The sequence below is a fragment of the Bubalus kerabau genome, chromosome 6 (genome assembly GCF_029407905.1).
Source record: "Bubalus kerabau isolate K-KA32 ecotype Philippines breed swamp buffalo chromosome 6, PCC_UOA_SB_1v2, whole genome shotgun sequence".
Classification (NCBI taxonomy): Eukaryota; Metazoa; Chordata; class Mammalia; order Artiodactyla; family Bovidae; genus Bubalus; species Bubalus kerabau.
In genome coordinates this window covers 14,306,287-14,429,508 of record NC_073629.1, presented here as the reverse complement: position 1 = coordinate 14,429,508, position 123,222 = coordinate 14,306,287, and the positions used below count along the sequence as shown (strand labels likewise).

Genomic DNA, 123,222 nt, shown 5'->3' with positions numbered 1-123,222 from the left:
GTAAAGTGTTTTTGAACTAGATGGAAAATCCTTTCAAGGACAGTTCTATTTTCATAACCTCCTCTCATAGAATCACAGTTTCTAAATCTTTCCAAGTAACATGACATTAGTCAGAAGGTCCCAAGCGTTATGATTAAAAATAATTAAGACCAAAAAGAAGCTTTTTAAGTGAACTTTGTCTTTGCGCCTGGGTGAATGCTATTGTAAAATACCCTGCGGGCGGTGGTGTGTTTGCTTGTGGTCTCTCCTTTCCACACCCCCTTGATTGTTCTGGGGTGAAATACATGTATATGTGTATTTACCCATACACATCCATAAAGAGGGAGCTGAGTGACCTCAGCACTCATCACTGTTAGAAGTGATGAGTTTGCAAATAGCAAGAGGAAAAAGAAACTAAAAACCTGAATTATACCAGATACAAGTTGGTATATAAAAGAAAGGCTTGCACCCCATCTCTACCAACTCATAAGCCAGAACCCCCAAAGACAGGTGTTCTGCCGGGAATCAGGCAACACAGTTCAAATTGCTACTGACCTTGTTTATTCCCTTCCTATACTACCTGCAAAAACAATGGTCCCAATTGTGTACACTTCCTCTGTAGTGATAGATCAGTGGTCACCAAACATTTTTCTTACCCTGCTTCTTTAATCTATGTAATATTTTTAAGCAATTATTTACATGTATTTTATTGTTGTTGTTTAGATCCTAAGTTGTGTCCAACTCTTTTGCAACCCATGGAATGTAGACCACCAGGCTCCTCTGTCCATAGGATTTCCCAGGCAAGAAGCTGGAGTGAGTAGCCATTTCCTTCTCCAGGGGCTCTTCCCAATGCAGCGATTGAACCCACATTTCCTGATTGGCAGGCGGATTCTTTACCTCTGAGCCACCAGGAAGCTCGCATATATTTTATTACATACCTTATAAATCTTGCTCTGGAGTAGAAATATTGAAAGATTATTTAAAATAAAGATGAAGTACATTTTAAAATCATATTTTTTAGTGAATGTTAATGACTGGAATGAATCATGACTGGAAAAGATACTTGTCAAAGAGGTAGACTCAAGCAGAAGTCCATTCTTGATTGCATTTATTAAATTATGATACTCATCTTCCAGTCCCATTCACCACGATGCAAAGACTTTTGATTGAAATTCAACTAGTAAATTTACAGCTTAAGTCAATCAATCCTTCTTGGATGATGGGAAGGTTTTACATTTTATATTTTAGCAAATGGGTTCAAACCCCCTTGAAAGTATCATTTAGATTTTGTTAAACAAATTAAAAATTTTGTTTCTTAGTTCAAGTGTGCAGACAAAAATTTTACTGATGAAACACACTCTTTTTGATAATTAAAAAAATAACAGGGACTTTCCTGCCAGTCCAGTGGTTAAGACTTCCAGCTTCCAATGCAGGGGATGTGGGTTTGATCCCTGGTTTGAGAACTAGAATCCTACATGCCACATGGGGTGGCCAAAAATAAATTAAAAAATAGCAGTTTTGGAACCATTTCAGTCAGGTTTTCGAAATACTTTATAAGCATGAGTTTCTTTAGAAAAGCAGTAACATTCTCACTAATTAATAGACTCTCATCTTCACATTTAAGGGACAGATTAAGTGGATTTTTGCTGGGGTTTTTTTGTTTGTTTTGTTTTTGAAAATAAATGCTTGATAGTATACTCTTGCCAGCCATTTCTGATAGGACTTTGTACAATACTCTGTCAGATAGAACTTGGTAAAATGAAAATGTGTATCCCTGCTTTGTTCAGTATCTCTTTTTAGGCCTCTCTCAGGAGATAACCAATGATCTCACAGAACAAGAATTTTCATGGTCATTTTCCCTGTGTTTACTAAAAGTTGTAACATTTGTAGCATTTAAGAGGCTTATTTTTATCCAGTGAATGGCATAGGTTATAAAGAAACTGAATGCCTGAACTGTGTGTGGCATTATGGCTGGTTCCTGGAAACATCTCACATACTGCATGTGACAGATGACTTCGGAAGTAGTGATCCTGTGAGAGTGCTAGGTCAGTCTGTATATTAAAGAGAAATAATATCTTTAATTAATATATTATTAATAATTATTAATATAAAGCTTAAATAAGAAGTTATTTTTGCTGTAGTTAAATGGTACTGTGAATGCACTGAAGTATTTTCCTCTTGTAGAGCAATGCATCTCAGACTGTGGGGCTGTGGGGAGACTCCCCACAAGGATAGAACTCCCTGAAGTTAGCTGGCCATGTAAGTGAACTGCTAAATCTCAGTTTAGGGGAGGAAAAAAAAAAAAAATTAGATTGTACCCAAGACAAACCAGGTTGTAGGAGTCTGGAAGCAGTTGTTGGTGAATGAAAAGAGCACTAGACTAGGACTCCAAAGAACTGAGTTTGTTCTGGGCTGTATCCCTTTCTAGCTTTGTAACCTGATGTTTGCAGGTTGTATGGATTAAATAAAGTCAAGCCTGGGCCCTGTCAACCAGGGGTTCCCAACCTCTAGGCTCTAATACCTGAAGATCTGAGGTGGAGCTGATGTAATAATAATAGAAATAAAGTGCATAATAAATATAATGCTCTTGAATCATCTGGAAACCATCCCCCTTCTACCCCCAATCTATGGGAAACTTGTCTTCCATGAAACCAGCCCCTGGTACCAGAAAGGTTGGGGAACGCTGCTATAAACTAGAGCTCACTGGGCAGGAAAACATGAATAAACTTTTAAAAATATTATCTTAATAATTATTTTATCTTTTTCCCAAGAACTCTGTTAATAATTGCACTGTCTCTGCCCAACATGGTGTGGGATAGGTTGGGCATTCCTGTTTTGTTCATTAGTTGTTATGTTAAATTTATTTACACCTCAGGAAACCATGGCAGAGAGGGGTTTTAGGTGATTTTCATGAAATCCCATTAGTCTGATTGTTTAGGCTTGAGTTTATACCTCTTTATTTTTAGGTGTGAGAAGCAAAGAGAAAAAACCGCATTTTTTTTTTTTTTTTTGCAGACAGAGATTCTAGAAACAGTATTTAATTGAATAGCTGAGGGTAAGCTGTGGTGGAGAAACTTGAATGGTTCACAGTGTGAGTTGTAGAGAGGCAACTTTTTCTTGCACAGACATCTCCAGTCCAAACCAAGTGTATCGTCTTAGAAAGATGGACTCAGAAAGACAGATTTCAATTATTCTCCTTCTGAGATGCTCTTAGGAGACAGGCCTAGCAAATAAAAACATGGTGCTACGGTTTATCGGTGATCTTTTATCCCTCTTCACCCTTTATCAGTTGGAAAGATGATGTGCACAGGTTCGCTTAATTAAGTTGTTGTTTAATCCTAAGGGTGAGAAAATTTTGTGATTTATTTTTAGCTGATTCAGATTTCTCTAGCATATTGCTGGATAGCCAGAATAACCAACATTAAACTGTTACAGACATCATTTCATTGTCACTCAGAACATCCTGATCATTTAACCCGTTGTTGCTGCTGCTGCTGAGTCGCTTCAGTCGTGTCCGACTTTGTGTGACCCCATAGACGGCAGCCCACCAGGCTCCCCCGTCCCTGGGATTCTCCAGGCAAGAACACTGGAGTGGGTTGCTATTTCCTTCTCCAATGCATGAAAGTGAAAAGTGAAAGTGAAGTCGCTCAGTTGTGTCCGACTCTTAGCGACCCCATGGACTGCAGCCTAGCAGGCTCCTCCGTCCATGGGATTTTCCAGGCAAGAGTACTGGAGTCGGTTGCCATTGCCTTCTCCGTTTAACCTGTTGAGTTCCCAATAAAATTTTAATGGGAAAAAATAATAACACCCAAAACATACATAGTGCTTACTAGGTAAATACTCTTCTAAACAAACTGCAAGTGTTAACCACTAGATCATTTCAGCAGCCTTTGGAGGTGGTTATTACTATCTTCCTTGTTTTCAGATGGGAAACAGAGGCTCAAGGAGGCAAAATAACTTGCTCAGGGTCTCAGAACTGGGGAACCAGGCAGTCTGGCCACAGAGTCTATGCTTAACTGTCAACTGTGCTGCCTGTATGCTGCAGGCTTTGGTGAAAATAAAACAAACAAACAAAAAGCAAGGAACAACACATAGGCAAAACCTTATCAGAAGGAAGAAGAACAGCGCATACTGAGGAGAAACTGGGGAGCGTGGAGCTAGAAGGAGAGGTTAGTGGTTTAACTCCTCAGCCCTCCAGAGACTCGTTTTTCCCATTAAGCAGCAACCAGCAGATTTTACCCTAGAGCCCTCACTTCCTTCTCAGTGTCCCTCGAGATATCACCCCCTGAAAGTTGCTCGCTCATTACTTTTGAGGATCTCAAGGCATTCAGTGGAGAAGGGGCTCCTCTCCTTGACTCCCACTGAGAGAAGGTCTGCATTGTCTGGGGTGTCACCACTTAGGTGTGCACTCCAGCCTCCTAAGTGGGGTACCGTCCTGCCTGTTGTTACCTTAGAAACCCGCTGTCTCCCATCAACACCCCTAGTAGCTGAGACAAACTGAATAACACGGGAAGGTGCCAAGAAAAGTTGTAAAGGAAAATGTGTGAAAGAAAATCAGTTTTAGATTGAAGGCTAATATTTTTAGAAGTTGGGTGTGTATGTGTGTTATTTTTTTTTAATTCCAAAAAGAAAAAGTAACCAGGATCAAATGTAAGATACAAAAAGAGGGATACCAAGAAGAAGATTTAAAAAAAAAAAAAAATTACTCAAAGCCTGTTTAATTTATTTATTTTTATTTTTGGCTGTCCTGGGTCTTAGTTGCTGCATCGGGCTCTCTCTAGCTTCGTTGAACGGGGGCTACTCGTCATTGCTCACCGGCTGCTCATTGCGGTGGCTTCTCTTGTTGTGGAGCACAGGCTTTAGGCACATGGGCTTTAGTAGTTGTGGTGCACAGGCTTAGCTGCTCTGTGGTGTGTGAAATCTTCCTGGACCAGGGATCGAACCCATGTCCCCGGCACTGGCAGGCAGATTCTTATCCACTGTACCACCAAGGAAGTCCCCAAAGCCTGCTTTAAAAGTTGAAAAAATTGTCCTTTAAAAAATTTGACATACAATAAATTACACATATTTAAAATGTATATAACTTGGTAAGTTTTGATATACATGAAACAATCACCACAAATCAAAACCTATTTATTATCTCAAAGTTTACTCTTGCTCTTTGTCTTTCCTCCCACTGCTTCTGACTGGATGCAGCCAAGCTGATTACAGGTGTGTAGCTTTTATTAGTCTTCTCAAATAACCAGCTTTTTGGAGTCACTGAATTTTTTCTCTACTGTTTTTCTGTCCTGTTGATGTCTGTCCTGATCTTTATTGTCTCCTTTCTTGTGCTTGCTTTGGATTTCATTTGCTCCTCTTTTTCTAGTTTCTTACAGTTGAAGTTGAGATCTTTGATTTGAGATCTTTCTCAGAATCTGGCTATACCGGTACTCCGATTTTGGATTTCCTGTCTCGGATTTCCTGTCTATGGAATTGTTAGAAATAAATTTTTGTTGTTTAAACTAGTCTATGATAATTTTCATATGTTCATGGGGTTCTCAAGGCAAGAATACTGAAGTGGTTTGCCATTCCCTTCTGCAGTGGACCACATTCTGTCCAATCTCTCCACCATGACCTGCCCATCTTGGGTTGCCCCACGGGCATGGCTTAGTTTCATTGAGTTAGACAAGGCTGTGGTCCTAGTGTGCTAGTGGAGGTGATAGAATTCCAGTTGAGCTATTCCAAATCCTGAAAGATGATGCTGTGAAAGTGCTGCACTCAATATGCCAGCAAATTTGGCAAACTCAGCAGTGGCCACAGGACTGGAAAAGGGCAGTTTTCATTCCAATCCCAAAGAAAGGCAATGCCAAAGAATGCTCAAAGTACTGCACAATTGCACTCATCTCACACGCTAGTAAAGTAATGCTCAAAATTCTCCAAGCCAGGCTTCAGCAATACGTGAACCGTGAACTTCCTGATGTTCAAGCTGGGTTTAGAAAAGGCAGAGGAACCAGAGATCAAATTGCCAACATCCGCTGGATCATGGAAAAAGCAAGAGAGTTCCAGAAAAACATCTATCTCTGCTTTACTGACTATGCCAAAGCCTTTGACTGTGTGGCTCACAATAAACTGGAAAATTCTGAAAGAGATGAGAATACCAGACCACCTGACCTGCCTCTTGAGAAATTTGCATGCAGGTCAGGAAGCAACAGTTAGAACTGGACATGGAACAACAGACTGGTTCCAAATAGGAAAAGGAGTATGTCAAGGCTGTATATTGTCACCCTGTTTATTTAACTTCTATGCAGAGTACATCATGAGAAACGCTGGACTGGAAGAAACACAAGCTGGAATCAAGACTGCCGGGAGAAATATCAATAACCTCAGATATGCTCTGCATATCTGACACCACCCTTATGGCAGAAAGTGAAGAGGAACTAAAAAGCCTCTTGATGAAAGTGAAAGTGGAGAGTGAAAAAGTTGGCTTAAAGCTCAACATTCAGAAAATGAAGATCATGGCATCTGGTCCCATCACTTCATGGGAAATAGATGGGGAAACAGTGGAAACAGTGTCAGACTTTATTTTTCTGGGCTCCAAACTCACTGCAGATGGTGACTGCAGCCATGAAATTAAAAGACGCTTACTCCTTGGAAGGAAAGTTATGACCAACGTAGACAGCATATTCAAAAGCAGAGACATTACTTTGCCAACAAAGGTCCGTCTAGTCAAGGCTATGGTTTTTCCTGTGGTCATGTATGGATGTGAGAGTTGGACTGTGAAGAAGGCTAAGCACCGAAGAATTGATGCTTTTGAACTGTGGTGTTGGAGAAGACTCTTGAGAGTCCCTTGGACTGCACAGAGATCCAACCAGTCCATTCTGAAGGAGATCAGCCCTGGGATTTCTTTGGAAGGAATGATGCTAAAGCTGAAACTCCAGTAGTTTGACCACCTCATGGGAAGAGTTGGCTCATTGGAAAAGACTCTGATGCTGGGAGGGATTGGGGGCAAGAGGAGAAGGGGATGACAGAGGATGAGATGGCTGGATGGCATCACTGATTTGATGGACGTGAGTCTGAGTGAACTCTGGGAGTTGGTGATGGACAGGGAGGCCTGGAGTGCTGCGATTCATGGGGTCGCAAAGAGTTGGACACGACTGAGCGACTGATCTGATCTGATCTGATGATAATTTTTATAGCAGCCCAAATTGACTCAGACAGTTTCATTGACTTTGTCTATTTTTCTAAATTCTCCGTTTTATGTATCTCTTTTCATAGCTTTGGGTTTAGTTTGCCCTTTGTTTTCTAGTTCCTTAAGATGTGCATGTGTTCGTGCTCAGTCACTCAGTAGTGTCCGACTCTTTGTGACCCCATGGACTGTAGCTCACCAGGCTCTGCTGTCTGGGGAGTTTTCCAGGCAAGAATGCTGGAGTAGCTTGCAATTTTCGACTCCAAGGGATCTTCCCAACACAGGGGTCAAACCCTGTCCAGCGACTAAGACTGCACTCCCAGTGCAGGGGGCTGGATTTGATCCCTGCTGGGGGAGCTAGATCCCACATGCTGCAACTAAGGGTTCTCTCATACAGCAACTGAAGATCCAGCATGCCATAAAGATGATCAGGGATCCTGTGTGCTGCAACTAAACCAGCGCTACCAGATAAATATTTTTAAAAATGGAAGTTAATGTATTTATCTACACAGTAACCATTTCTGATGCCCGTCATTCCTTTTTGTAAATTGGAATTTTATCTGGTATCATTCTTTCTGTTTGAAATGCTTCCTTTATCATTATTTCCTGTGTAGGTCTGCTGGTGTAGGTGATGTCTTTGGTGTAATTTTTTTTCTACTTTCTTGTGCTTGGAGTTCACTGAGCTTCTTGGATCTGTGGGTTACTGTTCTTGTTAAATTTGGAAATTTATTGGTTAATTATTTCTTCAGCTATTTTTTGTCTGTTCCCCATCTCTTTCTTCTCCTTTGAAGGTAACATATATATTAGGCCACGGAGGGGTCTCATAGCTCACTGATACTCTTCCTTTTTTCTCTTCATGTTTCATTTTGGATGGTTTCTATTGCTCTTCTAAAAATCCATTAATCTTTTCTACTGCTTTCTCTGATTTACCATTAGTCATATCCAGTATATTTTTCATCTCAAACATTTGTAGTTTTCATTCCAAGAAGTTCAGTTACATTCTTTTTAAAGTTTCTTGTATGTCTATACCTAGCATGCCCAGGCTTCTAATTTCTTGAACATACAGATTACAGTTATAATAACTATTTTTGTGTCCTAATTACATCATATATGTCATTTCTGGATCAGGTGCAGTTGATTGATATATTCCAGTTGATATTATGGGTCTTAATGTCCCCCTTCTTTGCCTACCTTGCAATTTTTAGTTGGATGCAGATATTTTTATATTCCTATATATATTCTCAAATTTTGTTGTAGAACTCAGTGAAGTTTCCTGGAATCAGTTTTGCCCTTTCAGTTCTTACATTTAAGCTTTGTTAGGCAGAACAAGGACAGTATTTAGTCTAAAGTTGATCTCCCCCACCCCAGCTGCTGAGGTTCGATCTTCCAATTGACTGTAGGATGTCCTATGAATCATGACATCTTTCAGTCTGACTGGTAGGAACAGGCACCTTGACTGGGCCTGTATGTTTCAAGGATTCTTTTTTCTAATCCTGTCAACTTATTCTTTCATCAATCTAGGATTATTTCCTCATACATATGCACTGTTCTAAACTCAGCTGTATACTTTAGGAGGGCCCAATGCAGATCTCTGGAGTCCTCATTCGCTGCAGCTTTTTCCTTTCACCTGGCCCTCCAGGACTCTCAGCTTTATCTCCTCAACTCTAGGGCACTACTGCACTCCATTTGGGCTCCCCGTCCTGTACCTTGGCCTGGAAACTTTGTCCAGGAAGTAAGCTGGAGCAACTGTAGGACTCACCTCATTTGTATTTCATTTCCCAGGAATCACTATCCTGCACTGCCTGGTTGCCAATGTCTTGAGAACCATTGTTTCATATATTTTTATTATTTTTAATATTATATATTTTATTTTTATTACATATTTTTATAGGCTTCAGCTATAGCTGAAGCTCAGCTGGTAAAGAATCTTCCTGCAATGTGGGAGGCCTGGGTTCAATCCCTGAGTTGGGAAGATCCCTTGGATAAGGGAATGGTTACCCACTCCAGTATTCTGGCCTGGAGAATTCCAGACTTGGACATGACTGAGCGACTTCCAATTTCACTTTCATTTTTAGAGTCAGATAAAGTTTTACAGTATTCAACATGCTATCCTGACAGAGAAAATATATCTCAAAAAATAATTTACCTAAGATCTCAAAAAAAAAAAAAGCTGTAAAGTTGAATATCTCTACTTAAAATGTTATAGTTAATACAAATTCTTTCAAGAGACTCTGGCCTAGGATGCTATTTTTGAGAAGTAATAAACTGTGTTGTATGTTTCCTCTCCAATGATGAACTTTGTCATTTTTTTTTCTTTTTGATTAAAAATATATACTCTTATTTCCAACTAAAGGGTTGTACATACATACATATATGATCTACAAACCATATATGACATATACACGTATACTCATTGACTTCATTTCTTGATATTTAAAAATAAACTTTATATATTAAAAAAGAAAGGCAATGCCGAAGAATGCTCAAACTACCGCACAATTGCACTCATCTCACATGCTACTAAATTGATGCTTAAAATTCTCCAAGCCAGGCTTCAGCAATACATGAACTGTGAACTTCCAGATGTTCAAGCTGGTTTTAGAAAAGGCAGAGGAACCAGAGATCAAATTGCCAACATCCGCTGGATTATGGAAAAAGCAAGAGAGTTCCAGAAAAACATCTATTTATGCTATCTTGACTATGCCAAAGCCTTTGACTGTGTGGATCACAATAAACTGTGGAAAATTCTGAAAGAGATGGGAATACCAGACCATCTGACGTGCCTCTTGAGAAACCTATATGCAAGTCAGGAAGCAACAGTTAGAACTGGACATGGAACAACAGACTGGTTCCAAATAGGAAAAGGAGTATGTCAAGGCTGTATATCGTCACCCTGCTTATTTAACTTATATGCAGAGTACATCATGCAAAATGCTGGGCTGGAGGAAGCACAAACTGGAATCAAGATTGCCGGGAGAAATATCAATAACCTCAGGTATGCAGATGACACCACCCTTATGGCAGAAAGTGAAGAAGAACTAAAGAGCCTCTTGATGAAAGTGAAAGAGGAGAGTGAAAAAGTCGGCTTAAAGCTCAGCATTCAGAAAACTAAGATCATGGCATCTGGTTCCATCACTTCATGGCAAATAGATGGGGAAATAGTGGAAACAGTGGCTGACTTTATCTTTCTGGGCTCCAAAATCACTGCAGATGGTGATTGCAGCCATGAAATAAAAAGATGCTTACTCCTTGGAAGAAAAATTATAACCAACCTAGACAGCATATTAAAAAGCAGAGGCATTACTTTGTCCACAAAGCTCTGTCTAGTCAAGGCCATGGCTTTTCCAGTGGTCATATATGGATGTGAGAGTTGGACTCTAAAGAAAGCTGAGCACCGAAGAATTGATGCTTTTGAACTGTGGTGTTGGAGAAGACTCTTGAGAGTCCCTTGGACTGCATGGAGATCCATCTGGTCCATCCTAAAGGAGATGAGTCCTGGGTGTTCGTTGGAAGGACTGATGTTGAAGCTGAAACTCCAATACTTTGGCCACCTGATGCGAAGAGCTGACTCATTGGAAAAGACCCTGATGCTGGGAAAGATTGAGGGCAGGAGGAGAAGGGGACGACAGAGGATGAGATGGTTGGATGGCATCACTGACTCTATGGACATGGGTTTGAGTGGACTCCAGGAGCTGGTGATGGACAGGGAGGCCTGGCGTGCTGCGATTCATGGGGTTGCAAAGAGTCGGACATGACTGAGTGACTGAACTGAACTGATATTACAAAATGTGTGAAGTTTATATAAGTTTATATATTCTGTATTTCTATCACATGTAGTTCATTATCTTCATAAATCTTTTTCTATAAAATACAGGTTAATACAAATGAAATATCAGAAATTTTAATTTGTGGCTCAATGATAGGATATTCTTCATCAAAATTTAGCTTGGTGTTAAATTCCTGAGCTAACCCATGTAGAATGTTCTACTCATATGGGGAAATAGAGCATGCGCTTGGCTGTGCCTGAGTAAAGCTGATATGCAGTAAATACTGTGTGTGTGTGTGTGTGTGTGCGCGCGCTTTGCCACTCAGCGTCCAACTCTTTGTGACCCCATTAACTATAGCCTGCTAAGCTCCTCTGTCCATGGGATTTTCCCAGCAAGAATACTGGAGTGGGTTGCCATGCCCTCCTCCAGAGATTCTTCCTACTCCAGGGACTGAACCCGTATCTCTTATATCTCTTGCATTAGCAGGCAGATTTTTTTTTAATCACTGAACCACCTGGAAAGCCCAAACACTGGCTGAACTTAAAGGTAACTGCATGCTCTATTTGTCTGTTTTTTTAGTTGTTTCAGTTGAAACAACTGCCCCTGTTATACCTTTTTAGCGAGATGTGGAAATGCTGGCTTGCCCTTTATCTTCAAATTTAAATCCCAACTCTAGACTTAACATTTGAAAAATTTTCTCATTGATGGAATTAAAGGAAGACTTGTCATGTTACCATTGCAGCCTGTTGTGGGTGTTTGAGCCAGTTCTCTGGATTTGAATTTTGGATGCCCCCAGATTCAAGATTCAAGCTGTGGGGCCTTGGGAATGTTAATTAATCTATTTATGCCTGTGTCCACACTTTTGGTTTATTATATATTTTTATCACATGCATATTTATTGTGTATATTCTTTATTTATTTGGCTGTGCCGGCTCTCAGCTGTGGCACGCAGGATCTTCAGTCTTCATTGCAGCATGTGGGATGTTTAGTCGTGGCATGCAAACTGCTAGCTGCGGCATGTGGGATCTAGTTCTCTGACCAAGGATCAAACTCAGGCCGTCTGCATTGGGAGTGCAGAGTCTTAGCCACTGGACCACCAGGGAAGTCCCATGTGTCCATTTTAATACTTTGGCCACCTGATGGGAAGAGCTGACTCATTTGAAAAGACTCTGATGCTAGGAAAGATTGAGGGCAGGAGGAGAAGGTGGCCACAGAGGATGAGATGGTTGGATGACATCATTGATTCAGTGGACATGAGTGTGAGCAAACTCTGGGAGTTAGTGAGGGACAGGGAAGCCTGGCTGCAGTCCACGGGGTCGCAAAGACACTGAACAACAACATAATACCTTCCTTATAAGGTGGTTGTGAGGATTAAATGAGTTAATACTTGTAAAGCACTGTGCATTGCCTAACACACAGCAGGTGACTATTATATGTATGAAGACTGCAAAAAGAAGAGCTTGACAAGTGTAAGCTATAGATTGGTGGGAAGTCATAAGAAGTGAGATTAGGAGGCTGGATGGGTGCAGTGGAAGAAAGGTGTGAGATGGCACTAATGAGTTTAATTGAGATAGGATAGACCTATGAGCACATGAAGAAATGTATAATTCCTAACAAGGGGTACAAATTAATACTCTGTTTACCTATAAATATCAAATTGGCAAAGCACTAGAAAAATGAAATTATCTATTGTGGGCAAAGAAGGATTCCATGAAACAAAAACTCTCACTGAGTGAATGAAATAAAAATTAATTTTTACTTTTTGGGGGACAATTTGGTACAATGAATAAAAAGTCTTAAAGAGGACATATCTCTTTTCCTCAAATTTATTGAAGTATGATTTACATATAACGTTATGTATATGTAATGTTTAATATATGTATTAAAAGTGTTTATTTAATTTTTTATATATTTGGCTGTGCCAGGGTGTGACATTCGAACTCTTAGTTGCAGCATGTGGGATCTAGTTCCCTAACCAGGGGTTGAACCCGGGACCCCTGCATTGGGAGCAAGGAATCTTAGCCACTGGACCACCAGGGAAGTCACAACTCTGTGTAAATTTAAGGTGTGCACTGTGATGATTTGATACACGTATATATAGTGAAATGTTTACCACAACAAGATCAGGTAACACATCCTTTCCTTCACATAAGGGTAACATTTTTGTTGTTGTTGTTATGGTGAGAACATAAAAGTTCTACTACAATAACATTGTCAAATATACTGTACACTATTGTTAACTATAGTCACCATGCTATATGTTAGATCCTTGGAGCTTATTTATCTTATATCTGCAAGTTTGTACCTTTGACTAACCTCTACCCATCCCCCAAGCCCCTGGTAACCACCATTCTGTTCTCTGTGTCTATGAGTTCAGTGGTGTTAGACTCCATACTTACACGGAATCATACAGTTTTGTCTCTGTCTGACGTTTCACTTAACATAATGCCCTTGAGTTTCATCCATGTCATTGCAAATGGCAAGATTTCCCTCTTTTTAATGACTGAATAATATTCCATTGTATTGCTCAAGTCTTTTGAGCCAGTAATTCCTCAAGGATGTTCATTGTAGCAGCATTGTTTATAGTAAGGAGCAGTTGGGAAAATACCTGATGATATGAAAGAGTTAATTGAGTTACAGTCCAGTTGTATCCTGGAATAGTGTTAGGTATCCTAGTTGTCTAAAACAAACAAGAAACACACAAATATTCCTCCATACATACACACACAGCTGCTAGGCAGTATTCCAAAATATTATAATATTTCTAGGAGATAGGATGACAGATTATCTTTCTGTCACCCAATTCCAAAGTGGGGGACTGGTAGGCTTCCTTCCACACACCAAGGAATTACCAGTTGTGTGCGTGTGTGCTAAGTTGCTTCAATCATGTCTGACTCTGTACGACCCTATGGACTGTAGCCCACCAGGTTCCTCTGCCCTTGGGATTCTCCAGGCAAGAATACTGGCGTGGGTTGCCATGTTATCTTCCAGGGGGTCTTGCTGACCCAAGGGTTGAATCTGCGTCTCTTATGTCTCCTGCATTGGCAGGTGGGTTCTCTACCACCAGCGCCACCTGGGAAGCCCAACACCCATCGAGTGTCCCATAATTTATTTCAATTCTGACACTATCTACCCAGAGATAGCATCAGGTTCCACAGGTTAAGGGCTCAGTCCCACAAGATTGCTCTCCACTTTAGATGCAAATTGCAAGTCCAGGTTGTCCTGACCTGTTGCAAGTCCTGTGTTCCTGACCGAGTGGCTATAAATCAGAGGTTCCCATTACCACTCCCCTCCCCCGCCCCCCTACCCCTACCCCCAACCCCTTGCCTTGCATTCTACTAATTTGCTAGAGCAGCTCATAGAACTTAGGAAAACAATTTACTTGCTAGATGACAGCCAGATGGAAGAGATGCCAAAGGCAACATGTGTGGGAAGGACCTTGGAGCGTCCATATTCTCTGAATGCCACTCTCCCCAAACATGCATGTGTTCAGCAACCCAGAAGCTCTCCAAACCATGTCTTTTCAGGGATTTATGGAGTCTTTATTACATAGGCATGATTGATTAAGTCATCGGCCATTGATGGTTGAACTCAATCTCTAGCCCCTCTCCTTTCCCTGGAGATAGTGGGAGCTAAGTGGGGAGACTGAAAGTTCTAACCCTCTAGTCATAAGGTTGGCTCCATTGGCAACCAGCCCCCATCCTTAGGTGTGGTCTAAAAGTCGCTTCATTAACATAACAAAAGACACACTTTTTGCTCTCATCACTTAGGATAGTCAAGGGTTTTAGGAGCTTTGTGCCAGAAACGGGACAAAGACTAAATATGTATTATTATAAATCATGATATCACACAGGTGATTTATATTATCTTTATGCTTTGTTTTTTCCAACTGTTCTGTAATAACTTCATTAAGAATAAAAACATCTCATATATATTTTAAATGATTTCAATTTTAATATAGGACAGCAGGGAAACAGCAATATTATCTGGTGAAGGAAAAGGGTAAATATGGTAATTTAGTTCTAGCAGCCGTTTGTGGAATGGGATGGATAAAACTCAAATATTCTGATGACTGCTTCTTTATGTACTTGAGGAGTTTCACTGGAAGCTTTTGGGGAGTCCTGCACAAGGCCTGACACACATGATGACCTTACCCACCTGCATCACAAGGAGCTGCTCCTGCCTGAAGCTCTTTGCTGGCAGGGTAGGTTCCCTGCCTGGGGGTTTCTGAGAAGCGGGCATGGCAGCTTCAGGGAGAGCCCAGCACGGCTGCCAGACTATTCTGATGCCTCACTAATCCTCACAGCTGGCAAGCACACAGCAGTCAGACTGGAGAGATTCTCCACCAAGATTGTAAGGACTCCAAGAAGAGGAGAGACCTAACCTTTTCTGAAAAGTAGGTTAGCATTAAGGACAGAAGTGAGAGTAGGGGACTTCCCTGGTGGTCCAGTGGCTAAGACTTGGAGATTCCAATGCAGAGGACTCGGGTTCAATCCCTGGTAGGGAACTAGATCCATATGTCACAACTAAGACCCAGCATAGCCAAATAATAAATAAATAAATATTAAAAAAGAAGAAGAAGTGAGAGGCTGAACGGCTATGTTGTGAGATAGGCTGAAGGCTGAAGCTGAAACTGGGAGTTCTAAAATAAGTATGTGGGGCAGGCAAAAATTCAGTTTTAAAGTGAATGAAGATGGAGGAGCAGAGATTCATTGGAGTAAAATGGGCACTGGATGAAAGGGACGGCTCTAATCAAACAAGAGGCAGTCCTGGGGTTCTCAGGTAGGTGAGGGAGAAGCCCTTGGCTGCATAGACTTTTCCTTATGGTGTTACGAGTCTTCAAGTTGGTGGCAGTGAGAAACAGGAAGAAGTCAGCAGAAGACCAGTCACCTGAGTGGAGTTGAGTGAAGGAAGAATATGGAGGCTATGGGTACAAAGATGGACAGTTAATAAAGAGCCATTGCTGTGCTAAGCAGATGGACCAAGCCAGCTAAGCCAGGTTAACACAGACAGCAAGGAGCACCCAAGTTGAGTCCATGGAGTTGAGGTGGTAGAGCTTAGCCCACAGGCCAGGGAAACACGTGGTCATGCCTGAGGAGTACCCAACACTGAGCAGTGATATGTGAGAATCCTGGCGGAGTGTGGGCAGCAAAGGCAGTGAGTACCACACTGGGAGGTTGGGAGCAACCTTGAGGCTGTCATCTTCAGGGGTTCACAGATTTTTAGAGCTGTGAAATTTCTTAAACATGACTCAGTGTGATGCCTCCTCCCTTTTTTTCCCTAGAAGAGAAAATGAAAGCCCAAAGAGATGATCATAAGTTGTCCATACTCTTTGAGACCCTTACCTTTTAGCTACATGACCGTATACTCCTATTTGTTACAAGGGAATTGACATTTAAGGAACTGGTCATATCTAAGATTCTGGAATCTTGTTCATAGTCTTTCTACATTTTGTGGACACTACCATCATCCTGCACAGTTTCAGGGTCAAGATAATGACTGTCCAATATTCAAGCTCTTTATGTCCTTTGACATTCTTATGTTCAATCCCTTTTCCTTTTACTCTGTAGCATCCACTTACTCTTATGGCCATATCATGGGCCTTATCATCACCTGATTCTTCCAGTACCCCTGGCTACAACTTCCTGCCCTATCATGCCTCCAGTTTTTCTAGTCAATTGTTCTAGATCTATGAAGTATCACTTCAATAACTCAGTTATCCATACTCCCAAATGCATTGCTTTCTTGCAAACATTAACCAAAGAGCAGCGCACCTGTTCCTCTTTTCTGACACTATATCTGTGCTGCTGAGGACTGCTAGGGAGTCATCCCAACATGAAATTTAACACCAGTACAGATTTATGGTCTCTTACAATGAATTCCTGTGATCTTGTGTGTTTCTGAGAGGTATCAAATCCTCCCCACTTCTCCACAGCAACTGTTGTAAACCTCCCCTCTTGCCTCAGGTGTTTTCCCCACTGTATCCCTTCCCACTCTTGTTTGATAAAACAAAAACAAAAAAAACAGTGTGGCATGTTAGGAGCTTAAAAATCACCACCCCCACCTTAAATTAAAAAAAAAGTAAAATCGGAACAAAATGCAAGATCAGGTTCTTAGATCTACCAAATAAGGGACATCACAAGGCAAATTGCTGCTCTACCCAATTAAAGAAATAGATACATAGATAAAGAGATGCATCTTACCAGAGCAGAAACCCACGAGCAGAAGCTTCCATTGGAACTAGAGTTGGGGTAGGAAAACCTGACCTATAGTTGATATATTGCTGCAGGCTCAGTGTGGGTGTCTATAAGTTAAAGACGCTAGGGGTGCACAGTCACGGGTGGAAGCGGGGCACTCATTTCTGTGAGTTTTGACTCAAGGAACTCTATCAGGTTCTCACAGTGAGTACTGGAGAAAAATCCCCTTGCGTCCTGGCAGAGGGTTAGGAGTCAGAAAAAGAGGCATTTTGAAATACATTAAGAGGATTTTCTAATCTGTCTTAATAACGTATGCCTTCAGGACAAACTATCTTACCAGGACTTACCCTACTGGGGCTTTATCAGAGCCTAACATATCTGGGGGGAAGGGAAAATACCCAATTGCAGCCCCCTTTAGGGAAGGGGAAAACTTGAGAAACACTGGTGAAGTTCATAGTCCAGGGCACAGGCTCACTAAAAGACAGAGACCTAATCTACAGAACAACTCCCCTTCTACCAGACCTTACTACTATGCTGCTAAAGACCTGTTTCCCTCAGTTTCTTTCACCCAGGACATCATGTTTGCCTTTCAACAAAAAACTACAAGGCATACTAAAAGACAAAAAGACACAGTTTGAAAAGATCAAATAAGCATCACAACCAGAGTCAGATATGGCAGGAATGTTGGAATTAGCAGACCAGGAATTTGAAAACTATGATTACTACGCTAAGGGCTTTAGTGGAAAAAAATAGAAAACAAGCAAGAACTGATGGATAACGTTTAAGCTGTGAGATGGAAGTTCTAAGAAAGAATTAAAAAAGAAATGCTAAAGATCAAAAACATTTTCTGTTATAGAAGTGAAGAAGACTTCTGATTAACTCATTAGTAGACTGAACTTAGCTGAAGAAAGAATCTCCAAGCTTGAGGATACAACAATAGGAAAGCAAAGAGGATAAAGACTGAAAAAGATGGGACAGAATGTTCAAGAGCTGTGGGAAAAATACAAAAATGTAACGTGCATGTAATGGGAATATTAGAAAGAGAAGAAAGAAATGTTTGAAGTAATAATGACTAACAGTTTCTCCAAATTAATGTCAGATACTAAACCAAGATCCAGGAAGCTCAGAGAACATCAAACAGTAAAATGCCAAAAAAGACTATATACATAGGCATATAATATTAAGCTTCATACAATCAAAGATAAAGAAAATATCTTGAAAGACGCTGAAGCTGTGATGGGGTGGTGGAGAATACCTTCCCTATAGAGGAGCAAAGATAAAAATGGTATACAACTTCTCAGAAACCATGCAAGCAAGAGGAGAGTGGAGTAAAATATTTAGTGTTAAGAGAAAAAACCCACCAGCCTACAGTTTGTATTTTGTGCACTGTAAAATATCCTTTAAAAATGAAGGAGTGCCGCTGCAGGGGGCCCAGATTCAACCCCCGGAGTGGCAGGGGGCACTGAGATCCTACAAGCTGCATCGTGTGGCCAAAAAAAAAGAAAGAGACAGAGAAATAAAGACATTTTTTGCCATTAGACTTGCCTTGGAAGAAATGTTTTTAAAAGTTCTTCAGAGTGAAGGAAAGTAATATAGGTCAGAAACTCTAATCTATAAAAAGAAAGAAGAGTATTGGAGAATGAGTAAGTGAAGTGAAATAAAAACTTTTAGTTTTCTTATTCTTAATTGATCTAACAGGTAACATTTTGTTCAAAATAATAGTAATAGCAACAATGTATTTGATTATTATAGATGCATATGCACACAAGAATATGTATATATGTGCTTATGTGTAAGAGAAATGAATGACAGTCATGATAAAGGGGACAGGAGAGAGGGATTAGGAATATTTTATGGTTACGAGGTACTTCCTGTGTATATTTGAAAGTGGACTTGGATTAGTTGTAAGTATATATTGCAAACTCTAGGGCAACAGTTAAAAAATGTAGAAAAAGAAATACAACTGATATGCTAAGAGAAGAGAGAAAATGAAACGATATAATAATAAGATGTTTAATTAAAACCGCAAAAGGCAAAAAAAATGTGGAAGACAAAAATAGGAACAAAGGACAAGGATATCAAATAGAACAGCAACAAATATGGTAGATATTAACCTGACTATATTAATAATCACTCTAAACGTCAATGACCTAGACACACTAAGAAAGACAGAGATTGTCAAAGTGGATCAAAGAACAAGACCCAGTATGTTATCTACAAGAAACCCACTTTAAATATAAAGACATATATAAGTTAAAAGTAAATGAAGAAGATTCTCTTCCTTGCCTGTTGTATATATCTTGTTAACAATTAAATATTTTTTATGTAAAAAGTAATAGATGGAGAAAGACATGCCATGCAAATACTAATCAAAAGAAATTAAACATAGCTATACTAATTTCAGACAAAGTCAACTTCAGAGCAAGGAAAGTATCAGGGATAAAGAAGGGCATTACATAATGATAGAGGGGTCAGTATCCCAGAGAGCTGTAATGATCTTTGTGTGTATGCATCTATCTAAGTACATAAGGCAAAACCCAATATGACTGCAAAGAGAAATAGATGAATCCACTGTTGTAGTTGAAAACTTTAATTCCCCTCCATCAGAAATGGCCAGATCCAGCAGGCATAAAATCATTAAGGACATAGTTTAATTCAACAGTGTCATCAATCAACTGGATGGAACTGACACCTATAGACTATTTCATCCAACAAGAGCAGATTATATATCCTTCTCTAGCTCATGGAACATCCACTAGGGTAGACCACATTATGGGCCATAAGACCCATCTTAACAAGTTTAATAGAATAGAAATCAAACAGTATTTGCTCTCACACACCAATAGAATTAAACTAGAAATCAACAACAGAAAGATAGCTGGAAAATCCCAAAACACTTGGAAACTTAACAACGTACTTGTAGATAACAAAAAGTTAAAGGAGAAATGTCAAGGTAAATTAAAAGATATTCTGAACTAAATAAAAATACAATTTATCAAAATTTGTGGAGTAAAGCAAAAGCAGTGCTTAAAGAGAAATTTATAGCATTGAATACATTTATTAGAAAAGACAAAAGATCTAAAATCAATAATCTAAGCTTCCACCTTAGGAAACTAGAAAAAGAGGAGCAAATTAAATTCCAAATGAGAAGAAGCAAACAAATACAAATTAAAGCAGAAATCGAAAACAAGAAATCAATAAAGAAAATCAATGAAGCCAAAATCTGTTTCTCTGAAATGATCAATAAAATTGACAAGCCTCTAACAAGGCTAAGGAAAAAGTGAGATGATACAAGTTACTAATATCAGAAATGAAAGAGGGGACATCATCTCATAACTCATGGGCATTAAAAGGCTAATAAAGGAGTATTATGAATAGCTCTATGCCCATAATTAGATGAAATGAACAAGTTCTTTGAAAGGTCCAATCTGCCAAAACTCATACAAGAAGAAATAGACAATCTGAATAGGCCTGTATCTTTAAAAAAAATTGAACCTTATAGGGTTTTGGTAACAATTTAATGGTTTATAACTATGAAGTTACTGGAATATTAGCTGGTATATAGTAGCATAGGATAGTTATTGTTATACTATTAATATAAGGTCATGAATGTAGGGTCAATATATATCTTGTTTATTGTCTAGTGATGTTCTGGGACCAGCTTGAACTGACTCATAAGAACCAACTGTGCCCATTTTATCCGAATTCCATAGTCAGAGATGTCATAGAGCTTGATATTGACTATGGTGGGAGTATTTACACCCCTGTAATTTGGCTAATGCGTCAAATCAGGGATTTTTTTTTTTTTGAGAGTTGGTTTACTGGTATGCCATTATTTAGCCAATGCCTGGCACTTAGTTGGTACTCAGTAAATATTTGTTCAGTGAATAAACATATGACCCCATTATTTCATTAAGGTCTCTTCAGCACACCTTGAACGGTATAAGGCTCAGTGTGGAATTTCTTATCACAGGAGACCCTTGCTGAGTGCATTACCGGGGTATTACTTTTGACAAAAGGGAAGAGGGACACAAAACAGGAAGACCATCCAAGGAGACTCATTCTGAGGAACTGTGCTGGTCTAGGGTCTCAGAGTCAGCATCCAGGATCTGTGTGCAGAAACTGCTGTAAGGCTGCTATTTGGGTTTGGCAGTCTTGAGGTATCTGCGAGGATGTCCGAGTGAGTGAGAGAAGGTCAGGCGGCTCAGTGTGTGTACTAGGCTAATGAGAAAATGATGTGTGGAATTGATATTAGATGTGGAAGAGCCCTTGACTGTGAGGGCCCATGAGAAGGCAGGGATGGGACTGGGGTGTGGAAAGGGAGGGCAGGAAGGAGGCAGGCTCTTGCTGAAGAGGATGCCTTTTAGAAGGCTGTTGGGGGGAGGCTTCAGTGTGGGACCCTCTGGGTATTGTAAGCAGGTATAGATCATTATTCATTCTAATTGTCATTTCCCTTTCCCCAGTCTCCTTTCTTCTGTAAAATGATAGTAAAACTTGATCCTCCCCCAATGAGTATGTACTGGTGGGATGTGGGTTTGGAGAAGGGAAGGTATGCCACATATTTGTCATTATAATTATTAGTAGTATAGCAGGGAGAAGGCAATGGCACCCCACTCCAGTACTCTTGCCTGGAAAATCCCATGGACGGAGGAGCCTGGTGGGCTGCAGTCCATGGGGTCGCTAAGAGTTGGACACGACTGAGCGACTTCACTTTCACTTTCCACTTTCATGCATTGGAGAAGGAAATGGCAACCCACTCCAGTGTTCTTGCCTGGAGAATTCCAGGGATGGAGAAGCCTGGTAGGCTGCAGTCCATGGAGTCGCACAGAGTCGGACACAAATGAGGCGACTTAGCAGCAGCAGCAGCAGTACTATAGGATAGTGTAATAGTTTCACCACAAAAATGCCATTATTGCTTTGCACCTTATAACAATAACGCATGCTTTAACAATCGTTATTTGATCTTCCTACTTGATCCTATGATGTAGTTATGGCAGATTTTACCTTAAAATTTGTTTACTCTTAATATAAGTAATTCAATCTTGTAGTTTAGAAGAATTGCAAGTATAAAATATTTGCAGCCACTGGACTTGCCTTCTGCGATGGCTCACACCCTATCTGTGGAGTTTTTTTCTCTCTAAATAAATCCAATTCTTATCTAAAAAAATAAATAAAAATAAAATATTTGCAGTAAAAAGTCTATTTTCGCATCTGTCCTCCAGCCACTCATTTTCTTCTCCCCAAATAAGTAACCTTTGATATTAGTTCTTGTTTATTTTTCCAGACATTCAAATGAGTTGACCTAAAACAAAGAGTCTGCTAGCTATCTGGCCAGCAAAGATGGATTTATTCAGGATCAGCAGAGAATTGCAATTCAGGGTTCATAACCTTGGTGAGCCATCTGCAAGTCCCCCCATGGCAAGGGAAAGAGAACACTTTTCAGAGAGAGGAAAAGGAAGTTGGGAGAGCTATGGTAAACAAAAACTCCATAGCTTTTCATTGGCTAAGTTACTTCCAGGAAAGAAGAGGGGTCTTTCTTCTTCCTGCTGGGCTCTGCTACTATCAGAGGGAGTAAGAGCTCCCCCTTCTGGTCTTCCTGCTCTATTTAATTGCGATTTCTATTAATTAATTTTTTACAAATGCCTAATCAAGTAAACATGGATATTATTTCTCCCTTTTAGATAAATAATAACGTCCCATGCATACTACTATGTCTCAGAGGCATTTCGACATCAGTACACAAGGTTCTTCTTTCTTTCTGTCTTCGCACAGCATTCCGTTTTATGGATGTACTATAATTTGTTGGTTTAACGCTGCAGGCGGACATTTCGGTTGCTTCCATTATTTTGCTTTTGAAACCATGCTGCATCGAATTCCCTTGTAACATGCACCAGTGCCAGTTTATCTGTATTGTCCCTGTTTCATAGATAGGACAGCTGGGGCTCATGGTGATGCGGTGACGTGTCCAAGGTCACAAACGAGCATCGAAGCAAGTTCCATGACCCAGGCACAGTGAGAGTTTTCTTCTACCATGTGGAGCCTGGATTTTAGTTCAACATTCGTCGCATCATGCTGCCACAGCCAAGTCTTCCCTAGACGCTGGCATGCAGAGATGGGGAAAGACCTATTTGATCCTGCTGACGGGATCAAAATTAGCTTCTGAGCAAAATCCTAAAGGATGGGGAGGAATTAGCTTAAGCAGTGGGCAAGACAGGGCTTTTTCAGTCCGTGGGACAAACAAGCACCCAAATCCCCAGGGCACAAGCAGTTCAGTGCCAGCAGGATGTTAAGTGGGTGGCGGGAAGCAGCTACAGAAGAAGTGTCTGAGTTTCTGATGGGTGCTAGTTCCTAGATTCCAGGCTGTACTGAACTTGGACTTGGTTCTTTAGGTCTCAACTTGGAGTGGATGGGATTTCTGTGAGAAGATTAACTTTCATGTCTTAACTTTAATGATAATATAAAAAGAGAGAGAGAGAGATGACCATGTGCTGGATTATGTGGGTGGTGCTTAATAACCTATATTGCCAAATGACTCCAGCGTCTGCATTCGCCTTTGTCTTTGTGATGAGCTGGCATCCAGTAGTGCTGCTTTAATTGTCTCAGCCAATGAGACGAGAACAGAGGAGGACTCAGTATGTAAATGATGCGTTTGTGCCTCCAGGAGGCCGAACGTCCTCCCAGCAGGCTGAGTGAACAAAGGGCTAGCAGAAGTTCCAGCAGAGAAAAGTGGTGGGAGAAGTGAGTGACTGCATGCCTGCCAAGCTCCAGAGACCCTGTGCTGGAGGGATCAGTTCCACAGTCACATTCTGTGCAGCAATTGGTTTCAGCAGACATCATCTGTCACAATAAATTAACGTTATTATTTTAAGATGCATTGGGTGTATAGTTTGGTTTCTATTTAATTGGTTAATTGCCATTATTTTTATAGCTTTATGTGCCGTAAGTATGTATTTATATCTAGTTTTAAGCCTATATCTACTTAAATGACCTAATCATACAGATAAATTACCATTGCTGGGGGTACAGAAGCCTTTTTTTCCTTTTAGGGGAGCCACTGAAGGGTTTTGAGTCACATGATTAGACTGGCTTTTTAACAGAACATCCTGGCAGTATGGATTATGGACTGGAAAGAGACAAGCTTAGATTCCCTAAGAGGCCTGTGGGGGCCTAAACTAGGTCAGTGCAGCATTGTCTAGAAAAGAATAGATTTGAGAAATGTTTAGGAGGTGGAATGGGAGGATTTGGTGGCTGACTCGGGGTAGAAAATGAGGAAGAAGAAAGCATGGCCTGACACTCTGTAATTTCTACTTGAGTGTAATTGGCTTTATTGTGGTATCATTAACTATTAATAAAGTTAGAAACCGAGAGTAAAAGGGATTGAGAAGCAGCACTGGATGATGAGACAAAGAATTCCATCTGGGGCACGATATGTGTGAGTTGCCTATGGGACAGTCAGGCAGAGATGCTTGGTGGGCAGCTGGACCAATGAGCCTGAAGCTTGAGTCAGAGGTTGGTGCTGGCTGTGGAGGTGTGGTGGTGGTTAAGACAAGGAGAGAAGACACAACTGAAACCATCTAGGAAGCGTGTGTAGGATAAGCAGAGCTGTGGCTGGTGTTCTGGAGGACACTGGAGGTGGGGGTGCAGAGGGGAGCCCAGAAAGAAGTTTGAAAAGGAACAGTCTTAGGGATGGGAGAGTTGCAGCGGATGGATCTTAGCGACTAATGGAACAAAGGGCTGTCAACAATGTTGCATGCAGAAGAGAAGAATAAGATGAGGACCAAAGTGTGGTCACTAGATTTAGTGATATGAAAGTCACAGATAAATATGGCACCAGTTCCCTTCCTAAGCCCCAGCACAGCCTTGGAACCCTTCTCAGCTGTGTGCTTCCTCACAGTGGCCCCGGTCAGTTAACTGGAGCTGGCACAAGAGTTGACACCTGCCGGACCTTCCTTGTTGGGTTAGGATTACATCACTGGGGAGACAATCCATTCCTAGGACTGGAGGAAAAGACCAAGGCAGGGGAGGGAAGCCCTAGGGGGAAGTGAAGTAGACTGAGAGGAAGAGAGCAGGGAATAGGTACGAGGAGGTTTAGAATAGATGCTAAGAGCTGATGTGGGGCCATCAAGAGATTTGTGCGGGCCTAGATGAGGTTGGACAGGGCAGCTTCATGGCAGCACCCTGCCCTGCAGTTGTGGGATTTTCTCCATCAGTCCATGGCAAGCTGGGGGTAGGAAAAGTGAATGGGATAGATTACTAATACATAGGAGTTGATACCCAGAGTCTGTGGCTCCAAGTGACCCAGGATGACTTATTCTTGATGACCTTTGAATCCTCAACTGAGAAACAGATGGGTTGGATGGATGCTCTGTCTGGCTTCATTTCTGATTTCCTGGCAATGTTCGTGGGTCTCATTCCATGTGGATGCAAAACCTCTGGCCCAGAGACCAAATCTCACCCACTGCTTGCTTTCCTCAGGCTGAACCCTCAGGTAATTACTGCTGAGCTCACTCAAATTTTCCCTGATGGGTTGCTGTGACTGGTCTGAGCCTCTGAAAGGGTTAGAGCAAAGCAATGAAAGAATTAAAAACAGTATTAATTAGTGATAGTATTAACATTTCAAATGGAATTAACATCTCCCAGCCAGGTGACCAGATAAATTACTTTTGTAGGTAATTATGATAAACACTTAACACTAAATGAGATAAGTGATACCTTGCCTGGCAGCTGGAACATTGTCTTCCTCTCTTTCCTCAAAACCTTCTGAAAAGCTCTCTTTTTGGCTAACTCTATTTTCTACCTTCATCCTTTGCCAGCCATAATATGTAATATAAACTATTTTGGGGCTTCCCAGATGGTGTTAGTGGTAAAGAACCTGCCTGCCAATGCAGGAGACATAAGAGACACAGGTTCCATCCCTGGGTCGGGAAGATCCCCTGTAGGAGGGCATGGCAACCCACGCCAGTATTCTTGCTAGGATAATCTCACGGACAGAGGAGCCTGGCGGGCTATGGTCCATAGGGTCACAAAGGGTCGGACACAACTGAAGTAACTTAGCACGCACACAAACTATTTTTAAAATATTATATTAGTGAGGCTGCCTTTGTTCCCGGGTTTAAAGCAGGAGAGTCCAAGTTATAAATAGCATATGAACATAAAAATGTTCAGTTTCCTCACCATTTACTAAAAACATACCAAAGAAGACAGTAATGATGCAACAGTTTGGTCTTATTAATCAAAGTGGGGGAAGGCGGGGAGAGGTCCCAGGGGCTAGAACTCATCCTTTGCAGCTGACATCATAGACCAGCATTCGAGGCAGGATTATGGAGCCAGATGGCTTGGATTTGAACCTGGCTCTGCCACTTGCCAGAAAAATGGCCTTAAACAGGTTGTTTTACCTCGTTATGCCTTGGTGTCCTGTAAAATGGGATGATAATAGTACTTACCTCCTAAAACTATTGTGGCTTTTGGATGAACTGGTGTATCTGAAGCTCTTATGATACAGTTGGCTCATAGTAAGAAGTATGTAAATGTGACTTTTAAAAATATTCTAATCTTTTTTTAGAGGACGGTTGAACAATAGGTATTGGAATGTCAAAATCCTTGACCCAGTTATTTCACTCTCGGGAATGAATCTCAAAGAACGAATTTAAGGGGGAAAAAAAAAAAGATTAAAACTATGGACAAAAGTTTTGCAACGATTTTACTTACAAAGCAAATAACGAGAAACAACCCAAAAAGTCACCAAAAGGGTAATGGTAAAATCGGTGTTGTAGCGACGTGGTAGAACAGTCTGCCCTGGTGAAGATTTGTTGTTGCTGTTCAGTTGCTCAGTCATGTCCGATGCTTTGCAACCCCACCGACTGCAGCACAGGCTTCCCTGTCCTTCACTGTCTCCCGGAGAGGACTCAAACTTATTTCCACTGAGTCGACGATGCTGTCCGACCATACCATCCTTTGTCGCCGCCTTCTCCTGTCCTCAATCTTTCCCAGCCTCAGGTTAAGGTGGGTGACATTAATTACAAATGTATTGTTCAGTTGCTAAAATGCGTCCGACTTTTTGTGACCCCATGAACTGCAGCATGCCAGGCTTCCCTCTCCTTCGTCGTTTCCCTGAGTTTGCTCAAACTCGTGTCCACTGAGTCAGTAATGCCATCAACCATCTCAACCTCTGTCGCCCCTTCTCCTCGTGCCCTCAATCTTTCCTGAATGCATAGCATAGTGAAGTGTTTATGAAGTAATATTTGATGAAAAAAGCGATCACAGAATTATATATCTGTTTTGATAATTTTATAAACAATCGACACATGTTGCTTGTGCTTTTGGAGATTAGAAAGGACTTCTTAAGGTTTACCTTTGGGCATTTTAATTAATTAATTAATTAAAGTGGAAACAAGTTTATTTAAAGAGATACACATTCCCTAGGGAGAATGAAGTTCGTTTCAGAAAGTGAGAGTGGCTTACTTTCAGGTATTTTAAAGTAGGTTGAATATCAAACAAAATTCATGTTTACATTAGGTGTCGAGCGTGTATGCAGAAACCTTGCCTCTCAAGTGCTCGGTACTCAGTCACCTACCGTGACTGCCAAGCCCTGACAACACCACCCCACCCTCCTCTCCGGGCCGGCCACCTACCTTCTGCGCAAGGCACTGATTCGGCCACACTGTCTGTGATCCTTCACAGACAGAAGCGCCTTCAGTGCGCCTCCGAACATGGCAGCACCGTGTTTGGCACGTAGTGAGCATTTAAGAAATGTTTGTTGAATTATACACACGTGTTCATATGTGTGTGTATAAACGTATACGGTATTTGAATTTTTTTCTCCTGTCTTGGTCAGGGTCTTCATTAGCAGGGAAAAAAGGGAGAGGACAGGGATTATCCTCATTGCCAGAAATGATTCAGGGCAGCAAGCACTTTTTGTTTTTATGTCTTCGAGGCCTCTTCTATATGCTAATCAAGTGTTCTAGCGACGAAACATCTTCCCTTTAACAGTATGTGTTGTATCACCCCGAGAAAACCAGCCTTATGGGGACACGCATTAGCACACATCAGGCAAGCAGAGGGCAGCCCCGGACAATATGTAATCATGCGCCAAAACGCACACAGCAAGGAACGTGTCTGCTGCTGTGGCTTGGGAATCCCCCGTGGCCCGTGGCCCAGCTCTAGGGCTCAGAGCCCGCACCGCAGCGGTCTGCACTCCATCCCCAGTCAGGGGACCAAGGCCCACAAGCTGCAAGGCACAGTGGAGAAAAGTGAAGAAAGACGTATTTACAAAACAGACATAGACTCAAGACAAAGAAAACTGACTTATGGCTACCAAAGGGAAACGGAGGGATAAACAAGGATTTTGAGATTAAAAGATACACACTACTATATAGAAAATGGATACCAAACAAGACGTACTATACGGCACAGGGAACTCTATTCAATATCTTGTAATAATCTAGAATGGAAAAGAATCTGAAAAAGAATTATATATATATATATATACTGAAAAAGAATATATATATATAATGGAATCATTTAAATTTGTAAACATTCTAAGCAACATTGTAAATCAACCATGTAAAAAAAATGTAAAAATCAACTGTAATTCAATTAGAAAAAAATCACACAGAAATAACTTAAAAAACTTCCCTGTTAATATATAATATGCTCTTATTTCTAAGGAATTTTAAGGGCCTCAAGTCTCAGTCCAAGTGATTATGGTGAGATGGAAAGAGCATTAACTGATAATTAGGAAATTTATATTCTAAATTTGGGTCCTCTACATGTATGATTTTGAACAAGTCCCTTCTTCTCTCTGGGCCTATAAAATTAGAGAGTTGAACTGGATGATCTCAGAGGTCCCTTCTGGCTATTAATGTGTGGTTCATGAAGTCTGGGAGTCCTGACACCCTAAAACTCTGCCGGAACCCAGGCGTGCTTCTGTCACTGCGTCTGGTGTGACAAGCCCAGGAGCCTGGGTCAGGGGCGGTTGGTGAGCTCACTTTGCTGCATCTCAGCCCAGTTCCCACTCCTAGAAGAAGGTTGAGTAGCTGCTTGGTGCTCTTCCCAGGGGAAGCCTGACAGCCCCAGAGGGCCAGAGGGTGTGATGTCTAGGGTTGATGGCTGCAGCAGATTGTACCAGAGGAATCGACAATCTGCCCTCTGTTTTCCCATTAGATTTGTGGATCCTTTAGTGAACAGTCCATGGCTTGCAAATGGGATTGCTATCTTGCAACTCTCTTCCTTCCCTAAGAAGACTCCAAGGTGCTCATCACCGGCTCCTGGCGGGCTTTACTCATTCAGCCTAGTAGGGAACTCTAAGCCCTTCTGATCGCGATCCTTGATTCTGGCCACCAGAGGGCACTCCTGCAATGTGGACATCAATAGTTCTCCTGGCGTTGGTGGAGCCAGGGTCCCGTCTTAGGACATCTGGACTTGCTAAAGCCATTCTTAAGTGATTCTCAAGCAGGTACGGTTTCTTCCCCTGGGAGGACATTGCATCAGGTCTAGAAGAGGAGAGATGGGGAGAGTGCTACTGGTACCTAGAGGCCAGGAATGCATAGGATAGCTCCTTACCAACGGAGAATTTTGCCAAATGTCATTAGTGCTGAGGTTGAGAACCTCTGCTCAACTTGAACCTGTTGTCTAAATGGCAGAGTGCGCCGCCTGGAAATTTATGTCCTCTGAAGCTGAGCTTTCAGTCTCCTGGGTTCACCTCCTCCAAAAACAAAGTTTAGAAAAGTGACCATAAAGCAGTTTTCATTGCCTGAAACATGGGGGTCATAGCAACAGCAAGCCACTGAAGAGGAGGAGGGGTCAGGCAGAAGGCACATGGGGGCCCCTGTCTATGGGGCCCTGTCCTTGACACTGGCCTCTCTGAAGAGGACACTAGCCCTGTGACAGTGAGATCCATTTCCTTGTGTCGAAGCATACAACATTAGCTCTTTGTCTCCCTAAACTGGGCAGGATGATGGGAAAGCCCCAGGCTTGGGGTTCATCCTTCCCGTAGGACTGGGGATGGGCCTGTGACTTTGGGAGCGAATGAGAAGCAGTTTTCACTGTAGCTCCTAGGATCTCCTGGGAGAGACAGTCTGAGGTCCCCCCTTTTTGGCATCTGGGGTAAGGGAGAGAGACTGAGATGAAGACCACTCACAGACGCTTTCTCCCAGCCTCTATCCAGCTTGGAAGCCTGGGGGCTGGTTCCTTGATCATCTTAACCTTTCTGTGGGGTGAGGGCTTAGCCCCACCTTTCTCTGGGTCTCTTCTTCCCCATTCCATCCATGAGAACACGCATCTGCCACAAATAAGGCCTGAGCGGCAGTGAAAAGCAGAATGAACAGGGAGCCCCGAGAGAAGGAGGCACCCCTACTCTTTGGATGAGAGGCAGGGAGAAACAAGGGACAAAAGGCAGCCTCTGAGCCTCCTTACTTTCTGCTCTCCATCGTGGGAAGGAAGTAGAGATAAATCTGAAGCCTGTAATTGGCAGCCTAGAGATAGCAGAGCAATATGGTCTGTTCCCTTGGCTCCTGGAACGTTCTTCTTTTCTGATGGTTTTTCCTTGTTTGAACAAAAGACCCATCTCTCCTCTTCCCCCAGCCACCTGATGCTTCAATGGGGAACCCTGTCAACACCCTACTTCATCCCCAGCCCCTTAGAACTCTGCTTAGAAGTACATGGCAGGGACCTGAGGCGGGGGCGGTCAACCTGTGAAGACCTCTGCTCTACTCTGAAATTCCTTCCTTGAGGCTGGTTTCCCACTGGTCTGGGGAGCGACTCGGGCTGCAGCCTCAGCCTTTCTGTCTAGGACATGATGGAGGCAGAGGGAGGAGACTGGCTGGCTCGATTTCTGCTAGGCCTCAGGACCCCTCCCAGGCCCCCTCCTCCCACCTATTCCCATCAGAAATCTTGAGTGGCCTTTAGCTCCACACCAGATCAGAGGGCAGCAGTGGGTGGTCAGCCAAGAGGGCGGTTTGCCAAGGGCATTTTATTTGTGGTTTGCCGTGGAGTGTTACAGAGCTGAGGAGGCCCGTCCCTCCTGATCCCACTTGCTTAGGTCTTGGAGAAAGAAGGGGACAGGAGCTCCCAGAGTCACAGAAAGCAGAGGGGTGGGAGAGAAGCGTGTGGAGGCACAGGAGAGAGACGGGACACCTTAGCCTGGGTGAGGGACAGTGGCCCACAGAAGAAAGAAATTGTCCTGAGACTTGGGGAACAAAACAACTCCTGACCCATCCCCAGCTTAGACTCTTAATTTCCCCTCTTGTGTGGGCAGGTATGGGGTCTTTCAAATGATGGGAACCTCTTTCTCATCTCCCTCAAAAAAGAAAAAAATTGAGATTAAGAATGTCTCCTTAACATGATCAGCAGTTTGGTGAGGGGGCGCACCGCCTCGGATTTCCTGTCCTCACATATACATACTCCTTCCGTGCGATGCCCCCGTCCCCTTGGGTCCAGCTCCATCCCTTCAATCACCCTGCTTCCAGCCAGGGGAAGGTGAAAAGCCAGAGGGAGGTAGACAAGAGGACAGAGGGAGTTTGGGGGACTCCTCCCAACTTCACACCTTCCTCCCCCATTAAGGAGGATCCAGGGGCCACACCGCTTTGAAGCTCGCCAGACTGGGGGATGCGGGGCCTTCCTCTCCAGTGCTGGTTCCCTGTCTCTCTGAGGAGAAGCCCTCCCTGGGAGCCGACGTGGTCTCAGGCTTTACCTCCAGCCCCTCGGGCCTCAGGGACCAGAGTCGGAGCCTCTCCTCAGCCCCCTGCGCCAGTCTGGCCAACAGTGGAAGCTCTGGAAAATGCTGGGCTGCTGGGGCACAAATGGGTCCTGGGAGCAGGGTGCCTGGCGTGGAGGACCCTGGGAAGGGCAGCTCTGGGGCGACAGGGGGCAAGAAGGGTGCTGAGAGGCGGGGCCAGTTGGAGGGGACAGCGAATGGTAGGGGAGGGGTGAAGGAGGCAAGACTGGGCAGGTCGTTCAGGGGGCTCCCCAGGTGGCAGCAAGGGCCAAGCCGGCAGGGGACCGGGGCAGAGCCAAGTCCTAGGGAGAGAGAGAGACAGAGAGAAGGGGAGAGAGGGAGAGAGAGAAAGGGTCAGTGAGTGTCCACCGTTGGAGATGCCCCCTTTTATGGCCCACTTCCTATTTCTTTTTGCTCCTGCTTGAAACTTTCTCTCCCCACCCGGGCACTTTCCTTTTTTCTTTGCTTCACGTCTCATCATAAATGTCATTTCTTTGGGGAAGCCTCCACGCCTCCCCAGCCTGGGTGAAAGCCCCTGGACAACCCTACCCCTCTCCTTCCTGGTTCTCTCCTCCAGGGCCTGTCGTTTAGAATCAGGAGTCATTTGTGAGATTACTTAATATGTGTGTCCCCGACACTATGGGGGCAGGAACTGTGTCTGTTTTATTTTGGATCCTGGGATCCAGCCCAGCCTGGCGTGTATTAAGTGCTCAATAAAAATGCATTGGATGAATGAATTGAGGGTATTCTTTGCCATAATTCAATGGATCCATTCTTCTCTCTCCTCATCCCTATAGAAGAAGACTCTAGTTCTGTTCTAGTCTGGCAAAGAGCTGGCTGTGTGGCTCTGGGTTTGTCATTTAAATTCTCAGGTCTCAGTTTCTTCATCCATAAAACCTCCTCTCCCAGCTAAGATCAAGCAGTGTCACGGGTACAAAGGGGCCTGCAGAGCTGTGAGGCCAATGTGTGTGGGGTGAACCCTAGCCTTCCCCTGCCCTGGCTGGCTCTGGCCCATAGCTCTCTTCCTCCAAGAAGCTCTCCCTCCTTCCATTCCTTCCAAATCTACCCCATTTCCCCAGGATCCTACAATAGGGGTTCCTAGCCTGGGATCTCTGAGAATGATTATATAGAATTTCACACCACTTTCTATAGTTCAAAAAACCTAACTCCAGAGCTTCCCTGGTGGCTCAGTGGTAAAGAATATGCCTGCCAATCCAGTAGACATGAATTCAATCCCTGGTCTGGGAAGATCCCACATGCAGCGGAGCAGTTAAGGCCGTGTGTGTGTGTGTGTGTGTGTGTGTGCACGTGTGCGTGTGCAGGCACATGTGCGTGCACGCATGCACACACAGTCATGTCTGATTCTCTAGACCCTATGGACTGGAACCCTCCAGGCTCCTCTGTCCATGGAATTTTCCAAGCAAGAATACCAGAGTGGGTTGCCATTTCCTACTCCAGGGGATCTTCCCGATCCAGGGATCGAACCTGGGTCTTTTGTGTCGGCAGGTGGATTCTTTACCACTGAGCCACCTGGAAAGCCCAACTAAGACCATGCGCCACACTATTGAGCCTCTGCTTTAGAGCCCGGGAGTTGTCACTAAGCCTGTGTGCCGCAGCTACTGAAGCCCGCACGCCCTAGAGCCTGTGCTCGGCAACAAGAGAAGCCACTGCAATGAGAAGCCTGTGTACACAGCTAGAGAAAAGCCTGCACAGCCAAATACATAAAATTATTGAAAACAACCTACCAACCAACCAACCAAACAAAACCAAGTCCAGTTCCACATTTTTTCTTAGCAAGATCAAGTATGAACTCAAGGTGGTAACACCAGCAGGGCTATAGCTGGTAAAACCTGGAAAAATCATTTGCTGCTGCTGCTAAGTCGCTTCGGTCGTGTCCGACTCTTTGTGACCCCACAGACGGCAGCCCACCAGGCTCCCCCGTCCCTGGGATTCTCCAGGCAAGAATACTGGAGTGGGTTGCAATTTCCTTTTCCAATTCATGAAAGTGGAAAGTGAAAGTGAAGTCGCTCAGTCGTGTCCAACTCTTAGCGACCTCATGGACTGCAGCCTACCAGGCTCCTCCGTCCATGGGATTTTCCAGGCAAGAGTACTGGAGTGGGGTGCCATTGCCTTGTCCGGAAAAACCATCTAGTTATTACTGAATTCATTCAATTTATTTGGTAAGAACAAATTTCTGACATTGGATCTGTGAAAGGGGAAAACAGTTAAGATAATCTTTCATGAGGCAAAGCATGGACACCCCTGCCAGCGTTGTGTATCTGTCTTAGTCGCTCAGTTGTGTCTGACACTATGAGACCCCATGGACTGTAGCCGTGCAGGCTCCTCTGCCCGTGAAATTCTCCAGGCAAGAATATTGGAACGGGTTGTCATTTCCTCCTCCAGGGGATCGTCCCAACCCAGGGATTGAACCCAGGTCTCCTGCGTTGTAGGAGGATTCTTTACCATCTGAGCCACCAGGGAAGCAAAGGTCATACAAGTATGGAATGTAGCCTCTACATGGACTGTAGAATGCCAGGCTCCTCTGTCCACAGAATTCTCCAGGCCAGAGTACCAGAGTGGGTAGCCAGTCCCTTCTCCAGGGGATCTCCCCCAGGGATTGAACCCAGGTCTCCTGCATTGCAGGTGGATTCTTGACCACCTGAGCCACCAGGGAAGCGCAGCATGTACCTTCTCCTGAATCATTGTCCTTTCCTTGGATTCTTAGGTGAAGCGGGGACTGTTGTTTTCCCCCAGCAAGGCTGTATCCCTTGGGGGTTCCGAGGACAGCGTCTCCCTCAGAGCCCCACAGCTGAGCAGGCTAAGTGGAGGGGATGGTTCTAAGAGCCTTCCTCCCCTTCCCCTCCCATTCCTAGCTCTAGCCCTGTGGCTTCCTGCCGCTGGCTCAGTAGTCCTGGCCTCTCGGCTGCCCAGAAGCAGTTGAGAGTGAAGGCGGAGTGAGGGGTTGGCACCGCCTTCTGGAATCCCAGTCCAGAAGTGGGCCATGTGGGTGCTGCTGGCCTTCTGGTGACCTAACCTGCTGAGCATGCCTCAGGGCCCCAGCACAGGTAGGGCCTGTACCCACAGAGGGCAGGGAGGTGCGAAACAACTCCAACCTGGGCTCGCCAGGGAATACTTTTTTTTTTCTCCCCCTGATAGTTTCTCAAAGAGGGAAGCTCTGTGCCCAGGGCATTCTCAGAACTAGGAAGGGGTGGCTGAGAGTGGAAGAACAGGGAGGTGTTCAGGTGCTGTCTTGCTCTAGGCTGCCTAACTTGTGGCCCTGCGAGTCCTGGCAGGCCTTGGGCTGCCCCACGCCCACAGCCTTGGCTGCACTCGTGAGGGCCTGGAGCCAGGTGCTCTGCGTTCTCTGGGAGGTGGGACCTCTGGACTCCCAGCTGCACTGGAGTGGGGCTAAGGCCAAGGGTCTTTGTTCCACAAAATTGCCAGAAGTGGAGGGACATGTCGTGGGCCTCTGCAGAAGAACCTATGGTTGGTCAAGGATCTCTGTGATCTTTGTCACAAAAAATCTGATTTTGCTGCTTCCCAGGTTACAGCCCCGGAAGAGGTGGCCCCTGCCTGCATTTTTACCGTGTCTCCCTCAATCGCCATGTGCTGCCACACTGGTGAGCTCCCAGTGCCTCTCTCCTGCCCCAGGACCTCTGCACACCTTGTGCTCTCTGCTTGCCATATGCTTGCCTCTCTCCCTCTGAACTAAGCTGGCACCGGTTTACATTCTGGGTCTCAGCTCAAATGCCACTTTGTCAAGGAAGTCTTCCTGGCTGCTCTCTGCACCCTGAGCTTCTCTAGCATTTGGTACAGATACCAATACTTGTCAGTTTGTTGAATTATTAACTGAATATCCCTCTTGCCTACAAGCTTTATAAAGGCAACCTTGCTCACGTTGGCGCCCCAAGCCCTAGGACAGGGCCTGGCACATTCAACAGGAGCTCATGAGCTATCTGTTGAAAAAAGTAATGAGTGAATGAATGAGTGAAATGTATCTTCCCAATTTCTCTTCAACTGGGCCTCCTTCTGCACCCAGGCCCTTGCCTTGGTTCTGGCTCCATCACCAGCTACCTAGATCTTTAAAAGCCTCCAGCACCGGTTGTAGACGTCCTACATCCCCAACTCTACATACATCCCAAGTTGTCTTTGTAAAATGAACATCTGGACACGTTTCTCCTTCTGGGTTCCTTTTGCTTTCAGGATTAAGTCCAAGCCCTTCAGCATGGCTTCTGAGGCTTTCTGGGACTAAATGCCCACTTCCCTTGCCAGCATCATCTTGCCAGCTGTGTCTCTCTTCTTCCTCCTTATCCCTGCTCCTAACATGCCTCACTCTGACCATGTAAGCTACCAGCAGATCTTCAGATTTGACTATGCTCATTGGCAGCTTTTTCCTTTATAAATGCTGTTCCCTCTGCCTGGACATCTTTCTCCATCTTCTTCACCTGCTCAGGTGTAGCCTCCTCCAGGAAGCCCCACCTCCTCTGCATTCCAGGAGCACCTTGCACTTCCCTGAATCCCAGTACTGGTCACTGACCACCCTCCTATTTCTGCTCCTCATTTGTCTCTGAGCATCCTGAGGGCCGTCTTTCACATGCGGACCCCCACACCTAGTAAATAGCTGCTGCTGCTGCTAAGTCGCTTCAGTCGTGTCTGACTCTGTGTGACCCCCGTAGATGGCAGCCCACTAGGCACGCGCGCCCATGGGATTCTCCAGGCAAGAGTACTGGAGTGGTTTGCCATTGCCTTCTCTGAGTAAATAGCTGGTGTGCACTAAATGTTTGTTGATTGTATACATGATGTGTCCCCGGACTCATGCCCGCTCTTCCATGTGCTCAATCTGAAGGGTTCTCCCTTCCTCTGTTCAAAATTCCCTGGGCCCTCTCCAGGCGCGAGCACTCACGGTGGACACTGCTGCTGCTCCCCTTCTTGTTCCCAGAGGCCTCTGGTGGCCCTTGAGGGGTCCGCTGTCCAGCCAGCTGCTCCGCCATGGCCCGATGGGTGAACAGCATGCTGTGTAGGAGCTGGGAAGTGAGGAGAGGCAGGCTCGGGGGCAGAACGGTCCCTCCTTGGTGTGTATTCCACAGTACACATTGTTTAACAACCAGTCATTAAAATAATGAAATAGTCTCATAATGGTTCTTAAGTCAGCACTGCCCATATGTCCCGCACCCTCTCTGGAGACCCAACCCCCTTCCTTGTGACCCACCATTAAAGGAGTCATGCCTGGTGCAAAAGGAGTTGCCCTCTCTCACAGGCTATATTGTCGGGATTGTTAAAAATGGAGGGGTGATTCAGAATATCACTTCTGCCCCTGGGACACTCGGGGACTAGGATGCAGGGGGAGAAGAACATTGAAAGCTAATGGGCCCCCAAGGCAGAGAGGAGGGTGGGGGCATTCTGGATGGAAAGGCGAGGCCTGGTGGATCTATGGGGACAGGCCCGGCTTTCGTGCCTACCTCACTCTGCACACCCATGGGGAGCAGCGCTGGCTGAAATAGAGCAGGGGCCCCCAGCAGCAAGCAGGGGGACGGGGCTGTCCGGATCTCCCACAGAGGGTAGTTAACGACGATGAGCTTGCTGAAGTTGAACTTGTAAGTGAACCTTTTGCCTTTAGTCTTGTGCAGGATCCTCTTATTGTAGTAATATCTGGAGATCCCAAGGATGAGAGCAGGAGGTTGGCAGGGAGGATGCATTCAAGAGACCCAGCCATATCCCCGCTCCCCAAGATTGGCAAGATTGACCCCTAGCTGTTCTTGGATAACCGCTAGACACACTCCAGAGCGTTTCCCAAGCCTCAGAGGGGCGGGAATTGGATAGGGGTGCCAGAAACCACAGCCTTTTTCTCTGAACTCTTCCCTCTCTGGTCACGTTGGCTGCCTCCTCTCACCTGAGGGCCCGGCTCAGCTTGTCGTAATTCATCTGTGGTTTGCACTTCCTGCGGCCCCAGAGGCGGGCCACCTCGTCTGGATCCTTGATGACGAATTCCCCGTATTCTCCCTGCTGCCAGGCAATGACATGGCGGAACTCCTCCTTCTGCAGCAGCTCCAGGATGAAGTGCCACAGCTGGATCTGCCGGGAGCCCGGGGATGACTCGGCTTTGTAGGCCCAGTCGGGGAAGGCCAGGCCTGGGGTGGAGAGGGGAGTCAGCACCGCCCCACTGCTCCCCGAGGCCTCCTCTGGGGCGCCGCTGGGACCCCTGGCAGAGGCTCACCTGGGATCCAGGCGTTACCAGCAGCGGAGATGGCAGGGAGGCCCTTGGCCAAGCAGCTGCAGTGCATGGTCCACTCCCAGGGAGCGAGGGCTGCGTCTGGGCCTTGGGGGGAAATAGTCCCCTTAGCAGGAAGGGAAAGAAGAAGGCAGGGGAGAAGGAGGTGAAAGAAGAAGGAAAGAGAGAAGAGGAGGGAGACTGGGGAAGGGGAGTGGGGTCTGAGCAGGACGCTCCCCCACAGCCAGGCTGGGCCAAACCTCCCCTAGGGACCTCCCCACTGGCCAGGGGCTGACCCAGGACTCTGGGTTTGAGGCTGAGCCGCTTAAATAGATGGAGAGGAATGCAAAGGGTCTAGATCTTGCCCTCTAGATCCTTCCCCTGCTGGGGGATTTAGACAGAGAATGAGATCTCTTCTCAGGGCTTAACAGGATTGAGGTTTTTCCCAAGAGAAGACAAGCTAAAATGTAATTAGTTGTTGGCTCTTTCTAAACCTTGAAGGGAAGGAGGTGGCGGATTGACAGACCCACACCTTTCTAATGCTTAGAACAATTTTGCATTTGAGAAGAGGCGGGATTGTTGTGTGTTTACTCACTGAGAAGTCTCAAATGCCTAGCAGAGTACCTGACTTTTCATGGATGTTCAAGAAATGATTCTTGGTAGAATCACTGAATGGTGAGGAATGTACCAAGGATGTCACTTTGTGTTTCGCCTACGTCTTCCCCTTCAGCATGTCAGCTGCCTGTGCTCAGGAACCCTGGGCGCCTCTTTCACTGCTGGCTGCCCAGATCTCAGCCTAACCCAGGGTCTTGTACTCACAGAAGCTCTCTAAATATTTGTTGCATTAATGAACCATGGACAAGGAAGAAGGAATCTTGCTGATTCCCAGTTTAGCTTGGGGTGGGACAGGGGCAGCTGGTGAGACGGGAGAAGACTGGGGGGCCAGCCCTAGTGAGATAAACTTGCCTGTTGCAGGTGAGGGGAGAAGTTGTCTTTGTCCCAACGCCTTCTGGATGGGACTGAGGATGGTGCGAAAGGCTGGCTGGCTTCCACATCACTGGTGTAGGAGGAGCCGACAGACCAGAGGACGAGGAGAGATGGGAGGGGGATGGGTTTGGCAGAAGAGAGGCCTGCTTCAGGCTGGGCCAGATGCAGTGGGGTTACCTGACTGTTTTGACAACTCGCTCACCAACAGGGGACCGGCTCACACCACCTGGGCTCTGAGTTTCCATCTCCACTGCAGTTGGCATGAGGCAAGCGCTGTTCTCAACTAGAACTTCCTAGGCCGGCAGGTCTGGGGGCAAGTGAGACCTTATCTGGAGTATCCTCCTCACTTGCCAGATGAGGCTCGGAGAGGGAAAGTGACTTTGCTACACCATGGGTGGCCGCCCCCCACTCCCCCACTCCTATTCCACAGCACTTTCTCCTATATGCTGCTGCCTTAAGACTTAAATCATCTGTGAAAGTGCTTCTCAAACTCTAATGTGCATAAGAGTCACCTGGGGGTCTCTTTAAAATGCAGATTCTAATTCAGTGGGACTTGGTGGAACTTGAGGGTCTGCATTTCTAACAAGCTCCTAGGTGATCCCAGGGCTGCTGGGCTGTGGGCTGTACTGTGAGTAGCAAGAACCCACGGGAAACAGCATCAAGGGGCTGTGGGTGTTAAAAAGCCAAGGAATTCCGACAACAAGGTCGTACTATATAGCACAGGGAACTATTCAACACCCTGTGATAAACCATAATGAAAAAGAATATGAAAAGGGATGTGTATATATGTATAACTGAATCACTTTGCTGTATAGTGGAAATGTACACAGCATTGTTAACCAACTATGGTGGTGGTGGTGGTTTAGTTGCTAATTCGTGCCCAACTCTTGTGATCCCAGGGACTGTAGCTGCCAGGTTCTTCTCTCTGTCCATGGGATTCTCCAGGCAAGAATACTGGAGTGGGTTGCCATTTCCTTCCCCAGGGGATCTTCCCAACCTAGGGATGGAACCCGTGTCTCTTAGGTCTCCTGCGTTGGCAGGAGGGTTCTTTACCGCTAGCGCCACCTGGGAAGCAACTCATGGGGAAGTCCCTCTTTTGTCTAACCTCCAGCTGTTTGGGGATCTCTCCTACCTCACCTCAGGAGAACCGATGGGGAAATAGGGGGTGCAGAGGTGACAGATGCCCAAGGAGGCGTGTTCCCTGGAGGAAGTAGATATAATTCCTAGGGCTGCCGTGCCTGCTGGATCTGATAAAGTTTCCTGGTCTGGAAGGTTTGAGATCTCAGGTTTAGGATCTGGCAAGAAGGGAACAATAAACCCATTGGAGAGCAGACCCTCAGGGTGCCCTGCACTGTGGGGAGGAATTGACACATCTTGAACCTCACAGGAAGTATCAGCTGAGATGGAACGCAGAGGTGCTGAGTGACTTCTCTAGGGTCACACACACAGCTCTTAAGTGAAAGAGTGCAAAGCAAGACCTTAATTCAACATTTATAATATTCAGCCACCTAGGTAGGCTACCACACCTCTCTCCTGCTCCTTCAAAGAAAAAAATTAAAAAAACTATGTCCAAGTAGGTCAAACTCTGGGTTTCCTAAATGCCTCAGCCTCCTCCTTGGCTTCTCCCATGTTTGTGAGGGTCCCTCCTGGATCCTCGCATGTCTGAGGAGCTTGCTGGCTCTGGGTGTGGAAATCCTCACTGCTGCTGAGTCCTGCCAAGTGTCTTCCCTCTAGTCCACCCTTTCCTGCAGGGGTCCCTGAGCTGGCCACGCGGAACCCTCAGAGATGAGCGGGTTTTACTTCTACCTTCACACCCAAGCATTGCTCTGGCTGTTTAACCGTAATTCCTCATACTTCTTTAACAAAAAAAATTGTTTTAATTGGAGGATAATTGCTTCACCTTATTGTGCTGGTTTCTGCCATATATCAGAGTGAATCAGCCACAGAGACACACATATCTCCTTCCTCCAGAGCCTCCCTCCCATCTCCCTCCTCATCTCACCCCTCTGGGTGGTCACAGAGCACTGGGCTGAGCTCCCTGTGTCACACAGCAAATTCCCACCAGCTCTCCATTTTATACATGAAAACGTATATTTTGCATTTTACACGTGCTAGTCTCTCAATCCATCCCGCCCTCTCCTTCTTCCACCGTGACCACAGGTCTGTTTATGTCTGTGTCTCCATTGCTGCCCTGCAAATAGTCTCATCAGTACCATTTTTCTAGATCCCATACACATGCGTTAATATACCATATGTCTCTTTCTGACTTATTTCACTCTGTTTAATAGGCTCTAGGTTCATCTAGCTCATTAGGACTGATTTTAACCCACATTCTGGTGGCAATGCTCCCCAAGGCTGGGGGGAGGTGTCCCTACTCTGTCTATTCCCCCCTTCTCCCAGCTCCCTCCCTCTTGTCCTGTGGGCTGGGGATTGAGGTGGGGGCAGCTCTAACAGGCCTTGCAGAGCCCCTCCCGCCCGGACTACAGGATCAGTGCAATGGCCTGAGAGGGTAAGTATTGAGAACCATAAATCACAAAGGATCATAACCCAATCTTGAATGATCAGAGAGCCTGCTCTTAAGGGCTTTGTATTTCCTGATGGGTTATAGTAGCAAGCAATTATTATTGTTGTCATTACCATTATTCTGATTATTAATAATATGATTAATCCCCTTGACCAACGGCAAGGGCCTATTGCAACACATGTACGTATTTAGGTCATTATTTAAGAAAAGCAAATGAGATAACCATGATAAAATAGACAGTAAGTCTTAGCCAGCCAAACGAGCCAAATGAAATGTCCCAAGCAGATTTTACCTTTTCAAGGGTTTAGTTAATATGAATTTGGCCCCTATCATGCACCTAGCATTGGGCTTGACATTTTTTTCCCTTATGTTAGTTACTTCATTGAATCTTCACAATGATCCTTTGTGATGGGTATCATTATCTTCATTTTGCAAGCTGAGGAAATTGAGGTTCAAAAGATTAGGAGACTTGCATAAGATCCCAGGGCAAGTGGTGGAGCCAGATGGAAACAGGTCTGTCTGACTCCAGGCTCCCAGCTGTAATCAATCAGGGCAGAAAACTTGGGAGCAGGGGCGAGGCTGGCAGGAGGCCCTGGGGTCCTGAAAGAGGCACTCCCATTAAACCTAAGGAGTGGGCTCTTTGCCTGAAAGATGATCAGTGGGAACCCCAGGAAGCCAGAGGACATCAGATGGGCAGAGTGGAATACAGAGAGAGTGAGAAAGACAGGAACACACCCAGAATTTAAAAAACCCTCAGAGTTCAAGACCAAGGTTGCCTCCATGCAAAGTAGGAAATTTGTGCCTCAAAGACACTTTGTTGTTGGCCCTTCTAAGGGGCTAAAGTGGATTGTCCCCATAATCTGATTGTTTGGACACAACCAAGTCTTCTCAGTGACTGCTTGATTGATGCAGTGGGAAGACAGACTGTAAATTCAAAGGCAGCTGAAAGAGAGGGCAAGTGAGTCAGCGAGGAAGAGAGTGAATCAGAGACAAATAGCAATGCGGAAATTGGATGCTGTGGACACAGGTGAGGTCCAGATACCACCCCAGGAGAGAAGGAAAGATCGGAGTGGAGAAACCAGCCCAGAGGGGCAACCAGGGAAATACAGGCTGGTGGGCTGGGGGTGAGGTGGGGTGGGTAATATTTTCTGCTGGTGAGCACTGAGCAAACTGTGTATCCCTCCCTCCCCCCCACCACCAAATCCCCAATCTGATTAGAAGCCTCTAGTCTCTCCCCTTGATCTCAGCCCCAAGTGGGGAGTGTTAGTCCTGAGACCTTCCTTAATGCTATTAGTGAAAGCAGCTTAGGTGGGCAGCAAGACTGGCTGGGAGCCTGGGAAGGGCAAAGCCAACACCTTTTTCCTTGGGGAGTTTGGGGGAGGAGCTGGGATAGATGTCCTTCTTCACCAAGGACATCTTGCCCTTTCTGTCAGACCTAGAGACTCTAGGGCAGAGGACCCCTTCTGGACGCTTCCTGGCTGGGAATCTAGCCAGCTGAACCCTGGATCCCTCCCGCAGGCCATCAGCCCACACCCGTGAGAGACACCGCCTTCTCTGCCACTGCTCCTGCCAGGCTCATTGGACTCCTCCTGAACCCTTCCTTCCTCCTCCTCAGCCCTGAGCTCCATCTCCAGGCTCCATCTCAGCTGGCTCCTGTCCTCAGTTTCCCTGCCCCACCCCCATGCCCAGGGGTCTCAGATCTTTACCTCCTCTTCCCCTCAGCCCCTCCAGCCCCTTGCAGACTGTCTCTGACTTTGGCCTCCATGGTCCCTGGGGGCCGTGGGATTTAAAAGGTTTGTGTAACTCCATGGAGTAGAAACCCAAACCCAGACAACCCCATGCTCCACCCCCAGACCTGGCAGGAAGGGCAGTTAAAAGCCATGGGGGAAGTTCCAGACCCCTTAAGGACCCATGGGCTGGGGGATGTGGATTAGGGTGTCAGGAGACTGGCTTCCAGCCCCACACCTACCCCTGCCTTGGTCTGGCCCCTCCAAGTCTCTGTTTCGCTTTGTTTGACCTTTAATTTTCAACTGTTTCCTCCTTCCTTACAGTTTCTCTCCTCTCCCCACTCAAGTCTCCTTCTTCCTCCTTTCCACTTCCCGTCCGCCAAGCCTTCTCTTGCCTTACTTCCCCAGCTCCATCATTTTCTTTTCTCTCTGTTGTTGATACTTTTCTGTTTCAGTTTCCCTTGGTTTCTCTGTTCCTTACATCTGACGTCTACAAATCATACTGTCTACAAACCAAGCGGTCTGTCTTGCCTCCGCTGAGCCTGTTTTCCTTCTTGCGAGTGCCTCCCCACCACTCACCCAGCCTGCCCTGTCTCCGTCCCTGCCTCTCCTTATTGTTTCTTTTTTCTTACCTCTTTGTCTTTCTCCTGCCCTCCTGTCTCTCACCTGTGCTTCAGAGCTGGAAATCAAACCCAGGCCCCCAGCTTCCTGACCTGGCTTCTACAGCCCCTTCTCTCCCCCTACCCCCCAACAGCCCTCCAGCGACCCCTTGCCCTCTCCCCCAGCACAAACTCAGTGTCAGTTCCTTTCATCTCATTCCCATCAGCAGGGCCTCAGGGGATCCCCCTGCCTGGACACCCCCTGATCCTTCCCTTCATCCCCCCCACCAGGGGACAAGAAATCCCCTCCAGCAGGCGCTGCTGAGGTGGCTGAGGAGCCAGGCCAGCTGGAGGAAGTGAAAGCTCCCAGCCAAGTGCTGAGCTGGGATGAGCTGGCAGACCTTCCTGGGGCTGAGTAACAGGGACCAGGAATGCAGCTGTGGGCAGAGGGCCTCTGGGGTGCTCTCCTCAGCTGGGGGCCTCTGATGCCTTCTGACTCAGTCCCCAGCCCTTCGTGCTGTGTTGCTTCCAGCCTCCACCTCAACCCTCGTCCTCATCCCCAGTCTTACCGTGAGCCCTAACTTCAACTTCCACTAAACCCAGCTTACAACACCATGCATGTGCCCTGGACCCTCTCCCCATGGGGCCCCACTGCCCTTGAGCAGGGCCAGAGAGGGGCTGGAGATGGAGTGGCTGCGGCACCACTCTCTTCTGTCTCCTCTGGTCAGTTGGGAAGGGGTTGGGAGTCACGGGACCTCTCTCTGCCATAGGAACATCACCTTGGGTGCCTCTCCCACCTCACACAGCCCACATCTGTCTCCCCCATCACAGGGGTGCTCCTGCCAAGGGGCACCCAAGTTCTTAGATTTCAGGCTTCTTGGATCTCGTTCTCTGGGATGGAGCCAGGAGTCTGAGGAAACGGGGGAAGCAGATGGACGGGGCAGAATCCCGTCACCCCATCAGAGATGTCACTTCATCCCAGCCTGGTTCAGATGGGAGCACAACCTTAACTCTGCCCTCCCTGGACCACCTGCTGCTCCTTCTCATGCCCAGGCTGTGATGCCCACCCTCTCAGTGTCAGGGATGGCAGCATGACATGCTGAGATGCTGAACTCCCTGTAGGCAGAGAAAACAGGGCACGGGGACGGCTGAGACCCTCATTCATTCAGCGTCCAGAGCCTGACTCAGCCCCGTGAATCCCAGGAGTCTGCTCTGCCCCAGTGAGCCGACATCTGACCCCAGCTGCGCCCCATCTGAGGAGAAGAGCCTGGTGCCATGTCAGACCCGCTGTCTTTCGACCCCTCTCTCTGCCCTGACTGCCCCACACCTGCCTCTGCACTGTCCCGTCTGTATAGAGGAGCCCGGCCCCTCCCAGGCGGCTTCAGTGTGGCCCTTGGGTTCTCATCTTCACCCGGTGCCTGTGTCTCTTTTCTTCTCCCCTTCCCAGCTGTCCCCCAACTGGCTCCCCAGCTGGGGTGGGGATGGGGGTGGGGGCGGAGAAGGATCGTCCCCCTGGCTGGCTCCCCGAACCCCTTACCTTGCCGCAGCAGCCAGCCGGTCCAGGCTCTGTCCAGCAGCTCCTTCCAGTCGCACTTCTCGCCCAGCGACCCCTCGCTCATCACACGCTGAGTTAGGGTTACTTAAAATGAGAGCGGGATCTCCAAGCTCCCAGGGGAGCTGATGTGGTTTTTCAGACAATAGCTTTAACCCTTCGGGGGCCAGTGGCACCACGGCCCCACGCCCTCTGCACCTCTGTGGGGGTGCCGTGGGAGGGAGTGTCTTCCACTGGGTCCTTTGCATCCAGAGCCCACCTCTGGGGCAGATGGCTCTTGAAACATCTGACCAACAGAGAGACTGATGAGAGGGCTACTCCTGCCTCAGTTCTAGGAAAAGGGACAGAACTGTCAGGAAGTCCTTCCAGCTGTCTACCCTTCCCTCTGTATCAGCCCTTCTCTCTCAGAAGGTCCTGTGGAGATAAGAGTCCTGGCCTGGTAAAGAATCCCCTCTTCACAACCTCTGACTCTTAATACCACCTCACTCCCTGCTTTTCCCTTGGAGTCCCAGGCCCCACCCTGCTCCCATACTGGGGATGAACAGTCATAATCTGTAATTTTCCTCTTAGTCTCAAGTACTAAAATGAAACTGATAATTTACCCAATCACCTTTTCTCTAAGGTTTTTAAAGCACTTATTATGTCTCTTTCCTCTTAGGGCTATAGAAAATAGATTTTTCATTTTCCTTTTCTTTATAAATACTACTCAAAGTTAGACAGCAAGAAGAACTGCCAACTAAATCCTAAACCAGATGGAAGAAAGTAACTGCAGGGGCATCAGGTATCCCACTAAAAACAGCAGGAACAAGAGAAGGCGGTAAGATTCCAACTTACACTGGGGAGGGCATGGAGGATTTAGGTTACTGACCTCAGGGGAAACTAGAGGAGTGAGCATGTCAAAGACTGCTACAGCCTCTGTTTTTAAGTCCTGGGGACCAAGGGACCCTGGAGCCTGTTGGGCCTGTGTCCAATCTCTGCAGTCCCTAGTGGGGAGGAAAAGACTGATGACTGTCATTGGGGAATCAATATGATTTTCTTTTCTTTTTTCTCTTCCTGAGTCTAGGAGGCCAAGTTTCTGTCTCTACCCCTTGCTACTCCCCCATTATTACACAGCCCCTCCCAGTCTCGAGCTGATTGAGATGGGAATGGAGGGCCATGGAATTAAATTCTAGGGGTTGTTTTCTGGTTAAATCAACCGAAGCTAACATGATGGAAAGGTGAGAGAGAGAGGTTGATTGATGGAAGAGACAGGAGCTGGGGGGCCACAAAGAGAGTCCTTCTTGGGGGCGGAGAGGCAGGACGGGCCTCAGGGCCCATCGATGGCAGAAAGGAAAGAAGCTACAAAGGGAGGGATGGTCCAGAACGTTGTTCCAGGGAGTTGGTACAGGGAGAAGGGAGGAATATTAGCCAGGATGAGGTAAACTTGATTGCTATAGAAAACAGAGAGCTACAACCAGGAAGACCGGGGTTAGTGCAGAGACAGGCTACTCTGGGTGTCACTGGTGTTTTCCCACCTGAAGAGCTGGCTCTGCCCCTCGCTCCCCTTCACTCCATCCCATTTCCTTCATTTAAGGGTTTAGGACGATTTGAGTTCAAAGTGGGAAGAAGCCAAGGCCAAGGAGAGGATTCTGGGGAGGAAGAAGCATTCTCCACTCCTGCTCCAGCATGAAAGCCCCATTGGAAGAGCAGGTGGTAGCAGAATCTTTAGTGGGGGGACTAGGACCTCCACCTTGCCTGGACCCCAAGGGTCTTTCAGACCACCTGATGTCTCCACAGCTCTCCTGGGAGGGCCACATCTGACAGGCTCCCAGGAAGGGAGGATCAAGGCTCTTCTGCTTTCCTACTTCCTGCCACCGTCCCAACTCCCAGGAAAGTCCCTCACGTTGCTAACTTCAAGTCCTTTCGAGAACCAGAGCAGCTGCTTCTGAGACAATTAGGGTTTCACCTTTTCTCTTCTGCTGCTCCACACACTGTCCCTACCCACTTCCTCTTGTATTCCCGTAAACCTGATCAAAGCGTCCCCCTCACCACCCCCACCCTTTCTGGTCAATTCACATTTTGATTGCTGGGCCTCCTCGAGGAGGCTGGCTTGGGACTAGGAACCCCGGGCACTCGGCACAGACTTTGGCTTCTAGGATGGGACTCTGGGCCTCCTCTGTTTCTTCCCCAAGACACAGGCAAAGGGCCTAGTGCCCTTTGGGGAAGGGTGTCTGCTGGCCAAATCCAGCCCTTTCCTTTGCTCTTTTTTTTTTTTTTTTTTTTTGGCAGCTCAATAAGGCATGTGGGATTGACCATTAGGGATTGAACCCATGCCCCCTTGCTGTGGGAGCATGGAGTCCTAATCGCTGGATCACCAGGGAAGTTGCTTCCTTTGGTTTTCTGAGCATCTCTGTGTGTATCAGGTGCCTGGCACAGTGCCTGGACATGGGGCTGTCCTACCAAGGGTTGCAGAGTAAACCAGAAAGGAACATCCCACTGGCTCCCCACACTCTAGACCCTCCAACTACCCTACCTTGGCAATAAGCAGCCTCAACCTTTTCCAAAAAATTCATTTATTTTTCAATTGAAGGACAATTGCTTTATAGAATTTTGTTGTTTTCTGTCAGACCTCAACATGAATCAGTCATAGGTATATATATGTACCCTCCCTCTTGAACCTCCCTCCCATCTGCCTCCCCATCCCACCCCTCTAGGTTGATACAGAGCTCCTGTTTGAGTTCCATGAGACATACAGCAAATTCCCATTGGCTATCTATTTTACATATGGTAATGTAAGTTTCCATGTTACTCTCTCCATACATCTCACCCTCTCCTCCCCTCTTCCCATGTCCATAAGCCTGTTTTCTATGTCTGTTTCTTCATTGCTGCCCTGCAAATAAATTCTTTGGTACCATCTTTCTAGATTCCATATATATGCGTTAGTATACTACATTTATCTTTCTCTTTCTGACTTACTTCACTCTGTGTAATAGGCTCTAGGTTCATCCACCTCATTAGAACTGACTCAAATTCATTCCTTTCTATGGCTGAATAATTTTATGAGCTGCCTTGTTGAGCTGTCCATTCATCAGTCGGTGGACATCTAGGTTCAAGCAGCCTCAACTTTTGAAGCTACCTTCCAACCCCTAGCTTTGTATCTAGTACCTCTACTTGGCCTGGTCCAGCCTCCTAAACAACCCGGACAGGACACAGTAATGGGGCTAAGTGATGGGGGGTGGAAACCCCATCCCTGGCTGGTGACAGGGATCGACAAGAGGCCGCCCTTTTTACCTGGGGGCCTAGAGATGGCTCTGGGCGTCTCCCAGGGTCCACTTGGGGAGGAGTCTCTCAGGGCTGAGTGTGGTGCAGGGTGGGACTGGGAGGAGTCCCTCTCCTCAGCTGCCCCACCAGTCCCCAGGGCTTAATGGCATAGACTCGGGCATGCAGACTGCTTTCCCAGCAGCAAAGCCAAGGATGCTCTGTTTGCGCCTCGAGTGGACTTTTCCTGCTCTAGTTAGTGACTTTTTTTCATACTTGAGTAACCAGCACGATAGGCTAAATTCCCAGTCTATCGACACTGTCTGACATACTTTGTATCAAGACCTCATCACCCTGGATGGGTCTTTTTGGGTCTCACTTGTGCCTTTGTGACTATCTGACATTACCGTGGGCAGGACTGCAGACCCATGGATGGGATCAGGCCCTGGGGAGGGCTTCACCAGGCACTGCAGGGGATGTGGGGCTTGCCAGGTGGGGTGGACAGGGAGGTGGTGCCATCTCCTCCCTGAGGAGCAGGATAAGAGAAAAGAAAACAGACTCCTCATCTTCACTCTCTCTTTGTTGTTCTACCAGGATCCAGCCTGGGGTCGTGGCAGCCAGTGGACTGAAGGTGGGGGGCCCCGCTGTTCCAGGAGGGTCTGTTTGGGGGACTCGGCTGTTCCAGGATGTTCTGTCTGGCCAGGTTGGTGTGATAGAAGGAAATTATCCTTTGAGAAGCACTCCTTGCCAGATGTTGGTGAAAGAGGGGTCATTCCCACTGGCTCATTCCCTTGACTCCCCATTGTTCCCTAAGATTGGCTAGGACCCAATGCACCCTTATTTGGGGAGTGATGGTGGCCAATTCTGGACCCAGAGGAGGAAGGAGAGAAGTGAAGGGAGGGAAAAGGGACACCCCTGAGTGGGGGGGATAGGGTCCTCAGGTGGCCGTAAAGGGGGAAAGGAAAGCAGGTAGGGGAAGCTTTTGGAGTCAGACTCAAGGAGACAAAGAAGAGGCAGAAGGAGAGGAAGCGAAGGAGAAGGAGTTGATGAGGTGGAGGGAGGAGGGGGTCAGCTGGTAGCAGGGCCGAGGCCGCCTGGGCTGCAGCTTGGGACGTGGGGACGGGGGAGGGAGCCGTGGGTTTGTGCGTGCCGCCGGGGCTGGTGTCGGTGGCGACTCTTCATGTCCCATTAGTGGCAATGGAAGGTGACATGCGGGGATCGATACCAATCGAGGCAACAGACTCCCAGTAATAAACCCATTTCACTCACACTTCTCCACCCCCGCCACCCGACCCCCAGAGAGGGAGCCAGGGCTTCCCATGCCCACCACCCCCCCTACCCCACCCCCCCAACCCGTCTCCAGAGAGGCTGGTCTCAGAGCTGTCCCCAGCCCTGGCTCCTGGTCAGGGGGGGCAGGACCCCCCACCCTCCAGGGAGAAAGATCTTCGGTAGGGTGGGGGGTGCGTGCTCTCTGGTTCTGTGAGTCTCGAGCTGGGGTCCATGGAGACCTTGGGGCTGGGTCCACCTTCTCCTCTGGGGGGTGAGGAGGAGCTGCCCACCTCCCCCCCTGCCCCCCCAGCCCTGTGAGTATTTCCAGAGCAGAACAGGGAAAAGGTCTAGAATCTGTTGCTCGACTCAGCCCGTGGGCGCAGGTGAAGGCGTCTTTGTGCTCCTGGGTCTCCTTCCTGCCTCTCTGTGGGTGTCTGAATGTGCGTCTGTGTGTCTCCGAGGAGTCGTAAAATGAGTGCACGTCTCCCGCGGATGTCTGTCTCCATGGCCGTGTGTTTTTGTGCGTGGGTGTTTGTGTCAGTTCTGGTGTTTCCACTGTATGTTGTTGGTATACTGTATGTGCCTGTCTGTGACCACACACACCTGTCTCTAGGAGTGTGGGTGTGTGAGTCTGGGCGTGTCTGTGTGTGAGCCTGAGTGTGTGTGTCTGTGAATGTCTGCTCCTGGGTGTGTGGGCTGTGCTTTTGTTTTGGAGACTGTTTATGGGTATCTCTGTATGTAGTGTGTATGTGTGTCTGTCTCTGTCTCTGCGGACACGTGGGAAAATGCTGCTGGCCTCTTCGTATTTGCACCCAAACCCTGCTCCCATCTGGGCCTCGTGCAGTATCTTACCTTCCAGGTAGGGTGCATTCCTGTCCCTGGGACACAGAGGTTCTCTCAAACTCAGGACTTTCAGTATTAGAACTGGGACAGTGGGTCATGCTCCTTCCAAGCCTGGATACCAGGAGGCCAAAGTGAATGGGTACAGGTGTCAGGGAAAGAAGGATGAGAGAGAGATGGGGTGAGGAGAGTTGAAGGAGAAGCTGGAAAAGTTGAGGCATTTGAATGGAAGAGAAACTAGGAAGAAAAAAAGAAAAGACTGTGGGAGCAGTAGGGGAATGCTGCTTAGACTCAGGGAGGAGCTTCCCCAGAGCGGAGCTGGGACTCTGTAAACTGAGACAGGAAGGAAAGAGATCAGTTGTCCTCTGCTTAGGAAAATCTCTGTGGGGGACACTGGGTACCCGCCACCTCGTGGCAGGTAAGATGTAGCCGGATGGACTCTGGGGGGCTCATGCCCTCCCGCACACCTGCTGCTTCTTCCTCTGGCTCCTCACTGGGTGGGGATGAGTTTGTGGGGCTCAGAGTTGGGATTACCCCCCTCCCCAGTGCAGATCATGTCTGGACACACGGCTTTGAGTCCTTCCCTCTTTCTCTGTCTGGGGGCTCCCTTCCTCAAAGGGGACAGAGTGAGCCTGCAAGGCCCTGGCTGGTGTGCATGGCGTTGGGTGAGGGGTCCAGAGGTTACAGATGGAGAGATGGTTTATAATGTCCTAGAGTCTCTAAGCTCCATGGGGAGTGTCTGAGTCTTATCCATTGTGTTCACCATGGAATTCCCAGTTCCTACCTCAGTGCCTGGCTCGAGGTCTCGGTGGAAGTCTTGGAAATTGATCTCCGTGGCTAAGAATCTTTGCATCCGGGCCTGCTCTTGACATTTGCAGGTGCCAGGCGCTAGTGGTAAAGAACCCGCATGCCAATGCAGGAGACGTGGGTTTGATCTCTGGGTCAGGAAGATTCCCCTGGAGGAGGGCATGGCAACCCACTCCAGTATTCTTGCCTGGAGAATCCCACAGACAGGGGAGATTGGCAGGCTATAGTCCATGGGGTTGCACAGAGTCAGACATGACTGAAGTGACATAGCACGCATGTGCAAGAGCACAGATGGACAGCTGCCCCCAGGCCTGTACTCAGGAGGGTGCGCCTAGGGTGGAGGCCCATGTGTGCCTGGACACCTCCCTGGTCACTACGCAGAGAATTCCAGGGTGCTGGGAGCCCGGAGTGTGCACTGCAGTGGACGGGTCCCCTTGGCCCCACCGACTCCACACCCACACTCAGGATGCTGCTGTTGGCAAATTACTGTTTCAGTGTCTACTGCCTTTCTGCCCAGCTAGTCTGTGAGCTGAGCAGGGCTGAGCTCTGGGAGACTGGGGAGAGAGCTGGATCTCGTCTGGGATCTCCCAGCACTCCCTCCACTCCCTGGACCTTGTTCTTTTATCTTTTGTGTGGTTCCCCTAGTCCTGTCCTCAGATGGGTCTGGTCCCTTCTCTTAGACTGGAGGCTTCAGGAAGCCATGAGGTGTTGCCTCTCAGATTAGGGACTCCCTGGGGGAACTGTCTGTGGATTCCCTGGCGAGTGGCTGAGGCTTCTTCCCTAGTTTTCCTTCCTCCAGCTGAAGTCAGGATGCTTGGTTCCCCATGGGTGGGGAATTGGGCCAGGGCCAAGGAGAGTCGGAGGGGGTGAGGAAGGTGGGCAGGAAGGACCCATATACTGGGCTCCAGAGAGGGCAGGGGTAGTGGCAGGACACACAGTGAACACAGCCAGAAGGACAGACGGAGGCAAGACTCTGCAGACTTACTGAAGGGATATCCGAGAGCCTGGCTGGGGTGCTGGGGGATTCCAGGTCTTGTAGTTAGGGGAGCAGGGTGGGTGGGATGGTGAGGAGAGAGAGGCTGAGCCCAGGGCCTTTGGTGTCTATTTCCTCCAGCTCTTACCTGGACCTTGGAGACCCTGGGAGGGCAGACATTTCCACTATCTGGAGCCAGGAAGGATTTCTTGAAAGAGAATTCAGGGGCTCCGAGGGGAGGCTGGTCTCACCTCCTATCCACTTCCATCCCCCACCCCAAACACCAACCCTGGGCAGGTTAACCAAACCTTTATATATATATATATATATATATATATATATACACACACACACACACACACACATACATATATATATATATGTATATATATATTTCTGTGTTAAGAAGCCTTGTGTCAGGCTGATAGGAAAAAAAAAATGAGGGAGAGAGATGGGGAAGCCAGGGGAATGCAGAGCTCAAATGAGACCCGAGATAAAGCAATTACCTGATCAATACGGGTGAAATTGAGTAATCTAGTGGATCAATACCATGGGCAGGAGGTTGGGGGGGTGGTGCTCCTTGCTCTCAGCCCCGCTCCCCTGCCCACTCCTTCCACAGCCCCTGCCTGCTTGCTTCAGTTCCCCCCACCTTACCTCCTTGGGAATTCGTCTCTAAGTCTGCCTTCCACTTCAGCCTCTGTGGTCTGTCTTCCAGCGTATCACCCCCTGCCCCTCCCAGCTCCCAACCTGTGCTAGGGCTGCCACCACCCGCCCCCCAACACCCAGGGCCCCCTCTTCATCTCACATGCCCTCACCCAGTCTCTGTCCTCCCTTCCCAAACTGACCCACTCTCAATAGTCCTTCTAGACTGATGGACTGTAGTCCCACTTATTTTCTATCTTCTCCACTCCTTCCCCCTTACCCCCTAGGTGGGGGCCACAGCCCTAGACAGATGGATAGTCAGCTGCCCACATCTGTGTCCTGAGGGCGAGTGCAGATAAGGGGATCCCCGCACCCCTCTCCTCCATCAGGTAGGAGGTCTTTCAGGCTGAGAACTAGGTTTGCAAGGACCAAGCAGTCCCCATCAGCCTAACCTAACTGCGGAGGGAGCTGTGCCTCCTGCTTCAGTTATTGGCAATATAACCTACCTACTCTATCTATAGAGCATGCCTTACATGTCAGGTGCTGGCCAAGCTAGACTCTGGGGCAGGAGGCTACGAGGAGGTCCCTGGTTCTTGCTGATCCAAGGGTGGTGGTGTGGATGCTGCTGGTGAATGGCACCAGTCAACGTGGGGACTGGTGCCTGTGTTTAGAAGGGGTCTTGGTTTTTTTTCTTTTTCAGAAGGGGCATGGAGGAGAGTGAGAACTCCCCCAGTATTGTGGGGACATCTGAGTTCTTGCCTGCCCAAGTCAGTACTGAAAATTCTCTGGTAACTGGGGAAGTTACAGCTCACTGGGGGATGCAGGGAAAGGCTGTGGCATTGTGGGGAGAGCAGTAGAGGAGGAGCCGGAGCCTCCTAATTACCCGTCTTCTGACTGGAGGCTCCTGCTGGACTCAGAGTGTCTTTATTTGACTGTGAAATTCCAAGAGAGAGTCTGGCCTCCAGCAGGCACTCAGGAAATGTTAGCTGAATAAATGAATGACTATTGTCATCTAGGCACAATCTGCCTTGTATTTCAGTTCATTATGTTGACTCGTTTTCCCCAGGACGTGGCCCATCATATCAGTTTCAGGAATGAATGAATGACTAGATACATGTTTGGTCTCTCCCTCTTTGGTCTGGAGGTCATCTCAGGGCAGCTCACACTGGCGATGATTCCATGTTTCCCTTAGAGAAGTCTAGGGGCCTCTTTAAAGCAGCTCGATCCCCTGCCCTTTCCTTCTAGTCTCTGTGTCATCACCGAGGGGTAGGGAGGTACTTGAGAGAAAGCATGGAGTCTTTTTCTCAAACACCAGAACAAACTCGGGGAGTCCTGGTTTGGTTACTTACTAGCTGTGTTGATCTTGGGTGATTCACTTAACTTCATTGACCCTTGTTTTCCTCATCAGCAGAATGGAGATAATAATAGTAATAATAATCCATAGAGGGCAATTTTGTGGATCAATCTGTGGATCAAGTAAGTTAAGGTAAGTGACAAGAGCATACAAATGTTACTTGTTATTGTCAACATGGGGGCTGGAGAAGTTGGTCACCAAAATTTCAGCGTGTGCAGATAAAGATTTTTCCCAATTTGGGCCAGGAGTGGGAGAACCAAAGCAAACTTCCTTCATTGTGATACTCTGAAGATACCTATGCAAATCTCAGTTTCCCCTCCCTTTTCCTTCTAGTTAGTTGCTGCAAGGTCAAAATCATACAAAGACATCTCTACCCCACCCTCTGCCTGTTTCCTCTTGGAGAAATATTGGGGGTGGGGTGAGGAACAGAAGGACAAAAAAGACACCCTGGAACAAAAGCCCCTATAGCTAGAATTGTGTTTTCAAGTCTGACCTGTCTCCTGGGGAGAGTGGTCCCTCCAGCCTCCTCCCTCTTTCCCTCTCCTCCCTGGTCAGGTCCCTGCAGGGCCCAGGGTGAGAGGCCAGAGGCACCTCCCTCAGGGGCCCTTAGCTCTCTGGGACCAAGGTTGTGAGGTTCTGACTGTTCTAAACCAGTCCTTGGGCTGAAGCTGGGATGAAGCCAGCACCTGACAACTGAGGCAAGAGGCAGGGATGCTGGGGCAGGGCCTGCTGCCTCTTGGCCCCAGACCGTCACTCCCCAGTCTTCACCCACTGTTTGGGCTGCACCCTCCCCGTTGCTGCCTAGACCAGATTCCCAGATCCTGGAGCCCGGGATTGGAGATGTGGGGCTTCCCCCTCAACCTGGGCCCTGGGAGTCAGGGTGGGGCTCCCCTGAATTCGGGGAAGGCTTTCTTTCATCTTTGATCTTTATCCCTCTTTGGTCAGTCCTCACAGCCCAGCCCCAGGAATCTGTTTGTCCAGAGATAAATGCCCTGTCCCCTGGGCCTGCTACAGGTGCTGACTTTCCTTCTGCCCTCCAGATTGGAATACAAGGCCTAATGCCTGGAGAAACGCCGAGGTTGGGGTCCCCTGCACCACCCTAATTCTGTGTATCTGATTAAAGTGTCTTTACCCTGCCTCAGAGATCCAAGGCCATGAGTGGGCAAAGTATGGGATTCAGACTCATGAGATAGGTTTGAATCAGTGGGAAGGTCACCAACAGTGGACCTCATTTTTCCCATCTGTAAAACAGGGATCATTGTGTTAGGGGAATGACTGACTGAAACTGCCCATCCTGCCCAGGCCCGATAGTAACCGCTTATATGAGTTATCTTACAACAGGAGGTCCTGGTAAGGAACGTGGAACTAACAAGCTACCATCAACCCGAAGACTTTGGGAAAAGCCAAAAGGAGACTCCAGTCCATATGTCCTACCAACCTCCCAGAGTCCTTCTGACTTGAATCTATCTTGGCTGAATGATGCACGGGCCACCATGAAGGACCCTGAGTCAGAGCGATTGGCCAGAGACAACCTGGAAATTAACCACATCACCGTAAAACCTGAGACTGGGAGCCACGCGGCAGAGCAGTCCTCCTGGGTTCCCTTACCCTGCTGCTCTCCACCCAGGCGCCCCTTCCCAGTAAAGTCTCTTGCTTTCTTAGCATATGTGTCTCCTTGGATAATTCATTTCCAAATGTTGACAAGAGTACACTCTCGGGCCCTGAAAGGGTCCCCCTTCCTGTACCAAGTATCTTACCTCTCCTGAGAGGGGCCAACGGAAGTGATGTGAAGGCACAAGCCTCCACATATAGAGTACGGGCATAAATATCATAAAAAAGGACTAAATGCTTTAGGTGTATCATTTCATCTTCACAACAATCCTATAAAATAGATAGAGGCATGGAGAGGTTCCATAATCTGCCCAAGGCCTCACACTCAGTAAAATGGCAGGGGTGGGACTATGGGATTAGAGCCAATTCCAGTTTATCTCCCTTCCTCAGGGAGTCAACACGCCCAGCTCCTGAGAGAGGAGGGAAGCAGAAGCTGTGACAAGAGGAGTAGGGGTGGTGGAGTGGGGGGATGTCCGAGACAGCAGTCCTCCCCATTCTCAATATTCCAAACCAGCATTCTCCATCCAGACAATCGAGCCTCCTTCAAATATTTTTTGTCATTCGTTTATCCAGTAAACATGCATCAAGCCTCCTCAGGCTCCAGGCAGTGTGCTAGGCACTGGGGAAAATGAACCGACCCTGTACCAGCCCTTGGCTTCCAGACCATCCCATGAGAAACCAGACTGGCAGAACACTGATAACAGTATGTGAGGGCGGTGGACAGAGGTAAGCCCAGGAGAGGCCGCTGGAGGCAATGATGTCTGAGTTGAATTCTGAATAAAATGTACTTGGTCAGGCGAAGTGGAGGGAAGAAGTCTGTTTTCAGGCTGTGAGTTCAGCGGGGCCAAGAAGCCTTGTGGCACGAGTGGTTAAGAACACAGGTAGTGGGGCCTGAACCCTGGTCACACCAGTTCACGTCTCTATGGCTTGGCGGTGCAGTGGTTGTTTTGGTTGGAGCTTGGGCTTCGTGTGGGGTAGCTGAGTGTGTGTGTGTGCATGTGTGGGGTTAAGGACAAGGCTGGGAGGGTAAATGGAGGCCAGACTATGAAGGGCCTTCTAAACTAAACTAAGGACTGTAAACAGGGAGGTGATGAGGAGCCTTTGAAGGGTTAATTCCTTATTCATTCATCTTTTAAAAAAATTATTTAAATTGGAAAATAATTGCTTTACAATGTTACGTTGGTTTCTGCCGTACATCAACATGAATCAGCCGTAGGTATACCGACTCACTCATCTTGACAGGCTCTGAGATTTACACTTTCTCATCTCTCAAACCCTGATACCCCCTACCCTGCCTGTGTTCACATGCTGAAGCTCCATGTCTTTCCTTACTTCTTCCCCTTTGCTCACCATCACTCACTCCTCTCTTTGCTCAGAATTTGAATAACTGCTGTACAATTCTGTGCATTGAATGGCCAACAGGGGGTGGCAGGACCAGTGGCCTGGGATCCTTCCTGATCTCAAAATGACATCCAGTTTCATTCCTAACAAGCCTCACTTTGCTTTCAGCAGCCTGAGGATGGGAAAGAATCAGGAGGCTCTCTTAGAGGATCTGAATCCAAGCCCAATCATTCCCAGCTTGATTTGGGTTGCTTCCAATACTTTGGCCACCTGATGCGAAGAGCTGACTAGTTTGAAAAGACCCTGATGCTGGCAAAGATTGAGGGCAGGAGGAGAAGGGGACGACAGAGGAGATGGTTGGATGGCATCACTGACTCAATGCACTTGAGTTTGGGTAGAGTTGGTTGTCCAGATGGACAGGGAGGCCTGGGGTGCTGTGGTTCATGGGGTCGCAGAGAGTCGTACATGACTAAGTGACTGAACTCAACTGAGGGAGTCAACCAGTCAGCCTCTATCACATCACTTTTTCCTGCCAAAATGAGTTAACAGTCTCATGATAGCACAGATGTTCACTTCACAAGCTGGCCTTCCTGCTCTTTGGCCTAGCTCAAACTCTTCTGCGTAATACTGGGGATGACCACTGCTAGCAGAATAAAATGTAAACTCGAGGTATCTCCTAAGACCCTTCATAACCCATCATAGTTTGCCCCTTTGGCCTTACCCCTCATAAATTCCAGCCTTCTCAAACTCACAGGATCCTTTCATAGAAGTCAAATTTAACACCTTGCTATGACTCTACAAATGTTGGGCTCACTTTGCCTATCTCAAGAGTAAAATGAGATTCCTTAGTCTGGATTTGAGAGTCCCTTGGACAGCAAGATCAAACCAGTCGATCCTAAAGGAAATCAACCCTGGATATTCACTGGAAGGACTGATGCTGAAGCTCCAATATGTTTGCCACTTGATGTGAAGACTCATTGGAAAAGACAGATGCTGGGAAAGATTGAAGGCAAAAGAAGGGGACGTCAGAGGATGAAATGGTTAGATAGCATCAGCAACTCAATGGACATGAATTTGAGCAAACTCTGGAAAACAGTGAAGGACAGAGGAGCAGCCTGGCGTGCCGCAGTCCATGGGGTTGCAAAGTGTTGGACACAATTTGGCAACTGAACAACGAAAAGCCTGGCACCATTTTTGTTTGAGTGTGTTATGTGATACTTAAGTTCTCCTCCTACTTCTCTTGACTCTTGTCCTCTTCCGGGAAATACTAGGTTTCCCTCGCACTGGCCTTTCATGTATTTAAAAAACAAAACAAAGGACCTGTCTCGTAGTCCAGTGGTTGAGACTGTGCTCCCAACGCAGGGGGTACAGGTTCAATCCCTGGTTGGGTAAGATTCTGCAAGCTGCGGCCAAAAAACAAAATAACACAACCATCTTTATTGTGATTATTACTCATATACCAGAAAAGTCACCCTTTCAGGAGTGGCTAATTCATTGTGTTTTCTATTCAAATTGTACAACTACCATCACTAACTCCGGAACATTTTTATCACCCCCCAAAAGAAAATGTGACCCATTACCACTCTACACAGCAACCATTAACCTGTGTTTTCTCTACAGATTTGCCTATTCTGAATACTTCATACTTCATACAAAGTGTGGCCTACTGTTTCTGGCTTTGCTATGTACTCTGAATGAATGCCATGTACTCGGAATTCTCCAATCAATCTTGAGGGTGAAATTTCCCAACCAACTTGTCTGTGACTCCAGTGGTATTCTATCCAGAAGCAGCCATCAACACAAGGAAACTGACCATCTCCAAAACTGTTAAGGGACCTGCCCTCACTATGTTGGTCCCTGCACAACAGGAATAAAGTGTGGGGGTGGGTGAATGAGTGTGCACGCAGCAAATGCTCCGGCACAACCACCCCGGCTCGGCATGGCAACAACAAAACCAACACTCTGCAAACGTTACTTAAAAGTACTTTTTTTTTTTTTTTTTTATTTAACTTTAACTTCTGAGGTAAAATACTTTTTTTTTTCTTTCAACTTCCATAACAAAATACAGAGCTATCAGATACCCCTGGAAAAAATATGTATATTATACATATATTTCTATAACATTACATCATATATATATAATATATATATGCAAAAATTTGAAGACTTTATAGAAAGCAGAACATCTAAAAGGCACCGCACAATGGAGTGAGGATTACTTACACGTTATGTACATATACACACTATTCTGCTTCAGCGGGTAACTAGTCAAGTCACCTTTCACGTGTGAATTTCCAAAAATCCCTGCATCACAATTTTATAACTCAAAGAATGCCTAAATATTTCAAAACAAATTAACTGGTAATGCCCCACCCCCACCCTGCCAAGAACAAAAAAATCGAACAGTTCTTGAAAGACTGGATGAGTTTCCCCCCCGCCAAATTTAAAAGTATATTCCATTACTGTCTATAAAACAAAGAACACAAACATATTTATGGAATAAATAAAAAACAAGGGACAAACAGCCAACTAACTGACTCTACCCGCTTGGTAAGAAGTGATATACTTCAACTATTTTTTTCTTTTAATGCTTCTGAAAGTTTCTTGGCCCACTGAGGACTAGGGTGCAGTGATTCCCTGTTAGCGAGCTGGGTTTAATGCAGTGCAGCTTGAAAACTGGGGTTGGAGGGACTTACTGTTCATTTTTCACTCCTGGCGGTTCTTAAAAAACAAACACTCAGCAAGGCTGGATACCCTGAAGAGGTCTCTATACTGTGTTCTTCCCTACAGCCAGAAAAGCTAACAGCTTGCAACAACATGCTCTTGATTAATACAAGTTCAGAATGTGTCTTTGCAAATTTTTAAACATTTGGCACAGCAAAAGTTGGAAAAAATGGGGAGGGAAAATAGACCTGGTGTTGTCCCCCTCCTTCCACATGCTGTCAGTGATGAGATGTTCACAGAAGAGAATGACCTGGCTTTGTGCCAGGCTTGTGACAGGTGTTGCCAGGAGTGGACTTAGGGGAGAAAAACTATCTCCCACCCCTTTGCCCTGGGAAATATCAATGACCTCCACATCCCCTGGTCCACTTCCCAGGCAATCCCAAGTTCAGCTCTGAGTAGTACCCTCCCCCAACCCCAGTGTGCAGTGCAAACCAACCAACAATTTACTGGTGGAATGGCAATCAAAGGAAACAGTTAAACACCAAACAGTTTCTTAAAGCCAAAAACAGTTTTCATGGAGTTGAACATTTTTTGAGTGTTTTTCAAGTGTAAAAGCAGTGACTTTTTATTCAAACAGAAGCAGCATCTAGGAATTAATTCTGGCACTTGGGTTCTAGGGGGTTACAGGTACGCATCATGGATTTTTCTCCCTCTTTTTTTTAAAGGCCTCATGTCTATTCCTGAGTTCATACTGACACCTGCCGGCGCCTCCGCTCCAGTGGACAGAGGTGGTGGGCAGCCAGCCTCCCTGGTTAGATTGGGCAATGCCAAGCAGAGATGCCTCTTCCACCTGCCTGGGCTTGCTATTCTGATTCGAGGTAAGTCGAGGTACAGAGAAAGGAACCGACAAAAACACAACCAACCAAAGGCAGCCTGAGTTGTTAGGGACCACTCTCCTAATCCTTTTTCCAGGGAAAGACAAATCACTCATGGAATTTCAAACAAAGGGGAGGACAACTGCCAAAAAAAAAAAAAAGGGCATGATGGACTCAAGTCATCTTAAACCATCTAATAACTCACTCACCTGCTCTAACCTTTCCTGGGCTCCTCTCTCAAGCATGCACTCCAGTTTAAAAAAAGACCCCCCACCCCCACCATAAAAAGACAACCCTCAAGTGCTTCTTAATACATAGAGTTCACCTAGGGTAAGATGGAGTCAGGAATTTCTTGAAAGCATCCCTGTGCCCACTTCCTGCCCCTACCAGATATGCAGTTATTTTCCCCTCTGCTGCTTGAGGGTCTGAGCCATGTTAGGTATTTCTGTACCTATGTACTACACGTGCGCACACACACACAGCTGGCTGTGGATTCTGTCTGCCCTTGGTCCAGGTTCCTTTTGCTTCATGTATGATCAATACCTTCCCATTCCTTTGAAGTTGATGGAACAGAACTTCCCATGAAGAAACAATCCCTGGAGTTCCATGGACAGTCAAATGATCTTAAGAATTTGTACGATCTAGGGGAATGGGTATGGCAAGAACGGCAACATGTCAGGACAGACCCCCACTGTTCACTTCCGCCAGCCCTGTGGCATCTGTCTGCCTTCTGTGTTTCCTGTCCACCTCTTCCTTCAGCCTCATACACATCCACTTGTACCCCCAGCCACCTTCTGCATTTCCAAGTATAATTTGCCCTTAAAGCCCACAATCCTGCCTTTCTGCTACCTATCCCAATAACATCAAGTGGGGATGATTAAATACCAGCTTAAAGTATAACCATTTCCAACACCTCTGGATTATCTGAAAAGTTGTCCATGCCCTTTTACAGGTTTACGCTGACAGACCCGTATCATGTTGAAGTATGTTCATTGTTAAGGCTTTGACTGAAGAAAACGGTAAGAGCAGCAGACACAACAGAGACATCTTCAACTCGTGTCTCAGTCAACTCGCTCACAGTCACACACTGGTTTGGCTCCCTAAATGCACGGTGGAAAAAAAAAATAATAATTTTTGTGTTTTTGTTTTTAAAGGCATCAGGTTACTTCCTTCTGTCCTCTTCTTTCTTCCCTGAACAAGAGTTTACAACTCCTCATGGCTTCTTAATAGAGGAAGTAGGTGAAATGTCCAAGAAATTCACAGCAGAGCTTCCTGTCTCAACCAGGTAGCTGAGGCTTGGTGCCTGTGCCTTCCCAGCCCCGCTCTAACTGGCAGTACATTTCATGTTTCCTGAAAACATTCTATATAAAAAAAAAAGCCAAACAACAAAGGGAAAAAGAAAAAGAGCAACACGTGAACATCCCCCTGCCCCAGTAAGACAGATTATCTTATTCCTCCCCTGAAATAATTATAAAGAAACATTTCAGGCAAAATACTTAGTATTAATGGTCTCTCGCTGCTCAACCTCCCAACCATGCCCCTTTCCCTTTATGTGTCTCTCTCAGAGCAAAATAAATTCATTAATGGCTTTCCATATATAAATACAATAGAAAAGAAATAAGTCTGGAACCTGAACTATTATGGGACCAAACAGTTTCTTGGCCCTCTGGGAGTTTGTCAAAGTGTAAGCCTCAATAGGAAAGAGGCTCTTTATCTTTTCAGTTCAATACCAATCCCGTCCTACTCACCAGGAAAAAGTGTGTTCACATCCCACCTAATTTACAACAGAAGACACCCCATCCTATCCCCAAAACAAAAATACAAGTCTACACCCCTAGAATGATCAAACCAGTCTAATTCCCTCCCCACCCCCCACCCTGAAATCTTGCTACATAAATACATGTATGTGTTTTGATTATAGTATAAACAGCTCCCAATCCTCTTCCAGTTCTAAGCATCAGCAGCGGCTGTTGCCAAGCCCCGGGGTCCGGACCCATTCCAGAGAAACTTGCCATTCTTACTCAGGGCTTCAGGGTCATCATTCCAGCGCCGCTTCAACCGAAGCTTGGGGGGCATTAGGGCATCTTCTTTCTTCTCAGGTGCCCCAGGCTCTTTGCCAGGCCTGTCCTCACTGTCTTCAGACACCTCCAGGGGTTCTTCACTTGGGGTGCTAATGGGTACAGAAGGCCACACAGGCGGTACAGCCGGGCGGGCAAAGATGGTGCTTTTTTCCTCCTCCGTGGTCCTGCCTGGCACAGTGCCCTCTTCTTGAGAGCGCTCCTCCTTCTCCCGTGCCGACTGCCTGAGGCTCTCAGGAGCCTTTTCCAAGGCTGGCTCCACCTTAATCCTCGGCGGGACAGGAGTCAGTGTGGGAACAGGGACAGGTGCTGCCTCCTCGCTGCTCTCCACCCTCTCCCGGTTCTTCCGCCCGACGGGTGGGGGCTGCAGCTTGATGGAAAACTGGGATGGCTCCTCGGGGTGCGCCTGGCACTGCAGTGGTGGCACCATGAGCCCTGGGTACCGAGGGAATGTCCGTGGACTCAGATGGTAGTTGAACACGGAACAGGCTTGAGAGTGAAGGTAGTGTTTCATTTCCTCAGGGCTGAAGGAGAAGCGACTGCTGCTGGTGAAGGGGCTGAGGCCTGGCGAGGGGCTGTAGGAGAAGATGGTGGGGGTCAGGGGCAGGGCTGGTGAGACGGGGACGTGAAGGACGCCTCCGCGGCCTGGGATCGGAGACACGGCGAAGGGACTGTGGGGGTCAGGGTACATCCCTGGCCTGGAGAACAAAGGAAGCATGATGTCAGGCTTGCGCTTCTGGTGGCCAATCCCTCCACCCACGGCACTTCGGGAGGACATGAGATCCACGCCCCGGCGCCAGTCAGCGGCTGGGCCATCCTCCAGCTCTGAAAGCTCCACCTTTCTATCAGTGCCATTGCTTGACTCCTGGCCAGAAGCAGTTAGGGAGCTAGCAGAGAACCGCCCTGGCTGCACATCACTAGTTGGAGAATGGGTGTCCAGAGGTGGGAAATGGAAGCGGGAGGAGCCTGTTGGCACGGGCGGTGCACTCTGGGGAACCACACCTGTGAGGGTGGGAAAGACAAAAGGCCACTTTAGAGGTCTAGTCATGCATGACTGGCAATTTAACCGACACTAAATAAGTACAAAATGTTGAAGAGCAACAGGAAACAAACATTCCAGCTGGACTGAATCTCTCACCTGCTTGTCTCTTCAGCTTCCTCCATTCAATTTAGTTGCCGCCTTTCTCTAGCCTCTTACTCACTTTGTTTTCCTAGTACTCATTACTATCTAAAATATCATTTACTTGTTTATCTGTTTTCTAAACCCCATGAAGGCAGGGATTTCTTATTTGCAAGTAGATTTCCAGCAGTTCAGGGCTGAATAATTAGTAGGCTCTTAATAACTATCAGTTGAATGAATGAGTGTAAGAGTATATATACAGTATATAACACCTGCTTCAATTTTCAGGTTTACAAATGGTCTTTTCTTATTTTCGTTATTTGGGCCACGTCTATAAAGCAAGCAAACAAACCAAAACCAACAGACAAAACTGGGGATGATGTGTATGTAAACAATGCATTAAAAGCTTGAAGACCCTGTACCTCACAAACATGAACATGACCAAGACCGCATTTTAAGATAAAAACACAACACAAGAAAGAGCCATGTTTGTTAAGGCAGGTTCTCATGGTGTGTCTTTTATCATTTCTGACATACAACCACTTCTTTATAGAGAGTCTAATATTTTTCAATCTCTCCAAATCTATGTTCTATTATACAAATTCTGTATAACAATCTCCATTCTCATCCTGCTTTCCATGCCTTTCAACCACTGAGGAGGCTGGAACAAAGTCCAGCCCCTACCACCCGTCTCCCAAATTTGTGGACTGAGATCTGAAGCTCTAAGCAGAAACCAACACTGCGCTACACAAGCCAACGTCAGAGGCTCACAAGTTCTCTAGTGCCCTCAGAAGTCCTTCTGATAATCAGAGCATAAGACGTCTGAGGCCTCAGGGGCCCTATGGGCTCCTGGGAGGTATCAGTGTCTTCTATCACTGATGATGTCAGGAGGGCTATTTTTACCTTGAGGGAAGGATAAAGGAGAAGAAAAAGTAAGAAAAACCCCAAATAAGTGCAAGTGTGGTGACACAGGAGAAGAAACAAAAAGGTGCACAAGATATGATGTGGGGAGGAACCGCCAGCAATCAGCTGTGTTCTCCTGTTCTTGTTACAACGGAGTCATCTTCAGATAGGACCCTGGGGTCAGCTGTAAGTGCAAGACTGTGTAGCTTTCTCAGCACACGTGTCTGAAGAACACTGTGCCAGAGCAGCATCTCCCAAACTGACGTTCTGCAGAACTGTTCCACAGGTTTTTTTTCCCCCTAAAACCACTGATTTTAATTGTGTGATCAGGAAAAACAGATGGATGGACCTGTATATAATTTGAGCAGACTCAGGGGGGTCTCAAAAATATTTCTGCTACCAGCCTATTATAGTGGCTATGATTCTACTTTTTTTTTTTTATTCTCTTGGATCTTGATTTTGTATTAATAGCACATCTATTTAAAAGCAAAAGAAAAAACCAAAACACACCCCCTCCAAAACACTTTTCTGTGTGCTGGTGGACTGAATAAGTATAACATGGAGAGAAACGGAGGTGATAAAGAAGGTCCTGGCTCCTGAACAAGTCAGTTATTTGTTTTGGTTTTCCCAAGTGGAAGACAGATATCTCAGTCTCTACATGGGCTAAAGATAAATTGTCAATTTGCAAAAATGGAGATAGAATACAGAGCATTTCCCAAGTGGGTTTAGAGGGAGTGAAGGAAGGCAATCTGGAGGCAGCATTCTGGATCCCTTTAACTAGCTGCTGGAGAAGGAAATGGCAACCCACTCCAGTATTCTTGCCTGGAGAATCCCATGGACGGAGGAGCCTGGTGGGCTACAGTCCATAGGGTCGCAAAGAGTCAGACACGACTGAGCGACTTCACTTTAGCTGCAGCAGTCCTACTTTAGCAGGGCTGGAAAATGTGGGTTTGAATCTTAGTTCTAGCACCTTCTACTTTGTAGCCTGGTACAAGTAACCAGTGGGTCTTTGACCCCTTTGGCAAAATGGGAATAAGGCCCTTGATAAGGTTCAAACCCTGGCCCTACCACTTAATAGCTATGTTATTCTATGTAACTTACTTACCTTTCCAAGTCTCAGTTTCCTTACCTGTAAAACAGATAATAACAGGACTAATCCTCATGCTATGAAAACTACAAGAATTAATATTTGTGAAGTCCTTAAACTAGTACCAGCATATAGCAAATTTCATGTATTTGTTAAAATACATGATTTTTTATTAGAAAATAATCATGGTTTAAAAAGCTAAAACTTTTAAAAGGCATATGGACCATATATTAGATAACAATATTAGAGCAATGTTAAAATTTCCTGAGTATGGTAATGTTACTGTGATTAGGAGGAGAATGTCCTTGTGCATGGGAGATACATACTGAAGTACACAGGGATAAAGTGTCACACCTGCAACTTAATCTTCAAAGAGTTAAAAGTTATATATATAGATAAAGCAAATGTTATCCATTAGTGATTGTAGGTAGAGGATATATGGGTGTTTGCAGTTTTATTTTCTCCCCCTCAATTTTTTTGGTAGCTTGAAAGTTTTCTAAAATAAGAATAACTATTAAAAAAACTGAGGTGGGGTAGAGAGGTCTCAAGTTCATCCTTGAACTGGTTTGCCCTGCCCCCAAACCCTGACAAGTAAGCATTTTTACTACATATCTTCTGCATCTTTCCAATGTTTCTTATAAGTCCATTAAAAATACATGTTAATGTAAATATTAAAAAACTTAAGAATACATTAAAAAACGTATTTCTTCTATGTTCAAAAACACACAGTTCAACATAGCCCAACTGTATCAACCCACCATCTAGACAAGATCACTCTAGCCTCCAGGATCTACATCCACACAGCGCGGCTCCTCAGAGCATTTATCACATTCCACATTGATAGCTTACCTCTCTTGCTAAATTTTAAGTTCCTTGAGGGAAGTAATTCCCCCATAATCTTTTTCTTTGTTTTTAAGTCTTAACACATTATCAGTTGAACAAATTAATGAATCCCAAATCCAGGGAAGGAACGTATGGTCTATTAAATATGAGCTAGATTTCAATAGCTCAATGGCTCAAGAATTGTTTCCTGAGAAACTGTCCAGCAGTTAACTGTACTCAAGCCACCCTGATCCATCTTTGACTCTGCTGTCATCCTCAACATTATCATTTTAAAACGGGGACACTAAGGCATATACTTCACTAAGCGGGGAGGGTGGCATGAGTTACCTCACAAAAACACTGGGCAAAAGTACCTCCTTGAAGCAGATGATCAATAAATGTTACATTTCTTTGTCATCATTAGAAGTTAACCTGAAATGTTTGGTCTATTTGGGTAAAAGTTCTCTATGAACTACCGACTCTAGTTTTTTGGGGTTATCTGCATCCAGGATGTAAAAAACTAGTCGTATCCTTAAAAGAAATGGACTTTTTGCTTTTCCCATGATTTTCTGATCAGGATCTTGAGCCTGGTTAAGAATCAATGTTGATTCAACTGACTTCTGGCCAAACAGGCAGCTCTTGGCCACTACTGTGTGGTTGCTAGGCCAGAGTCGTCACAGAGTGATGGTCTAGATTTCCTTTTCCTGGAAAAGCATATTGGTCCCCATTCAGGTTATCCAAGTGGCTGGATTTGTGGGTTTTCAATAGAAAAAAATGCAAATGTGAAGTCAAGTGGGCCTTAGGACGCATCACTATAAACAAAGATAGTGGAGGTGATGGAATTTCAGTTGAGCTATTTCAAATCCTAAAAGATGATGCTGTGAAAGTGCTGCACTCAATATGCCAGAAAATTTGGAAAACTCAGTAGTGGCCACAGGATTGGAAAATGTCAGTTTTCATTCCAATCCCAGAGAAAGGCAATGCCAAAGAATGCTCAAACTACCGCACAATTGCACTCATCTCACATGCTAGTAAAGTTATGCTCAAAATTCTCCAAGCCAGGCTTCAACAGTACGTGAACCATGAACTTCCAGATGTTCAAGCTGGTTTTAGAAAAGGCAGAGGAACCAGGGATCAAATTGCCAACATACACTGGATCATCAGAAAAGCAAGAGGGTTCCAGGAAAACACCTACTTCTACTTTATTGACTATGCCAAAGCCTTTGACTGTGTGGATCACAACAAACAGTGAAAATTCTGAAAGAGATGGAAATACCAGACCACCTGCCCTGCCTCCTGAGAAATCTGCATGCAGGTTACGAAGTAACAGTTAGAACTGGACATGGAACAACAGACTGCTTCGAAATTGGGAAAGGAGTACCTCAAGGCTGTATATTGTCACCCTGCTTATTTAACTTATATGAAGAGTACATCATGAGAAATGCTGGGCTGGAAGAAGCACAGGCTGGAATCAAGATTGCTGGGAGAAATATCAATAACTTCAGATATGCAGATGACACCACCCTTATGGCAGAAAGTAAAGAACTAAAGAGCCTCTTGATGAAAGTGAAAGAGAAAGAGTGAAAAAGTTGGCTTAAACTCAACATTCAGAAAACTAAAATCACGGCATCCAGTCCCATCACTTCATGGCAAACAGATGGGGAAACAATGGAAACAGTGAGAGACTTTATTTTCCTGGGCTCCAAAATCACTGCAGATGCTGAGTGCAGCCATGAAATTAAAAGACGCTTGCTCCTTGGAAGAAAAGTTATGACCAACCGAGACAGCATATTAAAAAGCAGAGACATTACTTTGCCAACAAAGGTCCGTCTAGTCAAAGCTATGGTTTTTCCAGTAGTTATGTATGGACTTGAGAGCTGAACTATAAAGAATGCTGAGCCCCTAAGAATTGATGCTTTTGAGCTGTGGTGTTGAAGACTCGTGAGAGTCTCTTGGCCTGCAAGGAGATCCAACCAGTCAATCCTGAAGGAAATCAGTCCTGAATATTCATTGGAAGGACTGAAGCTGAAGCTTAAACTTCAATACTTTGGCCACCTGATGCAAAGAACTGACTCCTAGAGTCAAAATTCCTCTAGATACACAGGGAGGGGGCAAGAGTGAAAAATAGAGGAAACAAGATGCCAGTGGTTAGAACAGGTTTGATTTCCTAACACCTCTCCCTCAGGCACAAGGAAAGAAAACAGGTTGTAATTAGAGAGATGCATTCCAATAGTTTTTTTTTTTTTTAAATGCATGCCCCAGGGACAGGAGGGAGTGGTTACAGGGGAGATGGAACTGTAATGATAGCAGCATCAAGCTAAAACTGCCCTAACTTGTTGTGTGTAGTAATTACATATCTGCCACAGATCTCAGCATATTCTCTCAGCCACACCCCTGCTCTAAATTTTCAAGTTTCTTTCAACTTTTCCCTGAGAAGTTGTAATACTACAGAGTCATAAGCAGATTTCTTTGCCTTATACAATTCCACAAAGACAGAGCACTGATGGACTCCTCAGAAATTAGTAAAATACAATCTGTTTTCTTAGGCAGGGGCCCGATTTGCATTTGAAACAAACATCCTTATCAGAGACTGCCTTCTTCTTCGCTGAGAGGCAGACCCAAAACCTCCGTGAAAAGCTGTAATGGAAAGCTATCCTGTGGAGAGCCTAGAGGGGAAGCCTTGCAACACTTCAGAGGAGAGAAGGTCAAGTAACCCCAGAGTCTTGTTCTCCGAGGAGTTGTTAGTGCAGATCAAAGGCACTGCTTTTCACTGCAAACATATGAACCTCCCCTTCTGTGATCAAGGATGCTGTGGTTTTGATGAGATTCACTTGATAAGGGTGAGCTTGGTTGTTTCATAGAAAATCGGAAGTGTTTTAGAAACTACTTCTGGTCTGTGAAAGAGCCACTGGGCTGGGTGTTGAAATTCTGAATCCTGAACTTAAGGATCAACACAAACCTATGGAATAATATTCCTAAACAGGACAGTGCAATAATATCTAGGAGATGACAGATAATATGCAGAAAACAGACCCAAATCAACCAAATCTATCTCAGTGCTGCAGTCTATCACTTCCTGTGAGAAGAATGAGACTAGTTGGCAGGGGGAATCCAGGGGATCATATTACTGTGGTGTTTCTAAATACCCCTTAAACATGACAAATCTGAAGACCTGGGTTTTTAAAATTCTTTTTTAACTTGGAATTTACTCCCCACCAAGAGAGTTGGCATCTTACCACTTGACCGAATGTTGATGAATGGGTAGTTGGGCATCACCAGCTTGTTGAAGTTAAATTTATAAGTAAATCTTTTCCCTTTTGTTTTATGAAGGATCCTCTTGTTGTAATAGTATCTGTAAAAACAAGAATGCATGTCAAATCGTCTTCTAGCTACTGACCGTTTTTGATACACTTAGGTAACCATGACAATCAACAGCTCTTGCTTAGAGTATTACTTGCGAACATCACTATCATTCTTTTGCAGCTTTGCCCTCAGGTTAGAGCTGGGAGACCTAAGAGCTTACTTGTCAGATTCAATTTTCAACAGGATTCCAGTCCTTTACAAAGACAATCTCTCTTTGAGATCCTGTACACCTATTTGAGCCCCAACCCTTTTCTTGTCTATCTCTCCACGGTTTCAATTCTTTAGTCCATTTCCTTCCTGTTCTACTATACGTCACTGCTTCGTTTCTCTTTTCTGCCTTCCCCAGGTGGGGGCAGACAAATCTCTTGGGAGACCTGATGTGGTTAGTCTGGAGGCCTAAGCTCAAGGCATAGACAAAGGAATGTAGAACTGTTTTATGGTGGCAAGTCAAATAATGGTACATTCTGAGCTGGAAAATAGCAGTCAGCTTGGCCTACTTCATTTTCAAAAGAAGTGAGAGGCTCCAGCAATGTTGCTGCTCAGATTTTACATTCGGGGTCACACAATGAAGGAAGGCAGGGGAATTTCAATGTACCTAGAACCTTGAATATATTCAGTGGCATAGATTATAAACACCCCTGGAGGGGTAAAGGGTTATGAAATATAAACACTGGCAAGGGGAAAAGAGAACCTGAGAAAACTTCGAGTGACCAATCTTTATAGACAAGCTGGAGCAAACTACGAACCGACAGCCCATTGAGCTGACTGGCTCCTCAACAGCGAGGGCCCTGCCAAGCACTGAGCAGTCCTCTTGTGTGCCTGCTTCACTCTTTTTCTAGTGTCTTTCAGGACAGCCTAAAGAAGAGACAGTCTAATATATTTCCAACAGGGAAGTCTAAACTAATCTTTGGATTACAAATTAGCTCCAATCCAGGTTTCACCACACATTCTCGCCCACTACAGAGCAGAATCGGCTGTCAGGATCCAGTGCCAGCCACGTTGGAATTCCCTCCTACATACAACCAAAGATATGCCTTTTCTCCTCCTGTGCCTATGCCACCCAGATTTAACAGCTCTTCTACTCCCGCTGTAAAGCTACACAGTATTCACTAGTGTCGTCTCTCATTACCTGATACCTTTTTATCTAACACGTACCAAACTACTTAAGCCTCTTTCCAATCTGTTAACACAATGGATTTGGGAATTCTTTCCCCTACCTCAGAGCTCGGCTCAGCTTGTCGTAATTCATCTGTGGTTTGCACTTCCTGCGGCCCCAGAGGCGGGCCACCTCGTCTGGATCCTTGATGACAAATTCCCCATACTCTCCCTGCTGCCAGGCAATGACATGGCGGAACTCCTCCTTCTGCAGCAGCTCCAGGATGAAGTGCCACAGCTGGATCTGCCGGGAGCCCGGGGACGACTCTGTTTTATAGGCCCAATCAGGAAACTGATACCCTTTAATATGAAAAGGGCAAGATCAAGGTAGTCAGGAGCTAGGAACATACATACCAGTATCCCCAGCTTCACATTCCGACGCTCAGAAACTCTAGAGTGCTGTGCAAACATGCCACGAACACCCTTTCAGTCAACTGGGGCTAATCACAACAGTGCAGAGGAAGGCAGACCGAAGTTACCTTTCCTTGTGGCAATCATTAAATCTGATAAGAGCTGGGTAGCAGCAGCCAGGTGTCCTAATCTTTTCCCCTCTCAGACTTTACTAAATCTCATGCCTACTTCCTGTGAGGACATGAAAGTTTCCAAGGGAACACACAGGAAAAACAATGTTTTAGAAAACAGCACCTTTTCCCCAAGGTTGGAATTGTTTCTCTAAGAGGAAAGAGACTCGAAAGCTTGGAAATGAGGGTGTGGTGACCACATTTGTTAACATTCATCCATAGGAAAAAGCATACAACTGTCCTAGCAGTATCTACCCTGTCAGGAGGCGGTCAGTCAGTCTGGCATTTGTGAACCAAGCCCACGTGAAGAGAAAAGGGACCACTGAGGGACATTCCAGGTACATCAGAAAATGACTGATTAGCTTCTGCTCACCTCCACCTCCTTCTGGCTTTTCCACGACGCTACAGCCCGCTTTCATTTTCACCCTCCTGCTGAGAGACACAAGCCATGTCAATTAATTTAAGGTGTTCTGTGTTTTTTATCCTCCCAAGGTTTTCTGCCACAGCCTTTTCCCAAACTTCCATTTCCTCATCTTTCCCTCTTTATGTAACCCTCTTTCAAACATGTCACTTCCAGAGTGCTAATCCTCAAGTCGTGAAATGATGATCCTCAGGTCATCAACTTCAAAGACCATAATTCATCTCTTACCTGACTTTAAACCACAAATAGTAAACACTGTTTTTAATATTTGCTTTCTCCCTCCTGACCAATCTTTCAAATGTAAAAAAAGGAAGGGTATGGTGAAATGAGTCCAAAAAGGCAGCCAGAACAAGTCAAACAGTTTGTCTTCTATTACTAGACAGGCCTAGATGCCAAGATACACAAGCCTGAGTTCACCCAGATGTACCAGTTTAAAGAGTAAAAAAAAAACCAAAAAACCAAAACCCAAATCCATCTGATTGCCACTCAAGAATGAACATCTGATTTTGATTTACTTTCCTGAATTATGTGAGATGGGAAAAGGAAAACTCCTCCCAGTCAGAAACTGCCCCTTCCTCCTTGAAAAACACCCTGGGATACAGGAAGTAAACACACCATACGTACAGTTACTCTATACACGAAAACTCACACTACTCCCATTTTTCTCTGAGAAAAAAATTTACATTTTCTCCCTTTAACAGAAAGGAAAAAAGAAGCAAGCATTTTTGGGAACCTTCTGTTCAACAAGTGGAGGGAGTCTGGCTGTGATTTGCATTCATTCCATCCAGATTTACAGTTCCTTAATAAATTTCCTGCTCCTAGCAGCAAGCAGCCTGTGTCTGTTACTCCTTTAGCAAAAAGCAGGGAAGAGTAAAATGGCCAGAGAGATATGCAAGCAGGAGAAGGCAGATTTACCCTTACTCAGGCAGTTCCCCAGGGTGAATGACAGGCCCTCAGCACCAACATTAGCAGGAGTCTAGAGGGAATGTAGGTGCCTTGGTGACCCTAGGGCGGGGTGGATACAAATTCCTAATCTTGAAATTTCATCTAACCTAGGATTCCTCTAGATCCTTTGAAATTTTTTTTTTCCCCTCACCATACACATTTAGAAGACCAACCAACAAGTTTCGGTCTAAGAAATTACCAAGGAATGAAGATGGATAAATGCCCCAAAGGAAGGAGAAAACAAACAAACAGAAACACAGTTACGTACACAAGATACACAATAACAAGGCCCCAGAGCTGAGGCAGGAGTTTCCTTTCCTGGCTGCTTCCATCTCCGTGACAATGAGGGAGGAAAAACACTAATTTCCCCACGACTCCAGGAAGCTGCCTTGAACGTTAACAACGAGGCTGCTCTGTCGGGTTGCGGAATCTTTATCCTGACATGGGAATGCCTTCACTCACGACGACTCTGGGGTTCAAATCCCGCCGCAACAATGACGTGCCCAGGAAGCTCTCTCCTGACATCCCAACTCTCCGATTTCACCTATAAAGGCCTTCCTCCCAGGAGTCCGGAGGCGCCTCTTCATGCCTTTCGCAAATTCACTCCGAGGACACACTGTCGAAGTAGGGTCACTCATCTTAACTCTGCACAGCCCGGCAGGCCCCTTGCCCTCCCTCGGATTGCGACCATTCCCCATAGAGTGAGGTTTGCAGAGCCTGGTACCGCGCGCGTCCCGGCTTCCACAGCCCCCGGAGCCTCCTATCTACCTGCTTGCCGACCGGGCCTTCCTCTCCCCGTGGTCTCGGGGCTCCGCGGAGCCACCGCAAGAACGCTGCCCGGGTCCCCGTCGCCCCTAAGCCACGGGGGCCCCCTCCCTCCCCCACCCCCGCGCAGGGGGAGGCCCAGCAGGGTTAGTACGTGGCTCTCCCCGCTGTCCCGGCCGCAGAGACGCCGTCACCGCCGAAGCTTGGGGGTCGGCCCGGACGAGTCGGCGGCGAGGCCGGGACTCACCTCTCCCCGGCACGGTCGGTCTTCGGTCCGGTCTCCTCCGCGGCGTCTCCGGCTCCTCCTCATCCACCCCAGCAGGAAGTGACCTCCTCGGCTGCTTTCGTCACTTCCATCCTCAGCGGAGAGGGCGGGGGAGGAGGCGGCGCCCTCCCGCCGGTCTCCCAGCCGCGCCCCGCCGCACCCAGCCGCGTCTCCCTTTCCTTTCTCCTTTCCGCAGACGCTGGCTTCCGCCCGCACCCCGCCCCCGCCGCGCGCTCCTCCCGCCGCGCTGCCCGCGCAGCTTCCCCGGCGCGGCCCGTGCGTCACGCTGCGGGGGCACGTTACGCACGCTCGTGGCCGGTGGCCGGGCGACGGGCCTGTGGTCGGCGGGACTAGCAGGGGGATGCGGCGGGCTTTCCCGCCGGTCGGGTGTGGACTAGGCTGTGCCCCGGGGGGTCTCACCTGTCGCCGGAGGGCACCTCGCAGTTCTCACTGGAAGGGGCCCGGCTCCGACTTGAAGCTTCCCCCAGACCACTGAGAGGGTGGGGTCCTCCGTTTCTCCTTAAAAGGGGCCTGCGACCTCCCAGAGAGGAGAGGCTTCACAATGGGAAGAGACACCCGCGGACCTCAGAGGGCGTTCTTTACCCTCTTAAAGAGTCTTTTCAGATACTTTGAAAAGACTCCGTGAGGCTTTATGTGAATCGCCTTGCTTCGGCATTTTTACCCCCTCCGCCCACACTTAAGGGGATTGTGAAGTTTCTTCGTTGATCCCTGCCCCTCTGCATTTAGCTTAATTTGTCCTAAACAACTTGCACGTCTCCCTAAGTCATTCAGATACATCTCTCCTTTCTTTTTTTCTTTTGTTCCTGCTCAAGCAATGACTAGCATCTTGTCCAAAACACTTTTCGTTCTTCCTTTAAGGTTCTTTTTAATAGTAAAGGACCTCAAACAGTTCAACATTAGCTCCATCGCAGCCCAGTATGTTTGAGTGATGTCAAGGCCTAGTTTTACTCCAAAAGGAAAAAAAAAAAAAAGGGAGGAATGGGGATCAGTAAAGTTGAAGTGAGTTGAAATGATCAGTAAGAATGTGCCAGAAGTGAAGAAGAGAAATGGAATTGAATGACAATTTGGATAAAGGAATAAACTTTGTTTTGTACCACTGTTCTAACTACACGTTTATGTCCTGAATGCCAAGAAGAACATGAAACATCACCATTAGTTAGAGAAGTTGGCTTCCAGTTGTGGGTTTGCCACTCGCTGTTCTCTAGTTACTGTAAATTAGCTAGTAAGTTGGTCCCTTCTGGGGCTACAGTTGCATTTTCTGTTTAAAAAGAAAAGAGAATGGTGTTGGTGATACAGGGTCTTTTCTAGTGAGAAAATCCTATGCAGGTGAATAAAATGAGAAAAATTTCAGTGCCATATAAAGATTACTGTAATAGGGAAGAATAGATTGCTTTAACCTTTGTATTCTACTGCTTTTCTTCAAGTTAATCACTCAAGAAATGCTGCCTGTAATCGTAAATTGTACATTGCGGACCACCTCTGGGAACTGTGCCTCCCATGTAATGAGTGTTAATTTGAAGCATCTTTCTTTAGCACATAGGAAACCTCCTGACTAGACCCTCTTGGAAGTGGCTGCAGGAAGTTCTGAAGAAGTTAACACATCCTGGAATCAGGACTTTACCCCCATCCCTGTTTAATATAAAAGACGCTTGAATTCTAACTCAGGGAAGATTCTTTGGGACACTAATCCACCATCTTCTCTGTCTCCAGGCTTTCTGAATAAAAGTTGCTCTTCCTTGCCCCAACAGCTCATTTCTTGATATATTGTCCTGTCATGCTGTAAGCACTACGAACTTGAGCTTGGTAACATTTTACCAGTATTTTCAGCTATACAGTGAGTCTCTTAAGTTCAGGAACTGTCTATATATCCTTTGTATCTTCTGCATAGGACCTAGAACAATGCTTTATATGTAGATGTCAGGTATTTGGTTAAACATTCTTTTAAAAGTATTGGAATTTGGGGAGTTCCCTGGTTGCCTGGTGGTTAGGATTCAGGCTTTCACTGCCAGGGCACAGGTTCTCTCCCTGGTCAGCGAACTGAGATCCTGCAAGCTGAGCAGTATGGGGAAAGAAAAAAAGGGGTTTAGCTAAATGATGTAAATTGTAGTCAGGTCCTAGTGCCTTCACTGACTAGCTGTGTGACCTTGGTTAAGTTACTCAACTTCTCTATGAACATAATACCTATAGTGTCTACTCACGTGGTTGTATTAAGTGTGTTAATACATGTAGAGTGGTTAGAGGACAAAATGGCACATTATAAATATGGCAGAGAAACAAATGTCGGTGAAAATAGTCATAAGAACCATCATAAAAATCCTCAAATTCTCATACCACCCATACACATCTTAGTATTTGTGTCAACTCAGAAACTAGGATGAGCAGCCTCCTCTGAAAGTATGAAATTGCTAACCTTTGACTCATGTCTCAAATTGTCATGGATAAGCCAGCACTTCACCTCCAGAGATCTTGCGTGCTACAAGGAGCCAGCATCAGAGTATGGGACTCTCTGCATATTCGTAGCCCAGTCCCCTGGGCTTCTCTGGTGGCTCAGATGGTAAAGAATCTGCCTGCAGTGTGGGAGACCCAGGTTCGACCCTGGGGTCAGGAAGATCCCACTGGAGAAGGGAATGGCTACCCACTCTACTATTCTTGCCTGGAGGATGCCATGGACAGAGGTGCCTGGTGGGCTGCAGTCCATGAGGTCCCAAAAAGTCAGACACGACTGAGCGACTAAACGCAAGCAAACGGCCCAGTCTCCTGCAGGTCCCTTGCTGCAGCTTCTCTTGCTAATTAAGGCTCCGAAGGATGACTTAAGTAAACAAAAATTAACAGAGACAAATAGGTATCTCTACCTGGCTGGAGTCTGATTTGATACATTGAGAAATGTTTATATGCCAGCAGAGCTCAAAAGAGTTTTTACCTTAAGAATCTCATCACTGGCCTGAAACTCAACAGGTAAATTTGGGTTTGTTTAAAGCAAACTGGAAACTCTCTAACAATTTGTGGATCCAGATAAGTGAGTTTTGCCCTGGGAACCTCTCCTGTGGTGTTAGAATCTGGGGAGATGGAGATTGAGGGCGAGATAGGGACTTCTTGGCTTCATGTCGGAACCTTGCCTTCACATATCCAGGGTTCTTATCTCCTCCACCATGGCACTGCTGCTTTCTTCACCCACTGCAAACAGGCTTCCCAACTTGGAATTTCTTGTTCCTGAAGTGTGGAGAGCTTGAGTTTTCTGAAAGCATGGGGGTGGAAACACTTAGATACAGTCCGGGAGTCAAGACAGGTAAATTTCTCTTGAACTTCCACTTGCTCAAAGACCCTCTTTGTCCACTCACTGCCTTCCCCCTCTTCCTACCCATCTTTATGATTGTTCCATAGGCCTAAGGATAAATTTCTGTTTTAAATCTCACACTCTCTACTCTGGCTGCAACACAGCTAATCCATTGCTTCTTAACTTAAAAGAGAGGGAAAAAAGAACTCAAAAAACTGTTTTCCTTCCAAAAAAAACCCCTTTCTGAATTGGTGTGTGTGTTTCTTTCTTCCCTGGCTCACTTTTCTGTATTGTTCCCGTTTGTATTTATGCACTCACAGGCTTTCCTCTCTATTCTTGCTGTAGATCACCGTAGTAGCTCTACTCTTAGATACCATCTGTATGTCATGTACATATTTGTTCTTTGTGTGTTTGTCTTAGATTGCAGGCCCTCAGAGGTTAGAGCTGCAGTTGATAGGTCCCCACAGTGCCCAGAGCAGTTCTGTGTCATCATTTGAAATGCCTAATGATGATAATTTCCTTTTCTGAGAATGTGCTGCTAAGACTAGCTTCTTCCTATCTCCCTCAGAGTCCACCAAGTCTCCCAGTAAAAACCAGGTAGCCTCTTTTCCCCAAAGTGTGTCTTCAGTAAACTTGGATTCAGAAGACCCGAGTTTCCATCTCATTTGTGCCCCTTCCTAATGAACTGTGTTCTGACTAGCCTCTGAGTTTCAGCCTCCTCATCTGTAAAAGGGGCATGCTACTGATGTCCTTGGTGAGGACAGAGTGTAGCAGTGTCTGTGGCGTGCTTGTCAACTATGAAACCCTTTACGAAAGTCAAGGATCCTGATTACTTTTGTTGCTACCCCAGACCCTACTCTGTTCTTGGTATCAAGAGCTCAGACTTTACAGCACTTATCACCTAATTCCACAAACTTTGAGTGGATTTAATGTTTCAAACTTGGGTAGGAATCTAATGGAAAAAGAATTTTGCCTTGAGAATTAGTGTTCTTGAGTTTCTCATCTAGGCACTATCTTATGAAGACAGTACATTGAGGCAGTATATTTCAATCACTCTGTGCCTTGGTTTCCCCATTTATAAAGTGACCATGACAGGAAATTCCAGAAAGAAAAATACTGTAACATTAGACTATTTACAGTCTTCCTTGGTGGCTCAGATGGTAAAGAATCTGCTTGCAGTGCAGGAGACCTGAATTTGATCCCTGAGTCAGGAAGATCCCCTGGAGAAGGGAATGGCAACCCACTCCAGTATTATTGCCTGGAAAATACCATGGACAGAGGATCCTGGTGGCCTACAGTCCATGGGGTCCCAAAAAGTCTGACATGGCTAACACTTTAGACTGTTTATACTGATGAGGTCAAAGACTGAAGGGTATATATGAAATTAACTTATCCCCATTCATTGTGACTCAGTTTTGTCTTCGATAAAGTGAAGAGAAATGATTACAAGAGGATAAAATTTGACTAAATATTATTTGCATTTTACCACATTGGACTCAAGTATCTCATAGGATTTTGTGTTTTGGTTTAGTTTTCCCATCAACTCAAGGTTGTTGTGAGGCTAGAGGAATTAATGTCAGTAATATGAGTGGGGATCCCCAGATTAAAGGTTAAGTGAGTCCAAAGCAGAAGTTACTTTGCCCAGAGTCACAGCTCAGCCAGAAGGAGTAGAGAGCCTGATTGTTTATTTAGCAGTGACTTAGGGACTCAAGGACTCTCCCTGATTCCACGTCCATCACAATCCACAAATACCCCTTCCTCTCATTTCCCTTTTCTAGGTCTTGGTTCCTTCATGTCAAATCAACACTGTGGAGAAGGTAGTGAGAGATCAAGAAGGAACAGATCAGGAGAACAAGATTAACACGAGGAAATGGCCACTTAAGTTATTCTGACTTTCTTGTCCCCTGACAGCCTAGGAGAAAGTTTGCCCTAACCAAATGTTTGATTGCCAGAATCATGCCGCGTGGCTTGTGGGATCCTAGTTCCGGGACCAGGGATTGAACCCATGCCGTCCAGCAATGAAAGTGGGGAGTTTTAACCACTGGACCACCAGGGAATTTAGACTGTTTACACTGATGAGGTCCAAGACTGAAGGGTATATATGAAATTAACTTATTCCCATTCATTGTGACTCAGTTTTGTCTTCGATAAAGTGAAGAGAACTGATTATAAGAGAATAAAATTTGACTAAATATTATTTCTGAAGTGAACCTTCAGAAATAGATGGATTCTAGGAATCTAGAATCCATCTATTTCTGAAGGTTCACTTCTTTCAGAAAGCCTGCTGAAGTTAACTGGAGCAGAGGGCTAGATTTCTTGGTCTTAACTTATATAGGATGTTTTCTTCTAAGACCCTAGGATATTTGTTTCCCAAGCTGAACCTTGACCTGTTTGCCATATAAATCTTTTGCTGTCTTTCGTATTTATTCACTGTTCATATCCAGCTCTCACTATATTCTCTTTATGACTGTCCACATTGTTTGTCATCTTAAGTGGGCAAAGACTGTGTCTATCTAATTTTCATTATATAATGGCCAATAAAATGATAATCACTGTAATAGACTTGGAGATCATAGTCTAACAAACACTAATAATAGTTGTAGTGAAAATGGAGTGAGGCCTCAGACCTAGTTAATTAACAGGTAATCACTTTAAGAATATTTTTTAAAGTGTTCCTTTAATAATTGTGCACATATATTTAGATGTGTAGAATCTTAGAGATGGAATGAGTGTCAGAGGTCATCTATCACATCCCTTCTCTCAGTGCTCCCAGCCTCTTCTTGGACCCTCATGATGATAAGGAGGTCACTGCTTTGCTAGACACCTGTATTTTTTCAATATTTTAAAAAATATATTACATCTACAAAAAAGCATATGAAAGTATACATGTATCAGATGCAGAACAATAATAAAACAAAGTACCTACCACCCAGGCAGAGAACAGAAATTACCATACTCTAGAAGTCCTCTTTGTACCTCCTGATTCATCCAAATTCAATGTTTAGATCACCCTCATTATAGAAAGTTCTTCCTTATATGGAGCTGAAATGTGTTCCATTGACATGACTAGCCATGACTCCTAGTTCTGGGCACTGGGGCTATGAAGATTAGTGTTTCTTCTGTGTGACAGTTCATCAGTTATTTGAAGACAGGTATTATGCCTCCATTAGCCATTGCTGGAAAAAAAAAACCTCCTTAGTTCCTTTTCTCTGCAAATGTGGCTTCAGTAACTAGACACTGTGCTTCACAGACCTGGTCTGAGCAAAGTAAGAGTAAAACTATTCTGCCTCCTTTATTCAGATGCTCTCCACCCTCCTTTTTTGGGGGGGGAGGGATAGGATTGACTTTTTCAGAGGCCACAGTACACTGCTGAGGGGGTGTGTGTGCTCACTCAGTCGTGTCCGACCCTTTGCAAGCCCATGGACTGTAGCCCACCAGGCTCCTCTACCCATGGGATTATCCAGGCAAGAATACTGGAGTGGGTTGCCATTTCCTCCTCCAAGGGATCTTTCTGACCCAGGGATTGACCCTGCGTCTACTGCATTGGCAGGTGGATTCTTTACCACTAAGCCACCTGGGAAGCCACATTGCTGAACAGGATAGTCAGAATATTCATGGCGTTCTTTTGGGAACTGTTACCCAGGACTCTTCTGTTAAGTAGTTTTAAAATCTAAATGCCAGACTTCAAGTTACATTAATTCTTGTCAATCTTTATTTGGTTGGTTTTGATGTTATTCATTCTAGCCTGTCTACATCATCTTGATTTATTAGAGTATATTATTGGTGTCATTTATTGATAAACTGTATTTGGGGCAACTGTATTTGCATCTGAAAAAACGCAGAATATGCTGAAAGGCCAATGTTAAACTATTCTAAACATAATCAAGTATTTTCTAAATGGTTCAGAAGTCACTGCAGTGTCTCCTCAATTATTACACCTTTGATCTGTGAGATGCCAGGTAGCAGAGTTACAGGTAATGGGATTTCAAATAGCAGAGTGTTTAGTGCATGAGACTCTGGCAGAGAGTTAAAGCCACTGTGAAAGCAGAGAACATCAAAGTGAAGCTCGTCATTATGTTGGCAGCAGGGAAGGGGGGTGGGAGCTGGACATCGTAAGGAACCGGGAATCTATCCTATTTTGGCATCAATTCAGAAGGCGGACTTCTAGATACATGTACTGCCAGGATATTTTTCCTCTCAACAATAGATTATTGTAATGGACTTGGCTAATGTGCTTGCAATAATGCATTAGGACCAGGTTCATTGGCACAATTAAAAAAATCACAATAATTATAATAACAGGTCTTGATTTTGCAGCAAAAATCTGGGCTGCTAATACTTGAAGGAAAGAAGAAAAAAATCTCGACTTGGAAGGAAAACACCCTAGCGCACACACCTTCTTCTGGCTGTTAGGAAAGCACCCGGGGCACAGAGAGTAGGCACTGCAGAAGCACAAACACACACACACACAAGTGCCATCTTGTTCACTGTCTACATTATGCAGGTGCTGTTTGCAGACCAAGTCCTCTCCTGCCCCTACATGTCAATGTGGCCCAGAGCAGTGCGAGTTTCTCTTACATTCCTTGTGGAAAATATTTTGTACTAACATTGCCCCTGAATCCCTGAAACTCTAATTGAACGTGAATGTTTTAATTGAACCTCATTACTTGAACTGCATGAGGGAGATGTGGGTCCCTTGGGTCTGAAATAGCGAGGAGACTGAACTCAAGGTTATACAAGTGAGTCTCCTGGTGCCAAAATCCACTGCCTCTGGGAACCCAGTTACTTGTGGCAACTTTGAGTTTTCGTCTCCCCTGCTCCTCCTTGACTCTATGTAATTCCACCCTTAACTGCCTTCCCTTTTTTTTTTTAAGTTAAATTTTTTTTTTTTTGGTGGCCACACTGCGTGGCATGTAGGATCTTAGTTCCTAGACCAGGGATTGAACCCATGCCCCCTGCTTTGGAAGTGTGGATTCTTAACCACTGGATCACCAGGGAAGTCCCTCTTGATGCAGAGAGGAAAGTTGGAATTAGATGGAAATTGTGAGAGCCTTTCTAGCATTGGGGAACTGCCACCAAATAAGTCACTTATCCCCACAACTAATGCCATTCATTGGCTAGAGTGCCTGATTCTTCCTTATTCTGTAGAACATGGATGACCAGATCATGGGGTTTTTGTGGACCAAATGTAACATGCAGCAGTGCTTTCTGTGGATCTGTGACATCCTTCCTACAACTCCACAAATCAAGTATCACATAAAGAGCTCAGCTCACAGTTGTTAGTCTATCTTTCCTTCTCAGATGAAATTGGTCTAAGCGTTATAGGCTCCCTGGCCAAGCTCATGAGGATCATTCTTTGTTAGAATAGAATAGGATAGACATTATTGTTGCTGTTCAGTCGCTGAGCCATGACCGACTCTTTGTGACCCCATGGACTGCAGCACGCCAGGCTTCCCTGCCCTTCACTGTCTCCTGGAGCTTGCTCAAACTCATGTCCATTGACTCAGTGATGCTATCCAACCATCTCAACCTCTGTTGCCCCCTTCTAGGAGGTATCAATACCAGGTAATATACCACCTTTACAAGTACCAGTAGGGCAGAAGGGATGCCCATTTCTGGAAGACATTTTTCTAGAAAACATAATAACTTCTTAAGTTTACATATTTTTCAAAGCATTAAATCTATTTTAATTTTTTTAATCCATCCATCATTCATTCTACAATCCGTGCAGCAATTACTATATACCATGTCCTGTGCTGGACTTTGGGGAAGCAAAGTTCATGGAATGTGGTCTCCTCTGACTGAAATAACTGTTTCATTAGCTGCACTCCAAGTGTGAGTATGCTCAGTCGCTTCAGTTGTGGCCTACTCTTTTCAACCCCATGGACCGTAGCCAGCCAGGCTCCTTTATCCATGGAATTTTCCTGTCAAGAATATTGGAGTGGATTGCCATGCCCTCCTCCAGGGGATCTTCCTGACCCAGGGGTCAAACTCACATCTCCTGTGTCTCCTGCATTGCAGGCAGATTCTTTACCTCTGAGCCACCGGGGAAGCCCAGCCATACACTGTACAAATAATTAAAGGTGTGAACCACAGATGGAGCAAGCCAAATTTGTGAAGAGAGTTTAATGTAATCAAATATAGCATAAACAGTTTCATTTAATTCATTAAATTCTATGTGTTAATTTGTTCAGTAGATACTGGCTGAGTACTTAACTATGAGACAGGCACCGTGCTAGTCACTGGGGGTACACAGATGATTGGAACACTGGTCTCTGCTTCAAAGAGTTGAGAGTCTAGTGGGAGAGGTAGAAGCATAAGCAGACAGCCACACAGTGCAGGGGCGCGTGCAACAGATAGTTTGGTAATCTGCTCAATAATTCCCAACTCTTTCTTTCTGGCCGGCAGAACCCTTTTCCCATTGTAAAATCAAAAATACTTTCCTACCCTCCCCTTGTAACTAGGAACAGGGCATGCTACCAAATCCTACTCTGAAAGTCTACTGGAGGAGTACTGGAAAGGATTCTTGATCTGAAAGAGATATTCCCAGAGGGGATCCCCTATACCTTCATCTTCTGTTCTGGACTGAACTGTGTCCTCCCTCAACCCCACAAATTCACGTGTGGAAGTCCTAACACCCAGTGTCTCAGAATGTGACTGTATTTGGAGATGGGGTCTTTAAAGAGATAGTTATATGGGCTTCCCTGGTGGCTTAGTAGTAAAGAATCTGCCTGCCAATACAGGAGATACCGGTTCGATCCCTGATCCGAGAAGATCCCACATGCTACGGAGCAACTAAGCCCGTGCACCACAACCACTGAACCTGTGCTCTAGAGCCTGGGGAGCTGCAACTCCTGAAGCCCACTCACCCTACAGTCCATGCTCCGAAACAAGGGAAGACGCTGCAATGAGAAGCCTGTACGCCATAACTGAAGAGTAGCCTCTACTCCCTGCAACTAGAGAAAAGCCCAAGCAGCAAGGAAGGCCCGGCACAGCCAAAAATAAATAAAAGATATAATTACATTAAAATGAGGCTGTTGGCATGGATCCTCATCCAAGGTGACCGATGTTCTCATAAAGAAGAAGAAATGTGAACATACACAGAGGAAAGACCATGTGAGGATACAGGGAAAAGGTGGCCATTTAAGACAGAAGAGAGAACTCAGAAGAAATCAGCCCTGCCAACACCTTAATCTTGGACTCGGAGCCTCCAGAAAATAAAGTCCCATTGTTCAAGCACTCCCTTCTGTAGTACTGTTATGGCAGCCCTAGAAAACGAATGGGTCTTCCCTGAATTTGGATGTTGTCATGAATTTAGATCCGCTGCAGTCATCTTGCAGAAGGTCCGAAGGAATTGGTGAGAGGCTAACAGTCCCTGACATCACTGAACCAACTCGGGAACCACCTACTTCCGGATGTCTTGTAAAGAAACAACAAGCCCCTATTGTTTAAGCTGCTTTACGTGTGGGAGTCCTGTTACACAAACCTACAAGCATTGTAGTCGATACATTCATGGATAGAGGCCTTGTGGTGTGGAGATAGGGCACTGTAGGGACAAGGAGAGGAGTCTAGATGACAACCAAGCTTGGGTCTTTAAAGATGTGCAGAAATTGATCAAGTAAATGGCCTAAGGGCACCTCAGAAAGAGAGGATCATAAGAAGAGCAGAAGCCATCAACTATGAGGGAGAAACTTGGTAGAAAGAAGACTTTGGTGCTGTAGGAACCCGAAAGTGGAGTCAGGAGGGGCAAGACTCGACCTGTGGAGGTTGGCAGGGGTTGGATCATGGAGTAAGTCTTTTTTGTTTTTTGTTTTGGCTGCACTGGGTGGCATCTGGGCTCTTAGTTCCCTGACAAGGGATGGAACCCATGTCCTCTGCAGTGGAAGCACAGATTCTTAAACACCGGACCACCTGGGAAGTCCCATGGAGTGGATCTTTGATGGCTGCTAAGAGCTGTGACTTTCTTCCTGTCAGCTTGGCTAGAATGATTTGAGGGATCATAACTGGAAGTGGGGATCCCAATTGAGAGTTTTATGAAAGTTCAGGAGAGAGAGAGGAGAGAACAGAATTAAGGTGGTAGAATTGAGATGGAGAGGAGGAACTGATGCCGGAAAGGTGAGCAGACAAAGAGTGACGCTGCTCAGTCATGGTGTTGTCTGAACAACTAGGCACAGACTACTGTCTAATGATCAGAATTATCCTGTAGCTGAGAATAGAAAGCTGATCTTTATCCTAAATGCCAACCTTTGTCTATTTGTATCATTTTTTAATTAAAAAAATAAGCATATTACCTACTTCCCTGATGTCTTCAACAGCGTCTGCTAGTTGCAAACTAACCTCTTGATGACTCACAGACATCATTATCGAAAAGGAGACATCCTGGTGTAGAGGAAAAGGCCTGTGTTAGACATCATAAAATCTGGGTTTATTCCCAGCTCCAGCACTCGCTAATCAGTGTGACCATGGATAAGTCAATAACCCTCTCTGTGTATTTTTTTTTTCCCCTCGGCATCTACTTCATAGGCTTGCTGTGGAGTTGAAATGAGATAATGTGTGTTAAAGGGCTTGATGAGCCATCAGGCACCAGACAACGAGGCATTATAATCCTTTCTCTAAAGTGAAGTGATATACAGCACAATGCTGTGTCTACTTTTGAGTCCTGTTGTCCTGGGCTCTTAAGCTGTTTGCTGTCTCTCTGCTCTCAAAGCACTTCCCTCCTTAGCAGGCCTTTCACCCACACCCATCTGGTCTTCCTGGGACCATGGGCTGGGAAGCCAGAGGTTTCAGGAACCTTGTTCAGCATAACTCAGTAAGGCTCCGTGTGTAGCCCTAAGGATCTGACTTTGGTTCAAGAGCTCTGTGTTAACTATTCTGTGCACTTAAAGGCCTTTTTCACTTCTGAATTTGGTACTGTGTTCCACAGAACTGGCGTTGTCAGAGCCTGATTTCCAGTTAAGTGAGGTGTAACTCTGGTGCTTTTAGAGTGCCAGATGAGCTGTTCAGTTTCTCTCTTCTTGCTTAGTTAGTTCTCTTTTGTCTCTCTGTAACGAGTTTTCTATGGTATCACTTACAGATTTATCCTCACCACTGACTCACATAATATGACATAAATTAAGACAGAAACCTTGACTATAACTTTTCAACAGAGAATATTCTTGGCATGCCCATTTTTAAAGATCTGGGGTCCCTGAGTTTCCTCCTCCCATCCTTTGTCATCTAATGGGGTCTTTGTTTTAGCATGTTGGGGACCTTCCAGCCCTCACATCTCATAAAGACATGGATGGGTCATTTAAATGGTGTACAACTGTAGGATTGTTAGCCACTCAGTTGTTCCTACTCTTTGTGACCCTGTGGGTTTCCCTGGTGGCTCAGATGGTAAAGAATCCACCTGCAATGCAGGAGACCTGGATTTGATTCCCGGGTTGGGAAGATTGCCTGGAGAAGGGAATGACTACCCACTCCAGTATTCTTGCCTGGAGAATTCCATGGACAGGAGACCAGTGGGCTACAGTCCACGAGGTGGCAAAGAGTCAGACATGACTGAGCAACTAATACTTTGGAGGAGTAGATATATAATGTGGTAATTAAAGCCTGCACTTTTGAGTTGGAGCACACAAGGTCAGGTGCATTGCATAATCTCTCTGAGTTTCAATTTCCTTATCTGTAAAATGAGAGATGTGCCTTGTTGTGAGGAGTCAATGTAATAATTCATTTGAAGCACTTAGCATAGACTCTGGTACAAAGGAAGTGCTCATTAAATGCAAGGTGGTGATTACTGATTAGAGAAACTAGTCCTGGGAGATAGTAAGTGCAGGGTCTGACTTCCTTAGGAGAAAAGGAGAAGACAGGAGGTGATAGAAGATAGGGAATAAAGGATCCTAGAAGAAGGTTAGGTGTTTGGGTAGAGTGGGTTTTGACCCATTGGATTTCAGATTAACCAAACTCCTGGGATCTGATCAGGCTAGGCTAGGTTTGGAGTGTAGAGAGAAGAGATATCTGGGAGATTGAGGTATTTATTACCTTTGTCAGGGACCCCAGTCACGTCTGAAACTTCAACTTTTACATCAAGAAACTCTCCATAGCCTTTTTTATCCCAGGTCCTTCATTTCCTCTCCCACACATCTTTCCTTCTGAGTCCCCATCTGGTTACTCTGTGTGGTGGATTAAAGATGACCACAAATTCTTGGATACTCTTCCCTGGAGAGATGGGATCTATTTCTCCTTCTCCTGAGTGGTAGCTGGCCTCTAAGTGCTTTGACCATCAGAGTGTAGCAGAAGTGATACCGTGGGAGTTCTGGGCTTAGCCTTTGAGACGATTTGCAGCTTCTACCTTTTTCTCTTGGGCCTCTGAGCTACCATTTAGGAAGTCCAGTCCCTCTGCTAGAGAAAACATGTGCAAAGACCCTGAAACTACAAAGAAATGGAAAGGCTCCCAACTAAGATCAGTCTTTCCAGCAGCTCAGGCAAGATACCACACATATGAGAAAATCATTTTGGACCATTGAGCTGAGCTGAGCCCCCAGCTGAATACCACTGGGTAACTCCATTCAATGCTCTGTGGAGCAGAAGAATCACCCAGCTGAGCCCTGTCCAAGTTCCTGATCCATAAAATTGTGAGATATAATAAAAAGGCTCTTGCTTTAGACAGCTAAATTTGGGGGCGGGGTTTGTGTGCTAAGTTGCTTCAGTTGTGTCCGACTCCTTGCAACCCTATGGACTGTAGCCCACCAGGCTCCTCTGTCCATAGGTATTCTCCAGGCAAGAATACAGGAGTGGGTTGCCATGCCCTCCTCCTGGGATGGTTTATTATATAACAATAGATAACAAAATCAAATACAAACAAAATGTTAGTATAGTTTATTTGCAATATTTTGAATGGGCACAAGGAATTTCAGGGATAAAGGGCTCCTTAGGATCTTGCCATCTAAATATTCTTGGAGATCACTATTAGAATATGGAATATAGTCAATCACATACTGTTAGTGATTAAAGGCTTGAAGTTCAACTTACCTGTGAAAGGCAATTGACTGAAACTCACCTCACTCCTGCAAGACTCTACTACTCAAATCATTTCATGTTTAGGCGGAAATAAATGAGGGAAATATATGGGAGAGAGGAAGTCCTCCTCTCTCTACCCGCTGACTACCAGAAGCAGGTGGAAGGGATCTGGGCTGAAAGAACAGGAAGGAGGACTAGGAAACATAATCTCAGATCTTGACAGTGTCACTTAGGGTCAGCTCTATTTTCCTGCTTGAAAGTAAACAAATAAAAGCTTCACCAAGCCCAAGGAATCTTGAAAGGGCCAATCATATGCACAGTCTGGGATGGATAGGCACCAGCCTCAAATTCAGAGCCCCAAATCAGGAAAAGTAAGTTATGGAGAAGTTCTTTGCTCAGATCACCCAACATGCCAGGAGTAGATCTGACTCTCTTGGGCTCTTTTCCAGATGGAGTTTTCTATTGCACCATGATGTTCCTTCATCCTTGCTGCTGAGGACAGAAGCACATTTAAATCATGATTATCTTGTGGTTTTCTGGAACCCTGATTCCCAGACAGGCAGCCTTCTTTTCTGAGTTATGGTCAATCCCTCTGAGAAGGTGAGAAGGAGCAGCTGTGTTACACTCTTTGAAAATGGAGCACAGAGGAGTGGGCTTACACAGAGCTCATAGCTCAGAAAGAGGCATTCTAATGAGGCAAGGAGAATGTCAAAGGGGCCAGGTGTCTGTCCTCAGGCATTTATATTCAAGACAAAGATATGGCATCTGCTTCCTTCAGTGAGTAGGGGAGGCAGGAAGCCACGACTAAGTGAGGTCTGAGCAATTGCACGGTAAGGGTGCCCCTGGAATCGTGGAGAGGAGTAGAGAGGCCTAGTGAAGAAGGGCTCCTGGAGGAGGTGATAGGCACGCATGTGGGAAGGCGGAGCGAGGGAGACTATCTAGCAGCAAATGTTTTATGCAAAGTTTCGGAAGCAGACACAAGCAATGCTTATGTTCAAGACGTGATAAGAAAACTGCTGGAGATAGAGCACGGCCCTTGCTGAAGAGGCAGGAGAGGTATGATCAGAAAAGTGGAAGGAGAGAAAGGGTATTAATAATGGCGGGAGGCCTGGACCCGTGGGACTCTGTCCCTGATCTCTGGACCATGGGTATGAGTCGTCTGGTCCCAAGGCCAACCCTCCAGCTCTTTCCAGCTCCATCTACATTCCCAACTCCCATCAGTATCTCCTGCCTCAGCAATAATCACAATAGCGCCCACAACGGCTGCCAGGTGTTGAGTGCTTACAGTATGCCAGGCACCACACTATGTGCATCTCCTGTGACCCCTGCTGGAAACACTAAGAGGACTCGGAACTTCATACATGAGGAAACGGTGAAACTACAAGTCGAGCTAAGAGCCTGTTGAGAGAGGCTGACAAATTTTCCCCTAAATTCCTTGTCTCCCATAAGTGGCCGAGCCAGGAAGGAGCCCAGGCTGTTTTCACCTTCATCTGCAGGGACCTTTGGAGGGTTGGATGCTGTGCCACTGTGTGGGTCACCTGCTCACGAAACCCAGAGATTGTTTCGGAAGCTTGTGTCTGCTTCCGAAACTTTGCATAAAACATTTGCTGCTAGATAGTCTCCCTCGCTCCGCCTTCCCACATGCGTGCCTATCACCTCCTCCAGGAGCCCTTCTTCACTAGGCCTCTCTACTCCTCTCCACGATTCCAGGGGCACCCTTACCGTGCAATTGCTCAGACCTCACTTAGTCGTGGCTTCCTGCCTCCCCTACTCACTGAAGGAAGCAGATGCCATATCTTTGTCTTGAATATAAATGCCTGAGGACAGACACAAGAGGGTTGCACATCAGGCTGAAGAGCTGGCAGGGACCCTGTGGGCCCTCCCTACTCCTCCATGACGCCTCTCCTACCCTCAGGACAATCTCTTAGTGCCCTCATCCAGGGAGAAGAGGGAGGGATGAAAGGGCAAGGAGCTGGCACTGCCAGTGGAGAGGGAAGCGTAAAGCTGTGCCTCGGCTGATCTGTCCCCAAAGGCTCCCAGCTCCCAGAATCTGAGGAAGAAGCTGCCTTCAGGTGAGGTATGCTTGTCTGCCCGGGGTGACATATTGTATAGATATGCATCCATACAGTAAGATACAAGGATGATTAATAATCTAGGAATTCCTGCCTCTTCAACACCTTTCACCTCTCGATTTATTTAAGGAGCACTTGCTGTGTGTCTAGCAATCTGCTGAAGTGAGGAGGGGAGGAGACAGAAGAAGTGAAGGGAAATTTTGGTTAAGTTTCTTGTCCTCAAGGAAGTTTTGCACTGGTTGGGGATGTATGATTTCTAAATATTAGATAATTATAAGACAATGCCAAATAAAATATAATTACACTCTCAATTAAATATGTGCATGTGTGCTAAGTTGCTTCATTTGTGTCTGACTCTTTGCAGCCCCATGGACTATAGCCCACCAGGCTCCTCTTTCCATTGAATTCTCCAAACAAGAATATTGAGGTGGGTTGCCATACCCTCCTCCAGGGGATCTTCCCAACCCAGGGATTGAACCTGTGTCTCTTATGTCTCCTGCATTGGCAGGCAGATTCTTTACCACTAGCACCACCTGGGAAGCCCCAATTAAATATGGTCAAGTGTCAAAATATATGTCCCAAACATGCTGTATGGGAGAAGCCAGGGTGGGCTTCAATGACTCAGTGTGGACGGCTTATGGAGACGCTGAGCCTGTGATGGTGGGTGTGAATCTGAAAAGTGGAGGGGGTGAATCAGAGGTGATGTGGAGAGTTGGTGGGGAGTGAGCAGAGAAGGCAATGGCACCCCACTCCAGTACTCTTGCCTGGAAAATCCCATGGATGGAGGAGCCTGGTAGGCTGCAGTCCATGGGGTCGCTAAGAGTTGGACACGACTGAGCGACTTCACTTTCACTTTTCACTTTCATGCATTGGAGAAGGAAATGGCAACCCACTCCAGTGTTCTTGCCTGGAGAATCCCAGGGATGGGGGAGCCTGGTGGGCTGCCGTCTATGGGGTCGCACAGAGTCGGACACGACTGAAGCGACTTAGCAGCAGCAGCAGCAGCAGAGCATTAACAAACATAGTGAACACGTGTGGTGACTGTGTGAGCTTGGGAGGTGAGCAGACAGGCTGAGCCACGGGACGGTGCTGGGCAGAAGAGAAAACTCTGGTGTTGGACAGATCTGGGTTAAAGCCTGACTATCCAGGGAACTGGCTGTAAGACTGGGACATTACTTAACTTTTCTGAGCCTTGATTTTCTCACAATATGATAATATCTGCTATTCAAGGTTGTTCTGAGGATTAAATGCAAGTCATCATCATAGAGCCTGGAACAGAGTAGAGCTCTCAAAAAAAGTTATATTACAATTAATTATTGTTAACAAAATAATTACATTATTTTGAAGATAAACTGGCACAGGTGAGTATGACCAAATTATGAAACAGTGTCTTGCATCAAATTTTGGCAGCAGTCCTTTTTAGTTGGGCTCACGAATATGCTTAACATCCCTGAGCCTTAGCTCCTTTATATGAAAATAGGGATGACTGCGTCCTCTGTCTCACAGAGGGCTGTAAGGATAAGATGACCTGTTACCTATAGAACTCTTAGGAGAGGGCTTGGTACCTAATAAGGGCTAGTAAATGTTAGCTATCATTACAGCTGATCCTCCCAAATCCGGCAAGGGTTTTCTATCCCCATATTGTTGCTGTGGAAACAAAGGCTCAGAGGTGAAGTAACTTGTCCAAGTCCCCCAGCCAGTCACTGGTGAGCAGAACTTTGTCCTTTCCATGAAGGAAGGACAGACACAGCCCAGGCAGCCTTCCTCATGTCCCCAGTGGAAATGCGGCTCTCTGACTCCAAAGCTCTCAGGGCTTCCAGTACAGAACTTGTTACAGTGCGACTAGCAGCGCGGTGACGCCCTTGAGGGCAAGGCTGCTGCCTTACTCATCTTTTGTGTGCCAGCACCTGACATGGGTCAGGCCCTGGCAGGTGATCAAGAATGCTTGCTGACTTGAGATGAGGTGAAGTGACCTGGGTTGGAGCCCTGGAAAAGGCAGGGCTGGATGTGAGCCTGTATCTGGGCTGTTGGAGGGGAGAGTCAAGATGACTCCAGGTTTCCAGCCTCAGTGAGTAGGAGAAGGGTAGACCAGTTGGCCGAGAACTGGAAGTTGGGAGAAGCTGATGGTTTGGGTTTGAGAAGAAAGGAGGTGAAAGGGAAGATATAAGGCCAGGTTTGGGCAGGTTGTGATGGAGAGAGAGACACTTTAATTAGGATTTGGAGCTGTAAAAATCCACGGGTGACTCCCTCACCCCTTCTCCACATGGACTGGCTTGTGACCTGATGTCAAGGTCCCTGCCCTGGACTTGTTACTAATGGGAGACCTGAGGCACACCCAGGAAACCGCAGTGTGTAGAACACTTATGCAGCCACCTATCAGAGCCCAGAAAAGGCCACTGTGGTGGGGATGAGGAGCCCTGGAATGCAGGGATGGGGGAGGTCAGTCTAGGAGAGCTTCCTGGAGGAGGAGGAGGCTCAGGTTTGGTCAGGAGGGGCAGTTAGCTGCAAAGGAGGGAGACAGAATGTGGGGTGGGGTGCTCACTGCAGGGAAGATTCTGGGCCTGGTCCCAGCAGGGGAGCTGGAGGAGGAACATACCACAGCTGTTGTGAGGGGGCCCGAATGAGATCTCTAGGGAAACAGGACAAGAATAACCACTGTAATGCCCAGCACCACCCTCTGCGTGCTGCGTCCTCTTCTGCGGGGGCTTTGCTTTCTGCCACGTGGAAACCCCTCACTCTTACTACCTCCTTCCTCCCTTCCCCATCTTCCCACAGGACCACCAGTTGGGGAGAGTGGGCTTTGCCAGCTGTCTCCTCCCCACCTCAGCCCATCATGATCAGATCCCCTCCTCCTAGTCCTGACAGGCAAACCCGGCACCCACCTCTCAGTGTCTCCTGGCTGCCCACCTCCACTGTGCCCCCAGCCTTCACCCTCTCCCCTGAGCAGGATAACAGTGATACAGCCTGATACCCAGAAATGAAAGGTGAAGGAGGTCCCCTCTCCCTCCCTCCTGGGCTTCTGGCCCTGCTCCTTGGTCTCCCCAAATTCTCTCTCTCTCCCTGTCCTCTGTCCTTGGTAGGCCCGAGCCCCAGCCCCAGCCCAGCTCTCCCCCTGCCTGGCACTCCCTCTGCTGTGGGAGGGCCCAGCAGCTCCCTGCCCTGGCCTGGCCGCTGGGAGCCCCTGTGGGGCAGGGGAAGCTCGGCTTCTGGGATTTCCCCGGCCTCTGGCCAGCAGGAAGTCTGCCCTTGGAGAGGGGAACCTTGCTCCTGGCCTCAGGCCAGCTATTCAGCCAGACCAAAGTTCAGGGGAGGCGCCTGGGGACTCCCGCTGATCTCTACTCTTCAGGTTCGGGGTTCAGGCCTCAGAGGCCCAGAGAGCAACCGCAGGTCAGGGTGGGGACCAGACGGAGGCACTGGAGGGCGGTGGGGGAGACCTGCATCACCCCAAGCTGGATTCGGCCCCCCAGGCTGTGGAGCAGTGGGGAGGGGGCTCTCTGGAAGTCTCTCCTTTCCGGGCTGGTTGTGTGTGCCAGGCGGGTGTGGCCTGGGCACAGAGCCTTGATAAGGGGCTGCAGCAGCGCCGCCCCAGCCCTGTGGGCTCCTGGGTGGCCCGGAGCAGAGCGGTGTGCGGGCAGAGTCCACCCCCTGCTTGTCCTGGTCCTGACACTTCCAGGAACCAGAGGCAGGAAAGGAGGTGCCTGGAAGCCTTCCTCTGGTGCCTCAGTCTCCCCTCCCGGGGCTGTGGCTGATGAAAGGGGATAAACCCTGCGAGTGAGGTTAGGGGGAGAGGCAGCCTCCTTTCCCAGGGGCTCTGGCGGGCAGAGGCCCCCCCTTCTCTCTGAATCTCTCTTCAGCCCTTACTCCCAGGTTGCCCTGTTCCCTGGCTCCAAATGAGCCCCCTGGGACCCCTCAGCAGCAAACACAACAGGGAAAGAGCAAGAGCCAGCCCCGGGGGAGCAGGGTAGACAACACGGGTGATGCGCACACTCCACCCCGCCCCGCCCCCGCCCCCGCCCCCGCCCGCAGCCGCCCCTCCGCATGTCCCACTCCTCCGCCCCTCAAAACCCGGGGGTGGGGGGGGTCCCCTTTTCAGAGCTCTTCTTCAGGCCGGGCTGTCTCACCCCACAGCTCGGGCAGAGGTAAGAGGGGCGGGGAAAGCGGAGAGAGAGAGGAGTGAGCCGAAGGTTAGTTGAGACAAAAGCGGGCAAGCCTGGGTGGGAAGGAACCACCGCGGGGCCGAAGCTGGGGTCAGGTGGGGGCAGTCCTGAGGAGCCGATCGGGGAGTTTCCAGGGATGAAGGGAGAAGCTGCGCGCCGGCCCGGCGCCCCCTGGTGGCAGTGCTGCAACGGCAGCCACCCAGTCTCTGACCCGCGGTTGTGGCCACCTGGGTGGTCTTTCCTGGACGTCTGGACAGAGTGGAGGGCACAGCCCTGCACAGGACCCAGGCAGGGTCCTCACTAGCAAGAGCTGGGTTTGAGAAACTGCTTAAGAACCAGGGTCTATTTCAGTGCCTGTCAACCCTGTCCACCTCATTTTCTCATCTGACCAGCAAGTGGTGGATCATCATGCACATCTTCGAGGCCCCTTCTGGCATGGGCATTGTGAGGTTCCAGGTCTAGATGGACCTGACCTGGCTCCCTGTTTCTGCTCTGATCTCAGACTCTCTTACGGCTCTTGCCTCAGCCACACTGGCCTCGTTCCTGGAACACACCAGGCAGAGTCCCCACAAGGGCCATTACAAGAGCTGGCACTTCTGCCAGGAAAACTATTCCTTAAGATGTCCACTCCATCATCTCCTCCCAGCCTTTCCTCAGAGGTCTTCTCTTTGACGAAGCCTGTTCTGACCTCCTGATGTAAAACTGAAACCACTCTCCTGAGCCTTATCCCCTAACACACTATACCATTCCCTTATTTATCATGACTGTTGTGTAGTGTCCTTCTCCTTCTATCGGAATGATGAGGGTAGACGGTTTGTTGGACTCATTCATGGATGTATCCTGAGTGCCTAGAGCAGTGACTACACGCAGTAGGATCTCCTTAACTGCTTGTTGAATATACCATTGAGGAGGGCTGAGGCCAGACAGGTTTGGATTGAACTGTGTCCCCCAAATTCATATGTTAGAGCCTCAACCCCAATTTGATGGTATTTGGAGATGGGGCATTTGGGAGGTAATCAAGTTAGGTGAGGTCATAAGGGTGGGGTTTTCATGATGGGATTAGTGCCCTCATAAGAGGAGGAACCAGAGAGTTGTCTCTGATTCTGTGTGAGGACAGAGGACAAAGGTGGCCATCAAAAGCCAAGAAGAGAGCTCTCACCAGGAAGTGAATCAGCTGGCACACTGATCTTGGCCATTCTAGCCTCCAGATCTATGAGAATTTCGTTATTTAAGCCACCCAGTCTCTGGCATCCCCCCCTCCCCCATGAGTGGCTTGTGGGATTTTAGTTCCCTGGCCAGAGATTGAACCTGGACCCTTAGCAGAGTGAGTACAGAATCCTAACCACTGGACTGTCAGGGAATTCCTCTGGCATTTTGTTATGGCAGCCTAAGTAGACTGAGACAAAGGTTTGCCCTAAGAGCTCCTATTTAGTGAGTAAAAGTGAAACAAAACTAAAATAGAGCTTTATCAAAAGGATTACATTGTTAATGAGCTTTTATAGGTGGTAGATAGGGTGAGAAACCCACTCCAGTACTCTTGCCTGGAAAATCCCATGGACGGAGGAGCCTGGTGGGCTGCAGTCCATGGGGTTGGGAAGAGTCAGATACGACTGAGCGACTTCACTTTCACGCATTGGAGAAGGAAATGGCAACCCACTCCAGTGTTCTTGCCTGGAGAATCCCAGGGATGGGGGAGCCTGGTGGGCTGCCATCTATGGGGTCGCACAGAGTTGGACACGACTGAAGCGACTTAGCAGCAGCAGCAGCAAATAGGGTGAGAAGAAGGCAAGGACTTGTGGAGAGAATACAACACAGCTTGGCTCCTGCACTCACTGTCACTCAGTTTACCTACATCAGAAATTCTTAGTGTGCTCCTTGGAACAGCAGTTCTGAGAAATGCTCCTCAAGGAAGGCAGAGATCAGAGAAATTTAGGAAATGTAGAGACTGACCGCTTCTGAGGTATTCGTGGTTTCTACTCCAGTGGGAACATTAAATTCTTCAGTCTGGTATTTCACAACATGTGTGACCATGGGATTGACATTTCTTCTGTCTTATCAAGCAAGAGCCTTAACTGTTCTCCTGCTAAATTGGCATTCTGACTTCACATACTTTGGAGATACCGACTGACAAGCTAAAGCTTAACTCTGAGCATGGCATTTAGGGCCTTTGTAGTCTCTCCAGACTAGTTTCAAACATGCCTGATATTTTACCCATTGCATACAGTTTTCTATTTGCTCACAGCTCATTTAGTTTCTCCCGCTCTCACTGCCCCTGTCCAAACCCCTTCCTGGACGAGTTCAATGCTCACTTCCCCGCCCTGCCTGTGTGTATTGTCTCCCTTCCTTCACTGTGTGTGTCCTATTCAGCCTGATGTCTCCCTTGTTTTGTTTTCTGTTGCCTGAGCCCCTCTGGGCTTACTCCTCCCTGGCAGGTATGAAGTTGGCTCACTGTCCCTCCCCAGGGCCTGTCCCTTGAGCTGCTTCAGCGGACACAGGATGGATGGAGTCAAACAGAAAGGCTTCTCACAGCTCTGCGCCTGCAGCCTGGGGAAGGGACACCAGCTGCTGTCTCTTCTACCCCCGTTGCCTCCCCCGCCTCCTTTAGGTATCTTCCTCTCCATGGACATTTCTGCTCTCAAAATGCCGAAGATTCAGTATCCCAAATGTGACTGGATTTCCCAAAAGGGTAGTATGTGAAGATATGCACAGATCGTTCACAAAATAAAAAATACAGCCAGCAAAAAAAACATTTGGTGCTTTCGAACTGTGGTGTTGGAGAAGACTCTTGAGAAGGAGAAAACTCTCCTTGGACCACAAGGAGATCAAACCAGTCAATCCTAAAGGAAATGAACCCTGAATATTCGTTAGAGGGACTGATGTTGAAGCTGAAACTTCAGTACTTTGGCCACCTGATGCGAAAAGCCTACTCATTAGAAGAGACCCTGACGCTGGGAAAGATTGAAGGCAGGAGGAGAAGGGGATGACAGAGGCTGAAATGGTTGGATGGCATCACTGACTCAATGGACACAAGTTTGAGGAAGTTCCTGGAGATGGTGAAGGACAGGGAAGCCTGGTGTGCCGCAGTCCATGGGGTCGCAAACAGTCAGACATAACTGAGCGACTGAACAACAACAAGAAACATTTAAGAACGTGCTGTAACTTACTAGTAGTCATAGAAATGCAAATTAAGCAGTGAGATCACATAGGGTCTGTGCATCAAGAACGGTGACATATTCATACAATCTGCCTCATTACTCACATCTGTGATGAATCCTAACAACCCTCCCCAAGTATTGGGAACATTTAATGCCCAACAGTTATCTACAATATTCTTTGGTTAAAGACCTTTCTTGATTGTAGAAAATAATACACAGAAAGTATACAATAATGAACATACAACATAGTGAATTATTATAAAGAAGTACTCAATGTGAGCCCCTAGGGTAACAAGATGGAACACCCTTGTACTCCAGGAGTCTCTGTGTGTCCCTTAAAAATCACAAACTCCCCATCTCTAGAGATAAGGACTTCCTTGCTTTTCTCCAGAGTTTGACCTCCTCAGTAGGCGTCCGCAAGCATGGTGGTTACTTTGCCTGTTTTGGGGGAGTTCACACAAGAGAAAGCACATCGTTTGTGTCCTCTCTGATTTCTTTCACCCAGCCTCACAGGAGACCACCCCCCCCTTTTTTTTTTCTTATTTTACTCTTTTCCTATTTTTTGTTCTTTTTTTTTTTTTTTTAAAATGAAGTCTACTTTATTGACAATACTGTGTTTGTTTCAGATGTATAGCAAAGTGATTCTGGTTTTTTTTTCCAGGTTATATTCCAATGTAGGTTATTACAAGATACTGAATACTGTTCTCTGTGCTGCACAGTAAATCCTTGTTGCTTATCTATTTTATGTGTAGTCGTCTGCATCCCTTTCCCCTTTGGTGACCGTATTGTTTTCTATGCCTGCAAGTCTGTTTCTGTCTTGTATGTGGATTCATTGGTAAGGTTTTTTAGATTCCACATAGATGTGGTATCATATAATATTTGTCTTTCTCTGTCTGACTTGGTTCACTGAGTATGATATTCTCTGGGGTCCAGGGTTTTTTTTTTCAGGTTCCCTGGAGCCAGGTGCATGCAGGTAGTTAGGAGCAGAATCACTGAATCATAGGGGTTATGAGGGAGAGTGTATATAAGATCCTGGCATGGTGCCCTGCACACAGTAGGCACTTAATACGGTTTCATTCTTACCCTCCCTCTATGACATGGGCCCTGCTCCATTTCTAAGGAGTCCACACTTCCAATTGCAAGGCTGATCTACTTCCTGTCCTGCTCCCACCACCTGGAATCCAGATTCTATCTACCTGGTCATCGGGGACAGAGTATTCTCAGCATTTTATCCTCTGCTGTTTACATGGCTCCTCACTCCCGTGATGATTCTTAGGATTTTCTTCCGGAATAAGGCAGGCAGAGCTCATCCCTTCGTCTCCCACCCTTCATTCTAGAATAAGACCCTTCACTGCCCAGGGTTGTCCGGACATTTCAGGAGGCAGATCTTCACACAAGGATAGGGAAAGGTTTAACTTATATTTCAGAGGAGGATGACTACTGTTCAGACTCTTGGACAGTTTCTCAAAGAAGTTAAGGCAAGAGAATGAAATCTGGAAAGTGGAGTCCAGAAGAGTGTGCAGGGGTGGGAGGCTGGGGAGGTAGGGAAGCAGGGAAGCTACCTGACAGGGAGAAGCGCAGTGGTGGGCAGCGCAGGTGTCTGTAGAAAGAGCCTTGGTGCTTTAACCCCCTCTTTCTTTCATTCTCTGTCCTTTAAAAATCACTTTTACGTCCCCACTGCTCAGTGTCTTGTGCCATTTTGCAAGGTGAGTCTTTTGTGATTACCACCATTATATCCTAGCTCTCAGGGAGAATTCCTGAAAATTCGTCTGGGTTAAGGGATGGGTCTTATCAGGCATACTTACCCAGAGAAGTTGGCAGAAGAGGCAGCGACGCTGACTCTCTCATCATCCTGAGGGGAGGAGTGGTGGGGCCTCAGCGACTTGCTGCTCACATGGAGTGGGGCTGTGCTCCCGAGGAGGGACTCTGCTCCCTTCTTACAGGGCAAGGGGAGACAGCAGCCTCGATAGTGGGGGGACAGGCCATGAGAGCCTGGATGAGGTGCCAGTAATTTATAAGAGGTTTCTGGGAGTGCAGGCAGCCCAGTGCCAGCGATTTGGGAGACATGGGACATTTGTAAGCCCTCTGCCCCAGAGACAGAGCTAATGGTCTCATGGAACATTGTGGGTGGAAACTCTCCCAGGAGGAGGAAGAGGAACCCTAATATCATTTGGTGTGGTGTCTAGGAAAACTGGAATGAGCTCCAGAATGTTCAATTCTGTTCCTGGCTGAGAGGCCTGGGGGAATGGGAATCAACCAATGCTGACTGAGTCCATGGATGGAGTCCTGTGCTCTGGTGTGAGAGAAAACCAGACTCTTAGCCAGCAGACGCTGTGTCCTGTCCTGAACCTGCACAGGTCCTGGGTCTTGGCCTTGCTGGGGCAGGCATAAAGCGGGTGCTCACGGGATTAGGGCAGGGGTGGTGGGAGGAGGGAACCTTGGCTGTAAGAACCTCTGGGAACTGGGTGGTTGGCAGGCTGAGGAGCAGAGTTCAAAGCAGGCAGGCACCTCTGAGCATTGACTGGAGTCAGGAATTCCTTCTGGGGAAAGATTAGCTCAGAGGCCAAGGCCTTTATCTTCAGTGATACCTGTTACAGGAATTCTCTTGTTTGTTTTGTGTGGAAGCTGAGTCATCCTCATAGCCAGCAAACTTTTATTCAGCACCCAGTCCCTGAAGGGCTGTGGGAAGCCTGAGGTCACAAGTGGAAGACTGTCCTGGTCCCAGGGCTCTGTTTGATCGGGGAAAACCTGGGCAGACAACGAGCTCACTTATTCCCCTTTTGTCCTTTTCCCTTATGCTGTCATGCTTCTGGTAAATTTTTATGCTTGAGAAGCTCATTTTTTTTTTTTCTTTTAAAATTAATCTTAAGGCCACTGCTTTGGCCATTTCTAACATTCCCAGCACACTCCCATGCCGACTCAGGAGGCTGCATTCCACAGCACGTTGGACCAGTCTCTTCCAGTCTCCTCCAGATTATGCCTGCCTTGACCTCTATCAGGCACAGAAACTCTGGCCACAGACCTGGGAGCTACATTTCTTCCCCTCCCTCTCCTGGTGGTAGCACACACTTCACCTGCTCCCTGCAGGTCATCCTGCACACCTCCAAGAGGGCTTCCTGCTTTATTTCAGTTTTCACATGTTCTGCTTTCCTCTCCTAGATGAAAGAAAATATATTGCAGCACACACAACCTGCGCTAAAATGGTTTCTGCTTATACCTCCCTGCTAGACTATGGACTCTTCTGGGATAATGACTTTGCTTTCTGTGTGTTCAGGGTGCTGCCCACAAAGGTCCCTCTAGTCAAAGCTATGGTTTTTCCGTGTATGGATATGAAAGTTGGACCATAAAGAAGGCTGAACCCCGAAGAATTGATGCTTTCAAACTGTGGTGCTGGAGAATACTCTTGAGAGTCCTTTGGCCTGCAAGGAGATCAAACCAGTCAATCCTAAAGGAAATCAGTGGCTTCCCTGGTGGCTCAGGTGGTAAAGAGTCTGCCTGCAATGTGGGAGACCTGGGTTCAATCTCCCGGGAAGATCCCCTGGAGAAGGAAATGGCAACCCACTCCAGTATTCTTGCTTGGAGAATTCTGTGAACAGAGGGGCCTGGTGGGCTAGAGTCCATGGGGTCACAAAGAGTTGGACACAGCTGAGTACTTTCATTTTCACTTTCAAAGGAAATCAATCCTGAATATTCATTGGAAGGACTGATGCTGAAGCTGAAGCTCCAATACTTTGGCGACCTGATGTGAACAGCAGATGCACTGGAAAAGACCCTGATGCTGGGAAAGGTTGAGGGTGGGAGGAGAAGGGGACAACAGATGAGATGGTTGGATGGCATCACTGACTTAATGGACATAAGTTTGAGCAAACTCCGGGAGATAGTGAAGGGCAGGGAAAACTAGTGTGCTGCAGACCATGGGTTGCAAAGACTCAGACACAACAGAGCGACCGAACAACAACAGTGTTTTTTGTATAATACAACGTTGACATGTTGGAAGGCCTCCCTTCAGGAAATCACAAGCGGCAGTTTGATCTTGAGCCGCCAGGTGGCACTAGTGCCCAGGCGCTGCCAATAGGCAGGGCGTAAGGATGCTTTGGCACCCCACTCCAGCACTCTTGCCTGGAAAATCCCATGGACGGAGGAGCCTGGTGGGCTGCAGTCCATGGGGTGGCTAAGAGTCGGACACGACTGAGCGACTTCACTTTCACTTTTCACTTTCATGCATTGGAGAAGGAAATGGCAACCCGCTCCAGTGTTCTTGCCTGGGGAATCCCAGGGACGGGGGAGCCTGGTGAACTGCCGTCTATGGGGCCGCACAGAGTCGGACACGACTGAAGCGACTTAGCAGCAGCAGCAGCAAGGATGCTTTGAGTCAGGCTTTGGTTCCCTGTTGGTTGCAGGTTCAGTTCAGTTCAGTCGCTCAGTCGTGTCCGACTCTTTGTGACCCCATGAATCGCAGCACCCCAGGCCTCCCTGTCCATCACCAACTCCCGGAGTTCACTCAGACTCACGTCCATTGAGTCAGTGATGCCATCCAGCCATCTCATCCTCTGTCGTCCCCTTCTCCTCCTGCCCTCAATCCCTCCCAGCATCAGAGTCTTTTCCAATGAGTCAACTCTTCGCATGAGGTGGCCAAAGTACTGGAGTTTCAGCTTTAGCATCATTCTTTCCAAAGAAATCCCAGGGCTGATCTCCTTCAGAATGGACTGGTTGGATCTCCTTGCAGTCCAAGGGACTCTCAAGAGTCTTCTCCAACACCACAGTTCAAAAGCATCAATTCTTTGATGCCCAGCCTTCTTCACAGTCCAACTCTCACATCCATACATGACCACAGGAAAAACCATAGCCTTGACTAGACGGACCTTTGTTGGCAAAGTAATGTCTCTGCTTTTGAATATGCTATCTAGGTTGGTCATAACTTTTCTTCCAAGGACTAAGGTAGTGCTCTGGAAACCTGGAGTCTTTCCCTTTCACTCTCAGACCGAGCACGGGGGCTTAGAACAGAGAAAGCGGGAGACGTGGTGAGCTGATGGCTGGGGCAGCAAATGTAAAAAACTAAGTCCTGGGCAAAATGAGCTCATTTTGCGTGAAAGATCCATGATCTGGGTGAGAAATCAGGGGCAAGGTCTGGATGTGGAAGAAGCCTAGGCTAGGGGTTAGGGTAGGGGAACCTGGAGGTGCACATCTCAGATTGGGCTGGGTGAGAATTATTTTGGGCTAAGAGAGTGGGGCAGGTTACCATTGGGAATGGGGGGCCATTGAAGAGCCTGTCTTTCAGATCCGAGCTCTTGATACAAATGAGAAATTTCTGAGGTGAAACAGCATCAAAGTGGGGGAACTTCTGCCCTACCCCTAGAGACAGACTCTGAGAGGTGAAGGCAGATTTCCTGGGCAGGGGCTTTTCTGGGGCTGGGGTTCATCCAGGGAGAAATGCCCTGCTCTGGAGAGAATATTTCGATCCGTGGATGTTAAGACTGCTTTGAAGGGCAGAGAGAAGACCACATGTCAACAGCAAATCCAGCTGCCACAAGTATGTCAGGCACCTTTTCCATCCTCACTTCTTCACCTCTCTGAGCTGGTTTTTTTTTCTTTGTAAAGTGGGGATCCCCGCCTCTCAGGTCAGTTTGGAGACAGATTGAGATGAACAATGGGCAGTACTTTGGAGCCTGTAGGGCACTTCCTAGCTGGTTCTTATCGTGATCACTCACAGCTGGGCACCTGCCTGCTGGGGCTGGAAGTCTGGCTTTTCCCTCTCCCACTGTGGGTCCCCGGGTGGGTTACCCAACCCCTCTGCACCTCTGATTTCTCATGATCCCAATGATGATGTTCACAGTACAGATCTCATGATACTGTTGTCAGGATCTTTAAAGTGGCTCCTGAAAATGGCCTTCATAGACTGCTTTCATTTAGAAGTTTCTTGATTTGTTCTTCTGGAATGTTGAAATTATGCAGGTGTGCATAGGTGTGAGTACTGATCCACATCCTCTCTGTATCTTTGGGAAGTTACATTTGAAAGAAATCTCCTGGAAGGCATGATCATATACTGCACACATGGCCATGGATCACATCTAACCTGTGGAACACACCCAGCCGATGGGTTTGGATTTAGGGTGCTCTGTGGTCGGCTTGATGGAGGCCTGTAGTGTCACACAGATTTCACATTAACCACCAATTCCCACAGGCCACTGATAGTTTCCAAGTCATTAAAGCTGAGGCTCCTTTCTTAGGCATGATGCCACCAGACAGTGGCCTGAAGGAGATAGCCAGAAAATTGATTAGCATCATTGAAACTCCCTTGGCAGCAACTTTTCAAATTCCCTAAAGATACTGTGGAGGAACTGCCTTCCAGAAATTAAAAAGACCAGAGCCGCAGTTGGAACCGCCCACCCCCTCGCCCGCCCCGGGGAGATCTTCAGAATGTAAAGGTGGATCTGTCATTGCAGGAGTTGAACTGAAGAACAGGTACAACAGGCCTACTTTTCATTTTTTCTTAGAAGTAAAAAATGCCAAATAGGACTCTTGCCACCTTGGTGTGGTCTGGTCCTTTATGATGACCTTGGGGTCCCAGGAGGACTTGCCACAGTTACTTTTGATTCTGTGGTCTTGGGACCGTGGTTTCCTCCATGACTCTCAGTGAATCTGTCCCAGCCATTAGGACAAGCTACCAGTTCTGTATAAAGACCTGGCTTCTTTCAGCTAGAACTTCTTTCTACACAGACCATCCGCAGCCCTTAAGGCTGCAGTCGGGAAGGTCTAGGACTGCCGTGGGTGGGTGGTCTGCCTTCAGGGAGAACTTGCTAAGGCCTGAGCTGCACAGTAATCGGAGGCTTTCAGCAGCTGTGTGGTCAGCACTGTGTCTTCCTGGCTGGGTTACCTCAAAAGAAATACTTCTTCTTGAAGCCCTGGCATGTCCCTCTTCCTGCTGGCCAACAGGCCCACTGACTCACCTCCATAGACTTCCGTGCCCTACTAACTGCACAGTGTTGCATTTCACCCCACTCAGGGTTGCCTTCCCTGTATTTTCCACACAACTGAGCATCACAGAGACTAAGGTTCCCCTAGTGTCTGAGGAGCTGGGGGTACTTAAGACTGCAACACTCTTCTACTTGATCAATGTCCTTCCTGAAAACCTTATCCCTGCCGTAAATCACAGATGGCTTCTAGCCATTCAAGTCCTTGATGGCAGGACGAGAGAGGGAATAAACAAAGAAAAAGGACACGTTGGAGAAGTATATTCCCTATACATAAAGTAGATAGATAACTCATTTCCAGAGAAACTCTTACAAATAAATAGGAAATAAGACTTCCCTGGTGGCTCAGATGGTAAAGCGTCTGCCTACAATGCAGAAGACCTGGGTTCAATCCCTGGGTTGGGAAGCTTTCCTGGAGAAGGAGATGGCAACCTACTCCAGTATTCTTGCCTGGAAAATCCCACAGTTGGAGGAGCCTGGTAGGCTACAGTCCGTGGGGTCACAAAGAGTCGGACAAGACTGAACAACTTCACTTTCACTTTTTCAGACTAACAATAGATAGAAAAGTGTGGGGAGACTATGGAGAGTCAGAAGAATAAACACAACTGGCCATTTAATGAGTACTAGAATTTTAAAACTTGCATGAAAATTTAAGGCATGAAAATTAAAACCATGAACTATTTTTGCAGAGATTGGTAAAGTTAAAAATTTTTAACGATACTGAAGGTTGACGAGGGTTTAGGGAAATCGACACTCACATGATGTTGAGTTTTAATTTGATACAAAATTGAGAAAAAGGTGACAATACTTATTAAAATATATAATGTGTATATAGCCTTTGCTCCATCAATTTACCCATTAGAAAAACAGAGATCACAGTGATAAATACACAGATAATTCAGTGCAGCACTTTTCAGTAATAAGAAACAATCCAAATGGCCACCAATAGGGAATTGTTTAAAGAAGGAAAAAATGTCACTCTTAGGACAAGTGAGTGAACCCAGATGTATCGCCAAGTGAAGATGTCCAAGATATGCATGTCAATGGAAAAAATGACAAAACTATGCATTCTGTGGTCTCATTTTTTGCAAAAACATATAAATAGATACATACGTGTATATAGACGCATGTACAGAACAATCTATACCATACCCAGGTTAACTGTACCACCCACTCAAAGATGAGGAATTGATCAGGGTTTGCTTATTCACTTTCTGCAATGTACACTTTTACATTGTTTAAATCTTTTATAGTGCTCTGTCACTTTTTGGTAAAAAAAAAATACTTTATTGTTATTTTTTAAAGAGTAGGTTCATGGCAAACCTAAGTGGAAGATATGGAGACCCCCATACACTCTTTGTGCCCCCTCAATGCTCAGTCTCCCACATTTCAACGTCCCCCACCAGACTGGACATTTGTTACAACGAATGAACCTACACAGACACATCATAATCACCCAAATTCCATAGTTTACCTTGGGTTCTCGTGGTGTTGTCCATCTATGGGTTTAGACAAGTATGCAATGTCTTGTATGTACCCTTATAGTACCATACTAAATATTTTCACTGTTCTAAAAACCCTCTGTGCTCCACCTATTCAGACCTCAGTCCCCACTAACCCCTGGCAAACGATGATCATCTTACTGTCTCCACATATTTTATCATAAATGGGTGTTGATACTTTCTTTTGGGCTTAAAGAAAACCCTAAGGGCAAACATTTACTTGATTACTTCATCTACAAAGTAGGAAGAGAAGTCTTATCCCAAAACAACCCTGATGACATCTTTATCTTGAACTTGAGTGAGAAAACAAATGTCTGTTGTTAAAGGCACTCAGTTTGTGGTGATTTGTAGTGGGATCCCCAACTGTCCAATAGGCCCCATATTTTTTCCACTGGTTGTGTGAAACAGTTGCATTTCCTGTTTTGTGATCTGTTTGTTCCTGTCCTCTGGATGTATAATAGAACTTACAAGTTTATCCATTTGCTCAGATTTAATGGTGTTTCTTTCCAGTGAGTGAAGACTACAGCATTTGTGTGGACAGATGCACCATTTAAAAAGAAATGTTTTTATTTATTTTTAAATTTTTTGGCAGTGCTAGGTCTTCGCTGCTTTTGCATGGGCTTTCTCTAGTTATGGTGAGCACGGGCTACTCTTCATTGCCATGCGTAGGCTTCCCAGGTGGCTTCGCTTGTTGTGGAGCATAGGTTCTAGGCATGCAGGCATCAGCAATTGTGGCACGCAGGCTCGGTAGTTGCGGCTGTTGGGTCTAGAGCGTGGGCTCAGTGGTTGTGGCTCACGGGCTTAGTTGCTCAGTGGCATGTGGAATCTTCCTGGACCAGGGATCAAAGCTGTGTCCCCTGCATTGGCAGATGGATTCTTATCCACTGCACCACTAGGGAAATGCACTCTTTTAAAATAAATTTTTTGTTTTTGTTTTTATTTTCATTTGGACAAGTGCACTATTGATACACATTTACATTTTTCTTTTATTGCAAAAGAGCTTCAGTGACTGAAACTTAAAATCCAGAAATGAATTGGTGAAGGAGTTAGTGAGAATCTTCAGTTTTCTATCCCATCTTTTAAAAAGAAAATTAGGAAAATGTAGTGCCACGAGGGGGCGCTCCTGGAAACCTTGTCTAGTATTGCTGCTGCTGCTGCTAAGTCGCTTCAGTCGTGTCCGACTCTGTGCGACCCCATAGACGGCAGCCCACCAGGCTCCCCCGTCCTTGGGATTCTCCAGGCAAGAACACTGGAGTGGGTTGCCATTTCCTTCTCCAATGCATGAAAGTGAAAAGGGAAAGTGAAGTCATTAGAGCCAACCATTTATAAAAGCAGCATCTCCTGGAGAATGGTTTCTGGAAAATAGGCGTTTTTATGAAGGATTTGTGGCCTCACTGGACACATGCACAGGGCCCCACTTATTAAACCCAGAGACTCCTGAAGTGGGAACACATTCCCAATGCTGTGACAGGTCGCAGGCTCAGATAAGTTCAGATATTTGTCCAGAGCACTCAAACAAGATGGGATTCAGACCTAATAAGTAAATAAGCTGTGGCACTGGCCCATCAGGGAGGATTTATAGCCTCAAGGACAGTGGCCAGCACTGACAATGCGGGTCCCTGTGTCCTTGGAATTCAGGGTCATAGCAATCTGCCCGCCAGCGATGTGCTTCCGGTTGGGTCAGGAAGTTTCAGGAAGTTCCTGATGGTAGGAGAAATAGTCCCACCCCGATCATCAAGGGTCTGTGCCCAGCAAGCCCCCTTGTTGGGGAGAGAACTTGTTAATGCGAAGGGGGTGTCTAGAGTCCGTGGCTTGATACCTGTCCCCAGAATGGGGAGGCTTTTATTGCAAATAAATAACGTGGTATTTTACTTTATATAACATCTTTGACATAATTTTGTTGCATGAGTGTGTCACCAAAAGTATCCCTTTTATTGAAATATTGTGAAGATTTAGAGCTTTGGGACGTGAAGTACAGGGGATGACTGTGGACTCTGAGATCCTTCCTCTTGGAGTAAAGGGAACCCTGAAAACAGAGTTGAGAAGATGAGGCCAAGGTACTTCATGGGAACTGTAGAGGCAGGAAGGTGATATTTATTAGGTTCTGGGAAACAGGGCTGGGAAGAGGGCTCAAAAGGAGAATGGCAACAAACACTTATTGAGTGTTTATCTGACACAGAAATCATTATACCCATTTTACAGATGAGGATACTGAGGCTCAAGAAGTTAAATAACTTGCTGAAGGTCCGACAGCTAGTATCTGGCATATCTGTTACCTGAACCTGATGCCAGTGCCCCAGGTCGTTCCACGATACCAGGCAGCCTCTCAGAAACTGGGTCTTGATTCCCACCAGACACTCACCAGCCCTTCCCTTCTTTAAAGCGATTTCCCGCAAATATAGAACAGCTGCGGGCCTTTTGACCCACTCCAGTGTTCTTTCCCGGAGATCCCAGGGACGGTGGAGCCTAGTGGGCTGCCGTCTATGGGGTCGCACAGAGTTGGACACGACTGAAACGACTTAGCAGCAGCAGCAGCAGCAGCCGCAGCAACGGGCCTTTTGGGCAATTCTGAGATCAGCCACTGGGTGGCGACATTGTCTGACTATGACACAAGCTGCTTCCCTGGGAGGATGGGAGGAGGGAAGCCTGTTGGGGCTGCCCTGTACTGACTGCTTCTTGAACCATATTTACTTAGTTCTCCCAGCAAGCCAGGGGAGGAGGACGTAGAGGATCTGCCCATGATTACCCAGGATAGAAGCAGGAATGCCATCAGTCTGTGTCTGTGCGTCTGTCTGCAAAGTCCTGCCTCCCAGCACCCGGGGTGGGGTGAGCGGTGCGGGTGAGGAGTGGGTTGGAAAGGGGGCAGAGATGGGGCGTGAGGAAGGGGGGGGCTTCCAAAGAGAAAGACGTTCTGCGCTCTCAGGATACACAGCCTGGTGTGCAGGTAGGTGGGGGACCCACTGAGCCTTCGCCAGGGGTGTCTAGTGAAGAAGGAGAGTGGTGAAGGGTGACAAGCCTTCACTTTGGTTATTGAAAGGGAGAATTAGGATTTAAAGTGAAATAAAATACAGTTGGGCTTCACAGGTGGCTCCAGTGGTAAAGAATCCTGCCTGCCCACGCAGGAGATGCAAGAGATATGGGTTCGATCCCTAGGTTGAGAAGATCCCTTTGGAGCAAGAAATGGCAACCCACTTCAGTATTCCTGCCTGGAGAATCCCATGGACAGAGGAGCCTGGCGGGCTACCGTCCATGGGGCCGCAAAGAGTTGGAGGCTACTGAGCACACACAATACAGTGAAGACCACTCCCGTGGACCCCTGGGATGCTGCTGCGGTGCAGACCCATGGACCACCCCGGGGAAGTCGTCCTCCTGCCTTGGGAGAGCCTGCCTTTTCCTCCTGGTGAACAGTTGCCTGTGTTTCTGGGCAACGCTACATGAAAATGTGTCTGTAAACAGAAATGTCTCCTCAGACAGTGATGTGTTAAAAACACCTGGAGCTGGCTTGTGAGAGCTGGTTTTACTCGTCTTTTCCTCAAGTCTGTGCTCAGTGTCCGCGTGCTGGTGGTTTGAAATGAGCCACAGAGCGGGTATCCATACCGTGTGCGTGCTGCTGAGTCGCAGGGCACCCGGGAAGCCCAAAGTGTTAGTCACTCAGTCGTGTCGGACTCTTTGCGACCCCATGGACTGTAGCCCTCCAGGCTCCTCTGTCCATGGAATTCTCCAGGCAGGAATACTGCGGTGGGTTGCCATTCCCTTCTCCAGGGCGCCTTCCCCACTCTGGGATTGAACCTGGATATCCTGCATGCAGGCAGGTTCTTTACCGTCTGAGCCACCAGGGAAGCACCCACACCACAGGGATTGGCAAATGCACGAGACCAGGGGCTTCTCCTCCTGAAAAGCTGTTAAAACAGTTCCTGGCACAGCCCTACCCTCAGGGAAGGTGGGTGGGAGCAGAGAGATGGACCAAGGGGCCTGAGGGAACCTGTGGATTTACAGCTTCCATCTCAAGCTCACTCCAGGCCTTCAGTTAGAGAAGAGAGTAGATTCTCCTAGAGTGGAATTGCTGCACAATTGAAATTGCTATTCTCTTCTCTCTTCCTTATTGTTGCTGAGAGCAAATAACTGAGTATGAAACATGCATAGGCTGTGTCTCCACTGGAAGCAAGATGGTGGACGTGGACTGTGTCTTTGGGCCCAACCCGTGATGGACACTGCCTGGGTCCTAAAGAGGTGGAGCGCCAGCAGGGGACTGGGTGGCTGTGGGGTGAACTGTGGGGGACAGAGCACGAGTGACGCTCTCCTCGTGACTCAGTGACTGCAGCAGATGGTGACTGGACAGGAAAGGAGGGCCCTGGCGACGTGCTCCTTACAAGTGTGCTCAGTAAACATTTGCTGAGTGGAAACTCATCACGGCTGCCATATGCTGCTTAGCTGAAAGCTGCTTGTCGTATTTAAGAGCATGTGTGACACCCCAGCATTCTCACAGGAGGGATGGGACAAGGGTGAGTCAACAGGACCCCATTCCCAGGTGCCAACCTTGACTTGCCCCAGCTGGAGAGTGGGATCTCCTTGCCCACCCTGTGCCCGGGGCTGGGAGTCTGCATCAGAAGGGGGAGGGCAAGAGTCAGTGACCTGGTCACACCACAAGTGACTGACAACTTGCTGAAGTGCTATGGGAGCCCAGCACAGAGAGCTCCTAATTCCAGCTGGGTCAGGATGGGGCAGGGTCCCAGGGTGCCATCTGAGCTGCATCTGGGAGTGTCAGTGGGCACTGGGTAGGAGGGAAGGGTTTTATTCCAGGGAGGGAGAGCAGGTGTGCAGGCTACAGGCTGATGGGCTTCTTTCTTAGGCCCATAAGGGATGGGGAGTGACCCCTCAAATGAGGTTTTCCCCATTTACCTGCTCCTGCTGGGGCTTTCCCTCCCCTCTGTGCCCCCGATGGGAGAGTCTCAGATCTGTCAGCATGATCTCAGGGGCCGTGAGTGGGGATCTACAGAGCCCCACTTCCTGTTCCTTGTGGGATGCTTGGTATGTCCCGAGCCCCTGGCTAGGTAGGAGCTGGTGCTGGCTGTTGTGGTCTGTCCTCCCACTGGATGGAAGAGAGATGCTGAGAACCTGTCCAGCCAAGAATCAGGAAGGAAATCTTGTGATAAAGGAAGCCCAGAAGAAAGAGGCCTGGCCAATGGCCTGGTAGAGAGTCACCACAAACTGAGGCTGGACATGAGCCATGCATGGGGGCTGGGGACATGCTCAGGGTGGGAGCGATCTCTGCACCAGGAGTGATTCTCCAGGTTTAAAAGGTAATGTACTTGGTGTAAATGATGGGATGGATGTTAAGACTAAGATGAGACAAGACGCCATGAAAGCTGGACCATGAGATTCTCTATGAGGACAGTTCACTGCCCCAGGAAGGAGGGAAGGTCCACCAGCTTGCAGCTTGCAGACAAGTGAGGGTCTCTGGGCTCTGCTGGGAGACCAACCAGCTGAGGCTTCTCAGGCCACCAGCCCTTGCAGGTCTGGGCTGGGCTGAGGGTGCAGATCTGTTTGTGACTCACTGAATGCACAGGGAGGTGGGTGTGGTTGGACAAGGGCCGCCCTGGGGACTCAGAGGAACCAGAGGCCAAATGAGTGAGGGAGGTGAGAGGCTCTCCTGGGGCAGGCCTGGCCTCCCTCCCTGTGATGCGGCTTCTCAAGGTCTGAAATCTCCCATCTGGAGTGTGAGATTCATTGCACCAAGAGGGACCTGGATCTGGAAAGACTGGTGGTCTGAAAGGGTGGGGATCTGGTCTTAGGTCAGGCTCTGCCATGGACTGACTTCCCATACCTTGGGGTTCACTAGTTAACCTCTCTGGAGCCTCAGTTTCCTCATCTGAAAAATGGGAAGGTAATCACAACAGTACTTATCTGCCTTTCACAGGTGAAAGTGCTTTTGCACTGGAAAGTAACTAGATAGGCGGGAGGCACTGATGTTGGTTTAGCTCCTGGGTGCCCCTGATGGGCTGGACACTGGGGGAAATGTCTGTCGTGTAGATTCAGCAGGAAGAGGTGAAGTGGTGCCCCGTGTATCCAGGGGTCAGACTTCTCCCATCCTTAATCCTTTAGAATTCAGCCCAGGGCTGGGCTCTCACCTCATGGTCACAGGCACAGGGGCCCATCTCAGTGACTTGAGCAAGGACCTCCCATTGCCCACTTTTGGTGGCTCCTCACCCACCAGAAAGGTTTCTCTCAAGCTGTTCAGCTTCCCAAAATGGAGATATTTTCCAATTGTCTCACACAGAACCATGCAGCTGTTTATTTTCTTTTTTATTCTTCGTACAGCAAATCACATTATAGAGTTAAAAAAAAAGTCCTAAACAAGCAAAAGATGTAAAAAATTTAAGTGCTATAAAACGGATTCTTCAGTGACTATCCTGAGACCATGCTTATATTTAGCATTTTATCTCCACTCCTTAAGTGTGTGTTGAGTTGAAGAGACAGAAGTCACTGTAAGGAGTGTCCCCAGCTTCCCAGCTGCTCTGCGTCACCCTGACTCTTTTGGGGCCCCGTGAAGGGAAGCTCTGAGCCCAGGCCACAGAGGGAGGTCATATTTCTTTGAGAATGAGATCTGTCCTGGGGTCTTTCTCTGGAAGGGCCAGAGTTGTCCTGGCTCTTCAGGTCAGCCTTGGGCCGTGGCCTTGCAAATGTGATGGAGCTTGAGAGTGGAGAGGGTGCAGAAAGAGGCTGCTTGAATGGCCTTGGTGTGACCCCGACAGCCGGAACCCACATCATATGCAGCTGTGGGTGTGCTCCTGACACAGGACAATCCTTGGTGTTTGTGAGTGATGGGCGTTCCTACCTTTGGGTCACTTCCTCACTGATTCCTGCCTTTTCTAACCCAGGTGGTCCTGTAGGCCCCTTACACTCAGGTCCCCAGACTGTGCTCCCCTTCTTGCCCTGAGTCTCCAAAGGCCCAGCACCCTCTCCCTGGATACCTGGGTGCTTTCTTGTCATCACCCCTCACACCCAGTCCTTTGCTGATGATTCTACTGGAGTCTCGTCTCTCCATATTGTTGTCCCTTCCCTCCATCACTACCCTGCCCTAGCCCCCCTCTCTTGCCTGGATTTTACAATGTCTCCTGTCTGGCCCTGTGCCCCCAGCGTCTTGCAATAGGTGATGCTGCCCTGGTCAGCCCTCCTAAAGCATCTTCTGAGCCTGTCTCATCTCTGTTCAAAGATCTTCCCTGATTTCCAGTTATCCACAGAATTTATTTCAATTGACTCAGCCAGGCTTTACATCATCTGCAGCCCTGCTACTCAGAGTGTGGTCCTCAGACCAGCAACTTTGGCATTGCCCAGGAGCTTGTGGGAAATGCAGAGTCTCAGGTCTCCCAGAGTTACTGAGTCAGAACCTGCTGTTGTGTGCATGCTCAAGTTGGACAAGTTCTGCTTTATGGTTTCTTGAAAAAAACATATACACAGGGGCTTCCTAGGTGGCTCCGTGGTAAAGAATACGCCAGCCAGCAGGTGGTGCAAGAGACACAGATTCAATTCCTGGGTCGGGAAGATCCCCTGGCTAAGAAGTGGCAACCCACTCTGGTATTCTTGCCTGGAAGGTCCCATGGACAGAGGAGCCTGGTGGGCTACATTGCATATGGTTTTAAAAACTGTACTGAAACATCTCAGTCCCTTGCTGGCCCTGATTCTTCTCCCCAAAGGCAATCACTTCTATTATTTCTGGTTTTAGTTTCAGTGCTCAGCCTTTCTTATGGTTTGTGTAAGTCTGCATAACTCTTACACCCGCGCGTGACTACTGGAAAAGCCATAGCTTTGACTGTACAGACCTTTGTCAGGCAAAGTGACATCTCTGCTTTTTAACATGCTGTCTAGGTTTGTCATACTTTCCATCCAAGGAGCAAGTGTCTTTCCATTTCATGGCTGCAGTTACTGTCGGAAGTGATTTTGGAGCCCAAGAAAAGAAAATCTGCTGCTGCTTCCACTTTTTCCCCTTGTATTTGCATGAAATAATGAGGTCGGATGCCATGATCTTAGTTTTCTGAATGTTGAGTTTTAAGCCAGCTTTCTCACTCTCCTCTTTCACCCCCATCAAAAGACTCTTTAGTTCTTCTTCACTTTCTGCCCTTAGAGTGGCCTCATCTGTCTATCTGAGTTTTTTGATATTTCTTCTGGCAATCTTGATTCAAGCTTGTGATTTATCCAACCTGGCATTTTGGAGGATGTACTCTGCATAAAAGTTAAATGAGCAGGGTGACAATATACAGCCCTGTCATACCTTTCCCAATTTGGAACCAGTCTGTTGTTTCATGTCTGGTTGTAACTCTTGCCTCTTGACCTGCATACAGGTTTCTCAGGAGGCAGGTCAGGGGATCTGATATCCCCATCTCTTGAAGAATTTCCCACAGTTTGTTGTGATCCACACAGTCAAAGCCTTTAGCATAGTCAACGAAGCAGACATTTTTCTGGAATTCCCTTGCTTTCTCTATGATCCAACAAATGTTGGCAGTTAGATCTCTGGTCCCTAAATCCAGTTTGTACATATGGAAGTTTTCAGTTCACATACTGCTGAAGTCTAGCTTGAAGGATTTTGAGCATAAGCCTTACTAGCATGTGAAATGAGCACAGTCATATGGTAGTTTGAACATTCTTTGACATTGTCCTTCTTTGGGGTTGAAATGAAAACTCAGCAGTCCAGTGGCCACTGCTGAGTTTTCCAAATTTGCTGACATATTGAGCAGCACTTTCACAGCATCATCTCTTAGGATTTGAAATAGCTCAGCTGAAATTATATCACCTCTACAAACTTTGTTCCTTGTAGTGCTTCCTAAGGCTCTCTGGACTTCACACTGCAGGATGTCTGGCTCTAGGAGAGTGACCACACCTTTATGGTTATCTGTGTCATTAAGACTTTTTTTGTATAGTTTTTCACCTATTCTTAATCTCTTCTGCTTCTGTTAGGTCCTTACTATTTCTTTATCATATATTTATGGGTATACTAATTTCTTAATCCCTTAGAAGAAATGGAGTAGCCATCATGGTTAACCAAAGAGTCTGAAATGCAGTACTTGGATGCAATCTCAAAAACGACAGAATGATCTCTGTTTGTTTCCAAGGCAAACCATTCAATATCATGGTGATCCAAGCCTATGCCCCAACCAGTAATGCTGAAGAAGCTGAAGTTGAATTTAGAACTAACACCCAAAAAAGATGTCCTTTTCATTATAGGGGACTGGAATGCAAAAGTAGGAAGTCAAGAAACACCTGGAGTAACAGGCAAATTTGGCCTTGGAATAAGGAATGAAGCAGGGCAAAGGCTAAGAGAGTTTTGCCAAGAGAACGCACTGGTCATAGCAAACACACTCTTCCAACAACACAAGAGAAGACTCTACACATGGACATCACCAGATGGTCAACACTGAAATCAGATTGATTATATTCTTTGCAGCCAAAGATGGAGAAGCTCTATACAGTCAGCAAAAACAAGACCAGGAGCTGACCGTGGCTCAGATCATGAACTCCTTATTGCCAAATTCAGACTTAAATTGAAGAAAGTAGGGAAAACCACTAGACCATTCAGGTATGACCTAAATCAAATCCCTTATGATTAAACAGTGGAAGTGAGAAATAGATTTAGGGACTAGATCTGATAGACAGAGTATCTGATGAACTGTGGACAGAGGTTCGTGACATTGTACAGCAGACAGGGATCAAGACCATCCCCATGGAAAAGAAATGCAAAAAAGCAAAATGACTGTCTGAGGAGGCCTTACAATAGCTGTGAAAAGAAGAGAAGCCAAAAGCAAAGAAAAAAAGGAAAGATATAAGCATCTGAATGCAGAGTTCCAAAGAATAGCAAGGACAGATAAAGCCTTCCTCAGTGATCAATGCAAAGAAATAGAGAAAAACAACAGAATGGGAAAGACTAGAGATCTCTTCAAGAAAATTAGAGATACTAAGGGAACATTTCATGCAAAGATGGGCTCAATAAAGGACAGAAGTGGTATGGACCTAACAGAAGCAGAAGATATTAAGAAGAGATGGCAAAAATACACAGAAGAACTGTACAAAAAAGATCTTCACGACCCAGATAATCACAATGGTGTGATCACTCACCTAGAGCCAGACATCCTGGAATGTGAAGTCAAGTGGGCCTTAGAAAGCATCACTACGATCAAAGCTAGTGGAGGTGATGGAATTACAGTTGAGCTATTTCAAATCCTGAAAGATGATGTTGTGAAAGTGCTGCACTCAATATGCCAGCAAATTTGGAAAACTCAGCAATGGCCACAGGACTGGAAAAGGGCAGTTTTCATTCCAATCCCAAAGAAAGGCAATGCCAAAGAATGCTCAAACTACTGCACAATTGGACTCATCTCACACGCTAATAGGAGAAGGCAATGGCACCCCACTCCAGTACTCTTGCCTGGAAAATCCCATGGATGGAGGAGTCTGGTGGGCTATAGTCCATGAGGTCGCTAAGAGTTGGACACGACTTCCCTTTCACTTTTCACTGTCATGCATTGGAGAAGGAAATGGCAACCCACTCCAGTGTTCTTGCCTGGAGAATCCCAGGGACGGGGGAGCCTGGTAGGAGGCCGTCTATGGGGTCACAGAGAGTCGGACACGACTGAAGTGACTTAGCAGCAGCAGCACATGCTAGTAAAGTAACGCTCAAAATTCTCCAAGCCAGGCTTCAGCAATACGTGACCGTGAACTTCCAGATGTTCAAGCTGGTTTTAGGAAAGGCAGAGGCACCAGAGATCAAATTGCCAACATCTGCTGGATCATGGAAAAAGCAAGAGAGTTCCAGAAAAACATCTATTTCTGCGTTATTGACTATGCCAAAGCCTTTGACTGTGTGGATCACAATAAACTGTGGAAAATTCTGAAAGAGATGGAAATACCAGACCACCTGACTTGCCTCTTGAGAAACCTATATGCAGGTCAGGAAGCAACAGTTAGAACTGGACATGGAACAACAGACTGGTTCCAAATAGGAAAAGGAGAATGTCAAGGCTGTGTATTGTCACCCTGCTTATTTAACTTATGAGAAATGCTGGGCTGGAAGAAGCACAAGCTGGAATCAAGATTGCTGGGAGAAATATCAATAACCTCAGATATGCAGATGACACCACCCTTATGGCAGAAAGTGAAGAGGAACTCAAAAGCCTCTTGATGAAAGTGGAAGTGGAGACTGAAAAAGTTGGCTTAAATCTCAACATTCAGAAAACGAAGATCATGGCATCTGGTCCCATCACTTCATGGGAAACAGATGGGGAAACAGTGGAAACAGTGTCAGACTTTATTTTTTGGGCTTCAAAATCACTGCAGATGGTGACTGCAGCCATGAAATTAAAAGACGCTTACTCCTGGAAGGAAAGTTATGACCAACCTAGATCCCTAGATAGCATATTCAAAAGCAGAGACATTACTTTGCCAACAAAGGTCTGTCTAGTCAAGGTTTATGGTTTTTCCTGTGGTCATGTATGGATGTGAAGAGTTGGACTGAGCACCAAAGAATTGATGCTTTTGAACTGTGGTGTTGGAGAAGACTCTTGAGAGTCCATTGGACGGCAAGGAGATCCAACCAGTCCATTCTAAAGGAGATCAGTCCTGGGTGTTCATTGGAAGGACTGATGCTAAAGCTGAAACTCCAGTACTTTGGCCACCTCATGCGAAGAGTTGACTCATTGGAAAAGACTCTGATGCTGGGAGGGATTGGGGGCAGGAGGAGAAGGGGACAACAGAGGATGAGATGGCTGGGTGGCATCACTGACTCGATGGACATGAGTCTGAGTGAATTCAGGGAGTTGGTGATGGACAGGGAGGCCTGGTGTGCTGCGATTCATGGGGTCGCAAAGAGTCGGACACGACTGAGTGACTGAACTGAACTGAACTGATTTTATTAACATTTACAATTTTTCAGTAGTGAGCTCAAGTATATTCTAGCCACATGTTCAGAGTTTTGAAATAAAGATAGAGTAGAAAGCAGACAGTTTTAATGGTGCAACATATTTAATACTGTACAATATATTCAGCAGTGAGACAATCTAGGGAGTGGTAGAAGTGTACACTTAGGAGCACAATCATCGAGACAACCCCTGAGCTGGAGGAGAAGCCCATTACTCAGGACTGAACAGAGGTCCTTGGTTGCTGACAGAATCTCTCCTTGACTTGGGACTTGAGACGAACCGAGGGAGTCTGTCAGTACACAAAAAAACAGTTGTCAAGATAGATTGGTTAGAGCCAATTTGGATTGCAAGGGCCCATTTGAAAAGAGAGGGGTTGGCTGGAGGCTGGAAATGTTGCAACTGGAGTTCAGGATCTATAAACTAGAGCAGCCATCTTATAAAAATCAGTGGCTGACTTCCATACAAGCTCCTTGAATGCTTTTCCTAAGCAGGACCATGTTGCTTTAATAACTATAGTTTCATGATATATTTTAATACCTGTTAGGGCTAGTGCCCTAATTATGCTTATTTAAAAAAATATTTATTTTTATTTATTTGGCTGTGCCAAGCCTTAGTTGTGCCACTCGGGATCTCTACGTGCAGCGTGTGAATGCTTAGCTGAGGCATGTGGGATCTAGTTTTCTGACCAGGGATCAAACTTGGGCCCCCTGCATTGGGAGTGCAGAGTTTTGGTCACTGGTTCACCAGGAAAGTCCCTAATTACACTAATTTTTCAGAATATCTTTAAATGTTCTTGTCTCTCATATTTCCATATAAAGAACCTGCTTGTCTGGATTTTTTTTTTAAAGTCCTAATGGTATTTTTTATTAAGGTCATATTAAATTTATAGGTTAACTTTAAGAGTTAGTATTTAATTTTCCTATTGGAGAACATGCTATGTTTTTCTATTTGTCCAGGCATTATTTTGTGATCTTCTGTTGAATTTAAATTTTTGTATATAGTTTTTTATTTTCTGTTATGATTATACGTAAACATTTTATTTTTGTGATGGCCATAACATCATTCTGGTTGTTAGTATCATGTAATCTATTTTGCTATCTTAATTTTATATCTTGCTTTCCTGAGGGTTTTTTTTTTCTTTTTTTTGGTAATCTTCTGCAATAATTTTCCTTTGAGTTCAAGTGAAAAATTAAATAGTCTATAAATAATAAAATAACTCTCTTTTGAAATTTTTGTACCTCATTTCTTTCTCTGGTCTAACTATGTTAACTAGTGCGTGTGTGTGCGTGCTCAGTCATGTCCAACTCTTTGCAACCCCATGGACTGTAGCCCGCCAGGCTCCTCTGTCCATGGGATTCTCCAGGCAAGAATACTGCAGTGGGTTGCCGTTTCCTTCTCCCAGGGGATCTTCCCCACCCAGGGATCGAACCTGTGTCTCCCATGTCTTCTGCATTGGCAGGTGGGTTCTTTACCACTAGTGCCACCTGGGAAGTCCACGTTAACCAGTATGTCCATAAAAAGGTAGGAGTGAGGGAATTTCACAGAGACCAACAATTTCATCAGGAGAGCTACAAGATGTTCACACAGAAGTGAAGCTACATCTGTATATCTGTGTGGTCTGCAAGCTGTGTGATTCCTGTTCTCTCTGTGTCATATATAAATACATGTATTCAGCTGTTTCTCATACATTATTAAAAATATTCTTTATCAAGAACAGAGAGATGGATCCTTAAAAAATCCAGGTCCCTGTTTCAGTGCTTTCCCAACTGCACATCTGGAATCCATAAAGCATACAGGAAAAGGGCCAAATCCAATGACAACTGAAAGGCTGGGGAGGAGCAGTGCTAGTACCGACGTTTTCATCTCATCTCCACAGACATGTCCTGTGCCTTGAGGAGGAATGCAGACGTACGTCCATAAAATTTCTCCACTGCGAACTTTTAAGGATAAGATGAAATATGATCACTCAATGCCATATGCTTTAAATGTTTTTAAAAGATATTCTTTTAAATAAAGGACAATAGCTCACTAGTTTGGTCAATTTTCGCTCTTAATGCAAATGGGCTAATCAATAACCCAGCTCTGGCTGAATCTGCTTTAATCCAAGATGCATTTAGAGGAAAGAGTTTTCAAGAGTTTTCATTTCATCACTGTCCAAGGAATGGAAAAGACCTCATGGTTAGAGCCACTGGGACCCACCCAGTTCCCTGCCCTCCCCTCTCAAGTGGGACTTACATACACACAGCCTTGTTATTGTTGCTTTCAATCTGCTTATAATTCGGCTGATGCCTGTTTGGGCAAGGCAGGAACAGCTGCACTTTCTTTGGGGGGACTTCCGGCCCTCAGTGGTTGTTTGGCAACTAAAGTGCACAGAGAGCAGATGGGCAGGCGGCCTCTGTGTGCCCCTTACCCTCTCACCTGCACAGCTCCCTGAGAACTTTGAAAGTGCTGTAATGGCAGAACAGGGGAAGCGCTCTGGAAGCAGAGGGGCCAGCCTAGATGTAGCGACATCTCAAAAAACAAAAAACACATCAGGACAGCCTGCCTAAACTACTCACTAGCCCCGCAAACTCCATGACCCCACTGAGGTAATTTAGCATTTGTTGACTAGAAAAAGGAAACAGAATTCAGATGTTGGAAGCCACTAAGGGAGCAGCTGTTTCCTTGCTGAGAAATGTAAATGGGATCATTTTCCTAGAGGCTGGGGAGGGAAGAAAGGGTCAGAAGTAGTGAGAGGAGAGCAGTTTCTTTTAAACTGCAGAGGTTCCCATATCCCTGAATTAAGAGGTCAGGGTTCTCCGTTCGGGGGGAGTGAGTGGGGGTCAGGACCGTGAGGGCAGGGCAGCCTGCGTCCGCCTCTCTGCAGTCTGAGACAGAGCACGCTCCTGGAGCCGCTAGATGCCTAGTGGTGCTTCTTAGTTCTGAGACCTCAGGCAAGGTAATTCAACTCTCTGAGCCTTTGTTTCCACAAATGCACAATGAGGATGGTGTCATCTACTTAATGGAGTTCATGTGTAAAGCCAGATCCCGGACATATGTCACAGTGCCTGGCGCTTAGCAGGGGTCTTCCATTGTATGATCCTTCCTGCCTCATTAGGAACCCCACAGGAAGCATGTAGGGCGTGAGGCTGCAATGAGATAACCGATGTAATACTCCTAGTATAGACCTTGCATACGGTAGATGTACAACACACACTTGTTCTTTTTTTTCCTTCTAAACCAAGTCCTTTTTATCTTCTCACTCACCCAGCCGGCACTGTTTATCTTCAGTGGTCATTGTCACCACCATCATGTTGTAACTTTTGGTTTTAACTAATTTACCCTCTTATTGGGTTCCAAAGTTTTCATTATTATGGGTGGTGGTAGTGATGGTTTAGTTGCTAAGTTGTCTCTGACTCTTGCAACCCCATGGACTATAGCCTCCCAGGCTCCTCTGTCCTTGAGATTTCCCAGGCAAGAATACCGGAGTGGGTTGCCATTTCCTTCTCCAGGGGATCTTCCTGACCCAGGGATTGAATCTGGTCTCCATAGCTGCATGCAGATTCTTTACCGCTGAATCACCAGGGATGCCTTTCATTATTATAAGTAAACCAAAAGGAATGCCTTTGTGCATACCTTCTTCTGCAGGATGGGGTCTTCTTTGGGGTTAAATCCCAGAAGTGGAGTTACCAAGGAAAAAGTATGAACATTTATTTGTTTAAATGTTTCTGACACATCAGATGAATTGCCCAGAAGTTTTTCCTCATTTAGACACTGAATGTGATACCTGAGTGCACCTGTCACCCTGTCCCATCGCCCCTGGCGTGTTCTCACTAGAGAAAAACGCCCGTTACTTTGATAGGCAAAAATACGATATCCAGTTTTCTTACTCTGCTGTTGTTTGTTTACATGTGCTGATAACTCTCTTTTATGCTTTTTGTATCTATTTTTTCTTTGTGTTCTATCTGTTCATATCCTTTTTTTACTTATCAACAATAATGGCAGTATTTCTCTTCCTGATTTGTAAGAGGGAACTGAATTTTTTAAAGGTTTCTTCAAGGATGTTCACCATGTGTAAGAGGTGGAGGGGAAGAGGGGAGCATAGGAAAGTGTGTAGTCTCTATGTGACCACAACTACCTCAGATCCCAGGAAAACGTTTTCTTTTTAAACTGTTGGATCATGATATAACTGTCAGGTATGAATCAAGGAAACAATACTGTCTTTTATCTTTTCCAGTGTCCATTTGCAAATTTTTCATCAAGAGAGAAAAGTATAATATACATGAGTAGCCTGTGGTCTGTGTCAGACACTGGTCAGAACGTATTCTACTTCATTTAATCTCCCACATTAACACCTCAAGGTCAGATCTTTCCCATTTTACAGGGGAGGATGCTGAAGCTCAGACAGGTAAAGCCACTTGTCCCAGGATATAAGTCTTTTGCCCAAGACTTCATGGCCATTATGTGGCAGAACCAGAATTTGGGACCTGGTGGGTCTGACTATAGAGCTCAGCCTCTCTTTCCATCACAAGGAGGTTTTGGGGTCAAGGGCAGAGGCCAAGTCATTAAATTGGAACCTGGATCACTCAAGGTTATGCAGCCTCTGTACCATAACCACCACTGCCTTCTTATACACCACCCTGAAGAGCTTGGAGACAGCTTGTGACCACAGTAAGGGTCACCAGGAGAAGAGAGGCCAGGGTTCTACTTC

The 123,222-nt window shown here is 46.5% G+C and overlaps 3 protein-coding genes and 1 non-coding gene across 35 annotated transcripts; 2 read left to right on the top strand and 2 right to left on the bottom strand.

Moving 5' to 3' along the window:
* Nucleotides 1–3,015: 3,015 nt before the first annotated feature.
* On the bottom strand, nucleotides 3,016–74,695 carry ETV3 (ETS variant transcription factor 3). Of its 5 annotated transcripts, XM_055583906.1 has the most exons (6): nucleotides 74,459–74,695; nucleotides 73,715–74,062; nucleotides 72,454–72,512; nucleotides 71,622–71,859; nucleotides 70,278–70,393; nucleotides 59,680–64,111 (listed from the first exon to the last, which is right to left on the bottom strand). In XM_055583906.1, the coding sequence occupies exons 3-6, from the start codon at nucleotides 72,497–72,499 to the stop codon at nucleotides 62,982–62,984; spliced, it is 1,530 nt and encodes a 509-aa protein (XP_055439881.1). In that variant the 5' UTR covers nucleotides 72,500–72,512; nucleotides 73,715–74,062; nucleotides 74,459–74,695; the 3' UTR covers nucleotides 59,680–62,981. The 5 variants fall into 5 exon arrangements, with proteins under 5 accessions (XP_055439882.1, XP_055439881.1, XP_055439880.1 ...); XM_055583907.1 differs by lacking the exons at nucleotides 59,680–64,111; nucleotides 73,715–74,062 and adding an exon at nucleotides 3,016–4,988 and having other exon boundaries at nucleotides 74,459–74,680; XM_055583905.1 differs by lacking the exon at nucleotides 73,715–74,062 and having other exon boundaries at nucleotides 72,454–72,509; nucleotides 74,459–74,693.
* On the top strand, nucleotides 26,826–59,665 carry LOC129654589 (uncharacterized). Of its 28 annotated transcripts, none has more exons than XR_008715532.1 (7): nucleotides 42,095–42,567; nucleotides 46,077–46,235; nucleotides 46,992–47,107; nucleotides 49,250–49,358; nucleotides 53,887–53,953; nucleotides 54,598–54,672; nucleotides 55,882–56,385. XR_008715532.1 is itself a non-coding variant. In XM_055583911.1 (7 exons), exons 2-7 carry the CDS (start codon nucleotides 46,171–46,173, stop codon nucleotides 55,892–55,894), a joined length of 426 nt encoding a protein of 141 aa, XP_055439886.1. In that variant the 5' UTR covers nucleotides 42,095–42,567; nucleotides 46,077–46,170; the 3' UTR covers nucleotides 55,895–56,384. The 28 variants fall into 28 exon arrangements, 3 of the variants coding, with proteins under 3 accessions (XP_055439886.1, XP_055439885.1, XP_055439888.1); XM_055583911.1 differs by lacking the exon at nucleotides 46,992–47,107 and adding an exon at nucleotides 48,112–48,184 and having other exon boundaries at nucleotides 53,887–53,974; nucleotides 54,595–54,672; nucleotides 55,882–56,384; XM_055583913.1 differs by lacking the exon at nucleotides 46,992–47,107 and adding an exon at nucleotides 48,112–48,184 and having other exon boundaries at nucleotides 42,096–42,567; nucleotides 54,595–54,672; nucleotides 55,882–56,384.
* ETV3L (ETS variant transcription factor 3 like) lies at nucleotides 31,076–45,879 on the bottom strand. Its single transcript, XM_055583909.1, has 6 exons — nucleotides 45,404–45,879; nucleotides 38,036–38,230; nucleotides 37,712–37,949; nucleotides 37,281–37,470; nucleotides 36,725–36,845; nucleotides 31,076–32,123 (listed from the first exon to the last, which is right to left on the bottom strand). Exons 1-6 carry the CDS (start codon nucleotides 45,483–45,485, stop codon nucleotides 31,663–31,665), a joined length of 1,287 nt encoding a protein of 428 aa, XP_055439884.1. The 5' UTR covers nucleotides 45,486–45,879; the 3' UTR covers nucleotides 31,076–31,662.
* A 30,763-nt stretch (nucleotides 74,696–105,458) lies between the features above and the next one.
* Nucleotides 105,459–105,530, top strand: TRNAC-ACA (transfer RNA cysteine (anticodon ACA)). The gene has a single exon. It is a non-coding gene; the product is annotated as a tRNA-Cys (tRNA).
* The last annotated feature ends 17,692 nt before the right edge of the window (nucleotides 105,531–123,222 follow it).

What these genes read in the sequence shown, in the direction of transcription:
- LOC129654589 (XM_055583910.1), top strand. An exon ending in AGGATGTTCTGTCTGGCCAG is followed by an intron (nt 49,359 to 53,886) that starts GTTGGTGTGATA and finishes TTTCTTTTTCAG; the next exon opens with AAGGGGCATGGAGGAGAGTG. An exon ending in TGTGGATCAAGTAAGTTAAG is followed by an intron (nt 54,673 to 59,112) that starts GTAAGTGACAAG and finishes TTTTCTCTACAG; the next exon opens with ATTTGCCTATTCTGAATACT.
- ETV3L (XM_055583909.1), bottom strand. Translation starts at nt 45,485, where the DNA reads ATGAGCGAGGGGTCGCTGGGCGAGAAGTGCGACTGGAAGGAGCTGCTG. An exon ending in TGGTAACGCCTGGATCCCAG is followed by an intron (nt 37,950 to 38,035) that starts GTGAGCCTCTGC and finishes TCTCCACCCCAG; the next exon opens with GCCTGGCCTTCCCCGACTGG. An exon ending in CCATGGGTGTGCAGAGTGAG is followed by an intron (nt 36,846 to 37,280) that starts GTAGGCACGAAA and finishes CTCACTTCCCAG; the next exon opens with CTCCTACACAGCATGCTGTT.
- ETV3 (XM_055583906.1), bottom strand. Translation starts at nt 72,499, where the DNA reads ATGAAAGCGGGCTGTAGCGTCGTGGAAAAGCCAGAAGGAGGTGGAG. An exon ending in AAAGCCAGAAGGAGGTGGAG is followed by an intron (nt 71,860 to 72,453) that starts GTGAGCAGAAGC and finishes TTCATATTAAAG; the next exon opens with GGTATCAGTTTCCTGATTGG. An exon ending in AAGCTGAGCCGAGCTCTGAG is followed by an intron (nt 70,394 to 71,621) that starts GTAGGGGAAAGA and finishes TTGTTTTTACAG; the next exon opens with ATACTATTACAACAAGAGGA.